We start from the raw sequence: 142,970 nt of genomic DNA, 5'->3' as shown, positions 1-142,970 counted from the left end.
GGCTGATGTTTTCAATTCGTTCTTATTGGTGGTGCTCATCTTGGTAGCCTTTAACAGTACGTTACTGCTTTTCGAGTGATTAAGATAATTTATGCAAAACGCTACAGTCATAAAAGCTTTGCATTCCTTTGTTTAATATCAATGTTCCAGAGTAATGTATAGTAAATCAATTAATTGAGTGTGTACTAAAAAAATACATTAAAAATCATTGACCACTAAATCCTAACCAAAAAACCTAGCTCGATCGGTTTTCACGGCACGAGAACATTGCCGTTGACGCTCAGATGAACCCCGTCACTGGCAAAGTGATTAATCTTCCCTGATCTTGAGTTCCGTCCTGTGGAAAATCACAGGCTCAACCTGCAGCCGTTGATTCAGCGCCTCAATTTGGGTATTGGGCATACGACCCCTTCGCTGAACACGGGTACCGCCCATAGAGGCTTGAGATAGCGTGACAGGGCTGCCATAACCACAACCTTTGAAAACTCAGGCAACTTCTATAGCTGACTGACTAAAAGTCTTGTCCGGCCGAGAACCTGCAAACCTTTTTCGTCGAGTTGCCCGCTTTTATCAACAAAGTTGGTGCCTCTAATAAACAAAAGAAATTACTTGAACGTGTTCAGATTTCCCGGTTACATAAAGGTAGGATAGACGTCTTGAAGTTTTTCAGCAGAATCATTCGACAAAACTCCGTCGACAATTGAGTCACGCAATAGCACCGTTTCCAATGGTTCCTAATTGACAAACTCCTGAGTAAAGCCTGAATGATCGGTTTTGACTCACCAGGAGCAAAAAACTTGCTCTTTTGTGGATATGGTGGCAACCATTTTTCATAGCCTTTTGTGGGTTGCCGGGAAGACCAGCTGATGCGTAGTTACCCACCGATAATCTGGCGTTCATGTTTCAACAAAAACCTAAAAATTTTTCCTATGAAGTGATTTTTGGAACATTCTTCTCTCACTTCATTTACGTCGTTTATGGCCTTACATACCTTGAACTTCACTAACACTTTCTGATGACACTTTTGTGCTAAAATTAATGATTCTGAAAAAACTAGATTGCTGACTAAATTTTTTATTTTGCTTGAAAAACTGAAAATTAAATTGCACTTTCCAAACTACAATTCGATCACGTCTTTCTTGACTTTTCCCTTTTACCGTTCCATGTTGAAGTTTACTTCTTTTTAACAATGGAAATGAACTGCACTTAAAAAGAACTCATTAGTCAAACCGCAAAAAAATAAATTTGGGCTAAGAAAAATTCAGAGACTTCCCAAAAAAACTCATCGCGACTACGTTGAACTCTGATGAAATTTTGAATTATCAGTTCTGAATTTTTTCTTATTTCACCAGGGAGATTATTTTTTTTGGGAATTTGGGTATTTGGGCAATTTGGGGGATTTTGGGGGATTTTGGGGGATTTTTTTAAAATGAAAATTTTGTAAAAAAGCAAAAACTTTGTTTCTTATATTATTTACAAAATTTATTTTTTGCAAACGTTCCAAGACATTAGTGTTATCTAATTTTTTTGCATTAACAATTTTGCAATACTGATGCTACCATAAGAAACTCACCCTGAGGTCACCTGGTTCAATACTGTGAATTTTCCATTAAACCAGAAGACTGAAAATGGTGCTAAATCAGGCCTAACAGTCTTTCGGCTAAATCAACTACGCACGGTATTGAACAAGGTAAGTTCAGGCAAGAACTGAAATCTATCTGAAAGAAGTTTGTCAGATCGTGAGTCAACTCAAGAGATGAGGAGGAAATCAAGTTACAATTGAACCACAACCACCACTCGCTGCTACAACTCAACCATCAGCTCACCGATATGTTTGAGCACCGTCTGTTCAAACTGGGAAGCTCGTTTGTTTAGATTTTCACCTTAGTATGTTCAATTTGTTAGGATTTTTTTCAAATAATTGAACAAACTTCAGGAAGTGAAAGCAACACTCACGGACACAAACTGAAGCGAACAGGAGTCAAGATTTTTTGATTCAGCGGTTCCCGCATAAAAAAAGATAGTAAAAAGAAAGATTAACTGAATTGTTTTAAGCAAACAAAAACAAATACAGAAAATAAATATAAAATAATGTTTTTTGTTGAAACTTATCCATGTCTAAAAAATAATACCCCCATCCCCACAGACCCGCCTACCTATACCAACCCTCTCAAATCTTTCAAAATCGTAAATTCTGTCTTAATTTCAATTTTCATGTTTTGATGGTTCCATACAACTTATGGTAGAGGTCATCAGTCTGCACGTTTATAACATAGAGTCAATATTTCTTTTCGTTTCACATCAGCTGATAGTTGTAATTTTCGATGATTAGTGAAGAGCATGGATGACTTGATGTTCAATGCGTGCAGACCAATTCTTACCGGATATCGTAGGAGAAAGAACACGGTTAAAGAGCTGAAGTGCTTGAATTTCTAAGTGATTGAAACCTGTTTGGGTATTGCGTCTGTGCAGCTGCATTCGTTTCTGATGATGGCCTTCCAGTGTCCCCTGGTGAACACCATGGCCACAGTGCCCAACTTCATCTTCACAGAGCCCAACACACCACTCTTCTGTTGTCCATTCACTCCACTACTCATCATGCTGACAGTGACGTTAGGCTTTCATCTACCCGCGACACGCAAACACCCATTTCGAGGAAATCGATATTGCAGAAACGGGGGGGGGGTTTCGTTACCAGGTCCGGCTCTTTTTCCGGTAACTTTTTTCAGCACAATGCCGGCTGTTACAAAAACTTGCATACATGCGGACTAATTAGGTTATATTAAAGCGTGTTTGGTCTTCATATTTATTTTTTTTGAGGGTGGGGGGAGTAGGGAGTTCCGGTTCTAAATATAAATCAAAAAGTCCCATGTAGGTATGAACATTTTTTTCTAGATTTCATAGGAGGATTCGAAAATGTTTCTTTTTTTCCTCCTTTCAGTTCAAGAACGTAACTGTCCTGTTGCCCGTGCTGTTGGCGTTGAATCCTTCGGACCCTCGCTTAGGAGTCTTCTTAGGCTCGAAAGGAGAAGAGACTGTTTTGGCAGGCTGCTTGTTCTTCCACTTCCTCGACAAGTAAGGCGAGGGTGTCTGATTGGATTTGAAAGAAAAGTTCATGGGAGACACTTTTTCTTTAATTGAGTTAGAGAAGGAAAACATTTCGCGTTGCTTAACAAACACTAAAAACGAACATGTGCAAAATTAGATGGCGCAGGTATTAAAATAAAGTCGTTGTTCCCAGGCTCTCCACTTTTTTCACTATTTCAAAAATTGTAAAATTGGCTCTGTTCCTTTTTATTATGGCTAAACGCATGATGGTACGATGTGTTGTATGAAGAAAATTATGTTTACAAAAACTAACGTATTCACCATGCCATGGTTTATTGCGCTTTGACAACGTTGAAGGGCTGTTTTCCAGTCCTCCTTTTTATTTTTTTCTGAAATTCAACATATTAAAGTCTATTTCAAATTTCCCTAATGAATTTTATAAAAAAGCTCATCATACAATTTTCATTTCGGAAATTTGTATGAACAGAGTTTTTCCATTCAAAAAAGCGCCATAAATCCCGGAAAAGTAGTTTAAAAATTTTGATTAGTAGATTTTGAAGTTTTTTTTCTAAATGAAACCCCTTCAATGGTTTCAAATTAGATTGTTTTTTGCTTGAAAAAACATTAGCCATTCAATTTTTCTATTGTGAATCCAAAGCTGGTTAAATTATCCGGAAAAACGCATTTAAGTTAAAATTTAAAACGCGTTTTTCTCAAATTTGATTGACTTTAGGTGAGGACGAACTAATAAAGTATTGTAATACTATGAATCTATGAATAACCTATTAAAATGGTATGTTCAGTATGTACACTAAATGTACATAAGCTTAATAGATAAAAGAGAATAAAAGGAAGTAGTTGAATTAAGAACGTTAAAAAGGACAACTGACTTGCGTTGATCTCGACCAATGGTCGTAACTAAACTGGTATTAATTAAAATACCGAAGGTCATTATGACATACTAAAAACAAATCACAACATTTCCCACCGGGAAAAAAAATAAAACTGCAAACTAACTATAACTCTATGTACACCCTTTTTCCCCCTCAGAAAATGGAAGAATTTTACAAACTGCGCCCAGAGGGTAAATATACAGCGGTAAAACAAAATCCACAATTGAAAGAGAATGTACAAATGTACAGGGTGTCTATACAGAATTACAAATTTTTACAGAGTATGGTAACTAACTATCGAAAACTAATCCACAACGTGTACATTAACATGTACAATTGTATCTACAGATAAGGTTAAAAAATTTTAAGTCCGACGGAAAATATGAAATGTTTTGAAAAGTTTGAGTTGATATGTCGATTACAAGCATTGGTCCTCAAATTCATCCAATTTTGCTCTTACTTCTGGATCTATGGTCGAAGAGATCTCACTCAAGTTATCCGTCTCTAAAGAATGGTCCTTAGATGTCGAGTAGGCTGTGGTTGAATTCGAAGAATTCTCGAGGAGTTGGGTCATCGTGGTTGAACCTGTAGTTCTGCCCATCGGAAGGGAATTCCTTGAGGACCATGATAAGGTGGTTTCTGCAACTAGCATCTGTCTGGGGGGCGCCTCAGCTAATGGAGTCAATAGTTCGGAAGGTGAGTTTAACAAAAAGATTGGAGATTCCTGAGTCTGAGCGAATACAGTCGTTGGCATCGCTAATTCGTCTTTCTCTTGCACCGCGTCTATAAATCTCCGACTACCGTAAAACTGAGGGGGTCCCACATTTCTGCGTGGTCTGGAATTTCGGGTTTTCGGGGTCTCACTTATCGTCTGATCCGGAGTAGTGTCTATCATGATCGGATTGCCCTGAGATCCTTCACTCATATTCTCGTCGTGTATGACCACAATCTCCCGTGTGTCGTTGCTCGCTGTCCCTTCCAAACTCAATAGTGGGGATTCTACATGACCTGTAATACTTAGGTTCTGGTTAGACTCGGAATGAGGGTTTTTAGGTACGTTATTATTGGTCACATCGTCAAAGTAATCCTCGATTATCCCGTCCCACGAATCTAAATTTAAGGAAGAAGAACCTGAAGAAGGTATTGGAGACTCTTGAGTGTTCGAACTCGCGATCAGTGTGCTGGTCCCTAGTCTGATAGTTTCTGTTCTCGGGGTATCTTGTCTCGAGTGGCCAGCTTTTGTCGATCCAGCTTTCTTCGGTGGTGAGAGTTTCCTTTTCCCCGCTAAACTCGAATGAATATGAGTGTTATGCCCGGTGGGTGTCTGATTCACTATTATCTTTTTGGGCCCTGGGAGTATTTTTCCTCTTATAGCCAGATCCGATTTAAGTAAAACGTGTCCGTTGTCAAGGGTAACTGTATGTTCTGACGAGTCGATAATATCCTTCTTAACCAATTTAAAATAAGGGTCCCTGTTTTTCCTGTTAGACGCCCTTCTATATAAATTACCTCCCGTTACTGCTTTTCTTTTTCCCATTGGGTCTGAAGTTCGTGTACATTCGTCCTGAGTGATGTTTTGGCTGATCGTCCTGGCTAGCGGTAAGTTTTCTTCTGGGTCCGACGTGCTGTCCTGTTCCTCGTCCAAGTAGCCATCTTCTGCCCCGTCGTGTAGTTCCCAGTTAGAAGCCCGCTCCTTGGACAATATAGTCTTTCCTTTATCTAAATGGTCAATATTGGACATCAGATTTTTCCACCTAGTGTTTGCTACTCTGTTAAAATGTTTTTCGAACGGAGTACATCCGATCGCCGTTTTTTTTGAGATTCTCAGGTTCCATATGATTTTCTCGATCGAATCGTTTAACGAGGGTTTCGGTACTTCAAAAGACATCGCCAGTAATTTCGATTTAATTGTATATACTAGTCTTTCCACTAGCCCGTTGGATCTGTGGTCCCCGACAGTGCAGTAAATGATTTCTATGTTAAATTTATTGCAAAAGTTTTTGAAATCCTGTGAGAGAAAGCACGACCCATGGTCGATTCTAATTTTTTTCGGGAAACCGTGAAGATGACAATAATCGTTTAGAAATGAAATTACGTTTCTTGAGGAAGTGTTATTGACAATCTTGGCCGAAGGAAACTTAGTGTACCGGTCGATACAAAGCAGAATGTATTTGTTGTTGCCCCAACTAGCATCCAACGGTCCCGCAAAATCCAAATTAATTTCTTCATTCGCGAATGTCAACGTCGGGAGTTTCGAAATATTGTGGGTGCCTAGTATCACTTTAATGTTCTTACCCGCTTTTAAACATTGAGTACATGTTCTCCCGTGATGATAGATTTCTCGGTAAATATGAGGCCACCATAAATATTCGGCGAGAGATTTCATTCCAAACTGTCCTGGGTGAGTCTCGTGTAACATTGAATTGAAACTTCCCCTGATGGTAGCTGGGACGACTAGTTTGTTATCTAAGAAGAGTAGCTCGTCTTTCACGTGTAAATCTTTGGCGTAATTCTTCATGTAAGCCCCGTGTATGCCCATCGGTCGATTCCTCTTTATCGTCTCTATCAGATCCCACAACACCTTGTCTTGTCTACTCATGATCTGGAGCAATTTCTTCGAACAATGATTTTCTGGACGAATTGGAGAATTCGGTAAATTCAGATCAGCCTTATATCTTCTCAAAAGATCTGCGTGGTCGGATGAGAGTCTGTCGTCTCTGAATTTGAGGGCAATATTGTGTTCTTCTGGGATGATCAGAAGAGGTTCGTTCACTTTGTCCATTGGGAATTCTTGTTTTCTTTTGTTGATTGGTATAAAGTGTCTATTTAAAAGTAGAAAATGTAAAAGGACTTTGTCCGAAAAGGTAATACTTTTAAAATTAAATTTGGAATTATCGATTGGTTGGCAGGTTGTAGAACGATTTTCTGTCCGAGAATGGTTTTTGTGGCAAATTTTTATCGACTGAGCGATACAAGATATGATAGCAGCAATAATCTTGAGCTTGAGTAGCGCTAAAGAGCTATTCAATTGGTATTGACCAATCACGTCGCTTGAATTTTCATTTCCCGATGGGAATGTATTAACTCGTGAATTAGTATTTACAGCGACCGCTGGTCTAACTACAGAATTTACAGTAAGTAATTTACAATCTTTATTCGTCGATAAGATGTTCTGAATTCTGTCGATTGAAGCGACTACAAATTCGTCGTCATAATGTGAAATTGGGAGGGCTTTGCCCGAAGGGAGTCTAGATAAAAGATCCGTAAAGCCCATGTCCTTTCCTGGTATATGTGAAATTTTAAAATTAAAAGGTAAGAGTCTGTTTACCCAGCGGGTCAATCGGCTGTGCATCGTTTTATTGCCATGATTTGCCGAAAGTGCTGATAGTAACGCTTTGTGATCAGTTACTATTTGGAATTCTGTTCCGTACAGGTAATTTCTGAAATGTTCTGCGGCCCATACTACTCCCAGCAATTCCAATTCGTTGGTAGAATATTTCATTTCATGGGTGTTTAAAAATCTTGATGCGAACGCGATTGTTTTCCACTGGTCGTCCTGTAATTGTTCTAAGGTTGCCCCTAGTCCACTATGTGAGGCGTCTGTTTTTAGTCTTGTCTTCTGTTTTATATCAAAATGACTATTTTCTGCAATATTTACAATTTCCGTTTTTAACTTCTCAAACGCTAATGAATGACTTGTATCCCATTTGTATAGTGATTTTTTGTTTAGGAGAGGTCGAAGAGGAGAGCTTAGCGTAGATAAGTTAGGGACTAATTTTACGTATTGATTTATTGAGCCGAAAAATGAGCGAAGTTCAGAAATGTTCTTCGGGATTGGCAAATTTTTTATTGCGTCGGCTTTACCGACCAACGGTCGTAGTCCGTTGCCTGAGATCTTGAAGCCAAGCCATTCGATGTCCGATTTAAAAAATGCGCATTTCCCCCATTTCACTGCCATGTTGTTCTTGTCTAAGATAGATAAAATTTTGTACACTATTGATTTGTGTTCTTCCAATGATCCGCGCGAGGCTACCAGGATGTCATCTATGTAACAATTTGTAAACGGGATGTTTTTCAACATTGAGTCCATGACCCGTTGGAATTCTTTGGGCATGTCTCCTAATCCGTAAAATCCCGTTAGAAACCGGTACGTTCCTGTCGTTTCGCCGCCTACTATACTAAAATTGCACTGTTTACTTGTTTGGTTGCACAGTTGAAGTTGGCTATATGCGTTTTTAAGATCTAAGTTACTGAACCACACTCGCCCATTGGGTTTTTCTGAGATTTGTAGTGCCACATTGTCAATCAGTTCGTGGATATTCGGCATTTGATACTTATTTTTAAAAATTTGATCGTTTAAAAGCTTTGAATCTAGTGCCAATTTTATTGACGAGTCCTTTTTCCGAGTGATTACAATTGGACTGATGAAACAATCTTCGTCGCATTTCTCTAATTTTATTATGTGCCCTTCTTTTTCCATTCTTCTTAACTCTTCGTTCACTGCCGCGAGTAGGTGGAGTGGTACTCTTCTCCCTTTAGACTGTATTGGTTTAAAAGGTGTATGAAAATGGGTTACCTTCCGATCGTTGGGTTTTTTTCCCACTCTAGTAAATAGGTTCTTAAACTCGTTAAAAATGTTGTCTGAAAATGAGGGTAAGTTTTTGTACTCACTCTTGGGTGTAGGTTGATTGACCATACAGATTGGTTGGGGACATTTCCTCTGCGAAATTTCTATGCCCAGTTTGGGTAAGTTGTCGTTTCCCAGTATATTACGTTCGTGTCCGCCGGTTATGAAGAAAGGTGTTTCGTCGCTGATCCACCCATTGGACTGTGTTCTGACAATTATTTTTCCCAATATATTGATCGTATCGTTCGTGAATCCGCAGTATAGTTCTTTTATTCTTTTCTCCACTGGGTGTATCTTGAGGTTTGGGTATCTTAGTTTAATTTCGTGTAGGACATTCTGTTTTAAAAAGCTCACCGGGCTTGCTGAATCTACCGGTATGTTCATATTTACAATCGAATCCCAGCCGATTCCTAGGTTCAGGAGTTTCTTTGTTTCAAGACCATTATTGTCGTAAATAGTTCTGACACTCAACACCGAGAAGTCGTCATCGTCACTCTGTCCGTACTCATTCCATGCATTTATCACATCGCATGATTCTCTTTCTTCCATATTCGAATTTTCCAGAGGTGTGTATGTACAATTCTCAGTATTTACGAAATTATTTGATACATTATTTACAGTTGGTCTCTTGTTGCGTGATTTACATAATTTAGCGAAGTGTCCTTTAAAATTACAGTTTTTACAGATTATGTCCTTCGCTGGGCAAACATTTAAGTGCCCTTTTGTAAATGTATTTCCGCATTTCATGCACAAGTTACTCCTTTCGATGTTTAAGCTTGGTTCCTTTTTGATATGATTGTGGTTACTAAAAGATTTAAAAGTTGTCCCGTTGGTCGATGACCGCGACATATTTGTCAATTTCTGGTGGTTAAAATATCCCTTTTCATCGATTAGTGCTTGGTTAAGAGCTTCCGACGGGCTTATGGTAGCTGAAAGTAGCTTCCTCTGGGTGTCTGTGTTCTTCATATTGCAAATGAAGATATCCCTTATCCACTCTGCTTCGTCTGTCTCCTTTATATTGCACGTGCTAGCTAGGTCCGTCAATGCTCCCCAAAATTGTTCGTAAGATTCACGATCTTTTTGCTTTCGATTCAGTAATTTATATCTCTCGAACGTAGTATTGGGCGGTTTGTTAAATGCTGCGTCAAGTAGTGTCCAGAACTCAGAGAACGATATTGCTAAAATCTTGACTCTCGGGTTCTTTTGGGTAAAAACTCTTTTTCCTTCGCTACCAAGCGCTAAAAATAAGATTGATCGCAGTTTCTTGTCCGCCTCCGTTCTTCTCATTCCGTTGAATTTTCTTTTCTCTTCATTGATTCGTTTCTCTTCTGCGGATTCGTACTGTTTCATTGTGCTTTTGTTCCTATTCTCTCTGTTGGCTTTTTCCGCGTCCGACTCACTGCTTGTCGCCTGTTCTAAAATTGGAATTTGCGTCTCCGGTATTTCGGGTCCATGTAGGCTTTCCAAATCCAGATTTTCTTTCGCGATGATCGCCAATTGAAATGCGATGGCATGTGGTGGTTCTAGGGTGTGATTAGGCCAAAAAGGTGGAATTCCACGCACGTTCGAATCATTTGACTGCGCCATAATAAAGTATTGTAATACTATGAATCTATGAATAACCTATTAAAATGGTATGTTCAGTATGTACACTAAATGTACATAAGCTTAATAGATAAAAGAGAATAAAAGGAAGTAGTTGAATTAAGAACGTTAAAAAGGACAACTGACTTGCGTTGATCTCGACCAATGGTCGTAACTAAACTGGTATTAATTAAAATACCGAAGGTCATTATGACATACTAAAAACAAATCACAACACGAACATACAGATTGAAGATGCTTAATTTCTCAATAGAATACGGTGCAGATTTATTTTGCAAAATTGGGAAAAAATATTTCATCTTAAGATCTACTTGACTGGCAATCATTTTTGACCCCAATTCAAGATCTACCCAACGATCATTTTTGACTTTTTAGCCAATCAAAGTTACGCTAAAATTACGCAGTCGACCTGGCAGTCGATAACTTAAAGAAGATGCGGTAATATAGTGCTGATTTAAATTAACCGGACAAAACGAGCTAAACTTGAAATTTAAAACGCGTTTTTCTCAAATTGGGTGGAGTTTAGGTGAAAGTTTGTGAAGACAAAACTTGCTTAAAATTTTAGCAGAATTAATATGGTGTAAATTGTTTTGCAAATTCGGGCCCAAAATTTTACCCCAAAAATGGGCCATTTTGGTTTTTCTTAAGTAATCAAAAACTACGCCAAAAATACCAGTGGATCACAGACATAATGATATCAAAGTGAGCCCCTTGCGTAGCCCAACAAACTTTAAGAAGGGTATATTCTCCAAAACATTGTATAAGTGCCAGAGTGTCAATGTCGCAAGAGGCTCACTTTGATCTAATTAAGTCAGTGATCGACTGCGTAATTTTGGCAAAATTTTGGATTGTCTAAAGTTTGTTTGATTTTTTTTTTGTTTTTCCGTTATCCAAATTGCTTTTATTATTATGACTGTCGATAATGCCTAATTTTTATTTTAACTTCAGATCGTTTTCTCATACAACGCAGAAAAAATTTACGCTATTTGAAAGAAAAATTTGCTTGTAGTTTTCAAAAGTTCAAAAAACTGCAAAAAACTTGAAAAAAAAACAATGTTTTTCTTATAATTTTTTGTTTTTCTACAAAAACTATCTTCATTTTGCTTAATTTAGCTTGGTTGTCGATCATACCTAATCCGTAATTGTTTGTTCAGTTTTTTTATCACTCAACGCCGAATAAGAAACAACAATATTTTGAAAAAACTTGTGTTTTTTAAGAATATGGTCGGAACATTCTGTGATACTTGCTACCCTTGTTCTACTTTTGTTTTTGTTTTCCACGCAAAATCAGGTACCACAAATAATCATCATAAGCCCTTTCAGTCGTGATTCGAACCACAATAAAATTGTTCCTAGAAACTTTCCCAGTGTAGAGAAAACCGGTTTGAAACTTTTGATTTTTCGTCTAATTTCAAGTAAAAAAAGGATTACATAGGCTTTTTTGTGCCTGATTTAAGCCGCTTACTATAACTTATTTATGCTGAACTTTTTTATTTTACTCTGGTAAATTTAGTCAGAAAATGATTGATTCTTTTTTGTCGAGCATTGAGCTGTAGCTTTTCAACGGTAACCTCTTGACTGATGAACTTATTGCGTTAGTATTTAGGTATATTTCTTATTTTGTTCTTGAATTGGAAACCTACAATGAGTGGGGTGCATGTTTTGCTGTTAAAAGTGATTAAAGACGACTGAGTTTGACGACTGATTAAAGAAGTTTGTTACGACGACTGAGAGTCGAGGGAAAACATTATTTGTTTTTTTTTCACCGCAAATCAGGTACCACAAAAAATCTTCGGCATGGGTTGAATGATTTAGCAATTCAAAACACTTTCATTCGCAATTCGAAAGAAAAAAGTTAGAGTATTTGTGTTTTTTTTTCTTTTTCTTTTTGTGTTTTATTCCAGTCTTGTTTAAAGCATGTAGAAGCAATTAAAACAAGGATAGCCGGTTACTGTGCAAGTACTACAGAATGTTCCGACCGTGGTCTTTAGAAAACTACGGCTTAGAAAGTTTTTTTTTCCTCAGAAACACGCTGAATTTTTTCACATCAAATTGAGCTGTGAAAAATTACTTTTGCCGTACTGGAATGTTTATTCGAAGCGTCTTTTGGCGCTTTTTGGGTCGAAAAAAATGATTTTTTTTGTATATTTGAGAAAAATTCTTGAAAATATGTGGATTTTTTTTCTTCGTTTTTATGATTCATTTTATGAGGAAAACTTCTAGAATAAACCTAACTTACTATAACTAACAAATTCACTTGGGTTCTAGAATTTGTTGAGATAGTTTGTTAAAGATATATTACTGCAAGATAAATTAGGGGAAAATATGGACAACCATTTCTTTCATATTGTTGACTGAATCAATCAAAGCAAGAAATAGTTTGGCAAGGGAAATAATTGATATGATCTTTTTAAGGAAGTCATTTATTTAAAATAGTTATAATAAGAATGCAACAGTAGTTTTTAACTAGCAGATTATTTATCCCGAATTAGCTCTATTTTGAAAACAACCCGCATATTTTCTAATTATAACGATACATAAATTTTTCCGAAGAAATTAATTCTGTTCATTACTCCGACATTCGTAAAGAAAGTAAGGAAATATTTTCTCTCGGGGTGTTTTTTTCTTCAGAAATATTTCGACTTTTTTAAACTAGCTATTTTTTACGAAACTTTTTTTACCATTCAGAAAGTTTTGTTGTTTTGCCTGCGTATAAATATATATGAAAAAAATGTTTCAGCTTTGCTCTTTTTTCGTTAAGTTATGGGCGTTTATAGATTGCCATTTTGATTTAAAAAATTAAAACAAAAAAGAAAAAAAGGGAAAATTAAGGCGCATTATTTACCAGGAAGCGGAGATTTAATCGATCTTAGAAATCGTTCCAAATTGGTTGAGTTGCCATAATTGATTCGTAACTAGGAGCAAAATTTATCACTTTTTTCTTTATATGGTGTGTGGGGGGATGATTTTCAAAAAATCTCAAACTAAAAAAAAATTTATTTTCTTTTTTTTACCATGAATGTTTTCGTGTTATTACTGTTTAAAAGAGCTTAAAAAACAGTCGAAATGCTCAAATCTTCAACCTGATACACGCAGTATTGTTTGCAATCGAATTTTTTCCGACAATTAGGAAAAAAAATCGATATGCAGCAATAAACCTAAAAGTGCAATTTATATGAACAATCATGTAGAGCCTATTTATTTAAACAAGACTGCTCGTATCAGAAAAGACCATGAAATTCTCGACTAAAGACTATTTAGCTTGCTTCAATTCAATTTGGAATTAATATGAGTGCAGATTTGAAACGACTTGCCACGCATAAACAAGTTGCGTAATGGAAAAAAACTATCAAATCATTATTTCAGCAGCAAAGCCGCACTTTAGTCAAACGCAATCAAACTCGCTGGGCAATCACAAGATTTCCGGATCAATGACTATACGCAGAGAACTTTTCCATATTTCGTCTGAATAAAAAAAAACAGCCCGGGCATATATATTCCTCACTTTTTCGAAAATCGGAACAATTTTGATCATAGAATGATGTCAATTAACAATAAAAGTGATTGAAAAACAAAATCAAACAAGGACAGCCGGTTGCTGTGCAAGTAGCACAGAAAAACCCGAAGAAGCCCATGAAAGAATCTTTAATTTTAGTGTCGTTTTTTTTTTGTTCACGGCGTGATGAGATATGAGATAAGTACACAGATACTTAAAATATTAGTCAATTAGGCACAATCGTGAACAGCTGTCTTCAAAAACAATAACAAACTAAATTTTTTTCTAGAAAACGTTTAAAAATCAGGAAGCGCTGGAAAGATATTCAAATAAAAAATTCGAAAAAATTTTATGATCCTAGAGGTCCAAATTTTATATTGCTAACGTTATTCGATTGCTCAGAAGTAGAATAAATCTGAGAAACTTCAAAACAGTTTTTCTCGTCAATGGGATTTTTTTTGAAATTTTTAAAATGTTGTTCAAATCAAGTCTGAAAGGGTCTTAAAATAATGTATCGTTCGATTCAATTTTTTGATCATTTGTAGAACATGACTCTGCGTAGAAAAACAACGTAAGACAGCCGAAAACAACGTTCCTGCCTATTTTCAATGATCAGAGCAATAAAGTTTTGACTTGATTGTCGGCACAAACTTTCTTTAAAAAAGACTTTCAAAAAAGGCAAATAAAGTTGTCAGAAATCTTTTTTTTAATTCAGGGATGACTGTGGGATGATTTGCATTTTTTTATAAACTATAAATCAGAAGGTCAGAAAATATGATGTTACCCCAAGTTACCACACTAGAAATTTAAAATGTTTCAACATAAATTAGGAGCTCAGAAATTATCCTGCTAACCAACGCCACTAATTTGAGAGTTCCTTAAAATCATTGGGTTTCATATCAAGGGAAAAAATATAGCGTGAACAAAAATAAGGAGATTCAGATGGATGGGAAGCAAACCAATCAGAGTGGCAAAATAACTACCTGCACATAGCGAATAAGAGTTTATAAAAATTTTAACAGATTGATAAGATATGAAGCTACGGGTCTATCCGATACCTATTTCAGGCTGCCTTTTGTTCCAGTGGCTCTACAAATAAAAAAATTGCTCGGAATTATTTTCATCATTTCAGCGTTTGCAACCTGTTTAGATAAAGCAAGTTAAGGCCTGTTTAGACAAAACAATTGTTCAAGTTTTTTAAGAATGCAACCAGAAAAATCTGAGTACGGTTGGCAGCGGCACCCTGAACTTCAAAGGCTATTGGTTAAAAAATGTATCCATCACTAAAAATTTTTTTTCTTTTTCTCTTTCGCATCTTCGAATTGGGCCGCATCCGTTCTGGTGTTACAAACAGAGCCTGCGCTTATTTTACATGGGGCAAGTGTCATAGAGTCTGGTCGCTTGGATGTATCCTAGTGTCCTGTGGATGTATCCTAACTCTCAGTCTGTCCTGTGGATGTATCCTAACTCTCAGTCTGTCCTGTGGATGTATCCTTACTCAAAAACAGAAGGAATATGAAAAGAGACCAAGTGTCATCTGAATTAAAGAAAGCATTCAAGTGTACGAACCTATGTACCTGCTAAAATATAAATGCTCGAACTACTGTACTGCTCGAACAACTGCGGGCAGTTACGAGTATCTTCCTAAATTGGCACAGCAATCAGCATTTGTCAGCAGACAAAAACCAGAGGCTTTGTCGAAAGCAACAATTTTAGTACAAGTGTTTCTGAGAAAAGTATTGGTTTACGCAACATCGGTTCTTGTTTCTGTCGTCTCATCTGATTCCGATAGTAAACCAGTGCGTCAACTTCATTTACCTTTGTGCCATTCTGCCAGATTGGCACAGCCTAACCTTCCGGCACAATGCGAGAATAGAATTAGAGGCCTTAACGATCATTTATTAGTAAAAAGGAGGGTCGGAATATTCTGGGATTTTAAATTTCCGAAAATTCGAATAGTGACGTCACATATCTGAGAAATGCTAAAACGGCCATTTTGAAACGAAAAACAGAAGAAAACAGAAAAACAGCTGAAATAGTGAAAAACAGTCAAACGGGAACGTAAGAAAAAACGAAGCCTCTTATCGTAACGATCACGCACGATAAGACAGTTAATTAGAGACAACAGGCGGAAAGGAGGCTTCAGTGGGGAAGGAGTAAAGAGCAGTACCCTCCCGTGCCACGAATTGGGAGTAATAACGACGTTGTTACAGTGAGATCACGGAAGCAGAGGCTCGGACCCCCAGAGACAGTATATGGTGAAGGAATATAAAGAACTGGATTTTTAGCTACTCTGATGCCATAAACGATTTGAATTAACACCGGTATTATTTCATATTTTAGAATATGAGTAGCTAGAAAGAGGAAATGGTCAATCCATCTCCAATGGGTTTAATAAAGAACTGCCATCAAAAACATAGTAAAATAGGATATTCGAGCCGTGTTTTTAATAGCAATCATGTAGTCTGAGGATCCGAGACCCAGCTATGTGGTTGTATTCGCATGTAAACGGAAGCTGATTAAAAGTCGTTTGACTGATGGCCTAATAATAGTAACCTTTTACTTAGCCCTAGACAGACCAGAATAATCAACTCGCTACGTCGAGACGGTGAAAAACGAGTAGAATTTAGGTAACTGACGCCGGTCAGTCGTCTATAGCTACTTTTTCTACGCTCCGTCACTGTGTAGTATTTGGGCGAATGTTACATAGACGTTTTTATGGCGCTCCTGGGTGGGCCTGTCAAAGGCATAAGACCATCATGATCAGCAAACGTTTCAGCGACGAACCCTCCGCTCCGGGCGTATGTTCAAGTTAGAGGCCTTACTGACCTTTGTTGTACTAGGGGGAAGATACCGACCCTCCGCCTAGTACTGTTTAGCTTTTTAACTTAGTTAAGACCGAAAGTTCCGGGGGCCGGAGGTTTAGGTGGGAAGCCATGAGCACGCTGATCCCAAGGTCCCGGGACTACAAACAATTAAAGAGAAAGCGTAAAACCGAACAAAAATAGTGTAAAACCAAGAAAACGCCAAAAACAAATTTATCCGAAAAGAAAAAAGTACAAAAAATAGTTAAAAAATCCAAAAAAGACCAAAAACAATAAAAAACATAAAGTGATAGTTTATATATTATTTCCGGTTGAGATTTTTGTGGTTTTAGGTTGATTTATATGTTTTCTGTTAGAAAGATTGAGTGTTTTGGTGGCGGGTTAGGTACCCTCCCTTGAGTGTTATTTGAGTATTTAAGAATGTTCATGGTGATTTTGCCGGTGACCGGAGGGTAGAGTGGCAAGCTGACCGACGTGTTCCAGACTCAACAGGGACATCAAGGACAACATCCACAACAATTTTTGGGTATCGTTGACACAATTTTAGTATCGTTCGGGTACTATTTCGTTAAAACTTAAGTGGTGGGGTGCACAATGGGGCGGTCCGATTGCACCCTCCATCGATTGCGAATTTCCAAGTTAAGGGTGTTAATTCGGTTATTTTAGTGCAAAGGAGGGTATAGTATTGATTAACGACTAACGACTACTAATAGATTATTATCCTTACTATATATTACTTATCTCCTATTTAGACCCGAGAAACACCCCAATTTTGTCGAAAATTACTGATTTTCGAGCAAACTGTCAAACCTCAAAGTTTTAGCTATCCGAGCTTTTCCCAACAGCAAAAAGCTTTTGTACAGTACCTACTACGTAGCTCAATCCCCCTTACTAAAGAAACCGCGCGGAAAAAGACTTAGTTGAAGTTGGCGAAAACAAGATTTTTTCGATCAAATTTTTTGGAATTTTCTGAATTTCGCCAATATGTTTTGAGGATCGAGTTTTTGAGTTTTAGAGTTAAAGCGACAAAATTTTGTTTTAGGAGCGTGCTAGCATAAAGTGCTTGGTTGCTAGAGAGATTTTGTAAATTTTGTAAAGAGCTAGAGACTTAAAGATTGGAAAAGGAAGAAATTGGAGGGTCCAAATTTGATAGTTTTTGGCCACATTTTTGTTTCCAGACCAATTCTGGTCCATTTTTTTTGCATTATTCAGTGCCGTACGGGGCTACTACGCTCGTTTCAATTATTTTTAGGCACTTTCACTAAGAATTGCGAAAAAGTCTTTCAGAACCTATATAGCTGGTGAAAAAAGGCCAATTTGACGAACGCGTTTTTAGCGATTTCTCAAAGACTAGAGAACCGATTGGAATAATTTTGGTACCATAAGTCGACGTTTTTAACCACTTTCGTGGACCGCAACCATTTTTGGGTTGATAATCCCAGGAAAGAAATTTTTAGAATTTGTTGGTTCGGAGGGTCCAAATTTTAAGGAACCCTCCGAGCGGCAGAAAGTTTTATAAGATCTCCTTTTTATCCTACTGGGAAGGTTGACCGAGTCAGCCAACCTAGTTCTAAGTCAGTTAGACCGCAATCGAAGGCTTTACAGCGGTAGAATAATCAGTTTTCTCGATTTTTGGGGAACCCTCCGAAGTAACCCTCCGGAGTCAGCTAAGCCCCTTAGCAACCCTCCTTCGTGGAAATTTTTCGAAGAAGTTAAAACAATCCCCCCACAGAGAATTCAGCTTGTTTTGACACTTTCTGAGACTAGTTGGAGACCCTCCTAAGTGAGATTTGAAAAATTTGAAATTTTGAAGGAACCCTCCGAAGTAACCCTCCGGAGCGTATTAAGCCTCTTATTGACCCTCCTTAGTGAGTTTAAGGGGACCCTCCGAAGTCACTTGGGTGACTAAGGTACCCTCCGAAGTAAACCCCCGAAGTAACCTAAGTGTCTTAACAACCCTCCGAAGTAACCCTCCGGAGTGATTTAAGCCCCTTAACAACCCTCCTTATTGAAAAATTAGGGGTACCTTCTGGGGCATTTTGAGCAACTAAAATATCCATTTACAGTCGGAATAAAAGGTCAACTACCAACGGGCGTGCATATTAGGATTATATGAGCCCATTTAACCCGGAAATTTGTGGTAAACTTTGGATTCTAGATCGGGTTTATCAGAAGTACCCGAAACAAATTTTTTTTTATTGTTCTTTTCGTTGTGTGGTTGCCTTGAGCTACTTAATAGGAAAGCTCAGGCAATCCGGGAACACATAAAAGAATACCTCGGTGAGTGTATTAGGGAAATACACACTCACTTGAGAAGACAGTGTCCTGGGCTTCGTTCTTTTGGAGTGTTTCAATTGAGGGAAGTCTTTTTCTTTAAGACTAAGTTTTAATTATCTGTTACTGAAACCATCACTGCTCTTTTATAATATATTGTTTGATCTTAAACGAAGCAGTGATTTGATACGAGTGTGGCGGTAAGGTCGATACTGAACGAAAGGTCGCTGTCACATATAGGATATTCTTATCTGATTATCAATTCTGTTTTGTGTATTGACTATATCTTGTGAAAACTTTGTGGTAATGTTACACTAGGTAATTGAGTAGAGTCGGTACTATCTAAACACTACATAGGCCCTTTGAGTAGCTTGAGCTGAGTCCCTTATAGTGTTTCTACGAGATCGAATGTATATTTTTAATACTAGAGGACTCGAGTGAATAGACTTGATAAAATTTTTTCGAATTTAATTTTGAAACTTGTGCATTGCCGTCAATTTTTCATCACTTAGCATGCAGCGCAGAGACTTGTTAGGGGCAACAACTAAGATTTCCAGGTTGAGTACGGGGACTACACGAATGTTCAAAACACGGCGCAGCCAATCCACGGTTAGCAGCATTTCCGATGTTTTTGCTGACGAAGCAACGACTAAAGTTCAGGCTGGTCTTTCAGTGAGCGGAATGAAACTGAGAAGCGAGAAGAACCTCGATGGCAATCAAGGGCGAAGTGGTGAGACCAGACAGGCGAGCGTGACGCTTACAGATCCCTTCGAGGAAGGGGAGCAAACGCTGATCCGACCCGATTACCACCACCACGCGGACCTGGAAGAGCCAGGCGAGGACTTTGAGCGGGAGGAAGTTGAAAGAACGGAGGAGGCCTCGGAGCGTTCCGAGGTCGAACCGCGAGAAGAACTATTGTTCAGGGGAACGTTCAAATAGGAGACTAAGAGTAACGAGTGGAGAAAAGAACAATCATCTCTAGTCAAGCAGAGCAAGAATGCGATGATGTCGAGTATAAGTCCAAGTGAGGAACAAACGGGTTCAAAAGCCAAGAAAAGCTGGAATTCTTTGTACGACGAGCGCACGGCGTCACTACAAACTGAAGGTTTATCTTCCAGTTATGACCATCCGGAGATAGCTCATCCGGATGTGGACTTCACGCCGTGCCCAAGGAATGACAAAAGCAGGAAAGCGTTGTCCAACTCGCCTACCAGGCCGATGTCTGATGGGATAACCGTAGGAGTATCCTTGACGTTCGACCAGTTGCTGATGTCGATGGGCACGCAGAAGGGCGGTGCATCATCAAGTACCAGGCTACAACCGCATCTTCTCTGGGTCTAACCCCGGTATCGGGGGCGGCTGGTGATATAAGTGACATGTTTGCTGGCGTAATGACAGGCCTTGAAGAGAAAGCTCACCAGGGTCAAGAGAAATTGCGAGATGAGCTAACAAACGTAAAGTCGCAGGCGAGAGTCGATCAGGCTTAATCGATTCGTAACACCGATCAATGCCTGGCAGAGAGCTTGGCTCAAGCAACTAAGGAGTCAGAGGAAAGAGAGATTAGGATGACGAGAGAGATCGAGCGACTGTTGAACAATCACGACAATACCTATGCTCATACGATGACTAGCCTGGAGAAGAAGTTGGATGTCAAATCTGACCTGATGATGCGGAAGCTTGACGAGATCTTAAACGGGAGTAATTGAGAGGAGCGCTCACACCAGGCAAATGATGGAGACAGAGCACGCAGCTATGCCGTGGCCCAACAAAGTTCGAGAAAGAATTACGAATCTAAGTATAGAGAGCGGCCCAGGCAGCCCCATTGAGGCCAGGTTGGACAAACCCGGTCCCGCCGGAGGCGAATGCCACCCCGGAGACACGGTTGCCCACTGTGCCACAGGTCAGATCAGTGCCAGATCTGACCACAGTCTCGCAGAAAACAACGATGTATGCTTCGATGTTTGAGCCTCTGAATAGATCCCTTGAAACATTCATCACCAAGCTCTCGAAGTCAACCGAGAGAGGAGAGAGGTCGAGGGAGACACTCGAGAAGCCGAAGTCATACAGGGACGAGTCAGATGGCTGAATCGACACCTGGATAGAGGTGATGAAATTACATTTTGAGGAAGAGAATCTCTCAAAGAAACAGGAATGCAGCGCATTGACGAGCAACCTAGAGGGAACCGCCCTAAGTTGTGTAATGGCGAAAAGAACTAATAAACGAGACAGCGCTCGCAAGATATTCGACATATTGCTGAATCTTTTTGGCTCTGGTGTACATCAAGCTATGGTGAAGTTTGAAAAAAGGTGTCACAGAGATGACGAATCCATGGACAAGTTCTTGGACGACCTTGAATTACTCAGAAGGAGGCGCAATCCCGATGAAAGAATATCGGAGCGAAACTTGGCGATCGCCTCGAAGTTCATGGATGGAGTAAAGAGCGATGAGCTGAAAACCATGCTAGCCACTCACTTCACCCTGTCGCTTGACCAGGTACCCACGCCCGATGATCTGCGTATGAAGTCGCGTGAGTACTTGCTCATAAAACCGAGGGCGCAAAACCATTACAGCAATTATGGCAACTACAGCCGAACAAACACTGGCGCGAGCTCCAGTTGGTACAGACCTCGTGACGACACGGATAAGAGGAGGTCATGTGCAAATTGTGGTTCGATGGACCATCATGTTTCCGCCTGTTCGACTTATAAGCAGAACATGAAATCAATAGGCTACTTTCTTGACGAATTTGATGCGACCGACGAGGACCACGAAGAGTATGTGAGAGAACTCATAATGAAGTATGGACCAAGGTGCTTCTTCTGCAAGTTGGAAGGACATTTCAAGTCGGATTGCACTCAATTTTGGGATGCAGTGGCGGAGGCGAAACATCCCGGCCTTAAAGAGGCGTTTTCGGGCGTCAAAGCCAGCCGAACACGTCTGATGAACAAAGCTGAGTACATCACCAAGACGACACCGAGCACATTTACGACTAAAAAGGTGAAGAACTTGCCTGATGAGGTGATAGCCTCGAGCCTGGAGGCAGAATCGGCCGGCCCGCTCAAGGTGGATTATGGCTTAGCGTCACGGACTGCATTACAGAATGTCCAACAGGAGCTAGCCACGAGGGAAGTTGCGCAGTGGGTAAGGTCGGAACTAGAAAGCACAGATCGTCGGGAAAAAATTGACCTTCTGGGGAAAACAACGGAAGAAGAGGACAAACAGGAACCCAGAAAACCGGGAATAAAACTAAATGTTATCTCGGGTAGAGCCTTTGGCATGACGAAAGAAGGAACAAAGATAATGTGCATTATTCTGGTCGCAGGACACCAGGTGGTCAAGAACTTCAGTGAACCGTCCGAGATCACGCTGGTACACCTGGACATTCATGCGGACTACCTGAGGAAGAAGGATCCCAAGTTGGACTCCAGGGCAGTGCAATTGCTGCTCACGACAGGAGGTCTAAGACTAATGAGAGTAGATGGACATTACATCAAAGTCCATGGCCCATATCCGATTCTGATGAATGTGGACGGCATTAACATCTACACGAAGACTCACGTGACTGATGCAAAAGATCAAGTAGGCCGGACATACATTTGTCTAGAGGAGCTGAAGGTGCGAAGAATCGGACATAACGCCATGCTTGCGCAGGATGCGGTTCACATAGGTTGCGAAGCCGATCTGGCATCGCATGTGCTGGATGTGCAGGGCAGACAACTTTCAGTAAAGGGACTTTTAGACACGGGAGCAGTGGTCAGCGTGATGCCAGTCAGCACCTGGACTGATGTGGGCTTCGAAAGGTCGGATCTGATAGCGACAAACATCAGACTGGCGGCTGCCAATCAGGGAGCAATCGATGCGACAGGACGGTCCACGATTATATCACTGCAGCTTGGAGGAAGACATCTTTGGATGAGCTTCCTGGTGGTGGAAATCTTGGACGAATCAGATCAGTTCATCCTGGGGAGAGACTTCGTACGCAACTTCGATGTCGCGATCGACCTCAACGACGTGTTGATCAGGATCAAAGATCCTGAAAGGAAGTATGAAAAGAAACCTCTTAATAAGATCTTAATTAGCCAGGCAAAGGTGACAATTTTTCTGGATCGAAAAGTTAGATTGAAGGCAAACCAAGCCGTAGTAGCGACGTTTAGGATGAGGAACTTGAATGAAATCAGTATGGACAGACAGGTGTGTCTGGTACCAAATCCAAACAGTAAGAGCTCGGCTATTTTAGGAAGAAGCTTCTCACTCACTCAGTGTGTGAGTGTGTTGTTGAACACAGAAGCAACCACAGTGACAATACAGAGGGGAAAGTAACTTGGCTACGCATTGCCTCTGAACACAGACTTTCAGAGCGGGGAGAACTTGAACAAGTTTGATGTAACTAAATGTCCCTTGCACGCGAATCAGAAATGTATACTAAAGAGAATAAATGAATTGAATTTTTCTAAGAAATTGTTTTCAATGAAGTCAGAGACAGATGATGGGTTGTCTAGTTGTTCGAATTTTCCCGCGAGACCAACAGAAACAGAGTTAGCAGCAAATAAACATGTCTTGCCCGAGATTGAACATCTGAAGGGTAAAAAATCGGACAAAGAACTAGATTCGCCCAGGGCGGTGCTAAACTCGAATGCAGACGTTTTTTCTAAGCATAAGGCCGACATAGGTTGCTGCAATTCTGTAGAACACGAGATTGAGATAGAAGAGGGATCCGTACCTCATAGGGAAGGGGCGAGGAGAATGACCCCACATAAATCAGAAGCGTGCAGGAAAGAAATCGAGATGTTAATGGAGTATGACATGATCGAGCCGTCGAAGTCCCCGTGGGCTTGTGGCGTGGTCATGGCAAAAAAAGAAAGGGGGCAACTCAGGTTTTGTTGTGATTTCCGTTACTATAACGCAGTGACGATAAAGGACGCATACCCGATTCCCCGCATCGATGAGAGCCTCTCCAAATTGGGGGACGCGAAGTTCTTCACGACGTTGGGTTTGGGCACTGCGTTCAGGCAGGTGCCAATCAGAAAGCAAGATCGGGAGAAAACGGGCTTCGCGTGCGAGTTGGGATTGTTCCCGTGGAAGAGGATGCCGTTCGGATTGTGCAACGCGACGGCCACATTCCAGCGACTGATGGCCCAGGCACTCACTAATGTAACCAAGAAATACGGGAAAATCATCATGTGTTATAATGATGATGTCGTGATAGCAACACCAACCCTGGAGCATCATATAGAGAGGTTGGATGAGGCGTTTACTTGCATGGGACAGGCGGGCCTGAAGTGTAAACCCTCCAAGTGTGAATTCCTCAGAGACTCAATAATTTATCTGGGCCGCCTTGTGGATAACAATGGAGTAAGACCGGATCCCGAAGCGGTCGAAGCGCTCTTGACCTGGAAGGCACCTAAGACAGGTACGCAACTGATGAGCTTTTTGGGGTTTGCTAACTATTATCGAGAGTTCATCAAAGGATACGCCGTAAGATATACCACATGCAACAGTTGATGAGAAACAAGGGTAAAAAACTCACTTGGACTGATGAGGCACAAGTTTCATTTGAAAACATTAAACGCGAACTTTGCGAGGCACTGATCCTCGGCATGCCAGGAGAGAAGGGTATGTTTGTGTGAGACACGGATGCATCAGTGGTTGCGATATCGGGCATACTTCACCAGGAGCAAGAGTGGAACTATGGAAGTAAGGTCCTCAGCGATACTGAGATGAAGTACGGCGCACCAAAAGCGGAAACGTTCGCGGTGATCACCTTGGTGGAAAAATACAGAGCCTACTTGGGGAGTGCTCCCTTCAAGTTGCGTGTGGATAATCGTGCTCTTGCCTGGCTGAAAACCTATTCAATGGATCAAAGTTATATTGGTCGTTGGATCATGCGCCTGGAAGAATACCACATGATCATAGAGCACCGTACCATTGACAAGCACCAGAATGCTGATAGCCTCAGTAAAAAGACAGAATTTTATGCGCGACTAGAAGAGAAGGAGGTCAAACAAGCAGAAATCAAGGACGGATTTTCATTTCGAGATAAGGAGACCTACGATAAACTACCAGTCACCAGGTGGCTGGACAAATCAGGGCACCCCATACCAGGATATCCTGAACTTCCGCTGGAGACGGCCGCTGAAATAAAGGTATTGGCCAGGGGTAATCCTGTCCCGTTAGATCTGCTAGTCCGATCCAATCTGGTACAGCAAGAGCTTACCAGGCTGGGTATAAACAGCATAGCCCCACTAAATAGGACAGTGAATGTGGCGCCGGACGTCATGGGGAAGATCCGTGGTTGCTAGATAGAGAATTGGATAGGCATGATCGTGAGTGGATGAAGAACATGCAGCGGTTGACCCTCACTGAGAGAACAGAGAAGAGGCAAGTGACCATTCGCAGTCGAGATGTTGAACGGGATTGCCGGTCGATAGTGAACCAGCTGGTGAACTCAATTCCGAAGGATGTCTTGTTCAGGAACTTGTTCACAGATCATCAGACATCGACCCATGTCGAAGCCACTGAAGAAGTCAGGGTCATGTCGAAATCCAGTTTTTCGAGAAAAGTACATTTTACTGATGCAAGGGAAGACTATGAGCCGAGCTCAGATTGTTCATCCGGGGACGAGACAATGTCCGCAGAGTCAGGCATTTTCGAGCCCGTACAGGACAACTTGTCCGGGAGACAATGTTAGGACAACCAAGGGACAGAATGTTGTCCGGGAAGCCGGATTCAAAGCGACCAAGGAACAGAATTTTGTCCGGGGAGTCGATAAACATCACAGACAGACTGGAACATAATGATGTGGAATCCATCGGCTCGAGTGATGACTCGAGGCCCCAGTCCTGGGAGAGCATATCTGAGACTACTTCCAATTCTGATGCTATTCATTCCTTGTTGTTGGAATGGAAACAGCGCGGGCTGGACCGGGAAATGCATCAGGACGCGGACAGAGACAGGTATTCCTCCGATGAGGAGGGCACTGTAGTGGATAATGCCGCAGATGAGCTTGAACTGATAGCAGTGTCGAAACGCCCAACTAAATACCACATGGTACGGTCGTCTGTACCAACCTGAAGCCATATGTGCAGGAAGCAACACCTTTGAAGAAGATATGGTGTGTCAAGTTGATGGATGATGCCCATACCCCGGAGATAATAAGCGGACAATTGAACGTGGTAAAGACGTATCTGAAAGCCAGATACCGGCTGTCGGATCTACTAAGGGCTCAATAAAATGATAAAATGACGAGCAATCTGAAGAGATGAATCGAGAACGGAGCACCTGACAAACGAGATCTAGAGGAAGACAGCTATAAGATCTTGAAGCATTTTTACATGAAAAGAAAAGATTTGTTGTACCTGAACAAAGACGGAATCGTAGCCTGTAAACGCAAGGAAGAGGACAATGTTCTTTACAAGTATGATTCAATAGTGTTACCACAGTTATGCCAGACCGAATGGATCTTTCGTTCAAATGATCAGATGGGCCATCAAGGCGTGGACGAAGTGTACAACAGGATACAGAAACGGTTCGAATGGCCTGGTTTGAAGAAGGCTTGTGAAAAGTGGATCTCTGCATGCTTGTAGTGTCAACAGGCGAGGCACCCCAGGAAACTAAGGTTCCCCCTGCAGTCAATAGAGTCATCGGGATTCAATGAACTAGTGCAAATTGATCTTCAGAAGATATGCATGACAGCCACGGGCTACAATGTGGTGCTGGTAATGATCGATCATTTCACGAAATATGCAGAGGCAGCCATCTGCATGACAACACTAGCGGAAGAAGCGTGCAAACACTTGATAAATGTTTGGATAGCGAGACACAGCTGCCCATCACATTCCAGTCAGACAATGGCAAAGCATTCGTGGGTGATCTCACGAAGGAGTTAATGAAGAGGTCGCAGGTTGCACAGGCCCACTCGACCACTAATCACCCACAAACGAATGGCCTAGTTGAAAGGCAAAATCGCACTTTGGTATCCATGTTGAAAGTTTATTGCTCACGCTACATGGATGACTGGGATAGACACTTGCCGCAAGTGATGGGCGCTTACAACAGCACATAGCATTCCACCACGGGAAAAAGTCCGCATAAGATGCTAACTGGTCACGAAAAAGCTCTTCCGTTAGCGCTATTCTACCCTGAGTATGAGGGAAGAAAACAGCACCGCAAGCGTACGTGCGTGATGTTATTAGAAGGCAGCAGGACCTCAATGACTTATGCAGGGAGAACACGCAACAGGCGCAAATTAGACAAAAATGAGATTTGATAAAAGGACTGCAGATGCAACAGCCTACTCGGTTGGCGATTATGTCTGGGTGTTCCAGGAAGCGGTTCCACAAAAGGGAACCAAAAAATTACTGAAAAAGTGGCGTGGTCCATTCCAGATAACAAGTGCACCAAGCAGTTTGTTTTTATCGATTGAGCACCGGACGAGCAGCCCATTACGAAAACATCAAACCGCACAATGCCTCATTAGAGGACTGGTGCATCCCAGCTGACATGTATAAGGGAGACTATTTGATAGTGGATCATGCTTGTGAAGTGAATGAAAGAGGTACGCGCGACAACAACGACGGGAATGAGGTGGTAGATAATTGTGATCTGCCACTGGACCTGGAGTTGGCCGAGCGAGCGGAGGTGGACGACGAAACTCTACCTTAGGCCGAACAGGACTGGGGTTGCACAGAAAAGACTGAAATTGACAAAGGAGTACAGCCTGACTTTCCCTTCACCATGGAAACACGCCAGAGCAAGGGAGGAAGGAACAAGAAGAAGTACAACCCGTATGGCGAGGATTTCGTCATAAACAGGATAGTTTTAAGCAATATAATGGAATCACTGGTGGGGCTGGATGAAATTGCGGTGCCAAAAGAGATCGACTTGGTCAATGACATGGATCAGGATTGGATCGACGATCGCTCCGAACCAGAAGTAGAGTTCGGACCAAAGGTGGAGCAGACTCGTGAGCAAGAATTGACGAATTGCGAGTGCTCGAATGGCTCCATGATCTGCCAGCAGATCCTATAGAGACAATCTTGACCATTCAAGATGTCGACAAAGACGGCGTCAAATACGTCAGCCATGACAATACCGAGTCCAACTGGGTCGCTCCAGATGGCCCTCTACGCGTTCCGGAATCCAATCTCGATCTTCTCGACTTTGGGCAATCGACGGGGACGTTGATGGATATTTTTGTCCGGGGAGTGGGGGTAGGACTCACCCACACCAAAAATTTGATCATTAAGAAATTAAAATCGGCAAAAGAAACCGGAGAACTGGAAACGGAGGGCGAGAACGCTAAAAAACCACCTTTTGGACGAATTTTTGAATCTTATTTTGACCTACCAAACCACTATTTAAACAATGTCGTCATAACGGACAGCGATTTCATACTCACGGAACGTACATGCGCTATAGCAATAACCGCGGACGTAAGCTTCAAAACAGCCCTAGTGGCTGACTTTAAAAGAGAGTATAAGAATATCGAGTTTTTAAGGAAACAGAGGCCTGGTGTGGGAGGGATGATAGCGCTGCCCCCTGTTGCATCACAGATACCAGGGAAACATTTGTGTTTCCTGGCTACTAAGGCCACTGATAAGCAACACGTGAATCTAGAGAGCTTGGTATTGGCCTTGACTCGACTTAGGGATTTTTCTGGTTGAGAGAGGAGTGACCTCTCTCTCGTTACCAGTCTATGATCCCAATAGGGGAAAGCTACATCCGAGAGAGTTATATGCCCTAGTGTATGTGATATTCTCGGAAACTGACATCGAGGTTTACTTACATAAAAAGTACTATCTGAGCATATGCTAGGAGTTGCATTCGGCGATAAGTGGTTTTTATTAAGTTCACTTTATCGGCATTAGGATTAAGTTTTAGGTTAACGACTAGGGATCATGTTTTAATGCAATAGTGCGAATATGTGATGTTTAATTGTTATGTTATTGTTAGGGTATGTTTTATGTGATGTCTGTAGCTTAGAGACCTGGAACACTCCAGGTACTGAAGGTGACAGCGGTCATTTGTGTTTATCTTGATAAGGTTGCAGGTGGATGATCCACCTTGGTGCTAGTTTTTAAATCAAAAACCAAAGAGAATTTCAATGGGTCGTTTTTGAAAGATGTGAATGATGTTTTACCCTGGAAAAGGAACGGCATGAAATGATGGTTTTAAGTCGTGACTTGCTTTTTAGGTCTTGATTGGTCCAATTTTTTTATCACCTTTGAAGAATCAAAAGAAAACGACGACAAGATACACACAATAGAAAGATGGGTGACACAAATGACTTGATGGAATTTGTCTCAGCGAGTCTAGGAGCAACTCTGGACGAGATATATCAGCGGCTGATTGACTGTGATTTTGAACAAGAAGACCCGGGACTGGCGATGTTTGTGGTCGCGCTCCTCAATGCGTTAGGACGAGAGGGTCGAGGGAATCGCCCCAGTGAAGTAGTGTTGATGATGGCCTTTGATGAGTCCGGCACCGCCGACAGAGGTCGAAACCGACTGATGAGATGGCGGCGAGGAGAAATGTCTGGCCACGACTTGGCTCGTGAGCCGGGACTAGGCGAGCAGAGGGATCACCGGCTAGGTGAGATGCCCCTACCTGTTCAACCTGTGCAGTCGCTCATCGGAGCGAAAATATTACGTGATGGGCCAAGCCCATCTTACTCAGCAGATTCTCCAACGGCTGCTCCTCCACTGAAGAGATTGAGGATGAGTGAGATAGAGATCCAGACCTCGGAGACGATTCAGACGTTGGAGAAGAAGGAAAAAGATCAGAGGGAGCTGTGCGCCAAGCTGCAGGAATACAGGGCAATAGCTCGAGAAAGAGACGAGTGGAAGAAGAAGTTCGAGGATATGCAAATAGCCTTCAAAGAAGAAGAGATAAAACACCTGAAAGAGCTATATATGGCAAGGGTGAGCCAAGTGTCACCGGAGGTTCAGGCAACGATAAACTCTTCGGATGGATCCAGGGACACACGTCCCAAGACGAAGGCACAGGAGCTGTGTGCTCCGATAGAGCCCGGGGTTCCTCAGCAGACATCACAGTCTGCTGTGAACCCGAGGAATACGATACCGGATCCTTCAGACACCTATCTGGCTCCCCAGTTTCAGGAGTCATTCAATCAGGTGGCCAGAGCAGCGATGAATGAGATCAACAGGACCACTGGCCGGACGGGTAGGTTCGTCCCTTCCCAACGCCTTCATCGTTCCTCAAGTAGCTCGGAGCTAATACCTCGAGCCATGGTACCAACGGGGACTACTCATGGCGGAACGACTCAGAAATCTCGCGTAGTGGACATCAGGAAGAACCTAACAGTACGCAACCAGCTCGTGCAAGTAGCCGCGGAGCATCCTTGAGCTTGTCTGAATGGCATGGGCTGGAACCCTGCCATAAGTAACCAGGCAATTTCCCCGGGGAGTCGTCATTTGGTTGTGGGAGATCTGAACGAGATCTTTGCCAGTGGTCAGACCACTGTTCTACCTTTTGGAGGGGCCTCCGTGGCCCAGGTTATCAAGATGATGGAGTACCAGGGCGAGGATCACCTAGACACGTTGGTGATAGTGCTCGGGACCAATGACGTTTCGAGGGCCCCTGTAACCCCAGAGGACAAGTGGGAGCCCCTACTGTTCTGCCTTCTGAACGATCTGAAAGAGAAATACAGGCCCAGACTCGTGGTGTTGTGCACGATACCGCAGAACCCGGAGGTGGGCACGCCGGTGGCGGATTTTATGAACGGCAACGTGACCCGGTGGAACGAGATGACCCGCAATCTGTTGAGAAGCAATCCCAGCGAGCTGCGACTCATGGATCTTGAGAACATGCTGCGCATGATTGATCATCTCGCACTCACCAGAGATGGGATACACTTCAACACCCAGCAAGGGAGACGCTGGATGAACGACGTGTTCCAGACGCAGATAGGGGAAATGGAGCAAGAGTTAAGGACAACCAACTCACTGGCTCGGACCAGTTCGACTGGAGGAGGTAGAGTGAGGGGTAATATGCCGGAATCACTCGCCAATCGCCTCGGGCCCCTGGCAATGGAAACGGAGGCAACCGCTCCCGTTGCTCCAAGCACAGATGTGAGAGAAAGGTTGGGCACTGCTCCTCCCCGTGGAAGGCAGCCGTTGGAGAACCGACTTGGGAGGTCAATTGATCAGAGTCAGACTAGCTCTCAGACCATATCGAGGACGAGTAACCCGCCCGCCACGGAAAATCCTGCTTCTACAGGAAACCCATCGACGACCGCCACGCCGGCGGAAGGAATTGAGCCAAGCAGCGTGCTGCTTTGGAACCGTCCAGAACCCAGCGGTTGGGGACAGTATAAAACGGATATGTTAACGAACTCGAACATGAACACATTGATGTGTCGAGTGGATGCAAGGAGGTTGATGGGTGGAGATGGTCCCACAGTGTCGGGATTATATCGAATACCGGGCGTGGACTGGTTGTTAGCGGAACAGGAACAGTTTAGCTCCGCGATCACGCTCAGGTTCGTGGGCCTTGATTGATTGCCTCAGGACCATTTCTTTGGGCACTTGAATACCCGATCTCTCACGGAAGTTCGTCGGAGAGCCAGGGAATTGACACCACCTTCTCAGAGGGGCAAATGTCTGACAGAGAATAATCCCAATAACAAGCATCATAAGGTGTATAGGCAGTTTTCTAAACCACCCGGCTAGGCGCCTGGTGAGTAGTCGAGAGACTATCCTCGAGCGACCTCGGTGGAGGGGGACGATAGGAGATACGCGGGACTGAAGGCACCAGTGGGTGACAATCTGTTTGCTGCCTATGATCCCCTGGACGTAAAGGCTGCCAGATATCTGATAGTGGCCAGTTCGGACTATCTCTACACGCCCCGTTCCCTCTTTTGGCCCAAACTGATTTTCTTGACAGCGCCTAAGTTAGACTGGGGGCAATCAGTAGGAATGACGATAAGCGTGCGGAGGACGATCAACATGGATCCGCAGGTGATAGTAATTGCCGGCTCGAATGACCACCTGCAGAGCAGAGGGTTGTTGTCCCGCCTGACAGATGGATCAATCCCGAGCAATGAAGTCATAGGAGAGGCTATAATGACGTTGCTCTCAGCCATGACCGAGGTGGAGGCATCAGTGCAGCGCGATTCACCAAGAATGTGGTGAAGATAATCTTCGTGTTATCACCGAGGTAACCCACATTACCAGAATCCCTACAGTTTGTGTACACGATGGTCACAACTCTAGCGGAGGGACGATTCAGCGTGATAATACCTGCACCGAACAGAATGGTGGCCCCTGACAACTATTACCCACCCCGCTCTGAACTTCCTGATATCTGGGCTGACATTTCTAATGCCATCGGCGGATTCAAGGATTGCAGCTCAACTCGGTTGGTGCTGGATGAAGTCCTGAGGTTGGAGTCGTCCAACTTCGCCAGGTTACTGAAGTTGAGGCCAGTGGTAGATAATGATCACTTGTTAGTACAACAGTGGCCATTGACCTCTGGTTCAGACAGATGGTTTATGCGAGAAATGAACAGGTAGGACGGTCAGAAGAAATATGACATCGGCAGAGGAGGACCCCATGGCGCTGGCCTCGAGGACGAAGCCACATACCAATGCATGGTTTTGTTTGTCGCCAAGAGTGTGTACCTTGGGAGAAGACGCGTTCGAGCATGCACCGGCAGTAATCAAGGAGATACACACTTATCTGAAAAACTTGTTCAACGAGAGGGAGTTAGCCGGAGTCATGATGTTACAATTGATGGAAGACGTGAACACGATGTCTTTAGATAAAATCCTAGCTGATATTTTGGCCACGAGGGCAAAATATGAGAGATCAGACGCTATCTTGGGTGCAATGGGAGTGGGATGGACTTCATCCTTCTTGTCAACGTGTTACACGAGGGCCTCCCGGAATCTGATCGCAAGCTTCCGGAAACTGTCGATTGGTCTGGTACTAGCACTGTACGTGACGTTTGGTCACGAGAACTTTGTGAAGGGACCTGCGAATCTCTTCACCCAAGCGTTGGCGGACCTGAGATTGGATGGACTCCTTACCCTGATCGCCATGTTCGTGCTGTTACGCTACCCCGAAAAACTGCAGGGACCGAGTCGAGAATTAAACGCGCAGTTGGAAACCGCCTCATACGGGAAGATGAAGGATTGGAGGATACTCTTGCTCCAGTACCTCCGGCAACAGAAAAGGAGTATCACTCGAGAGGACAAGGTGGCAACGGGGGCGAGTGAATGCAAACAGTATTTTGGCATGCCCTTGCTGACAGATCTGGCTGTAATGATGCGGATCAATCCGCTGGCTCTGGTCCATGGACTAAGGGAGTTCGTCACGGTGGTATACGGACCTGTGATGTCATATGTGTTCCCAGACGTGCAAGCAAAGGCATACAGGAACTCGGTGTTATATGTCATCTTAGTCTCAGTTGTGGATTGCTCCGTGCTGAATTGGGTGGAATATAAAGAACTGAGAGGGTTGGCCAGTGCCGACAGGTTATTCGGAAAGATAGCAGAGCCAGGATGGATGTTGATGGACTTCAACAACAACTTCAAGTGCAGAATGGGCGCCGAGGACCATTCCCATGTCTAGTCTAATCCGAAGCTTTGGAATCTGCGACCAGTGGTGAAAGGATTCAGGCGAGGCGATACGGGTCCCACTTTGGCCGGAAGCATATGCACACGTCAAAGAGAATCAGCAAGAGTGGCTTTCCGGGTCTAGGCCTCTGCCGGACCAATGCCCCCGATATCCACCGATAAGGAGGATGTTGTTGGGGGTCACGTCTCCTGTCACTGCCCCTCGCATTGGAGCGGCTCGTGATGCGGAAGAGAAAATGCGGAAATGGAGTGAAGGGATGGAGCCGCGCTTCATCAGTTAGAAAATTACGGCCATGCATACTTTCGACTTCACGTTCCCTGATGCATGGAGCCGGTAGAAGAGCAAGGCACCACCTTCCAGGAGGCCAGGAGTGTCCGTTGACGTGTACACACAAGCCGAAGATTGATCACGATTGAAGTGGCCAGGAGAAGTGAAAGTGATATTATTGGAAGTGGCAAAGGAGTGCAGAGGAGGCACGTACATCACGATTGACGAGCTGGCGCCATATGGCGACGAATCGGTAGAATTCCTGGTGAATGATGAGTTATTCTATCACGCAGGGGATCTGACCGTACCGACGCGGCCGGACTCGGGCATGGACATGCGGCCAGGCCCTTCGGGACCTGGGCCGAAACCAGACACGAACGATGATGAAAAGATGGACCAGGAAGACGATCACATGGAGGGAAAGAGAGAGCAGTCGAACGGATTGGATCTAGGAGCGTTTGAGAGAGACTTGCTGGGATACCACTTCAGTGAAGACGACGACGGGGAAGTCGATCGAAATCTGTTGCTGATGACACCATCGTCTTTCGTGTCCCCTACAAGGGAGGCGCCGGCCAGCTTATCCCCAGTGGATCCAATAGGCCTGGCAATGGACTACCGGAGTAGGGACATACAGAAACTGCTCCATGAATCACCAAGGAGGAGAAGAATTGACGAAACCATGAGGGTATCCTTCCTGAGCACATTACCTGAAGAGGAGTGGGAGAGATACCAGAGTGAGCTTGAACGTAAGGCAGGAGTGACCTGGAACCGAGTGACATTCATGGAAAGGACATGGGACGTGATACGCAGGTACGGGACGCAGTCCGTAATGAAGGTGGGTTTAAAGCAACCCATCATGCGCGAGGTTCTGGAGAAACTAATGACTCTATTGAGTCTGATGTTCTGACCGAGTCAGTTACAGAGGACAGTGCCAATGATCAGCAGATCACGAGAAAATTACCCGTAAGGCGAGCCAAGAAAGGGCTGAAGCAGTTGAAAGGAAAGACAAGAAGCAAAACTGTGAATCATAAAGTGGTGAAGTCGAAAGCCAGTGCAGTGGTGGCCTCGTTGGCAAGAGTAGCTCGTCCAAGTGAGAGTGGACAAGGAGATGGTGCGACGATGGTCGGGGGAGAAAAATAGAACCTGATACCCCCTATGCTATTGGCAGGTTTGACCACAACGGCCACAAGATCGAAGAAAAACGTACACGCACGGACTTTGGCGGATACGAAGCTCGAAATGGAGCCATCAGTCAGTGTGGATCTGGAGGACTTGATGATTAAAAGCCCTCGCGAACCAACATGGCCCGGATGAAGTTGGAGGGACAACTCGGCGTGGTCGAGTAAAGTCGGATCACAGTGCCAGACTCAGTCCACATGGAAGATCCAGCAGGGGGCTATGTAGAGATGCAGAGGGCAAGGAATTCCGCGAGAGGGCACTTGATGGCCTGGGACGAGAAGCAAGCCATGCAGGAGTTTTTGAAGGAGCTGGCGGAGAACTCTAAATTGAGTCGGAAAGAATTTAGCACGATGATGTCCTCTGAGGCAAATGAAATCGGGCTGGAGAAACTGCTAGAAACCTCTTGGAGGGCGACCCTCCAAAGATAATTCGACGAGACGATGCATGCACCTACGACAGTGGCAGCATACCTGGCCTATCCGTGTGCAAGAACTGACTTGCAGGTACGACTGGCCTGGCGTTTAACGGGAATCAAGAGATCGGAATATGAAGCCAACGACGACTCGAAATCAATGGAACAGGAACTGGAATTGATGTAAGCCCTGCGGGTGTTGATCTCTAGAGACGATTGGGCGATAGCCTGGGCTAAGCGTAAAGATGCCCTTTGCTTTGTAAGTTTCGTGGTGGATCGTATCCCCACTCCTGTATTGGAGGAATGCATAAAATCATTCGGCAAGGGGGAGTTGATCGTGAACGAAACTTTCTGAGGGCACTCCTGGAGCTATATCAGGACATGCCGCTGCCCATACCAAATAAAGAATCGAACGACATGGAAAGCTATCGCAGATTGGAAGAAATGAGAAGATACTCCAACAAGTAGTTGAAGGTGAGCCGGTAGTCAATTGAAGCAGTCAGGGGACAGAAGGACTATGCAACACTGGGGAAGTTGAAGTCATTCCGATATGTGTCAGGCATACCAAGGATGGCGTACAATCCCTTCGTGGACGAGGAAGCCAGGGAAGCATACTTTGACTGTGAGCAAGTTGTGGTACTTGATTTCTGGGTCGAGCGAATCAAAGAAACTGGCTTGTTGATGGTGGAACAAACCAGGCTGGGAATCATTTTGAATGAACGAGGGGTCGAAAGACAGTGAGGCCTATCATAGACCTATTAGCTCGAAATATCTGGTGGGTTCGAGCTCTGCACCATATTGCAATAGTAGATACCCTACGCACATGGTGGTGATGGATGAGGTGGTTAGACTTGAGTGAGCGTGCACGAGTGAGCAGGAGACGGCCGTGCCGACACCTGAGCAACTAAGCATCGTGAAGATGAACCACAACTTAGACCTTTTCAGAACCACCTGCAAGGTTCTAAGAATACCCAAAGTCATTGAGAGGATATGGTCAAGGCAAAGGTTGATGCCTTGGTTCCGTGCAGTGATAAATGAAGGTGCGAAGCGTCATATGTCTAGGAACACGGAAGCCTATCAATTCTTCCAGCTAAATATAGGACCGGGAACCTATATGAGAGCATTCCTAACGCACAAAAACGCTGTTACCATGGCGGTGAAGCGAGCAGCTGGAGCTCCTTGTATTACTGAAGCTGAAAAGAGAGAGGTCTTACGAGCTGACCTAGAACGGAATGTGAGCCTGTGTCTGCATAACAGCTTTTGCAGGAAACGGGAGCAAAAGGTGAATGTGGACTTGCTACCTTGTTGCAAACCGAGGCTGTTAGAGCAGGAGAGATGGGTTTAATAAAGAACTGCCATCAAAAACATAGTAAAATAGGATATTCGAGCCGTGTTTTTAATAGCAATCATGTAGTCTGAGGATCCGAGACCCAGCTATGTGGTTGTATTCGCATGTAAACGGAAGCTGATTAAAAGTCGTTTGACTGATGGCCTAATAATAGTAACCTTTTACTTAGCCCTAGACAGACCAGAAAAACAACTGGCTAGGTCGAGACGGTGAAAAACGAGTAGAATCTAGGTAAATGACGCCGGCCAGTCGTCAATAGCTACTTTTTCTACGCTCCGTCACTGTGTAGTATTTGGGCGAATGATACAGTCCGTTGGTTCGAGTCATACGTCCGTTGGTTCGAGACCTTGCTTAATGAGTTTCTTGTATCTTGTATCCTGACTTAGTTGACGAAGTCATTTTGCAGAAAAAAAACAGGTGCTCTCACACAAAATCAAAATAGGCATTTTAGCCTTGCTTCAGCGCATTTTCATACAGATGTTAAAAAATTTAGCATCCTCTGTTTTGTAGAAAAACTTGGGACTCGTAGAGGGCCTTGCTTCCAGCGCATTTTGAAACAGATTATAAGAAAGTTAGTTATTGCGTAGCATCTTCTATATTGTTCAATATTAATATTCTATTAATTTTCAAAAAAGGTAAAAAATGGAGGGCAGATAACTATAGACTAATCAGTTTAACATCAATATGTTGCAAATTATTCGAAAACTTTGTTCGAAAGCATTTTATGGATCATTTCAATGAAAAAGGGCTATTAACAAATGCACAATACGGTTTTTGATCTGGACGTTCACTGAACGTACAACTTCTGAAAGTAATTGATGACTTCACCAGGGCAATGGACAAACCTGAAAATGTCGACTTGATATACTTGGATTTCAAGAAAGCCTTCGATTCGGTACACACAAAAGATTGATCGGAGTTCTTAGACAGTATGGAGTAACTGGAAGGACCTTGAACTGGATAACAGACTTTCTTTCGGGACGACAACAGAGAGTGGTAATTAACAATTCAAGATCCTCATGCCAGCCAGTAAAAAGTGGGATACCCCAGGGTTCAGTACTCGGCCCAGTACTGTTTTTAACATACATCAACACAATGCCGAACAAAAAATAGCGTCAAAAAAAGATCTATTTGATGACGATGCAAAATTATACCGTCAAATTGAAGAAAAATCGGATGTAACACGCATACATGAAGGTTTACAATCACTAGAAACTTGGTCAGGCCAAAGTCTTTTGTCCTTTATGTAACATTTGTCTACTGTAGTCACACATGAGGCTTAAGAAAAATAGGCCCGCTAACCATTGGCTCAAGAGTCAGGGACACTATCTCTTGTGTTTTTCTACCTCAAATCAGTCGGAGCCAATTCGGTTCGCTTGTGACATGAGACTACAACCCGTTACAGCTTAAAGGCTACTACCAAAATATCCCCCCACTCTAGAAATGAGAACGTCCCCATACTTAGGTCTCTAGATACCCAAAATACATGAACGCCGTTAAAAACCGGGTCGGAACAATCCGTTAAGTTACTTTTGTTAGACAGTGGAACTTTGATCCATTTCAGATGGATCAACCTAAAACTCGCCTTACCTCAACATAACAATCATAAAACACACTCTAGAAATTTAAATTGAGTACTCACATCGTAGCACGCTCAAGAACTGGGAGTAATTAAGTCGGTAATCAACTCGAGAATTAAATAATGTAACTAAATAAGTTTAATGTTTATCAGTTTCAATAACAGGAACAAGTTTGAACTCTAGAGTATGGTTTCTCGTGAACCATTGGGACACTCAGGCTGTCCACCTTTCCATCGAAGGTTCACTCTAGTTCAGTTTGAATAATAATTCAGTCGAGCAATAAAAGTCCAGTTCTCGGGAATACGCTTCCTTCTGTTTCAGATAGGACAGCTCTACTCTAGTTTTATTGTGACGGAAATTGCGAATGGCAATTTCCTACTGCTTTATCTGGCAACTTTCCCGCGATTGTTACTCGATCATTCTGATTTCTCTTTTTCGGTTTTCGGTTATCGCGAGAAAATTGTGCATGACAGGCTCCATTCGAATTTTTGAAAAATCAAATTTCACTCCAAAATTAAGCGTTCTTGTTTTTCTCAAGGTCAAACTTCCAAATATGACCGACTGGCACATACTCCCCGGACTCAAGATCGATGTCCTCATCGCGTGCTGTCGTCTGCCAGTGAGTCCCAGAAAACCGAGTGTTGCTCAAGGTACAGTGCCAGTGGTCATTTACAGAAGTTTGCAGCAGACTTAAGCTTATCTACACCCCAAAATTCACGGCCATGTAAAATTTTCACACTATCGCTAAACAGCAATCAAAATCTGCACACACCTGCACCCTTGAATTCTTGCTTTTCAAGCCAATTATTTAAAATTTCTTTTGTCCCATTCAATCAGGAAATTGTCATGCAGCATTTTGATTTATATAGTAAATATAACATATTAATAACAATATCTGATTCGTTAAAATTTCTTTTTCGTGAACCCAGGTTTCATCCAGATTCACACTCAAGCCCCCCTTCCCTCTCAAGACTCAAGATCTCTTTGAACCATCCGCTCATTTCGCACTCTTCGCCTTGGAGGTGCCGTACCCTGAGGTACTAGATACGGCAAACTGTTTCAACAGTTCTTCTTCATCATCGGAGCTAATCACGATCTCCTCCCAAGCCTTCAGCTGTTCATAGGATCGCATCCATTCCCTTTGCTCCTGCAACCTCTTTGCCTGGTTGGGTAGTGCCTTCACCCTAGATTCCCGGTTCAAACAAAAGGAGTTGTGCAGGCTCAGGCTCACGTTCTTCGCCATGTCCTCCTCTAGTATCGATTCCCTCGTTTTGGTATTGTCTCTAGACCTTTTACCTACTCTTTTCCATCCTGTCGTAATCGCATTTCGATGGGTTAACAGGGGTCTCTTGAAAGCTTCCGGCCCAATCTCGGCCTGGAACTGTCGATACTCCTTTTGATGCTTTCTCATGTGATTTTTCGTTGTCATGTATAACCAAGACGTCAGTGTCGCTCGAAACCATGGAAAGTACCTCAAGCGGCTCCATACGTGCCTGACTTCCATTGGTATGGCGAATACTTTGCATGCAGTCTCAAACAACTCGAGTCTCCTGCTGTAGTCTATCGCATATATTGACTCAGCCGTTGGCGTCTTCGCTTCCCGATACTTCGTTATATTCTCTTCTATCCATCTCAGACTTCAGTTGCTCACAATTCGCGGCATTCTCCCGCACCCTTAGTTCCTGCTGATGTTCAGCCCGCAGCATCTCAAGCAACCTCAGAGTCTGATCTCGTTCGATGACCGCCTGGTCCCTTTCCAGATGAGCCTTTTCCCGATCCAGCTTTGCCTGATCCAGATCGAGGTTCGCCTTGTTCCTTTCCCTCTGCGTCTTCTCGAGCTCTTTCTTTAGAACACCAAGATCCGGATATGCCTCAGTCGTCTGTTGCACTCGCGTCATCGATGGCACCTTACTCGAGCTTTGGCCTGTCGATCTTGCTGATGGCCTAGTTGGTAGTGGGAATTCTCCTGCGCCATATTCGGAATTGTTACTCAGGCCAGGATTCCTTGCCAAGTCAAAGCCCCTTACTCCTCCATCCACATTCCAAGACAACCATCTGGTCTGTTCCTGAATTGATATTCCCTCGGTGGTGTAGCCGACCATCAAGACAGCCTCCGTCGCAGACTCCCTGCTTTCACCCTGTTCTTCCAACTGGAGGATGGCATTCAGCATTACCGCCATTCTCTCGTCTATCTGGGTATAATCCAGGTCCCTCAGGCGTCTGTACAGCTCATCGAGAGTAGGCTTCTTCAGGGCCGCGGGCATGGATTTCCAGAACCTGTCTGCCATTCTCTGTGACTTCGGGATGTATTCAAGTATTAACCAGCTCAAGAATTACCTTACCGACTCAAGAAGTACCCAACTCAAGAATTCTCTAGAAATGTTCCCTTGCAAATACTTGCTGCAGGTGTCGATTATCGCGAGTTCAATCAAGACTTCCCTTTCTGTCTCTCGCTTGAGTATAGTTGGATTTTCAACTTTGTTTATCAAACTTGATCTGAAAACAGAAACCATATTACGACTTAATATGTCATGTTCCTAACCTAGAAACCCCCCTTTTACCAGTATGGTTAAAATCTTATCATTTTCATTCCACTTAAAACAATTCAATTGGAATTTCCTTAAAAGCATGCAGATTCCTTTTATGTTTTAGCACCGTTAATCCTTCTAAAATCAATTGTCATGCCAATCGCGTCTTAAGATCCCTTTACATGTGCCGCACCCCAGTACCTAACTCAAGACTCTTCCCTCACGCCCATTTCGAGACCCCGTGTGCCCAACTCAGGCGATGCTCAAGTAGTATTTCTTGTGAAGATACACCATTATCTCAGTTTCCGCGAAGACTACGTGTAGGATAGCGTACAATTCCCTTGAGCTCAGTTTGCCCCTGTTTGGGTCATACACCGGCATTGAGACCTCCGTTATTCCTCTTTCAATCATCAAGTCTCGTAGTCTTGTTATTGCCAACATCACGTGTTCGGGATCAATTGTGTTCCTGTCATTGACCCTCGTCACTAGGAAGCACAGAAATTTGCCCGGGACTTGTGCTACTGATGGTGGAAGCGCTGCCATCCCTCCCAGTCCTGGTCTCTGTCTGAACAGAAACTCCACATTCTGGTACTCTCTTTTGAAGACAGCTTCCAATCTTGATTTGAAACTCATGTCCGCCGTGACGCAGATCGCGCTAGTCCTGTTTGACAGGATGAAGTCGCTATCCGTTATCATGATGTTTTCCGAGTACTCATTGGGTATTTCAAACTTCGTTTTGAAATTCCGACCTATGGTAGGCTCTGGCTCTTCTTCTTCCAGTTCCAATTCGCTTGTTTCTCTCACTTCCTTGAGCTTCTTTATCATCAAATTTTCGGTGTGGGTAAGTCCTACCCCCACTCCCCGGACAAAAATATTTATCGACGTCCCCGTCGATGTTGTCGGGTCTGAATTGTCCGGAGGAATGTCCAGTGGCCTGTCTGTTGCCGTCCATCCGAAAAGAGGGTCCTCTGTCTTCATATAATTTGCCGATGACACGTCGACTTGTTGAAAGCTTTGTCCTTCGTGGCTCTCGTCTTTGACATCGCGCATCCAATCTAGTATCCTCAAGTTCGTGTTCTCACTCCTCTCTATCTCACTCTGTTCGAGATCCGTCTCCAATTCTGGTGTCGAGTAGTCTTCCTGCGGATAGTGTCCACCATCGTCAATGACCTGCCATTCCTCTTCGGCTTCCAGTTCGCCTGCACTCAGTAGTTCCTCGCCCAATTTGTCTGGCTGTATCTTATCGATCAAGAAGTTATCCCCGTATCTGTTGTACCTCGTACTGGTCCGTTTACGATTGCCAGTCCTGGTCCCCGGTGGTATTGGTCGATCTGGCTCCATCCACTTCGGCACCTCATCTTGCTCCGGGTCGTTCCAGTCTTCTTCTACAAACGATCCTGCTTCAGACTCCACCTCTATCTTTTCATTGTCGTCCAAACTCAAGTTCTCATTACCATCATTTTTCTCTCTGGTGCCTTTTTCATCCACTTCACACGCTGGCTCTACCACCAGGTACTCGAGACCCTCCATGTCCTTCGGTATGCACCAGTCCTCCGGGGACGGAACGTGAGGCTTCAGATTTTCATAATGTGCTGCTCGCCCAGTACTCAAGCGGTAGAACCGTCCTTGTTGATGAACTTCCGTTATCATGAATGGTCCCCTCCACTTCTTGAGTAGTTTCTTCGTTCCCTTGGGCGGTATGACATTTTGAAAGACCCACACGTATTGTCCCACCTCATAGGTGCTTTGCTTGTAATATTTTTTCGTCATATTTTCTGCGTTGCCTCATTTGCGCTTGCGCCGTGTTCCTCCTGCATAGCTCGTTTAGCTCCTGTTGTCTTTTGATCGCTTCTTTCACGTATGCCTGAGGCGACGTCCTTTTCCCCTCGTATTCCGGGTAAAAGAATGTCAGAGGCATTGCTCTCTCCTTGCCCGTCAACATCATGAAGGGACTGATGCCCGTCGTTGAGTGCTGTGTACTGTTGTAGGCCCCTACTACCTGTGGCAGGTATTCATCCCAGTCCGTCATGTATCTTGAGCAGTACACCCTTAACATGTTGACCAGTGTCCTGTTCTGTCTCTCTACCAACTCGTTGGTCTGTGGATGGTAGGTTGTCGAGTGTGCTTGAGCAATGTGCGATCTCCTCATCAATTCTTTTTGTCAAGTCCCCCACAAAAGCTTTGCCGTTGTCCGACTGGAAAGTCATTGGACAACCATACCGCGATATCCAATGCGTTATCAGATGATCACATGTCTCCTCGGCCGAGGCTGTCTGGCACGGAACCGCTTCCGCCAACTTTGCGAAGTGATCTATTATAACCAGTATCTGGTTATATCCCGACTCCGTCATGCAGATTTTTTGATGGTCTATCTGCACCACTTCATTGAACTCTGAGCTCTCGACGGACTTGAGGGGAAACTTCATCTTCCTTGGGTCTTTTACCTGGAGGCATGCCAAGCAGGCATTCACCCATCTCTCGCAAGCTTTTCTCATTCCTGGCCAATCAAACCTGTGAAGTATCCTTTGTTGTACTTTATCTATCCCCTGGTGCCCCATCTGGTCGTGCGATCTGAAAAGCACCTCCGTTTGATACAATTGTGGCAGTATGATGAGGTTGTGTTTGTGTAATATCTTCTCCTCATCTTTCCTCTTGCATGCTACCACCCCATCAGCTGTGTGGTAGAGTAAGTCTTTCTTCTCTTTGTAGAACTGGCTCAAGATCTTGTAGCTGTCTTCCTCGAGTTCCCCCTTCTCCTTGACCCCCGACTGGATCCATTTGGAGAGGTTACTTGTCATTTTGTCATTCTTTTGGGCTCTTATTAGGTCTGACAGCCTATATCTTGCATTGACATGCTCCTTTAGCGCCATGATCTGTCCATTCATCTCACCAGGGTTGTGGATGTCATCACTCAGCTTCACGCATATCATCTTTTTCACGATTTTTATATCATCTTCTGGCACCAGATTCGTTCTGACGTTTGAGTTGCATAATAATTCCCTGAAACCGCAATTTTCTCAAGTTCTTCACCACCTCGTATCTCCTGTACGTCCAGATTGTACGTTCCTGAAGATGGATCCGTCTGTAACTCCCTGTCGTGGTGCCTTGTCTTCTCTTCCGCCAATATCATGCACAGACTGTCTTGGTTTTCGCTGCTCTCATCCGAGTCTTCATCCCATTCTTCACGCTCCCCGGACAATTTTCCTTCTCCGGTTTCTTCTTCCGTAAACATGGAACACTCCCCGGACTCTTGACCTAGTCCCAGGTGTTCAGTATCTTCTTTGAACGTCACTTTCTTTTTCCTAACCTTGGTCTGCTCCAGAATGTTTTCGGGGATTTTGTCAACTAGTGACCGCACGACATCTTTGCTATCAGTGACGCTTCCTCTTGAGGAGTCAGTATTGTTCACTGTTTCTTTTCTCCGAAGTATAGTGACTTCCGGTTCCTCTTGACCCTTCTCTTGGATCACGGGCTTCTCATCTGATAGTTTCTCGAGCAACCTCATTAAGTCATCATCTATCTGTGCAGTTCCTGCTTCTACCTGGTTAAGATCATAGCCTTTTGCCTTGAGCGTCTCCCTCACGATCTTCGACTTTAGTATTATTTCTATCGGAATCCTTCTGCTCTTCTTCAAGATGGTCTTTTCTGGAGGTTCTTTAGGTAATTCAGGATGATCTTCAATCGGTTTGCCTGATTTGTCCAGCCATCTCGTGAGTGGAAGACTGTCGTACGTTTCCTTGTCCATGAAGGAGAAGCCATCTTTGATTTCAGGTCTGTCTGCCTCTCTTTGCTCTTGTCTCTCTTAGAACTCCGTCTTCTTACTCAAGCTGTCGGCATTCTGATGTTTATCTCGTGTTCTATGCTCAATTATCATGTTGTATCCGTCCAGGCGAACTATCCACCTCCCAATGTAACTTTGGTCCATTGAGTACGTTTTCAGCCAGCTCAGTGCTCGATTGTCGACTCGCAACTTGAATGGCTCACTGCCCAGGTATGCCCTGTATTTCTCGACAAAGGTAACCACCGCGAACATCTCTGCTTTCGGTGTTCCGTACTTCATTTCCGTGTCACTCAGGACTTTGCTCCCGTACGCTATTGGTCTCAAGACTGTCTTCCCATTCCATTCTTGTTCTTGATGGAGAATTCCAGAAATCGCGACTACCGACGCATCCGTGTCCAGCACGTACATCCCTTTCTCAGTCGGCATACCCAGTACTGGTGCCTCACATAGCTCTTTCTTTATTCTCGAATGACTCTTCTGCTGCGTTGTTCCACGTGAACTTCTTGCCCTTGTGTCTCATTAATTGTTGCATCGGGTATACCTTGTCCGCATAGCCTTTGATGAACTCTCTATAATAGTTAGCGAAACCCAGGAAGCTCATCAACTGGTGTTCTGTCTTCGGTGATTTCCAGGTTAGGACTACTTCCACGGCGTCCGGATCAGGTCTGATGCCGTGCTTGTCTACCATCCTGCCCAAGTATTTTATTGAGTCCTTGAGTATCTCGCACTTTGATGGTTTACACTTTAGCCCCGACCTTTTCATGCATGCGAACACTTCGTCAAGTCTCTCAATGTGGTCTTCCAATGTGGGCGTCGCTATTACCACGTCATCCACGTAGCACATTACCAGATTGCCATACTTCTTCGTCACGCCTATCAGCGCGTGTGCCATCAACCGCTGAAACGTGGCTGTGGCGTTGCAAAGTCCAAACGGCATCCGTTTCCATTGAAACAGACCCAACTCGCAGGCGAACCCTGTCTTGTCCCTGTCCTGCTTCCTTAGTGGTACCTGCCAAAAGGCCGAGCCTAAATCAAGAGTCGTGAAAAATTTTGCATCACCTAACTTCGAGAGGCTCTCATCAATCCTAGGTATGGGATAGGCATCCTTCACCGTGACGGAGTTCAGGTATCGAAAGTCACAACAAAAACTCAACTGGTCGCCTTTCTTTTTGGCCATCACTACTCCACACGCCCACGGTGACTTGGATGGTTCTATCATGTCATACTCTAGTAACGTCTCGATTTCTTTTCTACACGCATCCGATTTGTGTGGGGTCATGCGCCTCGCCCCCTCCCTGTGCGGTACCGCGTTCTCCTCAAGTTCTATTTCATGCTCAACAAAATTACAACACCCGATATCCGCTTTATGCCTCGAAAAAACTTCTTCGTTCCGCTCTAGTACGTCCTTGATGGCTTCGAGCTGTTCATCTTTCAGTTTGCCCCTCAAATGTTCAATCTCCGGCAGAACCGGTTTATCAGTTTGCATTTCATCTAGTGTGGGCCGCTCTGGAAGTTCGAACAGCTCGACAGCCCATCGTCTGTCTCTGACTTAAGTGATTTAACAAGACCTGAAGAATCTTTTATTTTCTGCAATCGTCTCAAGATACAAATTTTGTCCCTATGATTGGGACAATCAACAACTTCATTTTGTTTTGAGTTCTCCGTTGTTTCATATCGGGTTTTAACCGGTAAAGCATATCTGGTTTCCTCCCTCTCTGTATCGTGATCGGTATATCAAGAATATTCAACAAGACACTGACGCAGAGGCCGCTCTTCGTTATCGAGAAGGATCTTCCTAAAACAGCAGCACTTTGACTATTAGGATTCGGAACTATACACACTTGCTTGTTGTCACTTAGTTCATTGTAATTTTTCATCCTCAAGCCTACGATTGCCGCTTCATTCGCCTTTAGCCTCACCCTCCTACTCAAGAATACCGGTGCTTTGGTTTCATTTGCCATTATTAAATTTACCGGTTTGATTGCGTACCTCCTATCCGGGTTCCGTATCCTGAACATTGCGTTATTTAGATCAATCGTTACGTCGAAATTCCTGATGAAGTCTCTGCCCAAAATGAATTGGTCAGATTCATCTAGGTTTTCTACCACGAGAAAGCTCATCCACAGGTTACGTTCCCCCAAATTGAGGGCTATTATCGGCGTCCTGCCCAGCAGCCGAAGTGCCCCTTTGTTTGCAGCTGACAGCCGTATTCTCGATTCTATCAAATCACCTTTGTCAAAGCCCATCCATTCCCAAGTTTCGATTGGTATGACGCTCAAGACTGCTCCCGTATCAAGTAACCCACGTAACTGAGTCTTTTTGCCACTTATGTCTAGCACGTGCCCTGTCACATCTGCCTCCGTCCCGATGTGCATCGCATCTTCTTCAAGCATGGCGCAGTGTCCAATCGATCTCACTTTCAACTCTTTTTTCCCTACGTAGATTTGCCCAATTAGGTCTTCGTCACATGTTATCATTGTCTTGGTATAGATGTTGATTCCATCTATATTTAGCATCACCTCGTGTGGACTATAAGCTTCAGTATATCTGTTATCAACACGTACCGACTTGCTGCCCCCTCTCGTGAGTAGTGCTCTCAACGCTCTAGAAGTCGTTTGTGGGCTTATACAACTCGAGTAATCTGCGTACACGTCAATGTGCATTATTGTCTGGTCGCTCGGTTCGCTCAAGTTTCTGGTTACCTCGTGGCCGCCCACTGTGATTATCGACATTATTCTAGCCCCGATTTTCGATATGCCGAATGGCTTTCCCGTCACCATTTTTACAGTGTTACAATTCCCGGTCTTTGTCGAGCCCGGTACAGCCTCTGGTGTTGGTTTTGATCCAGCTAATGCTTCGTTGAAATTCTGTCTTTCGAGCTCCAGCTTTAGTCGTTGCTCTATTTCTTTCGCAGCCAGATCCTGTTTCACTTTGGTAATTGCTTCCGTCGCCGCTTTCTCATAGTTTATCTCTAGAGAGTTCCCGGCTGCGAAATCTATCGCACCATTAACATGTGTTACAGCTTTCACTGTTTTCGTCGGCAATTCCGTGCTTGGTGCTCCTAAGTTCCTAGATTCAAACTCGTTTTGTCTATTCCGCTGATTCTGCACCGCCGCTAATGCCAACTTATGTTTGGGGTGACTCTGGTCCTTGACCGCTTCCCAGAACAAGGGACAATCCATTCTGAAGTGCCCTTCTTGGTTACAGAAGAAGCATCTCGCTCCTATCTTGATGATTAAGCCACTATAGTACTCGTGTTCCTCCATCTGGCTCATGTCCTCCTCATCCGGTGCGTATCCTAGACTCTTCATGCCTTGTTTGTATGTTGTGCAGTCAGCCACGTGGTGATCCGCCGACCCGCAGTTCGCGCATGATCTGCGCTTGTCCATGTCATCTCTAGGCTTGTACCATGACGACCTCTGAGGTTGGCTTCCCCCTTGCGTGTTTCTGTTTTCTAAATATGAGTATTTCTTGGGCTTCATCAGCATGTATTCCCTTGATTTCTGTCTCATTTCTTCTGGGGTCGGTGCGCTGTCTTTCGACAATGTGTAGTATGTTGCTAACATTGTTCTTAAGTCATCACTTTTTACCCCATCAATGAACTTCGAGGCAATGCTAAAGTTTCTTCTGTTTGTCGACTCCTCTGGGTCACTCCTTCTTCTCAAGCTCTCAAGGTCATCTAGGAACCGATCAATTGACTCATCGTCCCTCTGCCTTCTCTTTTCAAATCGCATCATCGCTTGGTGACCCTTCATGCCTGACCCGAATCGATTCAGCAATATTTCGAAGATTTTGTCCGCGGTATCGCGTTCTTCTTCTTTCTTTGCAACCACGCATTTTAATGCCGTGCCTTCCAAGTTGCTGAGTATGGCTGTGCATGCTTGCCTTTCATCATTTAAGTTGTCTTGCTCTAGGTGTAATCTCATCACTTCCACCCAGGTGTCAATGCATCCATCGGAGTCGTCTTTGAATTCTTTTGGCTTCTTGAAAGTTTTTCTTGATTTTCCGTCTCTCCTATCGCTCGAGTCAGTGTTCCTCGTGGCGAAGGCCTCTAGAGTCCTGTTCATAATCTCCCAAGTGCTTGCCCACGTCATGGCATCCGGACCTGCGTTGCTGTTAGCTGTTGAGTCCCCCGGACCACTCATTGTGTTTGATGTTCCATTTTTCATGATTGTTTCTGCAGCCGTTGGTGCTGTGCTTACCGCATCCCGGGTTAAAGGCAACGGTGTCGATTGCCGTTTGTTCCTTTGTGGTTCTACAAAGTCAACTCTGGTGCCTTGCGTGCGATCCGCTGCCGGTCTTTCTTGTGAGGTAGAATTTCTCAAGATTGCATCCAATTTCGCCTGTATTGCACACGAACTTTCGGCCTTATTCCTGTTCATTGTGTCTATTCTCTTTTCCAGGCTACCTAATTGGCTGTTGACATCATCATATCGGTTTCTCAACTGTTGCATATCTTTTTCGATGTTCTTGTCTCGTTCTTCATTGGTGGCATCTACCTTGTCCGACATCTGCTGGAGTCTCTCGTCTGTCGCCTTAGCCAGGTTAAAATAACTATCCAGATACTCGTGTTTGTTGTATTTCAACTCTTTCCTTATTAAGTCTCTATCTTCCTCACTGTACTTTAGCTTCTTGTCGATCTGATTTAGTTTTGTCATCAGGTCGCCAAGCTCAAGAGTAGCTGTTTCATGATCAGCAGTTGTCTTGTTTTCGGCTGTCGCTCCTGTTCTAGCTTGTTCTTCCTTTAGGTCGCTTCTGTCGCCTTCGTGCTCACTGTCCCAAATGTTCGTGCTCTTTCAGTTTTTGATTCTTCGGCCGTGTTGTCTCTCGATTTCATTCCGACCATCATCGCCAACTTTTCTGTAAAAGATGTCTTCTTTACTTGAGAGTCGTCTTTCACCGTTTCTCGGGTATTGCCTGTTGTGTCTTCCAACGCGTCTATCGGCAAAAACTCCACGGTTTTTGGATTTTGATCTTCCATATGGGGCATCGGTGTGGATTCCGTTGTCTTCTTCTCCACTTCATCTACGCTCTGGTCTGATGTCTCTAGATCGATTTCAATTGTGGGCTCCACCTGTTTGTCCTTAGCACCTTCTCTCGTCTTGTTCTCAGTACCACTCCTCGTGCTGACCATACTAACTGAAAAGTTATCTTTTGTCTTCCTTGGGCCCATTGATGTCGTTCCGCGCAGCGACGAGTTATATTTCGTGTTTGATCCAGTTGACCTTTTTTCGAGCACCGGTACCCTACTCCGTCTCATTATTTCTATTTACAATTGCTCTTATTTACAATATTATTATATACACAATTCTATTCTAAGAATAAAATCTTTTGTGGAAAAATTCTTAAAAGGAAATATACAACGTGATAAAAACGATGTTCCCAGTTCTCTTTCAAAACTTTTCGAGAAACTTTCTTTAATTGTGGTTACAACCGTACCGAGTTCCGACTAGTCTTGTTCTGTTTTAATTCTGTCTTAAAACACTTATTGTAATTTTACTTCAATTTTTATACCGTCCCAAGACTTCCAGTTACCGTCCCTACTCTTCTTTGTACCGTCCCAGGCTTCTTTCCACTGTCCCAAGACTGTTCTGAGAGTACTATCCCAGGACCACTGTCCCAGGACTGTCCCAAGAGTACTGCCCCAAGGTTAGTGTCCCAAGACTACTGTCCCAAGACTACTGTCCCAAGACTACTGTCCCAAGGCTAGTGTCCCAAGACTACTGTCCCAAGCTACTGTCCCAAGGCTAGTGTCCCAAGACCACTGTCCCAAGACTACTGTCCCAAGGCTAGTGTCCCAAGACTACTGTCCCAAGGCTAGTGTCCCAAGGCTAGTGTCCCAAGACCACTGTCCCAAGACCACTATCCCAAGACCACTGTCCCAAGGCTAGTGTCCCAAGACCACTGTCCCAAGACCACTGTCCCAAGACCCCTGTCCCAAGACCACTGTCCCAAGATCACTGTCCCAAGACTACTGTCCCAAGACTACTGTCCCAAGGCTAGTGTCCCAAGACCACTGTCCCAAGACCACTGTCCCTAGACCACTGTCCCAAGACCGTACCGTCCCAAGACTGTACTGTTCAAGGCTGTACTGTCCCAAGACTGCTCTGGTCCAAGACTGTCCCAGGACTGCACTGTCCCAAGACTGTCCCCAGACTGCACTGTCCCAAGACTTCTTTGGCGCTGTCCCAAGACTTCTTTGGCACTGTCCCAAGACTTCCTTGGCACTGTCCCAAGACTTCTCTGGTACTGTCCCAAGACTGTTGACAAGTGTCTGAGCGGTGGGACCTCTTTCTTCTTCGTTATGGGGACTTCTTGATTCACTGTACCTTGTACCACCACTCAAGCTCTAGTAAAATTTTGCCAAAAACCCTCTCTTAAAGGCCAAATGCTGACCCCCTTTTTTTTTTTTTTTAGTTACCTCTTTTTCAATGTTCCAAGCAATTTGAAACCAAAACCTGTGCGCAGGTATCTTGTGATCACCTGTTCGTGTAAAAACTAAACACAAATCCTCACCAAAATGCAACAAAAATTCTAAGCCAGAAAAAGTAATAAAAACAGATAGATGAACCCACCTAAAATTCAAAGGTGACAAATGTCTACCTTTTGTCGAAAAAAAATTGTCTGGTACCTAATTGCCACGCGTTTTCCTCCCCCCAACTAATAATCTTATTGGGTATCACCAGAATTGTCTATGTCCGTTCCCCTTACCAATCCGACCAGGGTAGCTGCCTTAACTCGAGTTTAAATTTTGATATCCACCTATTATTACCAACGCGTGTTAATGACTAATGTAACTAAATCAACGATGTCGATTAATTAGTTACTCTAGTTTCCCCCTTTTTTACAATTTGCAACCGCCAACCTCTAACCTAACCAGCCCCCCTTCTAACCTCCCCCCTTTTTTAGCCCCCCTTCTTAAGCCTAAAATTACCTTCAGTGCCGGGTGCTAAACCTCTCAAGAGAAAACCGTAGACCTGTCTCCAGGCCTGCTCAAGTAAAAACGTTCCTCAAAACCGGGGGATTTCGCTTATCCAATTTTACACTTATCTCCTATAATGTTATGTGGATTTTAACGATACCCGTTCTGCCCAACTTGAGAACTCGAGAACTGCCAAATCCTTCTTGGCTACTTTCCCACTCGACTGGTCACCTCTTCCAGTCCAGTCTCCTATTGGTTCAGCTCAAGTGCTCCTGAACCACTTTCCCACTCGGCTGGTCACCTCTTCCAGTCAAGTCTCCTATTGGTTCAGCTTTAGTGCTCCTGAACCACTTTCCCACTCGGCTGGTCACCTCTTCCAGTCAAGTCTCCTTGTTGTCCAGCTAAGTTCCAAGCTATCTGAAAACCCTTGACAACGCCCCACACTCGGGCACTTTATTGAGGTTACTGGGTTAAATTGCTAGGTTGATCGAAACGATCGAACTTGTAAAACAGTATGGGTATACTATTTAATTAATATAAAGGTTTGATCCAACTAATCTGGTGTCAAAGTCACTGTCTTTTTTCGTTTTATGGTTTTTGTTCCTTTTTCTATTCTTTTTTGGTTTTTGTTTCGCTTTTTGTCTTTTTGCTCGTGTTTTTGTCCCCCTAGTTGCCCCCCTTTACTCGGTTAGCTAAGCCTCGTTCGGAGAGCGTGCCAGGAAGTTTTCTCGAGTTTTCTTAACTCAAGGCTGTACTGTCCCAAGACTGTACCAAGACTGCTCTGGTCCAAGACTGTCCCAGGACTGCACTGTCCCAAGACTGTCCCCAGACTGCACTGTCCCAAGACTTCTTTGGCGCTGTCCCAAGACTTCTTTGGCACTGTCCCAAGACTTCCTTGGCACTTTCCCAAGACTTCTCTGGTACTGTCCCAAGACTGTTGACAAGTGTCTGAGCAGTGGGACCTCTTTCTTCTTCGTTATGAGGACTTCTTGATTCACTGTACCTTGTACCACCACTCAAGCTCTAGTAAAATTTTGCCAAAAACCCTCTCTTAAAGGCCAAATGCTGACACCCCCTTTTTTTTTTTTTTTTTTTTTTTTTTTTTAGTTACCTCTTTTTCAATGTTCCAAGCAACTTGAAACCAAAACCTGTGCGCAGGTATCTTGTGATCACCTGTTCGTGTAAAAACTAAACACAAATCCTCACCAAAATGTAACAAAAATTCTAAGCCAGAAAAAGTAATAAAAACAGATAGATGAACCCACCTAAAATTCAAAGGTGACAAATGTCTACCTTTTGTCGAAAAAAAATTGTCTGGTACCTAATTGCCACGCGTTTTCCTCCCCCCAACTAATAATCTTATTGGGTATCACCAGAATTGTCTATGTCCGTTCCCCCCTACCAATCCGACCAGGGTACCTGCCTTAACTCGAGTTTAAATTTCGATATCCGACTCCGACTATTATTACCAACGCGTGTTAATGACTAATGTAACTAAATCAACGATGTCGATTAATTAGTTACTCTAGTTTCCCCCCTTTTTACAATTTGCAACCGCCAAACTCTAACCTAACCAGCCCCCCTTCTAATGTCCCCCCTTTTTTAGCCCCCCTTCTTAAGCCTAAAATTACCTTAAGCGCCGGGTGCTAAACCTCTCAAGAGAAAACCGTAGACCTGTCTCCAGGCCTGCTCAAGTAAAAACGTTCCTCAAAACCGGGGGATTTCGTTTATCCAATTTTACACTTATCTCTTATAATGTAATGTGGATTTTAACGATACCCGTTCTGCCCAACTTGAGAACTCGAGAACTGCCAAATCCTTCTTGGCTACTTTCCCACTCGACTGGTCACCTCTTCCAGTCCAGTCTCCTATTGGTTCAGCTCAAGTGCTCCTGAACCACTTTCCCACTCGGCTGGTCACCTCTTCCAGTCAAGTCTCCTATTGGTTCAGCTTTAGTGCTCCTGAACCACTTTCCCACTCGGCTGGTCACCTCTTCCAGTCAAGTCTCCTTGTTGTCCAGCTAAGTTCCAAGCTATCTGAAAACCCTTGACAACGCCCCACACTCGGGCACTTTATTGAGGTTACTGGGTTAAATCGCTAGGTTGATCGAAACGATCGAACTTGTAAAACAGTATGGGTATACTATTTAATTAATATAAAGGTTTGATCCAACTAATCTGGTGTCAAAGTCACTGTCTTTTTTCGTTTTATGGTATTTGTTCCTTTTTCTATTCTTTTTTGGTTTTTGTTTCGCTTTTTGTCTTTTTGCTCGTGTTTTTGTCCCCCTAGTTGCCCCCCTTTACTCGGTTAGCTAAGCCTCGTTCGGAGAGCGTGCCAGGAAGTTTTCTCGAGTTTTCTTAAAAAGCTATCACGGTACAACCGGAAGGTTCGCACGTTCCTGCCGAACCGTACCACCGGTACTCTAGAATGGGCATGCAGCCCAAAGCTGTCTCAAGTGGGTTCGAATCCGTAGTCTTGATGTCGTAAACACCCAGGAGCGCCATAAAAACACTATGTAACATTCGTCTACTGTAGTCACACATGAGGCTTAAGAAAAATAGGCCCGCTAACCATTGGCTCAAGAGTCAGGGACACTATCTCTTGTGTTTTTCTACCTCAAATCAGTCGGAGCCAATTTGGTTCGCTTGTGACATGAGACTACAACCCGTTACAGCTTAAAGGCTACTACCAAAATATCCCCCCACTCTAGAAATGAGAACGTCCCCATACTTAGGTCTCTAGATACCCAAAATACATGAACGCCGTTAAAAACCGGGTCGGAACAATCCGTTAAGTTACTTTTGTTAGACAGTGGAACTTTGATCCATTTCAGATGGATCAACCTAAAACTCGCCTTACCTCAACATAACAATCATAAAACACACTCTAGAAATTTAAATTGAGTACTCACATCGTAGCTCGCTCAAGAACTGGGAGTAATTAAGTCGGTAATCAACTCGAGAATTAAAAAATGTAACTAAATAAGTTTAATGTTTATCAGTTTCAATAACAGGAACAAGTTTGAACTCTAGAGTATGGTTTCTCGTGAACCATTGGGACACTCAAGCTGTCCACCTTTCCATCGAAGGTTCACTCTAGTCCAGTTTGAATAATAATCCAGTCGAGCAATAATAGTCCAGTTCTCGGGAATACGCTTCCTTCTGTTTCAGATAGGACAGCTCTACTCTAGTTTTATTGTGAGGGAAATTGCGAATGGCAATTTCCTACTGCTTTATCTGGCAACTTTTCCGCGATTGTTACTCGATCATTCTGATTTCTCTTTTTTGGTTTTCAGTCATCGCGAGAAAATCGTGCATGACAGGCTCCATTCGAATTTTTGAAAAATCAAATTTCACTCCAAAATTAAGCGTTCTTGTTTTTCTCAAGGTCAAACTTCCAAATATGACCGACTGGCACATAAATACCAACAAATGTGTTCACATGAAAAAGAGATCCAAGAATTTGGATATGAAGAGGAACTATAAAATCAACGGCGAAAACATTAAAGAAGTGAAACTCGAAAAAGACCTGTTCATCTGGCTTGAAAACAAAATGACATCCGAAACACACATCACTAAAAACGCCAATAAGGCAAACGGCATGATAGCAGTAGTTAAGAAAAGTTTCACTAAAGCAATGAAGCAAGTATTTTTAAACATCTATAAATGCTTGATACGGCCACACCTTGAGTTTGCGAACTTAATCTGGCACCCAACGTTGATCAAGTATCAAAAGATCTTGCAAAACGTACAAAGAAGAGCTAGTGGTATAAAAAATCTATCCTATTACGAACGCCTTAAAGAACTGAATCTATCGTCGCTGAAGGTAAAGAGGGACAATGATAGAAATGTATAAGATCTGCTATGGTTTTTATGATAGGAATGCCACTGTGGGACTATTCGAGCGGAATGATAGGGATTCTAGAGGTAACGCATGTAAAGTAGTAGTACGTAAAGCAAATCTAGAAATGGCGAAAAAATTTCTTCACGATAAGAGCACCGCTCAACTGGAACAATCTGCCACAGGAAACAGTGCAAAGCAAGACCATCGACGAATTCAATTGGAAACTGGACAAATATTGAAAAGCGATTGGAATTGACATGTACGAATTCGAACGGAGATAGGAAAAAACATTTGAAATGACCACATTAGGCACTGCCTAATGGTCATAAAAACTTGACTTGACTTGATAGTTGACTATTATTGCTTGATCAATAGGTCTTACATCAACACAAGGGACATTGAAGCCATTGGACTTCACTCTTAGAGTCACTGAGAGAAGTAGTCACACAACTGATCTGATACTAACTGGAACAACTAATCCTTTTTTGCTCTTTTGCTTTAGAGGCTGTTGCCATATATCCATATATATCACTTGGATTATAAGTTGCGAATGTCGTTTGCGTACTCCGCTCATTTAATGATATAATTGCTTGAGGTTCATGGAATTATTGGATGGTTGCGTTGTTTTGACGTTCATGGCACAGATTTGTATCCTTGCGAAATCCAAGACCAAGCAAATATAATATGAAAACTATGTCATGAAGGTTGGTGCAACAGTGAGTGCGGTCAAAAAAGTCAAACTTTTGTACCGGTCGAAAAGTAGACCAACACAAGTATTGAGTTATCAGAGTGGAGCTAGAAAATTTATACCATCAATGACATAAATTTTTTGAGGCATGTTTATTTGTAGTTTGCGAAAGTTTGTTTTTAGCAGTGTTGTTTTTATCGATAATGTCTGATTTTTTCGTCTTTTGCTTTTTAAAGCTTTATCAACTTAATGATCACCCTTACGATGAGCAAGGGTATTGCAATCAGGCAGTAGACTTTTCTCACCTTAAATAATATTGTTCACAGGACTCATCTCCTGGACTCATTAATCCACTGAGCCTTTCTGTTGGAACAGATATATTTTGAATATGATAGCGTTTTAAGTATCCAGCCTAATTGAAACCTATTCTCGATTATTTATTTAAATGCGGCTTGACTAGCTAGCCATGTTTAACTTTTTTCAACGTGTTATTTTTGCATCTTTACGAAAAGTTTTTTTTTTCACTTTTAAGCTATACCGTATATTGCAAGGGTTAAGAATTTTTTTTTAATTTTCCAATTTCAATTCTGTATATTTAACCGAGTTTAAAATAAGCAACACAGTAGTGGGATGCTTTCATGGTTCCCCCAGAGGTTGCGAATTTTAGCCACGAATTATGAATGCCCAAATCCTTTAGTTTTCGAGATTCGAAGATTTTAGTGATTTTTTCGAAAATTTCCAGAAAACTAATGAGAAGTAATTCACAAATTTTGAAATTTTCTACCATGTAGTTGGTGGTGTCCGAGTATTCTCAAAGATTGCAAATCTTGTCTCTAAATTTGACTGCTCAATTCTTTGTAGTTATCGAGATATGACATGTATGATTCTTTTTAATTTTTCAAAAGTTTAGATTTTAAAAATTCAAAAGATCTGAAATTCTCATTCTTGTAGTTGGATACTGTGATAGTTCTCGGAGCGTTTCTATTTTGCTATTTTTGCGTCCAATTTCCTTTGCTCAAATACTTTTTGTATCCGAGATTAGACGTTTGTTATTTCTTTTTTAAGATATGACGTTTTTTGTGGTTTTTCTTCAAAAAATTTTCAGAAACTTAAATTTAATTTTTTTAGTGTTGAATTCCTAACCCTTTCTTTGAGGGCTTTCAGAATAACTTCAGCGTTTGCAAATTTTGCCCCCAAATATGACTGTTCAAATCTTTGTAGTTATCTAGATAGGACATTTTTTGTGGTTTATCAGAAAAATTTTCAGAAAACATAATTTATTATTTTCATACTTCGGAATTCCTAACCCTGTAGTTGGGGGCTCTTAGATTACCCTCAGGTGTTGCGAATCTTGCCTCTAATTATGACTGCTCAAGTTTTTGTAGATTTTGAGATATGGTACTTTTTATGGTTTTTCAAAAAATTTTAAAGAAAACTTCAATTTGAAGTTTCTCAAAAATTAAAAAACAGAAACCTGCAGTTGGGTATTGTGAGGACTCTCAGAAAACAAAAATCTTGCATCCAATTGCAACCTTTCAATTGCTTTTAGTTTTCGAGATGTGACAATTTTCACTTTTCTGTGATCTTAAAGTTTTTCAAAAACTTAGATAAAAAACTTAAAATTTGTATGGTTTTCAAATTTTGAATTATAAAAAACTTGAATAAAATTGGAAATAACAAAATCTGTAATTTGGTGCTGCTAGAGTACCCTCGATGGATGTAAATCTTATTTCCAAGATTTGCGTTTTTATATGAGTTGACAAAACTTCGAAGCACCGGAGGTTACAAGTATTGAGTTATCAGAGTGGAGCTAGAAAATTTATACCATCAATGACATAAATTTTTTGAGGCATGTTTATTTGTAGTTTGCGAAAGTTTGTTTTTAGCAGTGTTGTTTTTATCGATAATGTCTGATTTTTTCGTCTTTTGCTTTTTAAAGCTTTATCAACTTAATGATCACCCTTACGATGAGCAAGGGTATTGCAATCAGGCAGTAGACTTTTCTCACCTTAAATAATATTGTTCACAGGACTCATCTCCTGGACTCATTAATCCACTGAGCCTTTCTGTTGGAACAGATATATTTTGAATATGATAGCGTTTTAAGTATCCAGCCTAATTGAAACCTATTCTCGATTATTTATTTAAATGCGGCTTGACTAGCTAGCCATGTTTAACTTTTTTCAACGTGTTAATTTTGCATCTTTACGAAAAGTTTTTTTTTTCACTTTTAAGCTATACCGTATATTGCAAGGGTTAAGAATTTTTTCTTAATTTTCCAATTTCAATTCTGTATATTTAACCGAGTTTAAAATAAGCAACACAGTAGTGGGATGCTTTCATGGTTCCCCCAGAGGTTGCGAATTTTAGCCACGAATTATGAATGCCCAAATCCTTTAGTTTTCGAGATTCGAAGATTTTAGTGATTTTTTCGAAAATTTCCAGAAAACTAATGAGAAGTAATTCACAAATTTTGAAATTTTCTACCATGTAGTTGGTGGTGTCCGAGTATTCTCAAAGATTGCAAATCTTGTCTCTAAATTTGACTGCTCAATTCTTTGTAGTTATCGAGATATGACATGTATGATTCTTTTTAATTTTTCAAAAGTTTAGATTTTAAAAATTCAAAAGATCTGAAATTCTCATTCTTGTAGTTGGATACTGTGATAGTTCTCGGAGCGTTTCTATTTTGCTATTTTTGCGTCCAATTTCCTTTGCTCAAATACTTTTTGTATCCGAGATTAGACGTTTGTTATTTCTTTTTTAAGATATGACGTTTTTTGTGGTTTTTCTTCAAAAAATTTTCAGAAACTTAAATTTAATTTTTTTTAGTGTTGAATTCCTAACCCTTTCTTTGAGGGCTTTCAGAATAACTTCAGCGTTTGCAATTTTTGCCCCCAAATATGACTGTTCAAATCTTTGTAGTTATCTAGATAGGACATTTTTTGTGGTTTTTCAGAAAAATTTTCAGAAAACTTAATTTATTATTTTCATACTTCGGAATTCCTAACCCTGTAGTTGGGGGCTCTTAGATTACCCTCAGGTGTTGCGAATCTTGCCTCTAATTATGACTGCTCAAGTTTTTGTAGATTTTGAGATATGGTACTTTTTATGGTTTTTCAAAAAATTTTAAAGAAAACTTCAATTTGAAGTTTCTCAAAAATTAAAAAACAGAAACCTGCAGTTGGGTATTGTGAGGACTCTCAGAAAACAAAAATCTTGCATCCAATTGCAACCTTTCAATTGCTTTTAGTTTTCGAGATGTGACAATTTTCACTTTTCTGTGATCTTAAAGTTTTTCAAAAACTTAGATAAAAAACTTAAAATTTGTATGGTTTTCAAATTTTGAATTATAAAAAACTTGAATAAAATTGGAAATAGCAAAATCTGTAATTTGGTGCTGCTAGAGTACCCTCGATGGATGTAAATCTTATTTCCAAGATTTGCGTTTTTATATGAGTTGACAAAACTTCGAAGCACCGGAGGTTACAAAGATTGAGTTATCAGAGTGGAGCTAGAAAATTTATACCATCAATGACATAAATTTTTTGAGGCATGTTTATTTGTAGTTTGCGAAAGTTTGTTTTTAGCAGTGTTGTTTTTATCGATAATGTCTGATTTTTTCGTCTTTTGCTTTTTAAAGCTTTATCAACTTAATGATCACCCTTACGATGAGCAAGGGTATTGCAATCAGGCAGTAGACTTTTCTCACCTTAAATAATATTGTTCACAGGACTCATCTCCTGGACTCATTAATCCACTGAGCCTTTCTGTTGGAACAGATATATTTTGAATATGATAGCGTTTTAAGTATCCAGCCTAATTGAAACCTATTCTCGATTATTTATTTAAATGCGGCTTGACTAGCTAGCCATGTTTAACTTTTTTCAACGTTTTATTTTTGCATCTTTACGAAAAGTTTTTTTTTCACTTTTAAGCTATACCGTATATTGCAAGGGTTAAGAATTTTTTTTAATTTTCCAATTTCAATTCTGTATATTTAACCGAGTTTAAAATAAGCAACACAGTAGTGGGATGCTTTCATGGTTCCCCCAGAGGTTGCGAATTTTAGCCACGAATTATGAATGCCCAAATCCTTTAGTTTTCGAGATTCGAAGATTTTAGTGATTTTTTCGAAAATTTCCAGAAAACTAATGAGAAGTAATTCACAAATTTTGAAATTTTCTACCATGTAGTTGGTGGTGTCCGAGTATTCTCAAAGATTGCAAATCTTGTCTCTAAATTTGCTCAATTCTTTGTAGTTATCGAGATATGACATGTATGATTCTTTTTAATTTTTCAAAAGTTTAGATTTTAAAAATTCAAAAGATCTGAAATTCTCATTCTTGTAGTTGGATACTGTGATAGTTCTCGGAGCGTTTCTATTTTGCTATTTTTGCGTCCAATTTCCTTTGCTCAAATACTTTTTGTATCCGAGATTAGACGTTTGTTATTTCTTTTTTAAGATATGACGTTTTTTGTGGTTTTTCTTCAAAAAATTTTCAGAAACTTAAATTTAATTTTTTTTAGTGTTGAATTCCTAACCCTTTCTTTGAGGGCTTTCAGAATAACTTCAGCGTTTGCAAATTTTGCCCCCAAATATGACTGTTCAAATCTTTGTAGTTATCTAGATAGGACATTTTTTGTGGTTTTTCAGAAAAATTTTCAGAAAACTTAATTTATTATTTTCATACTTCGGAATTCCTAAACCTGTAGTTGGGGGCTCTTAGATTACCCTCAGGTGTTGCGAATCTTGCCTCTAATTATGACTGCTCAAGTTTTTGTAGATTTTGAGATATGGTACTTTTTATGGTTTTTCAAAAAATTTTAAAGAAAACTTCAATTTGAAGTTTCTCAAAAATTAAAAAACAGAAACCTGCAGTTGGGTATTGTGAGGACTCTCAGAAAACAAAAATCTTGCATCCAATTGCAACCTTTCAATTGCTTTTAGTTTTCGAGATGTGACAATTTTCACTTTTCTGTGATCTTAAAGTTTTTCAAAAACTTAGATAAAAAACTTAAAATTTGTATGGTTTTCAAATTTTGAATTATAAAAAACTTGAATAAAATTGGAAATAACAAAATCTGTAATTTGGTGCTGCTAGAGTACCCTCGATGGATGTAAATCTTATTTCCAAGATTTGCGTTTTTATATGAGTTGACAAAACTTCGAAGCACCGGAGGTTACAAGTATTGAGTTATCAGAGTGGAGCTAGAAAATTTATACCATCAATGACATAAATTTTTTGAGGCATGTTTATTTGTAGTTTGCGAAAGTTTGTTTTTAGCAGTGTTGTTTTTATCGATAATGTCTGATTTTTTCGTCTTTTGCTTTTTAAAGCTTTATCAACTTAATGATCACCCTTACGATGAGCAAGGGTATTGCAATCAGGCAGTAGACTTTTCTCACCTTAAATAATATTGTTCACAGGACTCATCTCCTGGACTCATTAATCCACTGAGCCTTTCTGTTGGAACAGATATATTTTGAATATGATAGCGTTTTAAGTATCCAGCCTAATTGAAACCTATTCTCGATTATTTATTTAAATGCGGCTTGACTAGCTAGCCATGTTTAACTTTTTTCAACGTGTTATTTTTGCATCTTTACGAAAAGTTTTTTTTTTTCACTTTTAAGCTATATCGTATATTGCAATGGTTAGGAATTTTTTTTCGATTTTCCAGTTTGATTTTAGTGGTTATTTCACGGAGTTTGAAATAAGTAGCCCAATAATGAGAGGCTGTCCGGATTCCCCAAGGAGTCGCAAATTTGGCCTCCAAATCCTTTTAGTTAACGAGGTGAGACGATTTTTGTGACTTTTTAAAAGTTTTTCGAAAACTCAAATTACAAAATAATTTGGAAAACATGGAGGTCCCAACCCGGTAGTTGGGTACTGTCAGAGTACTATCAAGGATTGAGAATCTTGCCTCCAAATATGACTGCTCAAATCGTTGTAGTTTTCGAGATATGACTTTTTTGTGATTTTTTCATAAATTTTCAGAGAAATTAAATTAATTATTTCCAAAATTTGAAATTCCCAACCCTGTAGTTGGGTGCTGTCAGAGTACTCTAAGAATTTGCAAATCTTGCCTCCAAATATGTCTGTTCAAATCCTTGTAGTTTTCGAGATATGACGTTTTTTGTGATTTTTTCAATAAATTTTCAGAAAACTTTCGTTTCTTGCAAAATCTGAAGTTCCCAACCCTGTAGTTGGGTCTTGTCAGAGTACTCCCAAAGACTGCGAATCTTGCCTCCGAATATGACTGCTCGAATCTTTGTAGTTTTCGAGATATGATGTTTTTTGTGTTTTTTGTTTTTTGTGATTTTGTGAAAATTTGAAATTCCTAAACCTGTAGTTGGGTCCTGTCTGAGTACTTTCAAGAATTGCGAATCTTGTCTCCAAATATGACTTTCAAATCCTTGTAGTTTTCGAGATATGACGATTTTTGTGTTTTTTGTAGTTGAGTGCTGTCAGGGTACTCGCCACAAATCTCGCCACAGCGACTGCTCAAATGCGACTGCTGAAATGCTTTTAGTTTCCGAGATGTGGCGTTTTTTTGATTTTCTCAAAATGTCTCAAAGAACTTATCCACAAATAAATTCAGAAAATTTGAGAGTACTAAACTGATAAAGGCACAACCCTATTGTCAGCGTTCACCCAGTCGTCTCAAATCTTTCCTCTAAATATGAATGCTCAAATCCTTTTAGTTTCCGAGATAAGAATTTTTTTATGATTTTCTCAATTTTTTTCGGGAAAAATGTCATGAAATTTGAAATTCCCAACCCTGTAGTAGGGTGCTATCAGGGACTCTCAGTGGTCGCAAATCTGGCCTCCAAATTTCTCCAGAGGCCCATTAAGTTTTCGAGATGACGCTTTTATGGTTTTTCACAATGGGAATTAAAAAAACTAAAAAGTTTGAAATTACCAACCCTGTAATTGGGTGCTGTCTGAGTACACTAACAGTTTGCAGATCAAGTTTCTATTATATGCGGTTTTCCATGAGTTGTCGATAAGTTTCGAAGCACCGGAGGTGTGTTAAACGCTTTTTTGATTTAAATCATATTCATTTTTGTAGCGCAAGTGGTGCTTTTCAATCGTTTAAAAGGAGAATTTTTCACGGCAAATGTTCTGATTTTGGCCGATCAAGAAATCAGCAAATGTTCCGATTTTTGTCGGCTTAGTTGCCGCTAGATAAATGTTTCTTAAAGACTGTTAAACGCCGGCGTTTGTGTTTCTGGATGAGCGTTCCTCGAGTGGAACACCATTGCTGATATATGTATTTTTGTCGTCTTTTCAATTGTCGTTTCTCGATTTTGTTGTTTTCAATTTGTCGACCAGCCGATTTCTTTTCAGTTTCTGCCTGCATGCTTGCAAGGCTAGAGTTTCGTCTTATCGCAAGTGGCGCAAAGCTTTGCTTCGTATCTGTGTTGAAGTCATCATCTCAGCTTAGTTCAGTATTATTGTTACCCATGCGATAAGCAGGGTACTAGACTTTTTTTCCCCGTAAATAACATTGTTCAAGAATGGTCAAAATAAGAAATGGTAAGTTTGGGTTCAATTCATATTGAATTCAAATGTCTTTGGGTCTCCGGCACTTTTGGCCTGGAGGTAACGAATAATACCTGGTATGGCATTGGTCCTGGGTTGGAAGTTGACAAGATCTGTTTTTTTTTCAAACGGGAAATATTACATTTCGAAAAAAATGCGGTTGTTTAATTATCTGCTTGTTTTTTTGGCTTAGTTGCCACATTCCATAGTTAATGGTCTTTTTTCTGGACGCTCTTTACATTGTATTTGCTTTGGTGTTTTGATTTCTGCTGCTTGTAATTTCTTGACTATGTTTTTTTTCGCCGAAAAACTTTATTCTGCCCTATTAATTTCGGCTGATTTTATTGGCTTAGTGACCTAATTTTGAGTCGTTTTAGGGTAAACATAATTTTTATGCTCACTGGATCGCACTAATTGCTATACTTTTTATAGAAATATTAGCTCAAGTTTTTCATGGAAACATTTTTTTCTGCTTTGTCAATTTTTTCCTCTTCTTGATAGGTTTCGGGTCCAAATTGTATTGGCTTAATGGCCTCATGTTGGGTTTATCGACGAGTGAAAAACGGTTGTATGTGTGTGGTGTCTTAAGGGGGAGGGGGACTCGTTAATTTTTCTATAGTCTGAAGTCTTTTTGATTATTTCATCCGCTTAAAGGGTTTCGGCTAAGGTAATTTCGGCTTTGTTATCGCTTGGTTATTTTTCTTCCGTTATGAATTTCACATTCTATTGTTCTGGTTTAATTTTGCTTCAAAACTAGCCTGATTCATTTTGATAGATCTAGTTTTTTCGACATTTTTGAATGGTTCTTTTAATTTTTTTTCTGAACTAGCGGCTTTTTGTTCTTATTTCGGAAGTGGTGCGAAGGGCAGCCTCTGTGTACATATTCCATTTACAACATTTAAGGTTATATGACTGAACATTATTATAGATGACGCTTGATGTAACTTTTGTTATCTTGTCAATTTTGACCGAAGCCGAAAAAAATTGAAGAAAATTCATGTAAACCTTTAACATTCTACTCCTGCAGATTATTTTTCAATTGCTTTCAGGTCATATTCCTTTACGATCATTTGAGGGCAAGTTCAACTCAGGAATTTTTCTCATTAGTGCAGGCCCGTACTACTTAAGCAAAATGTTTTTTGAGAAGATCTCAAGAGATGCTTCACTACCATTTCACCTTTCTTTAACTTGATACAAAATACAAAGTTTCATTTACAAAATACAAAATTATGCTTGATAATAACGATTGTTCAGCTCATCTAATCAGATTGCCTAGAGAACCATAACCAATTTCTTTTTCAGATTTTTAGAGATAGATCTTTGCAATAACGCATTGAGACAGCAGACAGAAGATCTTTGTTGGGTTCTGAGTTCGGTATCCTCTGAGGAGGCTGTGACATGAAAGTGGCAAGGTCAGATCATAATGTTTTATTTTTCGAAAATCAATTGATTTTGGATAATTCAATTATCGTCAGATAATTTTTAAGACAGTTTTAACCGCGCAAATGACAATCATGGGTAAAGATGACAACGGAAAAACCAAGAACTCAGGCTACACGATCCTTTCGCAAGAGGAGCTTGCTGAAGGGAAAACAACTGAAATTGTTGGCCTGGAAATAACAGGTAGATATAGATTTTATTTTTTAACTGACTGATGTTTTTATTCTGAAATTGTATATAATTAATTTTAGGAATGGTCCGTAATTTGAGTCCTTATTTATGGACCAGAAGCTTCTGCGATATAACGAGACTTGTTGTGAAAAGCAACCAATTAACCAAAGTTCCGTCTGAAATAACGAATCTTAAACGTTTGACTCATCTAGACCTCTCCCATAATATGCTACGTTCTTTGCCACCCGAGATCGGAGACCTAGTAACTCTGAAGTAAGTTCAGTATTTATTGAAAAAAATTTGGAATCAGCAAGGATATTTTTGTTAAGTTCGGGCTGTTTAGAGAACTATTACTGAGACACAACTATTTGAGGCTATTGCCATACGAGCTGGGCAAGTTGTTCAATCTTCAAGTGCTGAACTTAGATGAGAATCCAATGGCACCTGAAGTTAGCCAGCTGTATTCGGATCCAAGGAATGTGCAGAAACTGCTGAGTTTCATGCTTGACAAATTACCCGGTAAGGGTTTCGCAATTTACGAAATAAGTGCTCATGTTGAATATTTTTGACCAAGTAGATCTAGGGTAGAAATACATTTTGTTGCCCCGTCTTAAAGAGTTTCTGCAACCGAGGTTTTGTTTAAGTACCAGAACCACAACGGACGGCACCACAAAGGCAATGGAAGTCATTACAGGAAGTAGATCAATCAGCAGTTAGCTGTGAGTTGCTTTTTGAGCGTCTGTCAATGAAATATTGGTTGTGGTTTGTCTAACATTATATCCCTTTTTGTCGTTTTAAGATATATTCACAATAATGACGTACAACATTCTGGCTGAGAACTATGCCACGCGTAGCCAGTACGGCTACTGTCCGAGCTGGGCGCTCAGCTGGTCATACAGAAAAGACCTCATATTGAAGGAAATTATAAGGAATCAGGCCGACATCATTTGCTTACAAGTAAGTCTTCATTTTTCGGTGTTCGATCTTCATCGTTGAAGTGAATGAATCTGGATTGCGTTTTAGGAAGTTGTAACTGATGAATACAACCAGTTTTTTCTGCCAGAGTTGAGCAAGGAGGGATATAAGGGAATTTTTGAAGCCAAGTCGCGCGCCAGGACTATGAACGAAGAGGATAGACGTTTTGTCGATGGATGTGCTATTTTCTACAAATCTGATAAGTAATTGATTTTCAATTCGGAAGTTTAGAAGCAAGCAAAATATTCACGCTTTATTTGTGATAACTCGAGTAATTTATGTGTGTGCGAGAAAGCTTTTCATTCACCTTCTAAGAATTACTTTGAGAATTTGATGTTGAAGGCGCTAACGAGGTCTTGAGCTTAGGTTTGAAGTGGAGAGCAGGGAGCTAATTGAGTTTAATATGCTGGCACGTCAGATAGTGGAGACTGCGAGACAAAACGGGTCGACAAATAAGGCATCTGACGATGTCATTAACCGGGTCATGACTAAAGACAACATCGGAGTTGTGGCCGTGCTGAAATTCAAAAACCCACCTGACAACATTAACAGCGGTTAGTAAATATTCGATCCAGAAAAGCGCTGTGCTTGTAACACATAATGTTTCAATTATAGTTCACATTGCTACACTTCTGAAAGCGAGTGTCTTGTTATGGAAAAACTATGCGCTTTTATAAACAAACCACAACGCATAGAAATCTATAAACCCAATTAATTTAGAAATTTAAAAACACTACTTGCATAACGTGTTCAATTTAGTAAACTCTTTTGCTGCATAGCATTGGCAGCTTAATAACATTAGATTAATAACATTTTGATGGCTAGTGTTAACAGCTAGCAAGCGCTCACGGCGGAGATGGAAGGACGTTAAACGGTTCATCTCCAAGACCTTTTTTGCCTTGTTTGTGCTTTTTTTGCAAAAGTGTTAAGACTTGGAAAAGTGTAAAGGTGTCGAAAAACGTGAATGACTTCCTGTTTTTAAAATGGACTTCAATGTTCAGAATCCCCAGTGGGATAAAAATTATTACCTATTGGTCCAGTTTTCTCTAAATGGGATAATTTTGAGAAAAAAGACGTATCAGAAGCAATTCTTGAAAGTTTATAGGTCAAATATTTTTAAAAGTCGATAAATGTAGTTCAGATTCTTAGATATAGATGATTTTTTTTCTTCCTGCTTTTCAAAAAAACTTATAAAATCTGTTGTTAAGGTTCAAATTTACTTTTTCGCGGTTCGACTTTTGATTTCTCGTTAAGCTCATTTCATGTCCTTTGTTAAAAGGAAGGCAAACTCCACAATCGAACAGCAAGAGTGTAAATGTCAAGAAAAACTAGTATAGAGAATTTAATTTTCAGATTTCCCAGCGAAAAAAAACCTTTTGATCCAGTTAACTCCAATGGGGTCATTTTTGTTCAAAAAAAATTGTCTATCATAAATTGTTCCAGAAATTCAAAGAGCTTTAAGGGCATCTATTTTTTTCTTCGAAATTGGAAAGTTGAGATTTTTTTCAAAAACAGGCCAGCATTTTTTCTGTTTACTCTCGTTCATTGACTCTTTTCCAACTGTCTGTTGGCTATGTTTAGAAATGTGTTTTGGCTTCTTTGTTCTTTTGCACTTAACCAACTGATTTGTTGGCTATTTTTGCTGTTTCATCTTGAAGAATTGTAAGTTTTTGTTTTGTATGTTCCCAATTGTGACTCTTCTAAAATCAGCCCCTAAGAAACCCTCAAAAAACAGGAACCATCAAAACAAAATAAATGAACACCATTTTAATGCAAACTGCCTCAGGCCAAAACTAGATATCAAATTACATAACACGGCAACATTACCTACGCATGAAGTTTTCCTCAAAGGGTACGAAATTGTTGCTCAAAACAGAGCAAACTGTCGTGGAAAAGGGCTTGTATTCATCATCAACGACAATATTAAATATCAAACAATCAAATTCCCCGGAAATGAACCCCTCGTGAAACAGGCCATAGTTTTTAAAACATCCAGTTTAACACTGTAACTTTAGCATCTAAATACCGGATATACTGTGTTACTTCAGCACCTAATTACAGATGCTTTCTTCTAAGGCGATACCATTTCACCCAACGCACTGCGGTTCGCTGAGCTACAGCTTGACTTATTTCAGCCTATTTAGCTCACTTGACATTCGTATAGCACCAACAAGTCTTGCAATGTACAGCGATTAGCTGTGTCAAAGAATCAAAGACGGCTTTCCCCGTCCCAGTGCAAGATCTCGATTCTGCACAGGCCATCCGTGTTTCCGTTTTCTATTCCTTCGACTCTTTTCAATTTTTAGTATCTAAGTTATACTTTTTAACGTGAATTTCACAGAAGACCAACACGGCTTCTAAAGAACGATCGATAGCCACTGCCTATCACTGCATTTTTTACTACATGAAAATTGGTTCAAACTAGGCCAAACTCCGTCAAAGAGCTCCAATTTTCACTAAATAGTTTACATTAGTTTTAGATACTGTTGACCATTACTATCTATTCAACGGTATCGCCCGCTATAATCTGTCTAATACCGCCAAAGGATAGAATTTTCTCTACCTCTGAGGTAGGCATACCTATGAAGTGTTCGGAGGTACTAAATCCAAATGCATGAAGGTGACACAAGGTGGTGTGTTATACCTGGTATTAGTTTTCAAATGCCACTACCTGAGAGTGAAAACAATAAAGTTACGAATCAAATACGCAGACGATATAGCCCTAACAACTCCATGGCATACAATAAAGGATCGTACAGAAATAATGAATCTATACTTCCTTAAACAGCTTCCTTAACTGCCGAACTCAGAAATTTTTCTTAATCTAATTATAAAGCAGCAACACATCTCTTCCATGTGGATAAATCGGTTATATCTCCAAGCAAAGGTCTTAGTTGATGGCACCGAATTACTCAACTGGAAACCGCAAAGTTGCTTGGAATTACTTTTGACCATCAATTGATTATCATTCAGTACTGCTATAAATCCTGCGATAATTTTCATAATAAACAATGTTTCCCGCATCACTGTTTACCGAGTTCTCCCGAACATGTTACATAAGACCGCCCACTATTGAGCCATTATTCAATTGCCCAGTAAATCCCGAAGAATCTGTCAAACGTCTACAGCTTATTCAATAACCTTAGAAAACACGATTTCTCCTCGGTTCTCAACAGTCAACCACAAAATGTCCGCTGACAAACTTGGCTTCTAAAGCGAGTCTTGCTCACTACATGCACACCGTCCTCCTGAGCGTTCTATATAGATCGAAGGGTACGATAACAGCAGTAAAATGGTGTCTTTGGAATATGGAGTTCCACTTCTACTGTGTTTTTTGCCGCTAGAGACCCTGGAGAACTGCAATGGTAGTATTGACGAAAATGGCATCATAATGTCCGGATATAGACGAAAGTTCTCTTACTCTCTCTATCTACCTCCAATATAATTGATCTCTCCAATTCAATCTAGAGCTCAAAACAGAGTAGGTTTAATCAGAACAACTAACACATGCGCATTAAACATACCAATGCCTGTCACAGTAAACGCAGTGTTAATGGTCAAACAATCATCAATTAATCTTTTCAGACTGTAACCGCACCACTTACCTCTTCGAGCAATAATTTTTTAATTGAGATTTTGATGTTTTCCATTTGGTAAACTATACTTCGTAAATTCTTTCTAGCTATCTTGTTCCGATAGAGCCGAAACCGAGATCGCTATCAATTCTGACTCTTCAGTTGAGACGCGCTGGAATGAGTCAGTCATCCCACTTGACAAATTGCAAATCCCTTTGCAACGACCCTCGCCATCTCTCTCCCTCTATCTCAGGCTTTCATCTTCTTTCAGGATATGCCCTTCTCAGGGTGTAATCTCCCCATGTGTAGGGAAATGATAGTTGCAGATAGCACCTTTCCACAGATCTTGCATTCTTTATTTTTGGCTTTATATTCTGGCTTAGCTTGGCGATGTCTCTGATTTGGTCGACGTTTGACGCTTGTGGCTTTTATTCGCCCAACAGATTTGCAACACTTTTATTTCTGGTATGTTCCATGGGCGTACTGCAAGGTCAAACAAGAGGTCGCTTTCTACGCAATCTTTAAATATTTCTGCTTGCTGTCGCTTGGACAGGAGAGTGTGCTGAAGTCTTGCTTTCACTTTGCACCACATGCTACCTGCTCTTCTTTCGTTCCTTATATCAGCTTGTCTACCAATCCAGCATCCAAGCTTTCATTGTTTCCCAGCAGTTTTTTTGTTTCAACCAGATTTTCCTGGCGTTCTCCAGTTCCACATCTTGACTGTTGCCTGCTCTTTCTCTTTTGCAATGGTGGTTAATAAAGTGTGAGTGAACATTAAAAGGTGTGAATGAGCGTAGTGAAGACATTTACACCTTTTTGAATTTTTCTCGTTTTTGTTTCAAGAGAAAGTGTTTTACATTAAAGAGAGTAGTGTTTCTGTCTGAACTTTTTTACAACCTCCCTCGCAAATAGAAGTGCTCACTTGGTGACACTTTTGCTCTAATCACGATCTGTATCATTGGAAATTTCATAGCTTCTGTTCTCTGCTCTGTATCTGGCTAGTTAATCGTCCGTTGGTGAGAGGGAAGGACGTGCGACTCCAAGTATTGCGTTCACTAGTTTGAATCCAACACATAGGAAATGTTTTCCAACTCCTTTTTTTCTCCATTTTCTTACTTCACTTTGTTGATTTTTTTTGTCGTTTTCTCGCTAGTGTTAGCGAGCGCAGTTTCGCCTGTGTTTAATTTTCTGTGGTATGTTTGTTTTTAAATATTTCTAAGTTGAAATCCTATTAATTTGCTATAAGTAAGGCAAATAAAGCTCCTTCTTAATGAATTTGCAAATGGAGTGAAAAACGTGAATGACTTTTAGTTTTCTAATGCATTTAATTTTCAGAATTGCATGTGGAATAAAAAAAGGTTTAGCTTTATCAAAAAGCATTTAAAAAGGATTAAGGAAATTCGAAGAAAGTAAATGTAGTCGTGGACTTCGATCACCTTAAATTGGTATGTTCTTGGAAAGTAAAAAGTGAAACTCAAAAGTTGGTTTTCTTATCCATGACAATTTTTCAACTCGTGGCTGTGTTTTTGAAACAAATAATCGACCTGCACGTAATAATTGTATGAAAACAATATAAGTAAACGTTTGTCTGTCGTGAAAGAAGTGATAAAAGCCGTTCGCAATACAGACATTTGTGTGTAATACAGACTTTGAATGTGTTTCAGCGTCGGATGAGTTGAAGAGTAACTACCTAAACCAGATCATGATCTCGAACGTGCACATCCACTGGGACCCCGAGTACTGCGATGTGAAGCTTATGCAGATTTTACTGTTCCTGACAGAATTGCGTCGAAAGATCTCGGATCACATACCTTTGGTTTTAACCGGTGACTTCAACTCGCTGCCATCATCGGGCGTGATCCAGTTTCTGCTGGACAGTCGCATCCCCTTCTCACATCCGGATTTCAAAGAGATAGACTACAAACACTTCTTCGATGAAATCTCAACTAGCGGAGACGATTCGAGCAAGATCACACATCCCCACAATTTGTCTTCTGCATATCCCCTCGACAAAGAAGGCTGCTTCACCAATTACACCTACGATTTCAAAGGTAATTTAATTTGCGTTTTTCAACAGTTATTTCATTTTAATTTCTGAATGATGCAGAGGTTTGAACAGGAGATTATTGGAATACGTTTTTGTCATTGTAGGTATTTTGTTGATGAGATGAATGTTTTAGGGATAATCGACTACATTTTCTACCCTCAGGACTACATGAAGCCGCTCGGAATACTTGACACTGTGGACTCGCAGTGGTTCCGCGACAACAAGATCCTAGGCTGTCCCCACCCCTTAGTACCCTCAGACCACTACCTCCTACTCACTGAGCTGCAGATGTTCCTGGGCAACCAACCTGCCCCAAACACTAGCCCCCCTAACAGCAGTAAAAACAAGAACAGCATCACTAACTAGAAAAGGAACGGAGCAACGATTGGCATTGGAAATCCAATTAGCAATTCCCACTCATACTCCTTTCCCTTGAATTGTATTAAATGCAGGACTTTGAACGGACAACACTATGAATGAGCGCGAAAACTGACAGAAACTACCTATATAAACTTGCCCCTAATTAATGGTCTTTCAGGAATGGTAAATATTTTAACTGACGAAAACGTGGTAGCCATATGAATTATCAATTTACTCCTAATGCGACAAATTCCGAAATAGAACGTACAATGATCCTGTGTGTACATCTTTGGTCGAATCCGGATGCTTCCTGTTTGGTCCTGTTTGGATTTGACCCCGAGACTTCAGTTAGTGAATTTAGTTTTATTCAGTTCACCTTAAAGAAATTTAGTTTGGCATAGATGCTGTGAAGATGCTATATTTTCTGAAGTAGAGACTCCTCGGGACATAAACAATGTAGATGCATTAGATGTTTATACTTTAGCTTACGACTTTTTAATCACCGTTTGTTGTCAATGTACAAATATTGTATCCAATTGCTTCACCTAAGTTCAAAGTAACAATTGTAAATTATTTCCACCCACACGTTTTAAATTGATATTTTACCCTCACGCGATGGCTAATGAACAAAAAAAAGCGTTTAAAAAATAAAATTGTGCTTCTTTTATTTTACGTATTACCCGATGTTGTGTTTTTAACGGATCCAACCAATTTAAGCGAGTTAAATTCATTATGAGTGTTATTTTAACCTCGCAGTGTAACCCAAACTTACTGAAAACTGACTCGTAGCCTTTTTTGCAGAAGAAGTATCTCTTCAAGTGAAGTCGCGGTGTCTTCACTGATCCCACTGAAATCCTCCTCTCAATTCCAATATTCGTTGTGTCTGCCTTTCGGAGGTCCATCTTGTTGTGTACGTAGTATTTTATTGATTCAAATGTGTCTGATTGGCTACAAGAACTCTGTAATTTTTCAACCAATGCTGCTGTAGGTCCTCTTGATGAACTAGTATCTACCTTCCTGATCTTTGACCTCTAGCTACCTGCCCGTCCTTTTCCATCTGCCCCAACCAGTAAAACTTTTTTGCCTTCTAGGCTTCAACCTTGAGTACTGTGCTTATTATTTTCAGCCGCTTTCTTTGAATATTTTAGCAGAAAGTTGTTTGATATTTTTTGTAATTTAAGCGAAAGTTGTCGTTGTTATTGTTTCTCTCTTACGGTAATGCTTAATGTTTCGTTTATCTGAGACAGAAGATTCTGGCAATTCAAACTGTTTTTGATAACTGAATGGCAAAGTTCACGCAGTATTGATCACGTTTAAGGCTAAGCTTCGAAAGGCTAGTTAGCTAGCAAAATAGAAAATCTCAAGTTGCAGAAGCAGATTTTCAGACAGAATGGTTATATTAAAGACATGGAAAGATATGTAAAACAAAACAGCTTTAATTGAGAAAATAGATGAATCCTTGAAACTAATAACATGACCGTGTTCGAGTTGTCTTTTGAGGTTTCTTTTGGTTTGGATGGAGGTGCTGCTGATGGCTAGTGAACAGGTGGCCTTGGAGGGAGTGGCCGGAATCACACTCACCAAACTCTGGTTCGAGATCGGCAGACTCCTTGACAAACAGATCACTCGTTGTCAAAAACTGCGCATCATCAGCTACCTGCTCGTAAAACCCGGATGCAGGTTAAAAGCTCTTCTTCGCCTTTCATTCGTTGAATTCAAATGCTAAGGATGTCTAAAGAAGCAGACTAATTTTCAAACATCTCCTTTGGCAATTTTTTTTAATTGCAAGCGCTTGCGTTTTGTACGAGTTCGATTTTTCCAACCGAACTCCGACCCAAATTTTTCTGTTCAATCTCTCGGTTCCGATTCATTACACTATATGCTTATAATCCGGCCGTAAATTAAAATCAAAGCTGATAGTATTATTAAAGGCTATAGTATTTGTTGAGTCATTTTGAAAATATTGATGTCCTGAGCTCAAAATTATTAAAATATTATTTCAATTGCGATCACTTTTGCGATATAATGAGCCTCCGAAATCATCTTAATCATGCTAAAAAGATTTCGGGCATTTATTTGGTATTATTATTGCGTTTTCTGATGCGAAGAATATCATTTTTGTTCTTGAAAAGAAGTGTGGGGGTGTAAAAATATCTGATAGATAAAAAGTTTTCCTTTGCTTAAATTTTCATTATCTAGATGGTTACCCTTGCAATATGCAAGGGTATTGCAGCCGGGTACTAGATTTTTTTCCCGTAAATTACTCTCTCGATCTCTCTCACACACATGGTCTGGAATTAGCGAACACTCCTGGAACGACAAAGGTCCTAGATTCGAATCTGACAGGACCCTGTTTTTTTCATACTGGAAAAGTTCTGTTTCAAACAATTGTCAGACTAGTATTTGACTGCTCACAGTTTTTGTCGGCTTAGTCGAAGAATTTTTTTTTGCCAAACGCAATGTACATTGTAGTTGCTGTTAGGGTTGTTATTTACTTATGCTGTTTGTTAATTCTTGACTTCGTTTATTTTCTTTTTGTTTTTTTTCTGCTCAAATGGTTTCGGTTGATATTTTTTTTGGCTTAGTGACCTAATTATATCGGCTTAATGGCTTCATATTGCGTCTTTCGACAATTAACTTTATTAGTCATAACTTTTGAATTTTTTTCCGGCTTCTTTTAGTTTTCATTTTTTTTCCGGCTTAATAGGGTTTGGTTTATATTATATTGGCTTATTGACATCATATTAATTCATTTGACGAGCTAATAGTGTTTGTGTTTTGACGGTGAGCGTAATTTCATAATTTATTTCAATAATTCTAGTTTTTTCGACATTTTAAACTTTTTCCTATTTAGGGGCTCTCGTGTTTTGTATCGTAAGTGGAGCGAAGCTGAGCTTCGCCTCTGCGTCATATTTTTTGGCGAATGTAATTGAGGAATGATTCTATTAGCAATTTAATTGGTATAATTTTCAATCAGTTTTGTCGTCAATTAATTTCATTTTGCTTTAAGTATTTTCTACTCTATATGTTTTTGTAGAACGATTACTTCTGTAAAGAAGAGACTCGGTTTAGGAGACCTTAAGTGCTATCAGATCACTAAATACTTCTACATTTTTTTGCATATTTTTCTTGTTATTTCCCGAATTTTTTGCTTCAAAATAACAAATTTAGTTTATTTTCGCTATTTGTTTTCAGTACACTTAATGTTTTCTTTTGTTCTGTATAGTGTGTTTTTTCATTAGTAATTCAACTATAATTCTTAATTTCTTGTGATGTCTTAGAAATTAGTTGCTAATTGGCTCAAAGTAATGGCACATAGAAATTTTTCTGCTTCAAAAAATCCAACTTTTGGATTTTTATGAGTATCATTTTTGAGACCATCATATGAAATATTCGGGTGTTAGGTTTTTTGGCGTTGGATTTTTTCGGTTCGGTGGCTTTCAGTCTTGCAAGTGGTGCGAAGCCCAGCTTCGCCTTTGTTCAAAAATAATTTTACCTTTGCGATAAGCAAGGGTATTGAAATCTGGTACTAGATTTTTCCCCTAATAGATTGTTTCACAGAACTCACTTCCTGGGCCCTGGGCTCACTCATGTACAGCCTTTATTTGCGAGAGCAAGTGACTTTTGATCGGAATCTACATTTTTTCTTCTAAAAAAAACTTTCTGCCGACATTCCGACATGCTAAAAGGATCACATGCTCTAATTCAAATAAAACTACTTTTTAGTTCGTGTTGGGTATTGAAAGTTTTTTTTAATTCAAATATTGAAAAAATATAGGTGTTTTCTTGGTTTGTTGTTTTCGTCTTAATTTCTGTCGGCTATTTTTCCGAAGCATTTATATTATTTGATAAGTTTTTGAAGTTGTCCGTTTTCAAAGAATGGGTTTTTTTTGTGTATTGTATCGGTAGTCAATTTATGTTGCGTTGTTAGGGGCAAATTGGTTTTTAATGCTTCTGTCTGTTTCAGGGTCGTACGAATTTTGCTTCAAAAGTTTTTTTTATCTAGAATGTTCATAAGTCTACAGTTTCGTTTTCGGCTTAACTAGGGTCGATATATTTTTTTAGCCTTTTTTTACTGCTCGATCTTTGGTTCTTTATGCTTGATAAGGCTGTTTTTGATCATTGTCCGAGATTAAGAAATGGAATTTTTGTAGATAAATTTTTGACTTTTTTCTAGTAATTTTTTCAGCTTAATTTTAAAAAGAATCTACCTTTTCTCTTACTCCTTTCAATATTTTGTAAAGCAATGTTTTTTGTATCATAATTGTCGCGAAGCTGGGCTTCGCCTCTGTGTTGTTAATTGAATCAACCTCCTGGTGCATCTAACGTAGAGGTAACACGCCTGCTTGAGACGGCAAATACTTTTGGTTCGATCCGGTCGGGATCTGTTTTTTTTTGCAAACAATGAGCTTTTTTGAACTATCGTCCGTCTGTTTGTTTTTGTCGAAATAATTCCCGTAGCATGCTTTTTATGAAGATTCAGCTCTTTTATAAGTTGCTCTTACACCCATGCTTGAGGACAAAGACCTGGAGTTCGATTCCAGTCCGGACCTGTTTTTCTTGCAAACTTTTCAGCACTTTTAGATTTTTGTATGCCTGCTTATTTTTGCTTTAGATCTTTTTGGGTGTTTTGAGATTTTTATAACTTTTTTTTTTGATTTTTTTTCATATGATTTTAATCACCTGCATTCATTTTTGTGTCGCAAGTGGTGCGAAGCTCAGCTTCGTCTCTATGTAACTCATGTTTTTGTGCGTGAAGTGCAACTTCGCTTTTGTTAGTTTTGACCTGCTATGTCAGCCCACTGACCTAATTTGTCAGCCCATTGGAAACACGTTATGAATGCTAAAAGCGCTAATTGAGTGATTTTTCAATTTTTAAGTCTTTTGTTTCTGAAGTTTTTGAACTCAAGCAAACGCTTGTATTATATTACGATTTGACTTTTTTCTAATATAGATCGCACCAATAGTGTCCAACAAATAAGTTCTGTTTTTTCTTGTTTTGAAAGTGCCAATTCGCCGTTTTGTTTACTTTTGCATGGAGGGTATTGCAATCGTTTACTAGATTTTTTCCGTTAATTTACTACGAGAAATTGTGCATGAGAAGTTTAATGCTTATAATAAATTCAAATCCAAAGGCGGTTTCTGCAAGGACCCTGGCTGGTCGAAAATAGTGCTTGTTCGATTTCGGCCAAGAGCCATGATTTTTCTAATTGAAACTTTTAAGGGGAAAATAAATGGTCGGACTGTCGTTTGGCTGCTTGTTTTTATCGGCTTGTTTCCAATGCATGAACTTTTCCTTTTTAAATAAATTTGAACTATAATTGCCATTTATTTTTTTCTTTATAAATTGCGATAATATTTTGCTTTAATGGTGAAAACTTTTTTTATGGTGAAAACAGTTGTTTTTCTGCTTCAGTGTTAGGCGTAAAAAACAGCTAGAATTTTTTGCGAGGTTTTTTTTGACTCAAGCTATACTACCCAATTATTGTCTGCTTATTTATCGATTGATTATTTTTGTTTCAAAACGCATTATTTTTGGCCATTGCGTTTTTCCATTGCGAAAAATTTTGTTTGTTTTTTTGACTAGCTGCCGTGATGTTTTTGTGTCAATTCGCAAGTGGTGCGAAACTACGCTCCGTCTCTTTTTTCGCTCTTTTCTCATATCAAATTTTATTTTGCTAAATGAGAGGTAAGTTAAGTTATCCGATAACAAACAGCTAAAAATGAATTTTGTCTTTTGTTTCAAAAGTAGATTTCAGTACTCTACACTTGCGAAAGCAAGTCGCTTGTAATTGATAACTAGATATTTTTCCCGTCAACAAACTTTCTTATATTTGCATCTTGCTTTATTAATGAGTCTTAACAACTTCGAGGTTCCTTCGCACTTGGGCTAGATTTAACGCCATCGCGTTTGCACCCTAAGGACTTAAGTGATATATCTGCTCAAGTTTTTTCGGCTCAACTGGCATCTCCCCTAATATTGTCGGATTTGTTTCCGCTTCGCAAGTTTTGTTATGCTGCTTATGTAAAATTCAAAGGTCGGCTTAGTTGCGTTGTTACGGATTTTTTCTGGGCTGTTGATAACTTTTATTGTAACCGAAAGAGTTTCGTCTTCTGTAATTTGTAAACTTACTTTGTAACTTTCCTCGTTTGTTCTTCGCTGGTTTGATTGGCTTCAATTGATTTTGCTTTTGTTTTATCGAGCAAGTGACTTAGTTAAACGTTGTTTTAAAGGGAAAATAGATTTTTACGCTTTTTTTGTTTCCGCAGGGGGAGCAGCGTAAAATTTAAGATTTTCGATTTTTTCAAATTTTTCAAAATTTGTGTCCGAATACTTATTAAACGCCAGTTTTTGTGGTTTTAATTTGAACAGCATTCCAGACAAATTTCTGAAAATTTTGTAGTGATGGTTTTTTCGAAATGTTCTAATTGTTTTTCGAATTAGTGGATTTTGTTTTATTTTCTGTCTGCTAGCTTGCAATGCTATGTGTGTGTTGCATCGCATTTGGTGCGAAGCTCCGCTTCGTATCTGTGTAAAAAATGCGCCGATCATAAATCGTTTTGAAATTCAAAGAGCTGAAAAGGCATCTATTTTTTTCTTTGAAATTCGAAAGTTGAGATTTATTCAACTAAGTCAGTGTTTTTTTATGTTTACTCACGTTAATTACTCTTTTTCAATCTTCGAATGGCTATGTTTTGCATCAGCGGCTGTCCCCATTTTTTAACACAAAGTAACGGCTCTGAAAATAGTCTTTTTTTATTTGTTGACTTTTTTGAAGGTTTTTTTACTTTTCTCGAAAACTACCCTCCCAAAAGTGAGATTTTGGGTTCAATTCAATTCAAAGAAAAGTTTATGGGAAATTTTTTCGCAATTTTCACAGCTCAAACTTTTTTGCCTCACAAAGTTATGGGCCTCGGTAAAGTCCTTCAAGCGAATCATGCTATGACCTTCAAATAAATAAAAAAAAATTTGAGTTTTGACCGTTTTTGATACTTTTTGACCTTTCTCGAAAACTACCATCCCTAATCGGTAGTTTTGTGTTCAATCGAAATCATAGGTTGCGTGAATCTCTGTTGCATTAACGGCTACGCACCATATTTGTACACATAAAACTATGATTCTCGGAATTGTCAAGTTTTTGATTTGTTGGCCGATTTTTGGACTTCCCTCAATCGAAACAACAGGTTGCTGAAAGTCTGCCTTAATAATTGGCTACGCCTAATTTTTTTTCGAAACAAGCTATGGCCTTTAAATAAATCAAAGTTTTGAAAAACTTTTTGACCTTAATCGTTAACTACCGGGCCAGTTCTCAGGTTAAGTGTTCAATCAAGATACCCCAGTTTTGTCATCTTCTCTACTTTAGCAACGACGATCTGCTTTTTGCTGAAAAAGTCATGTTATTGATTTTTTGACCGTTTTTAAAATTTCTTAAATATTTTCCTAAATACCCTAAGAAATCTGAGATGAAAAATTCAATTGAGAGAACCTGGTGCGAGAATTTTTCCTGCAAAAGTCCTTGAAAAAGTTCCATTATCACAAAAATTTTCATTCTTCGCACGTATTTTGTTAGAAACAACTTGTAGTTTTTGGGCAAAATCCAAGTTTTTATTAACACATTTCGATCACAAACATTTTTTGGCTCTTCGAGTTAAAGAACACCGTGTAACTGTCTGTTGACTGTTTTTATTGAGTGTTATTGAACTAAGTGAATCTCAGCTATTGTGGTTGTTGTCTTTTCAAAATTTTTCTGTGAACTTCAATTAAAGCTCAAATTTTGTAAAGATGTAAAAGAGTCGCCAACGGAATTAAATACACGTGGAATCAGTAATCTCTTCTCAAATTGGACCTTTTTTAAATCAAAACAGGGACAGTTTATTTAACCGAAATTGATTTAGCTTTATAATTTTTTTCGGGGAGAAAAGCAATAATTTTTCAATGCTTCCCTCATTTTATTAACACTTTTTCAATTGGTTGCTGGCTGTGTTTATACCTACGAATAAATAGAACCCTATGATAAAGTTGGTATTTAGGTGTTACTATCTAGACCAACCGCGAAAGTTAACGGTTGTTCCCTTGATAACTGAACCACTTCTGTTATACGAACAACAGCAGCGCAACTACAGCCCATGTGACGCCGTGCAATTTCTCAACAAGAACTTGATTCCGTCTGTTCAAGCCAATCAACTAGTAGCAGATTTCGGATTTTGTCCCGACCGCTACAACCGAGTAGAAATGGATGATTTGGATTGCGAAGATGTCTTTGAGTACGACCCGGATAGGCTCACGTTCGTAGCTAGTTTTGGGGACAGAGTTCGATTATTACTTCCTCCTGACGCCTGTGTAGAAGACATTCAGAATGAGACCTTCAGCACATTCATGTTCCTGGAGTACCTCGCAAAGTGTAGAGAACGCGGCGCTTTCATTCATGAATTAAAGGCAGTGTATTATACTCGTTTAAGTTATGTTCTCAAAGTTCTCAATGAAATCTCTAATGCGGCGATGAGGATTGGTAGGAAAGATTGAGGCGCGTCCAAAAAATTCCTTGATTTTCTGAAATAACAACTGCAAGGTCGACTGATAACCTTCCAACGCGTGAAGGTGCAAGTTGGTTAGTGTCAATGAGCAAAGTGCGAAGATGTGTTGCTTTTATGTCGTGTTGCCTTTTTCCAGGGAAGTCTATAAATTTGCTGATGCCAAATGTAATCATTTCCAGTTTGACTTTTGTTTTTTTAAGCTCGATTCAAATGCTAAAAGAAAGGCAAAATACGCTCTCAAAATCCGAAAGAGGAAATGGTGCGAAAAAATAAGAATTAGTTTATGGTTAGAAAAAGGTGTTTTTTTTTAAAAATTTTTAGAATTCCCTGCAGAATAAAAAATTTATCTAATGATGCAGTTTGATGAACTTTAACTAGTGTCAATCATAACAGATTTACAAAAAACAACGAGCTTTAAGCAGGGGAAATCTTTTTTTTGTCAATCTTTTTTTAGGTGGATTAGATTGACTGACCAAATAGGTTTTCCAAGCAATCTGAAAACACATTAAAGATTCAAAAATGTCGCGCCGCAGGCGATTTTTGCGTACTTTTTCGAAAGTTTTGACAAAAAATTGCGTTTTATCGGCGCGCATTCCCCTTCAAAATCTATTATCTTTTATATATTTAAATGCGGGCTTCACTATCTCGCCACGTTTAAGTTTTTTCAACGCATTATTTTTGCATGTTAAAAGAAAGAATTTTTTCACGTTTAAGCTATAATCGTATATTGCAATGGTTAAGATTTTTTTTTTCGATTTTCCAGTTTGAGTTTAGTGGCTATTTCACCGAGTTTAAATTAAGCAGCCCAATAGTGGGAAGCTGTCAGGATTTCCCGAGGGCTTGCAAATTTGACCTCCAATTATGAGAGCCCAAATCATTTTAGTGTACGAGATACGACGATTTTGAGGACTTTTTCAAAAATTTTCAGAAAACTCAAATTACAAAATAATTTAATATTCTTGAAGTTCCCAACCCTTTATTTGGGTGCATTCAGAGTACTCTCAAGGATTGCGAATCTTGCCTCCAAATATGACAGCTCAAATCCTTGTACTTTTCGAGTTCTGACGCTTTTTGTGATTTTTTCAAAAAGTTTTCAGAAAATGTAAATTAACTTTTTGTTTTAAAAGTGGAAGTTTCTAACCCTGAAATTGGATGCTGTCAGGGTACTCTCAGGAGTTGCGAATCTTGCCTCTGAATATGAATGCTCAAATCCTTTTAATTTTCGAGACAAGACGTTTTGTGATTTTTTCTTTTTTTTTCGGGAATTTCAGATTTAAAAAATCACGAAGTTTGAAATTCCCAACCCTATAGTAGGATGCTCTCAGGTTAATCTTCGTGGTTGCAAATCTGGCTTCCAATTTTCAGCAGAGGCCCTTTAAGTTTTAGAGATGATGCTTTTATGGTTTTTCAAATTTGGAATTAAAAAGTTTTAGAAATTTTGAAATTACCAACCCTGTAATTGGGCTCTGTCAAAAATTCGAAGCACCGGAATTGTGATACACGCTAATTAGTTTTTATTGGCGCCTTTAGAAAAATTTTCGGGTTCGTCGACCTAAAATGGATGCCATAAAATAATACCAAACGTGGGACCCTTTGGTTGATGAGGGGGTCGAAGCCCTGAGAGAAGGACATTCAAACCACCCCCCCTAAATCCGCCCAGGACATACTTTAATTTGAAGCTCGAACGCTGAAATTTTTTTTTTCAACTCTGTTAGCTATATATCAATTTTTCCATTTAGATTTTTATTTCAGCTTGAGTTATGTTGTCAGTTCGATTTTGTCTAAACTTTTTCTGTGTTCAGTTCTTGTCTTAAATTTCATGGTTCTGCTTTTTATTATTAATTGGCTAATTCTTAATTATTAAATAATTATTTAATTATTAAATGGCTATACCCCATGGTAAGTATCACCTCCCTAAGCTCTAACGTGAACAGATACTCAACTTCTTATTTAATTAGGAGGTTATTTTTTTAATTAAGTGAGGTGGTTTTGAAATTGGCGATTTGTCTATTTGCTGGACTAATTTAAGCGTGCTTTTGTTCTGCGACTGATTCCTACGTGTTCAAGAAAATTAATCTCAATTGATCCAAACAAATAACGCTCTTCGAGAATCAAATTAAATTTTTCAGTGCTTGTTTTTCTTGAAATTGATTCTTTTGACAGCGTAGTTTTTTTGCATTCAGCTACTTCGCCATCTTTTCGGTCCTCTTTTCGAAGTACAGCTTTATCTCTGATAAATTAAGTGAGAATTATATTGCGGTAATGGGTGAGAATTGTATCATTGGATTTGAAAAAGATTTTCACGAAGTTCTGACAAGTCATTTTTAACTTCATTTTCGTTTTCGCCGCTGTGTCGGAAATTGTTTTTTTTTGTTGATAATTGATATTAATATTACAATACACTGGCTGAAGGAGGACTGGGCGACTGGAATAGACGTGTACCCAATTGTGTCTCAGGCGTATAAGATGGGACAGGTGTGTAAAGAGTCAGGCGTTAGAACCGTCGGATCATTCGCAGATAATGGTGTCATAGTTAAACTGGCTCGGTTCGCTGATCGAACTAATTTGGACATGAATGAGTCAGAGGACAAACTGCCTCCATGGGTTGTAGCCTTCGACAAAAGAATGGCTGAATATAGAAATTTACATCCGGATGCAACTTCTTTGCCAAGAAAATTTCTTCGCCCATGTTATGGAGATGATCATCAGCTGAAGAAAGTTGTTGAGAAGATGAAAGCAGATGGCTATATCAAAGTCGTGTACATCAAATCACCTACGAATAGAGTGAATAAATTCGGTGAACATAAATACATTCCTCAGTTACAGAGAAGTCATCCCAAGGGCAAACTGCTTTGGAGCAACCCCATTTCACAAGACACCGCACCGACTATGGCACCCGAGCTGATAGAGCCGGACCAAACTATGGCAAACCACTATAGAGATCTCCTGAAGTATTCGGACGCCACAATCAACAATGTGATGGCTTATACGGGCAGTAACTATTATGTCGCCAGAGGTGTAGACAAAAATTTTTGTGCCAACTACAGTGAGAGTATAAATGTCAGGATGGTCGAAGTGTGCAAAACGGTGACGAAGGTGAAAAGCGCAAATGCCACAGAAACCCAAGAGGAAGCAAAAAGTAACGGCGATGGAGTAGGCTGCTTGAATGAGGATACAACTGTGGAAAATTCCCAGCATGGATGCAAAGAGATAGCTAAGAAGCCAACTGCTAAAGGCTCCAAAAAAGGAGGCTCAGTTCTTTGGAAGGATTTCCTTGGTCATGACCTTGAAGAGTTCGGCATTGAATTGGCGCCTGAAGATTTTGAATTCAAACATAAGTTTTTCAGAACTGATTTGCAAAAACTGAGAAGAGCAATTATTCTGAAGCATCTCGCGAAGATTTCTGTGATGGAAATCGCATTACTTGGTAATGTAGTTTCGTCTGTTGAAAAAGCAATTGGTTTGAACAATCCCATGTGGGATAGGAAATCGAAGAAGAAATTCTTGGATATTTTGTCATCTGAAGGACTGATAAATCAGCTGGGAGTAAAATATGAGAGGCATGGAATAGAAAAAGAAATCCATTTGATAGTCTTACCTGGAGTTGATGAAAATCACAAATTAGTTCACAAGCTCATAAGCGACAAAGCTACTGTTAGGTTCATTGAAAAAGACGAAAAAATGGAGTTTGTTGCCGAGCAAACCAGGGTGGCAGAGGCACTGCAAGAAGCCCCTGATTTAGATATAGGAGACGAAGTAAGCCCGAAAGTATCGATGCTTCTCAGAGAAAATCAAGAAACTTCAAACACAGAAATGCTGAATGGAGAAAGTCAATCGAATAATCTTTCGTCTCTCAGTGAAAATCATAGTCACGCCCAGAAAGAAAACGCTATGAGTGTTCTGGATGCCGAAAACTATCAACAGTGCAGTCAATTTGATTTAAACATGGATGGACTTAACGACAGTTGTATGGAGGCTAACATACCCACTCCTCCAAAGGTAAGCCGACATACGAGCATTTTAATTATTCCCGTCTGATCTCTGTTAACATGTAAAATCTGACATTTATATTATTTCAGTTAGTTTGCTTGCGCACATGAAATCAGACATTTTTCAGCTGAAGAACTTATCTCCCAGAATACTTGAATCAGTTGATAGCTTGAATTTTTCCGGAAATGCGTCCCTGTCTGGATTGATAAGGTTTCAAGATTCGAATCTGGCCTGTTTTTTTTAAAGATTTTTTTAGCGGTCTCGTGTCTGCTTATTGTTTGTCATCTTAATTGTCAGTAGTTTTCATTTTTTTTCACTCATTGAAAATCTTTTTGACGTATTACTGTTAATTATTTCCAACAAAATTAGCAATTTTGCCAAAATTTTGTGGGCGAACGAATTGATTTTCCGGGCTCTCCGGAAGAACTGTTCGTGAAAGCCCTATTTAGAGCACCTACAAAAAGATGTCTAGGGGTCTATCTCTTCGCCCAATCATAGTGAAGTCATAGTCTTTTAATAGCGATTATGATTTTGAAGACAAAAACTCGGCTTGCCGTTAATTTAGCACCTTTTGCAATCGACTTGGTCAATGTTTAGAACCCCAAGCAAAAGAATGACGAGGCTGCTTGGGGTAAACTGGGATGGAACGAAAAAGAGGAAGAAAACTCGGGAACGACCTTCGGACTATTTGTGCCCACGATGCACATGGCGAAGATATTGCACTCGATTTTGCTGTACAAGGTGCGAGGAGTGTCCATCTGTCTCTCGCCGAAATTCTTAAGGAAGTTGGACTCCTTCATGGTTTCTCCGTGTGCCTATGGAGATGGTTGGATCCACTACTCTGATGTTTTGGACATGCTTCCAATGAAGGTACAAACAAGTACTCAAATATCTGACATTTTAAATGTGGACTTTTTTTGTTTAAAAAAGAGTGTGATTGATGCAGCTCTGTGGTGTCGTTATGGATAAGTCAGTCCCACAGAGAAGCGTAGCGGCTTTTTTCATTCATTCTTTTTATGTAAAAGTAGAATATTTCTTGAAATTCTGTTTCATGCTTTAAATTAATCTTTCTTGACCTCAGGTCCTCGCCATGTTTCTCGAGAAGACAGCAATGAGTACCAATTTCAATGCCCTGTGCAACTTGTTTCTTTACTCTTATGAAGTAGCGGGATTAATCCACCCGACGCTAAGATCCATAATTGTGTCCAATGAGGCAATCGCGAACCGGGTGTGGTACTTGGTGAAAATATTGTGCGCGCTGGGACTGGTGACTTTGTCTCGTAAAACTATCGGAGAGCGAAGAAAGGCCGCCTTCATTTACATTCATACGAAAGCGTGTTTCTATGGTAAGTAACATTAATGATGGGCTGTTAGTATAGTCATCGCCCCAACTTTTTTGTATGAAGTACTGTAATGTTTGTTTCGTGCACATGATTTTTCCGAAAAGTTGACAAATAACTGATGCCTTTTTAAATGTTAAGACACATCGCAAAATCCTGATGTGCTTGACCTCAGCTCATATCCAACAACCATTCCATATCCTAAACTGGAGTTTGAGCTGAGAGACCTGGTCTCTCTGGAAGATTACTGGGAAAAGCTGAGGGATATTTCTGTGCGAACTTGTCTGAATGAGAAGATCGTCATCTACAACGTCTTCGCCAGTCGCTTCCTAACGCGCAAGTGGGCGCTACACAATGGGAGTGGGTTCAACTTAGAAAAATACTACATATCAAAGCCATCCGCAGTACCACAGTGCAGAGAGCCAGTGTTTGTTGATTTCGGTTAGGCTTTCAACTTATATTTACCCTTGCGATAAGCAAGGGTATAACAATCGGGTACTAGACTTTTTTTTCCGTAAACAACTTTGTCCACAGGACTCATTAGACTCCTTATGTATCTTGCTCCATAATGAATTCAAATTTTGTAGTGTCTCTTTCACACTTAGCATAGTGGCAGCGAATACGAGTGGGGCGGCAAAGGTCCTTTGTTTGAATCTGACCAGGTTCAGTTTTTCAAACGGTAAATATTCCGGATCGAAAAAGTTTCGGCCTATTATTTGTCTGCTTATGTTTTGTCGGCTTAGTTTCCGCATCTAACAATCGTTTATTTTAGCTGCAAACAATTCTCACTGCAGTTGCTTTAAGTATTTTAAACATCCGGCCGAATCGAAATTGGCTTTCCATATTGGTTGTAATTTTACCAGCTCGATTTCTTGAGTCTTTTTTTTTTTCATTGTGTCTTTTTTATCGGCTTAATAATTTTCGGCTTAATTAATATCGAATTAGTGGCTTCTAATTCCGTTGTTACAACCGAAAAAAGTTTTGTGCGTGTGTGTGTGTGCTTTGAGGGAAAAAGCGACTTAACATTTTATGAATTTCTAGAATTTTTTCTGAATTGTTTCCGGCATGAAGGGTTTCTGCTCAAGTATTTTCAGCTTTATTATCGCTTGGTATTTATAAATTCAAATATAATCAACCATCCAGCGCATCTGGCGTAGAAGTAAAACAACAGCTTTAGATGGCAAAGGCTTGGGGTTCGAATCCGACCGGGCCCTTTTTTTGCAAACTAGAGTTTTTGTGCTTGTTCGGACTATCGTCCGTCTGTTTATTTTCGTTGGCTTGCTTCCCATAGCTGGATGGTTCCAATTTTTCCGAGGTGCTGTAACCCCCATGCTTGGAGTTCGATTTCAGTTGAGACCTGTTTTTTTTTTTGCTAGTAGAAAATTTTGGCTAATTAGGATTTTTCTGTCTGCTTTTTGTCTGCTTAGTTCTGAAAAAAGGATTTTTTGAAAACTTGTCTGATTTATAGCAATCCCAAAGCTCTTATAGAGTTTCTACTGCTGCAGTTAATTTTATTCCCGATTTTTTTGGTCTTTTGTTGCAATTTGCATTGACAAAAACGGTTTTTTGAATTTTTTCTTTTTTGTCCATTTCATTTTAATCATAGACATTCATTTTTTATCGCAAAAGTTGCGAAGCTCAGCTTCGCCTCTGTGTAGTAATTAAGGGCAAGTGAGTGGTGGTAAAGTGACTCAAGACTTAGCCTCTCAGCCGATGGTTCAAGTCCCACCATGTTACATGCATATTAAGAGTAATGAATGTATTGAGTACTCTTATATAGGTCATGATGATTCTTTTGTTTTTCAGGAAAAAGTAAAATTTTGTTCAGGCTCTAATTTACTTTTTCGCGGTTTGATTTTTGATTTCTTTTTAGGTTCAGTTCATTTCCCTTGGTAAAAGGAATGCGAACTCTACGTTCGAATGAAAAAATCACGAAAAACGTGATCTACTTCTAACTTAGAAAATGGAATTTAATTATCAGATTTTCCAGCGGAATAAAAGTTTTACCCAATTATACAGTTTTCTCAAATTGGTTTAGGTTTATCAAAAAGTGCAACTGAAAAGGCTCAAAAAGTAGAAAAAAAATTGTTCTAGAAATTCTAAGAGGTTTGAGGCCATCTATTTTTTTCTTCGGTATTCGAAGGTTGAGATTTTTTCAAAAGTGTTTTTTTTTCTTTATTTTGCGTTCATTTCTGTTTTTTCAACTGTCAGTTGGCTATGTTCATTATAGTTGCGAGTGTTGTTCATTGTGTTTTTGGGCTCTTGAATTTTTTTACAAAATTTTTTTTTTTTTCGGCTCAGGTGGTGTCTGCTGAAAAATTGTCGGCTTTGTTTCCGCTTCGTCAGTTTTGTTCCGTTGCTAATTTAAAATTCAAATATTTTGCTTGGCATCTTTGCCTAGATTGAAACATTATCGAGACATACCAAAATTTTAGTAGACCTAATTTTTTTCAACATTTTTTGTTATTTTTTTGTACCTTGATGGTTTTTTATGTTTGTGTTGTATCGCAATTGATGCGAATCTCTGCTTCGCCACTGTGTTCAAAAACCAAGCCTGTTTTTTTCCTGCGTTAATTAGTCTTTTTCAACTATCGGTTGGCTATGTTTGTTTGAGGGAAAATAGCTCTTAGTTTGAGAGAAAATAAACGGTCTTAGTCGAAAATAATATCACGCTTGGCTCAAATGCTTTAAAGCTTGGTTTAGATGCTTTGAGTTTTATATGGCCTGTTAGTTTTGGTCTAATAACTTAACAAGAAGTAGCATATTTGACCTGATGAGTTGTGGTTTTGTTTGGTTGATAGGAACTGCTGGAACGGAGGAGAGGCTGTTTCTACAGGATCCCATCCACTGGTACCCAGTGAAAGAAGCCAACGCCACCCTGAGACAAATCGTGAGGCAGCTGAAAAGTGCACAAGATGTTAAAGACAGCTGTATTAAGAATGCATCTAAACAAAAATTGAGTACATTGGCCGAGAAAGACTACGGCGTGGCTGTAGGAAGGAATACCCGATGCGAGCACATGTCCCTGGTGCAATTGACGAAAACGATAAGCGAGAGATGTGCGGTGAAAAAGAAACATAGAGAGAACAGGATTTTACAGCGAAGTCTCAAGAGAGCGGCTGTGGCTAACCACACGAGTGCAGCTAGTAAGGCTGAAATTGCGGCTAAAAAATTGAAACTGGAAAATGCGGAGAAAGTCAAGAGGAGGATCTTAGATTTCAATGCGCGTCAGAAACAAATTAACCAAGAAATCGGAGAAAAGTTAGTACCCGATTGTATTATGTTATTGGAGCACAAAGGGGTGTTTGTTAAAGGTTCATAAATGCGTAGCCGTGAACTCATCTTTTACAGGGTGGAATTTTTTATACTAGGGACTATAACTATAGGGGGAATAGGTTACATTATTTTTAGTTTAACTTTCGGCTCTGTTTAATGTGCATGGTTTTTAAAGGGTTTGGAGTAAGAAACTATTAAATAAAAAATTAGTTTTTGGGGAAACCCCTGTAAAAAAAAAGGTTTTTTTTTTCATTAAGTGACGGTGTAAAGATGAAATAATATATTTTTTTTCAACACGTTGGCAGAAAGCCAGTTTTCCAAGATTTTTTTGCTTCAAAGTTTTTTTTTTACCTCAGAGTACACAAATCTCATGGAAAAAAGGTAATAAAAAAATTGTGAAAATATTAGACGTCCGCAAAGAATAGATAAACTTATTTGTTTCTGTTTTCGAGCTGAAATGATAGCACCGCAGATATTAATATGCCAAATATTTTTTTTTGGAATCTGAATCAAGACTGAAAGTGATTTCATAGGATACCCCACTTGATCACGTATAAGGTTTTTTTGAGGTTCTTAGAATAGTACCGAAAAACTCACCCTATGCTACAGTTCCTTGCCACTCTACGAGAGTGGTCGGAACTAAAAATGCGCTGCAAAATTTTTTTTCTTAAACGTGTTCGTGTTGTTTTGCAGCCAATACTGATTTTAAGTAATTGAATTGTAAATGTTGCGTGATAGCAGTTCTTTTGGTGGTTTAGAAAAGAGCACTTGCGAGTAATCTGGAGTTCGGAGGAAGACGCAGTGCTAGTGTATGGATACATAGCTCTATCTATCATGCGCGCAGTGTTACCTTTTCCTGCCCATAATACCTACAGATATCTTATCAGAGATTTCATACACGAACTGCTGCCTAACACTGCAAAGGGCAAGAATGAGGCCTCAATAGTGAGACGCTTTCGATACCTCATGAGTCACGACTACAAATCCATGTTGCTGTACTTCGGACTGAAGACGCACGCGGAGAAATTTCCAATAGTAGCCCAAGCAGTAAATGCATTCAAAGACGACATGAGCTCAGATGAATTGTACAACCACTTTAAAATCCTTTATAATGCTTTGGTTCACTGCAATCGTAAAGTGGCAATGGTTAGTGCGCATGATACTATGTTCCAGATAGAGAGAAAGTTTACAGTGGAGCAGTTTTTTTCTGTAAGCGGAACTGAAAATTTCTGGGACTATTCTGATCCTTCACAGCCTTGGAAGAATGCCCTACATGTTTCCATTCAAACATTGACTTTGAATTACTTCTTCGAGAAAAACACGCAACCCTTTACGGCCTCGACAATTGTGATGGGCAAACTCCTGGACGTTCCAAGTATCGCAGAACTAACAGAACCAGTTTATAATAGATTGAGGAGTCAAATTCTGGTTGAAAATTCGCGTGCCCTCAAAGATTTTCCGAAGTATAGGCGTTTTGTTGCAAACCTGAATCTACAGAGAGAAATCAACAAAGATAGTCCCTTGTTTATCGTGAAAATTTTTATGCTATGGATGACGAAACAAGTGTTCACAAAATCTTTGGTAACAATATACGAGGAAGAAAATTTTTCCGATGAACTTGTAAAAAGAGTGTTGCTAGAGCGCCAGAGTGTGATGCATGAGCCAGAAAAGGAGAGATACGCGAAGTTTTTCGTGCTGTGCTGCTTAATGGAAAGCTTACCCTACTTCAAAATGAGTCTTGACTTGGGGAAACCCCTATTCGATTACCCAAATCTCGACCCTGATTTAGGTACGTGTTTTCTGTGGCAAGGCATTTTATAATTTCAAAAATAATCATTTAAACAGCTGTTCCGCGTTATAATTATTTTATCAATATGATATCGTTTCTGGTGTTTTTTGTTGGTTTTTATTTGCAAAGTTATTGCAACCATGTACCAGACTTTTTTCGTTAATAACTTTGTTCACATGACTCATCTCCTAAAGCCGTGGACTCTCTCTCAACAGATCCGGCCAACAAGTATATTTTGAACATGCATTTATTTAAAATAACCGTTTCGCTAGAAATTTGTTTTAAAGTTGTAAGTTTACAACCTCGAGTTTGCTTATTTCATTTTTTGCGATAAAATTTTATTCGGCTTGAAAGTATTTGGTTTATTCTCATCAGATTGCATCGTATGAACGGCTATAATCTTCTTATACTTGATTTTTTTTCGGAGAGGAATTGATAAGTTTTTTTATGAGCTCAATTTTTAATTCAACTGGCGTTTGCCCAAGATTGTGGTTTTATTTACTGCTTGGTAAATTTGATTTCAATCCTAGTCTAATGCTTGGAATTATTTTCATGACATGTTATAATTCGAATTGAACTGCAATTCAGACAGTTCGAAAGAAACTTTGGGTTTTGGTAGATCTAGTTCGTTTTTAAAAATACCATTTTCTTGAATCAGTGACTTTTGTGTCGGCTATATTGCAGTAATATGTCTGAAAATTATCATAAATGGTGCAAAGCTCCGGCCGGCCTACTATAATATTGAAATTGCCTGAAAAAAACTTGAGTTACGAAAAAAGTATATATAATGGATTTAATAGCAGTATATTGCCAACTGCTTTGACGTTTGATTAGTAATTGGCTAACTCAGTTGATGGTTTTTCAATACATCAATTGAACGGAAAAAACCATTTGTTTCATACAACAATTTAGTAATTTAAATCCCTTTTCAGAAAATTTCCAACTTGGTTTATTTCGCGAGATTTTTGAATTGCATAACTTATCGCAACTTTGTTTAATACCTTCTTTTATTACATGCAACATTAGTGTGGTGACTTTAATTAATTACATTCAAAATTATTACATGCAGAGTTTTTGTGATTTCTCGCTCGTGTTTGCGAAGTTGCAACCTCGCCTCTGTGTTTAAGAAGATATGGTTTCGAGTTTCTGTTTCTTCAATTACGCCTGTTTTTATGCGTGTTAATTGTTTGTTGGTTTGAAAGTTAAATTTACAAAAGTTGCAATAATAATAAGGAAGATGATACATTTTTTGCTGTAGAAAAACTGTAAAAGAAGCGTGTTTTCATATTTTAATTATCTTGATTGATTTTTAAACATCTGCATCATCGGTTCGTTTGTAATATGCTATTTACACCAGCGCAGCGTAGTGTCTTATTACGGTCTCCATCATTTTATTCCAACCTAAGTCGCAAATGTGGAAATATTGTGGAACTATTGCAAAACCTACAAATTTGGAACTACTGCAGGCTTTTTTCTCTTCGATAAGAACGGGTATTATGAAAATGTATGTGATTTGGGTTTTAAAAATGTATTTTTTTGAGACGCATAGGCAATATTTTTCACTTTTTTGAAAAATTTGATTTTCTCAAAAACTGAATTACGGATTTCAAAAAAGATGGTACCAATGGAAAGATCGCCCACTCCTCTGTGTCTCCAGAAGCCTCACCCAAATTTTCGAACACTAAGTTGTGGTTCTCGAAAAAATAAAATGACTTTTTGTTCGAAACTTTTCGAATTCTCTCTAAAACTACCCTCCCAAATCTGAGTTTTTGGGCGCTCCTAAAAGATCACATTATGTAAAACTACTCTGCATCAGCGGCTACACCCAAATTTTTCAACACAAAGCTATGGCCCTCTGAAAAGTCAAAATTTTTTGATCGTTTTCTTAAAACTTTTCCTCGAAAATTACGCAGCCCAATCTAATGTCAAGTGTTTAATCGCGGCAAAAGGTTGTGGGAACTCTCCATGAATAAGAAGCTGCACCTTAATTTTTGTTAGAAAAAAAATTGGTTGTCTTCGGGAATTTTTCGGAGGCTTTCGTCGAAAACTACCTTGCCAAATCGCAAATAAAGGGTTCAATTGAAAGAACAGGTGCTAAGAGTTTTCACTGGATAGCTAAGTCCTAAGTTTTGAAGAAAAGTAATGTTGAGTTGAGAAAGATCATGTTTTGAAATGTGACCGTTTTTTGGAAATTTTATCTATGATTAAAGGTTCAATCGAAAGACTATGTATGCATTCTCTTTATAGCGGCTACGCCCTTATTTTTGTAGAGTTAGCATTGTTGAACTTGGTAGAAGTCAATTCTTCGATTTTTTTTCGTGTTGAAATTTTGGATATTTACTTTTCGCATCAGTACATTTTAAAAGTATTATCAAGCAGATACCTCCAGCTTTAGCTGGGCCACTAGTGTTTAAATATTGTGAAGCGGCAATAGAGCAGATACTATGACGGGTGAAAATCAATTGCGGTACATCAGAATTTTAGTTTAGGTTGTCTTTTTTCTTTTACCTTTTTAGAGCGACTTTTTGCCGTTCTCTCGCTTGTGTTTGCGAAGTGCAGCTTCGCCTCTGAATCCATATTTCCTTTTAGAAATGCTGAGCACGAAAAAGTCGACGGATAAGTATGACTCAGACTCAGAGGACGAAGAGGGGCTGAATGAAGAGCAGAAGATAGCACTGATCTCAATGCAAGAAAAGCGCTCAGTGCCAGGATCCATTAACGATACTAGAGTCAAAGGAGAAAAGAAACTAAAGGCCGAAAGAATAGAACTATGTTTTGATCACGACAAACTAAAAGCGAGAGAGGCGCAAAGTTTCGACAAGGCGGATAGAATCAGACAGTATCTATCCGTGACTTTCCAAGAAAGAGATCAAAAGATAATGGTAAACATTCCGAAAATTTCTTTAAAACCAGCTTCCCTTAATGAGGACTGGGAGTCCTTGAATGAAACAATGAAAGAGTTCTATTTCGACAAAGAGGATGGGTTCTTTCAGAAAATATCAGTTAAAACTGTTTATGATTTGTTGCTAATTCGAAGTCCTTCAGATTGCGAATTGCTGCCTGATATGCCTTTCTACGTTACGTCCTTTTCAGACATGCCGAATAGTGAGTCGCTCTCAGAAGTGGAGATAATCTTGCTGGCGTCCATACAGAATGCGACTCATGAGGGGCTTCTGTTTGAGGCTATTTTGAACGAATTCGGAGCTTTGTCTGAATTGGATTTACTGCAGCTTATCAGGTCTCTTATCGAAAAAGGTGCAATATTAATATGTGGAAACACAGACTTGCGCTTCTGTGCGCGTGAGTTTTGTCCATTTTTCACAAGTCTGAAAAGTGAAGAGACCGTTACAGCACATCGCATTCCGAATAGCTTTGTATCCATCAAATTTTTGCCGGCTGCTTTTATTAACTGGGATGGATCTCTTTGCAAGACCATGTTTGCTTCCGTCCTATTTTGGCTTGTAGAAACAACCACGTATCTTCCAGGAATGGGTTTTAATGATTTTTACGACCGCATTTCCTGCATCATAAATCAATTGCAGTTTATGAAGTTGGTCAAACTTGCAGAAAGGCTGAATTTGATAAGCATTCAGATCCACTTAGAAGAAACTGTGTCAGACGGGTTTTTCTTGGACGATGAATTAGATGAAGAATTGCCTGATAAAGCTCCTTCTGACTTCAGAAATGTCTTCTTGTTTCCAGTAGCCGAAGGAATGATTAGAACAAAGCTGCTGTGTGACAAATTCAATATGAAAAGACAATTGTTCTTTATTGGACCACAGAGATTAGTATTTTATGGGACGTCGTTACATTTGTTTAAAACAAGGAAAATTTTCGATACTTTCCATGGGTACTTGGATTTAACCTTTAGCGCTTAAAATATCCTGGCTTATCTCAATTCCCCGTAGTTTTTGACAATGATAGCTTCTTCATGTTGTTACATTTATCTTCAAAGTTGTAAATATTAAAATGTTTTTCTTTGTTCTTTTTTCCTTCCTTTTGTCAAAAATTTAGTTGTTAAATTTATTATTGCAATTTAATTTTTTTTTGAAGTCAACTATAGAGATCAGCGATTGTACAAGCAGCATAATCATTGCTCCTTTAAACAATCGAAATTAAAATGTTTTTTATTCTGATTGATAATTGGCTTGACTTGCTGTTGACGAATGCTCCCATTTCAGATGTTTGTTGACTCAATAATTGAATACTTGAGAAGTTTTGCCTAATTGTATCCATGCAGCCACCAATGGCGGTCATGCACCCCTCTGCGGGAAGTGGGGCTCCAATGATGTCTCACCACCCGCACCACGTGTCTGTGAATCCATACCACCACGTAGGCAATCCCAATAGGGCGCCATTGGCTAGAGGGTTGGCTGCTCCCGGACACCCCCACATGGCAGTGACCGGTCCCTATCACCATATGCCACCCCAAATGCACCATCACCCGACTGCTGGAGGGAAGGGTTCCAGAGGTATGCAGTGGTTTTGATATAACAAGTCATTTCAAAATAAGTCAAACAAATTTGTAGTTAAACTTTTTAAACTTGATTGTTAACTACGCTCATTCTATCTATCTATCAATCTATCTATCTATCTATCTATCTATCTATCTATCTATCTATCTATCTATCTATCTATTATTTAATTGGGCGTCTCATGTGACACATGTTTAAGAAGTCCCTATGTTGACATGTTTTAGAGAACTCTGTTTGCATGTTTAAACTTTTTCAATGTATTATTTTTTGCATGTTTAACGAAAGTGTTTTTGCACGTTTAAGCTATATCGAATATTAAAACGCTTAAGAAATTGCATTTGGCAGATTTTCAAGAAGTCTCTGGACTGTTAAAAGGCCAAACATTGCAAGGGTTGAAAAATTTACGCAACTCAGCGTTTCAAAATCTGTTGGAGCTCGAATGCTTTAACTCTTACATTTTTTCCTTTATTCGCAACGTAAAACTATCAACGTTTTTCATAATTTACTTAATTAATTTTGAATTTTTTTTCATAAAATTTAGATATAAAAAAACTAACTGAACTTGAATTTTTTAACCCTATAGTGTGGTGCTATCAGGGTACACTCAGGGGTTGCATGTATGACTGCTCAAATCTTTTTGGTTCCGAGTATGGCGTTTTTTATGATTTTTTGAATTTATTGTTTTTCAAAAAACTTCGGTAAAAAAGTTATTGGAACTTGAAATTCTCAGCCCTATGGTGGGGTGCGATCAGGGTACACTCAGGGGTTGTAAATTTGGCCTCAATGTATGACTGCTCAAATCTTTTTGGTTCCGAGTATGGCGTTTTTTATGATTTTTCGAATTTTTTGTTTTTCAAAAAACTTCGGTAAAAAAGTTAATAGAACTTGAAATTCTCAACCCTATGGTGGTGTGCTATCAGGGTACACTCAAGGGCTGCAAATCTAGCGTTCAAATATGACTGCTAAAATCTTGGCTTCATATAGAAGCTTATCAAATTCCTATAAGACCGCTCGTGTTAGGGCAAAGACCTGAATGTCTATGAAGTAGTTTTTGGTTAAAAAATTTTGGTGAGTTTCTGGAAAAGCGTGAAATCACATCTCACCACAAGCGCTATGTAAAGTTTAAGAGAAACATTTTGCATCTGCCAACGAAATAATAAGACCAACTAGCTGATCTCAATTGAATTTGGAATGATTTCTGAGACGGAGGATTTAGCCGCTAGCCCGTTAAGAACGCAAAATATGGCGAGTTAATGATTTCAAACATCCGCAGCTACAGGAAAAATGAAAATACCTAAAATATTGAGAAAAAACCCTTCATCTCGTAAATAATCTGTCTTTTTCTTCTAATTTCGGAACGAGAATTGCTATAGGGAAGTTTTTTTATTTGCTGGTTTGAAAATCGCCCGAATTGCTCTGTACAGGATCTTGTTGATCAGAGCAGCCTTGGCTGAGCGAGTAAGACGCGCAGCCTTTTACAGAAAAGTCGTGAGTTCGATTCTTGCTTTGGTCATGATTGGGGGTGTCACAGTGTCATCCGCATCCTCAAGGTGGGACCGGCTGCGGCAAAATGGATGACATCTCTCTCTCTCTCTCTCTCTCTCTCTCTCTCGCACGGAATAAAAGGTCCAAGGTTGAAAGGTGGGAGCTGGGCCGGGTGTTGATAATAAATATATAACTTTGTTGATCCAGTTTTCGAAAAAAAGAGTCCTTTAATAGTGTTCACTTATGGTGTTGCTGTTTTGAATGTATAAAATAGCGTATTAAAAGCTTTTTTTTCCAGTAGTTAGTGACAAGTTTTTGTTTGATGCTAACGGGCCTTATGAATGTGTATAGAATTTGGTTTTTGAGACGCTTTGGTAAATTTTTGCATTTTTCATAATTTTATTTTTTCACAACATTATTTCGCAGATTTATTTTTAAAATGGACCGATGAAAAGACCGACTACACGGCTGTGTCTGTATATTGTGCTAGTCTATTTGTACCTTACCGTGATCTTCTGATTTTTTTCAATAATTTCTTTTTCTGAAAATTGCCATGCCAAATGGGATGTTGAAGGTTCAATTGATAGAGCGGGTCATTGTATAGAGCATGATAATTTCTGCATAAATTGTTACGCCCCAGTTTTTGTCGAAAAAAGCAATGGCGTTTATTAAGTGTCCAGTTTTTGAAAATTGGTCTGTTTTTTTGCAGCTTTTTTAAAACTACGCTGTCAAATTTGAGATTGAGAGGTCAATCAATAGAGTAGTTTGTATAAGTTTTACCTGCATAAACGGCTGCACCTTTATTTTCATGCTATGGTCTTTAAAAAGTTCTCAGAAAATTAAAATTCATAGAAAAGGCTATTTTTGACGTTTTGACAGTTTGTGAAACTTTCTCTTTGTTTTAAAAGTACCTTCTATGATTGAAAGTTCAACCGAAAGAAGTGAAGGTAAGGGATCTTTTCTGCTTAGTTTTAAAATTATTTTTAGTAGAAAAGCTAGCATAGTCTTAGCAAATTTAATTTTTTAAATCTTCTTACCGTTTATCGTGATTTGATACTCTTCTTGAGATTTTCCCTCCTGAATTTGAGATTAGAGCTTTAATCGACAGAACAAGATGTAGAAAATGCCCATGCATGAACCACTAACCTCGTAAATTTTCGAAATTACCCTGCTAAGGTTAAGAGTAAATTACCCTGCTAAGGTTAAGGGTTCCATCGAGAGAACAGATTTTAGAGATCTGCCCGGCATTAGGGGAGTTTGCTGCTTCGGGAGAGAAAGCGTTATGGGATGAGGAAAAGTCAATTTAAAAGAGTCGATGAACGTAGTTCAGTCTCTTATATCGGTCAGGGTCATTTTTTAGGAAACGTTAAAAATTGTTCAGGCTCAAGTTTAATTTTTTTTGCGGTTTCTTAATTCCAAAGTGGTTTTATAATTCCAATAAACAATGGAATAATTTGAACTGATCTTTATTATTCAGCGACCAAGTACCCCCATACACACAAATACACACACTCGAACCCTCCAGTTTGAAAATACCGAGGCGTTTTTTTGTCATGCGTAAGAGTCGATGATTGTTGCTCATACTCTTATATATGTCGCGATGATTTCTTTTCTGTTCTTAAGCGAAGTTTCAAAATTTGTTCAGGCCTAACATTTTTTTTTTGCGGTTTGACTTTCGATTTATTTCTAATTTTAGTTTGTTTCCCTTGTTAAAAGGATGGAAAACTCCACTATCGAACAGCTGTGTATAAATCACGAAATTTAATTATCAGACTTCCGAGCGAAATAAAATTTTATCTATCGATTTTATTTATTGATTGGGTTAATTTTATGAAAAATGTGATTGGGTTTAATTTTATCTTAAATCTAGAAATTCAAAGAGCGGTAAGGCCATCTATTTTTTCAAATTCGAAAGTTGAGATTTTTCAAAAACGGTTTTTTTTTCGTTTACTTGCGTTCATTGACTCTTTTGCAACTGTCTGTTGTCTATGTTTTGGGTTTTTTGACCGTTTTTTGGAAAATGTTTCCTATCTTTTTGAAAACTACCCAGCTAGTTCTGAGATGTAGATTTTAATTAAGAGAATTAGTAGTAGGAACTTTCCCTAATAAGCGGCCAATTTTCTTTATAAATCTTTGCTAATTTTCTAATTTTTTTTACTGATGCGAAACCAAATGCGTAATTTTCAAACTGTCCAAAAATAGACTTTTACCAAAGCCACAAATGTTTTTCTGCTAAACTCTTACTTCAGCAGAGAAACTATTATGGTTTTAGGAATATTTTGACATTCTGAAATTTACGCATTTCCTTTCGCAACATATTCAAAAGAAAGTTCAAACATTTCACTACAGTTTCAGCTGGTTCACTTGTGTTTGATTGTGTACTTAAGCCTCCTCTCAATATCTAGGTTCGTAGATCGAACCCGGTGCTTGAAAATGCTCTCTTTTTGTCTTATTAGAGTAGTTTTTGCCAATTTCTCGCTTTTGTAAGTGAAGCCAATTTTTTGGCAGGTATGGTTTTTTCAGAATCATTCGAAAATAATAAGCTTTTTTCAGCAAAAATTTGAATAGATATGTGACGAGCTCATATGTGAAATGAGTACGAGCTTTTGACCATTTTGCGGTACTTTTGGGCATCCTTAATTGATCGAAGGGCTGATGATTGAGTGATTTTTAGCAGTTTTTAAGTATAATTTTTACGCCTCGTTCTAATTGCTTTAGAAATCATTGTATAACTGCTTGTACGAGGGCACAGCTATGATTGCATCGACAGCCTTTTAACTGGTATCGAATAGCGTTTGAAAATTGTTTATTTTTCCTCCCCATATACCTAATATTAAATACTAAGCGTAATAGTTAGGGAGTTAATATGATCAATTAGCTTGCATTAACTCAGTTTGGAATGATTTCCTGTGCGGAATAATTCGCCACGCTTAAATAATAAGCGCTTACGATTTCAGCGTATAGATAATTACTTAAAAGTGCATATTTATTAACCGACGGACAGTCAAATTGGCATTTTTAAACGCCCAGTCTGAAATCTTGATGATGGCTGGTGAGATATCTTTTTACCCTTGTGATAAGCAAGACTATTGCAATCTGGCTCTATTTTTTCCCGTAAATGGTAAATTGGGCAAACAGAATGGACAAAACTAAAAATGGTAAATTTGGATTCAGCTCCTTACAAGTTCATTTTTTTGCGACTCCACTACATTTGGTCGGGAGGTAACGAGTACGCCTGTGGCGGCAAAGGTCCTAGGTTCAAATTTGACAGGACCCTGTTTTTTCTCTAGCAGCAAATTCTCTGTTTCAAAAAATTGTCGGCTTAATGTTTGACTGCTACTGGTTTGTCGGCTTAGTTGCCACATGAAAGAATTTTTTTTGCTTAACGCAATTTACATTGTAGTTGCTCTTAGTGTTTTGATTAACTTCTGCTATTTGTAATTTCTTGACTCTGTATATTTTCTTTTTGTTTTTTTTCTCGCTTAAAATTGTTTTGTGCCCAAATTGTTTTGGCGTAATTTTTTTTGGCTTAGTGATCTAATTCTGAATCGTTTCAAGTGAAACGTAGTTTTTATGCTCATCTCCTGGTCGCACAAATTGCTAAAATTTTAATCGAATTTTAAGTTCAAGTTTTTCGTGTCAATAATTTTTGGCTTTTTTCCGTTATTTTTTGTCTTATTTATCTCGGCCTATTTTATGTTGGCCTTATTGCCTCATATTGCTTTGTTGTCATAAACCGTTGTTTGTTTTTTGACACTCTATTTTGTATTTTTGCGGATTGACTTTTGATTGCTTTTCAAGCTTTGTTCAAATTTGTCAGCCATTTACCGAAAAAGGTCTGAAAATATGATCAGCATTCTACTTGCTGCTAAATGAAATTCAGGGAGAAAAAAGAGGATATTTTGAAATTTTCATATCGACCAAAATCGGGCCACGGTAAACCTAAGTTTTCTGGTCGATTCAGGCCATAGAAACTAGCTATGGAAATCACAAAAATGGAGCAGTTTACATCTTTCAAGCAGTATTCTAGTTTGCGTGTAGCATCCTTGCAACTTCAAAAAAAAAGATAAACCAACCGGTTGCTGAAAATTGGATCACTCCTTCTTTCTTGTTGTGCCTTGACTTAATCCTTTTTCAATAAGTGTCAATGAACTTAGCGAAGACTCTAATATAGGTCTTGGTGATTTTTATCATTTATTTTTTTTCAGGAAAAAGTCTTTTCACTCTTAATTTTGATGTTTTTTTTTCGTTTTACTTGTGATTTGTTTTCAACTTTAGTTCATTTCCGTTGTTAAAAAGATTGCAAACTCCACTATCGAACAGCAAAAGTGTAAAGGTCACAAAAAACGTGATCAACCTCTAATTTGGAAACTGGATTTTAAATATCAGATTTTCCAGCAGAATAAAAAAATATTTATCGATCCAGTTTTTTTCATATATCAAAATACTTCAATCATAATTGTTTCTCGAATTTCATTAGCTTTAGGGACTTTATTTTTTTATTTGAAATTCGAAGGTTGAGGTTTTTAAAAAAAAAACAAGTCAGTTTCTTTCTGTTTTCTTACGAACTGTTTGTTGGCTATGGTAATTTCTATACCAATGTGCTGAAGTAGGTGTGTCTTTTTATGGAATCCATAGCCCTGTTCCTTCAGCTTATTTTTTAAATTTTATTTCGCATTTTTACAGTTACTCAATAGAAGGAGTGAAGGATTTTTTAGGAGTAGTCTAAAAATGATAAATTTCACTAGGTTGATGTCCCTGAAACCCAAGTTGATTTCCTTGGAACGTAGACACTGTTAAAAGTAGTATTTTTAGCGGTCCTCTCCTTGAGTTAATGGCTACAGGTCCTACATTATCTCTCGTCATTTGTGACAGTTCAAGGACTGCTACATTGTTGGTCACAAATAAAATCTCAATAAGCAAGATTACAAGTGGCGCGAAAAAAACCTTGCTTGATTTTTGAATTCAACGGTGGATTTTAATTTAAGGATTTTTCAGATGCATCAAAAAACGCTTATTGATGCTCTTTTTTGAAATTAAGTCAGTTTGATAAAAAAAAATATCTACAAAAAATGAAGAATTCAAAATGATACTTTTTTAGCTCAAATTTTGAATGCCGTCCAAACAATTTAATCATTTGTCTCAAAATAGCTCTGAATATAACTTTGTGTTCAGAGTCATGCTAATTCAGTTTAGCTCTTGAATTTTTTCACACCATACGATTCTTGGTTGACGATGATTTTTCTTACCTTGAGTTGCAGCCAAGAAATCCAATCAAATCTATGATGACTGCTCGAGTACATACAGCTTAGCTGCAAAAATACAGTTCGGAGTCAGATTTTCAATTGTTGTTCCGACCATTCAAAATGAAGAGGAACTTTGTATTCGGGTGTCTTAGTTTTGTTTCACGTTTTTCAGTTTCATCTTAATCGATAATGCAGTGCGATCAAGTAACGTTCTTTACTAAAATAAGCCTAAGAAAAGTTGACTTAGCCATGGAAGCACTATTTTTATTTCAGTTAAGTCAACTTTTCTTAGGCTTATTTTAATAAAGAACGTTACTTGATCGCACTGCATTATCGATTAAGATGAAACTGAAAAATGAATGACTAACAGTGAATTTTTTTTTAATTTCTATAGCCATGGAAGCACTATTTTTATTTCAGTTATAGAAATTTAAAAAAAAATTCACTGTTAGTCATTCATTTTTGCAAAGTGTATATTGTAGGTTATGTCTTTTTCTCTAATTTTTTTACGCGTTTTCTCAATGCTGATTTCAATTTTCCGGACAAAACGAACAAGTTCGCTAAAATTAACAAGTTAGTTGATGTAGAAAATTATATCAAAAGGTTATAGACGTGTAAAATCTGTATAAGGCAATATATTTTTGCTTGAAAGCCAAAAATGTCACTTCCACTGAACAAAACTCAAAATCAAAAGCTTAGAGATTTTATCATTAAAGATTTTTGTTGAGTTGTGTAAGGCTTCTTTTGAAATAACTTTCCTATCATTTAACTTGATAGTTTTAGCGCAATTCTTTAATAACTAAAAAATCCAAACTGGTGCATCAATGAGATAAAATTTATGTTCAGAATTTCGCCAAATAAAATGCTCTATGATAATTCTAAGTAACTTTCGTTTTCTCCCCTTTTTGACTATCTGGGCCCAATTTGAGAAAAAAGCGTTTAAAAATCGTCACACCACGCACTAAAACGACACTAATTCGAAGAGAAAAAAGGAACAAACTATTTTTTTTGTATGTGTTCGGAATATTCTGTGCTATCCTTTGTACAATTTTCCGTTGTTGTTTAAAGTTGTTTGCGACTTGAAAAATTAACTCTCTGCCGCCAGATATTACATGTTCTGTAAAAATTAATGGCTTTTGGAAAATATCTTACTTGAGTTTTGCTTAAATTGACTATTGCCTCCAATAAAGCACGTTGCAGACATCTATCTAATGCTTCTTTCTTTTCTGCAATAAGCTGATGATTATGATGTGTTTTTGCAGTACAACTTATTATTATATAATGATGTTGGTGTTGTTAAATAGACGCCTTTGAGCTAGTTCGTTTTGTCTGCTGATGTACATAAAATTCGAACACCATGTTCATTATTACTACGCGTTCAAGCTCAATCGTGTCAGTTTTTACCACATTGAACAATTCTGCTCTATTTGAGTTCTCAATCTTATTAATTACTGTTGAATAGCTTACCGGGAACCATTAAAACTGTTCGTATAACAGTAAATTTATATGGGAGGCTATTTTTGTCTGATTCACCTTAGTTTAAAACTGCAAAATTCAAAATATTAGCTGTCATTTGCTAAAGAATCAAATCAGAGGTAAAATTATGTTGTCATCATCTATTATCTTTTATCTATTATATATTTAAATACGGGCTTGGGTTTCACTAACATGCCATGTTTAAGCTTTTTCAAAATTTTATTTTTGCATGTTTAACGAAAGAATTTTTCCAGTTTGAATTTCTTTTATCGAGTTTTAAATTAGCAATCCTATAGTGGCAGCTGTCAGGGTTCTACCAAGGGTTTCAATTTTGGCCTCCAATTGTGAATATCCAAATTCTTTCAGCTTAAGAGATACTACAATTTTAGTCCTTTTCAAAATTTTCTGAAAACTTGAAATTTGAAAAATTCCTTCGAAAAAATAAATTCCCAACCCTGTACTCAGGGTACTCTCAGTGGTTGCGAATCTTGCCTCAAAATATTGCTGCTCAAATCTTAGTATTTTCGAGAAATGACGTTTTTGATGACTTTTTCAATAGTTTTCAGACAACTTAGAATTACAAAGTTTCGCAAATTTTTGAATACCAACCTTGTAGGTAGGTGCTGTCAGGGTTCTTTCAGGGGTTGCAATTCTTGTATCCAATTATGGCTGCTCAATTGCTTTGTGTCCGCAATAGGACGTTTTTCTATTTTATTTCAAAAGTTTTCTAAACAGATATAAAAATTTCATAAATTTGTTTCTTAACAAAAAAATAGGAGCTGCCATGGCGTATCAATGGTTGCACATTTTTGACTGCATTTTTCACTCTGGAAAAGGACTGCTGAAATAATTTTAGTTTCCGAGAGTAGGCGCTTTGTCAATGTTTTCAAAAAAGCCAGATTTACAAAAGCTCTACGAAATCTTTAATTTCCAACCCTATAATGGGGTGTACTCGGGGAACTCTTAGAAGCTGCAATTCTTTCCTCCAAGTTTGGCGTCTCAAATTATCTTTGTTTCCAAAAATTGCCATTTTTTGTTTTAAGAAACTTACGAAAGCAGGTAGATATATTTGGATTCCATTTTTGACTGATCGACGCGTTTGAAGCACCGAAGGTGCGTAGCAGGTTAGTTTGTACTAATGCGTCTGCCACCGTCTCCCCATGTTTAAGCCATACCATATGTTTAACGTTAAAGATTTCAGAAAAGAACGAAAGTTTGAATGTATAAGCAATTGAAAGGCTTGAATGGAAGGCTCTAGTTATGGTGCCAGCATTAAAGGGAAGGAGGGCAGTGCAGTGGAAGGTATTGTAAAGGTGGGGCTTATCCATCTACATGCGCAACGAGTTTCAGCGTTTATTTCACCAAAATTGAAAATGACAACCCTTCAACCCTTTGATAGGGAGCTGTTAGGATACTCTTAGGGGTTGCGAAGATTGCCTCAAAATATTGCTGCTCAAATCTTAGTATTTTCGAGAAATGACGTTTTTGATGACTTTTTCAAAAGTTTTCAGACAACTTAGATTTACAAAATTTCGCAAATTTTTGAATACCAACCTTGTATGTAGGTGCTGTCAGGGTTCTTTCAGGGGTTGCAATTCTTGTCTCCAATTATGGCTGCTCAATTGCTTTTTGTGTCCGCAATACGACGTTTTTCTATGATTTGTTCAAAAGTTTTCAAAACAGATATGAAAATTTCGTAAATTTGCTTCTTAACAAAAAATTAAACGCTGCAGTGGCGTATCAATGGTTGCACATTTTTGACGGTGCTTTTTTCACTCTGGAAAGTGAATGCTGAAATCTTTTTAATTTCCGAGAGTTGGCGCTTTTTTCAATATTTTCAAAAAAGCCAGATTTACAAAAGCTCTACGAAATCTTTAATTTCAAACCCTGTAATGGGGTGCACTCTGGGTACTCTCAGAAGCTGCAATTCATTCCTCCAAGTTTGGCTTCTCAAATCATCTTAGTTTCCAAAATATGCCATTTTTTATTTAGGGACACTTAAAAAAGCAGATATTTTTATCTGGACTCCATTTATGACTAATCGACGCGTTTGCAGCACCGAAGGTGCGTAGCATGTTAGTTTATACTAATGCGTCTGCCACCATCTCCCCATGTTTAAGCCATACATATGTTTAACTTTAAAGATTTCTGAAACGAATGAAAGTATAAGAGCGATATCGTATATTGCAATGCTTAAGAAATTTTTTCGGTTTTCCAGTTTATGAGAGCTAGGCGAGTTGAAAGGTTTGAATGGAAGGCTCTAGTTATGGTACCAGCTTTAGAGGGAAGGAGGGCAGTGCAGTGTAAGGTATTGTAAAGGTGGGGCTCATCCATCTACATGCGCAACGAGTTTCAGCGTTTGTTTCATCAAAATTGAAATAAACAACCCTTTGACAGAGAGCTGTTAGGATACTCTCAGGGGTTGCAAATCTTGCCCTCGAAAAGCTTTACTCTTTTTAGTTTCCGAGACTTGGCGATTTTTTTTATTTTCTCATTTTCTTTCGAAAACATTTAGAAACATCGAAATTCTCAATGCTATATTGTTGTGCTGTGAGTGTACTTTCAAGGGTTGGAACTAGGCCCTCCAAATTTGATTGCTCAAATACTTTTGGTTCTCGAGATGCGTCATTTTTTATAATTTTTTTTATCTTTCAAAAAGACTGAATTTATGCTTGCGGAACTTGAAATTCTCAATCCTATTGTGGAGGTGCTGGAAACTCTAACGGTTGAAAATTGGTCCTCCAAATTGACTGCTCATATCTTTTTGTTTTTCGAGGTACGGCCTTTTTTATTATACTTTTTTCATGTTTTTTAAACAAACTTCGATTTAAGAAAACTCGAACTTGAAATTATCAATTGTATTGTAGGGTGATTTCAGGTTACTCCCAGGGGTTGCAAACTTGCCCTCCAAATGTGACAGGTCAAATTTTTTGAGTTTCCGAGTTATAGAAATTAAAATAACCTGAAATTCTCAATGCGATAGAGTGCCGTCAAAATATTCTCCGGGGTTGCAACTTTTTCCGCGTGGGGTTGCTCAGTTTTTTTTTGTAGTGTTTGACCATGGCAGTTTCGATGAGTTTTTCATTTTGTCGAAAGCATTTTTTTAGTGATAATTAAATGATATAAAAAAAATTTTCTACCAATTTTGATTTACAAACCTTCTAAAAATTGTAAATTTTAACGGATAGTTTGTTTCTGTCAAGGTACTCTCAGATGTTGCGAGTATGGCCTCTAATCTTGACTGCCCACATAATGTTTGCTTCGGAGACTTGGCGATTCTTTTGGATTTTTCGGTTTTTTCAAAAAAAAACCTTGATGTAAAAAAAATTAAAAGAACCTTAAACTCTCAATTCTATAGTGAAGTGATGTCAGAGACTCAGGGGTTGCAAATTTGCCCTCCAAAATTGACTGCTCAAACCCTTTCGGTTTCCGAGACGCGGCGTTTTTTTTTGATTTTTCATCAAAAAAACAATGTAAAAAAATAAACGAATTTGAAACTCAATCCTATTGGGGGGGGGGGGGGGGGCTCTCAACTGCTCTTAGGGTTGTAATTATACCCTACTAATTTGACTGCTCAAATTTTTTTGAGTTTCTTGAATTGGCGATTTTTATGGTTTTTTAATTTTCTTTCATAAAACTTCAATGTTTAAGTGGGGGTGTTGTCAGAGTATCCTCAGGTTATGCAAATCTGCCCTCCAAATACGACTGCTTAAATCCCTTTAGTTTCCAAAACATGACAATTTTTATGATTTTTTCATTTTTTTCAAGAACTTCAATTTAAAACATTTGAAAGGTTTCGAAACCTCACTTCTATTGTGGGTTAGTGTCGGAAACTCTCAGGGGTTGCAAAACTGTCCTCCAAGTTTCACTTTACACACTTTTTTTGGTTTCAGAGGTATGGCAATTTTTTAACTTTTTTTCCAACAAGTACTTAAAATTCTCAATGCTTAAGTGGGATGTTCTCTGGATACTCTCAGGTGTTGCAAAGATGTCCGCCAAAATTGACTGCTCATTTTTTTGGTTTCATCAGAGATATGGAGATTTTATAATTTTTTCATTTAAAAAAAATGCAAAAAAAATTAAGAGAACCTGAAATTCTCAATGCTATAGTGGGGAGCTGTATTCTCGGGTGTTACATGCTCAAGTGCTAAAATACTCTCTGATTGTGCGTTACACATTTTGATTCCGCGTAGGGTTGCTCAACTCCGGTTATTTTCCGATATTGGCGGTTTTGATGATTTTTTGTTTTAAATGAACATTTTTAGACATATTTTAATGATTAAAAGTAAAATTTCAAACCAATCTGATTTCAAACGCGTTCACCAAATTTTTAAAATACAAAATATTTAAGGTGTTTCTGTCAAGGTACTCTCAGGGGTTGCGAATATGGCCTCCAAATTTGACTGCTCACATTCTGTTCGCTTGCGAGATTTGACGTTTTTCATTTAAATTTCAAAATTACTTATCAAAGCTTTAAAATACCGATCCTCTGTGGTACTCCCTGCAGTTGCAGATGTAGCTTCCATGCTTTTGGTTGCTCAAACTTCTCTAGTTTCCGAGATGAGAAATTTTTGTTTCGATCATTTGAAAAGTTGGGAGGAACTTTGTATTCGGGTGTGTTTGTTCTTTTTTTGTTTCCCCACGCAAAATCAGTTTCCACAAATAATCATCGGAGTGAGTTGAGTGGTATATCTAATCGAAGATTTTCAGTCGTGATTCGAACGACATTTAAATGTCGTGAAAAACTGGTTTTTAATTTTTGATTATTCGTCTAATTTCGAGCGGTTGAACAGGCTTACTTAAGTTTTTTTCTGCTTAATGTAAACCTTGAAAATTTAATAAAAAGTGAAAAAAAAAAATAGTTTTTGGAGTTTTTAGCACCATCTTAAGAATCAAACACTTCAAAATTGAAGAAAAAAAATGAACTTTGACTTTGTTTTTCTAGCCATTGTTCTGCAAAAATTGTTTTCCAATTTGCGTTTTCTAATTGATTGTCGACTATGTCAAAGCTCTTTTTTTTTGTTACGATCCATCACGCCGAAAAAAACGACTCTAATTCGAAAATTATTTTTGTTCTTAGACTATGGTCGGAACATTCTCTGCTAGTTGCACAGTAACCTGCTAAACTTGTTGTTTTTCAAAAAATACTGATTTAATTAATTTGCTCTTAAGTTTGAAGATGTCCACTCTATTGTGGGAAGATTTTAATCACAGGCACATCCAACATCACAAAAAAAATTCGGTAGTTTTGTGGTATTGAGATTTGCCCTATTGAGATTTTTAAAGCGATTTTAGTTTTTAGACAATTCGGAAAAAGCTAGAAAAAAAGGTTTTTTTTTCACTTTCCCAAAATTTTTCATATTTTTTAACGTTAACTGTCTATCGACAACTGTTTTATGTTCTGTTGTAGTAAGTATGCAAGATCTGTGATTGTCGAAGCAGCTTTGCTGCGTTGGGTATGTTAGTCAATTTTTCTGGTGAAATAAGTACCCGGTTGCTTTGAAAGAAACACCGAATGTTCTGATCGTGTAACAAATGTGCATTTTTGTTTGAAAATTTTCGACCACCTAGTCCTTTTCAATGAACCTGTCCCTTTTTGGTCCCATCTTTGAAGAACTCGATCTCTTTTGATTTTTTTTTTCAAAATTGCCTTACGAAAAGTGTTCACAAAATCATTTCATCCAAAAAACGGCCTCTGCCGCAAGATCCTTCTTTTTTCTTAAAATATGGTAATTTTTGGTTTCAAAATTGCTCAAAAATTGGTAATAAATGGACTAATAAAAATGTCGACAAATGCCCTATCTCTTTGAAAATTCTAACTGTTTTTAATGTAACTATAGGAATTTTTTGGTTATCCAATTCCACCAATTAAACTCAAAGTCCCTTTCTCAAAAAAATATTTGCCACTCTGGTAGCAGGGCTAGCTCAAAAAAAATCTCAAAATAAAATAATGTTGACTTAAATTTGCACAAAAACCGCTCCTTTACTGGTTGAGGAATCCATACTATTTGTTGAAAAGAAATCTGAACAATGGAAATATCCAGACCTATTTTCGACGCTCCCTGTTTTCTTTTTCGAAGTTCTTTGAGGTACCCGGAGTTGCATGAAAAAAGCCATCCTGGTCTCTAAATCTTTCCCATTGTTCCGAGAGTGGTCGGAACAAAAATTGAAGGCGGAAAAAGGCGTTGATAAACTTAATATCCTTGAGGTCTTGGTCTAATGATTTCCTGGACAGCCAATGTATTCTTTTCTTTGCTTTGGGATATTTTTTAAACCTCAATTCTATCCAATTTATTATTCATTTATTGCTTTGTTTGGTGAATGGCGGTAATTGAGCGTCATTTGTTTTACTGTTCTCAATTACTGTGATTTAATTGAAATATTTGTTTCCTTTTCCGATATACTATAGAAAATATAACTCTTCGGTTTTCAGGGTCTTCGGGAATGTCGCAGCACCACCAGTCATCAAGCGGATCGCATCATCCATCCTCAGTCGCTGGCGGAGGAGGCGGATCATCCTCGGCTATTAGTGCGGCCAGCCAGGCCATGATGATGGCTGGTGGAGGTATGGCCCACCTGGCCGGTGCTGGAGGGTCGGCCGTGTTAAGTGGAAGTGAGTTGAAACCACCCAAAAAGCCAGAGAAGCCGCAGTCGGCCTACATGCGCTACAACAAGAGCATCCACGAGAAGATCAAAGCAGACAATCCACAGTTGAAAATGTGGGATGTTGCCAAGATCATTGGTCAGATGTGGAGGGAGTTGCCAGACAACGAGAGACAGGTGAGGATCGTTAATTTTTATTATTCAAAAGCGGCTTAGTTTAAGTTTGAGCTGTTTGAAGTGTGGAATCATAGTGTACGAGGAAAGAATTGACCTCATTTTTGAATAAATTAACTAGCGCTTACAAATCGTATAGGTTTTATTCCGGAACCGAAATCATCAACCTTTCGTCTCTAGGTGCTGAACGAGGAGTATGAGATAGACAAGGCACGATACAACGAGGAGTTGAAAGCGTACTATAATTCGCCTGCATATCAGACGTACTTGCAGCTGAAGAACAGAGAGAAACAGCTGCAGGAACAGCACAATGCCTCTCAGTCAGCCGACTCCAGGTCACTGTTGAACGAATCCAAAATGACCATCACTCCTGCTATCGGTTAGTTAGCTATAGTCACAAAGCTTTTTTTTGTTCGTAAAATTAAACAAATTACATTCCATAGTAGGGTTTTTGGAAGAGCGTGATAAACCTAAATAAAGAAGTCTTAAACATAGGTAAATGGCGAATGTATTAGAATTTGAATTAGGATAAATAGCGAATTATCTCAATATTCGACGAGGACCAATCAGTGTATTTTAATAATCGCAAATAAACAGCGAAGATTAATTTAAACAGTAATTAAGATAGTAAAAATAATATTTTGTTTCCAATCTAATCTAATGGTATCGTATATGAAACAAAAACAAGCAAAACTATTGACTGACAGATGACGAGGATTTGGATGAAGACGGGTTTGGACTGAAGCACTTGGCAGCTGCTCGCTACAGGAGGAACAACAGACTCATCCTCGATGTGTTCAGTGACTTCCACGTCAACCCCAGAGACACCAGCCAGACCATAGTGACAGTGGACCGACTGAAGGCACTGCAGAGCCAAGTGGACTCCCTCATTGAACACGAAAACGAACGGATTGACGAGTAAGGCCACATTTGACTTATTACGTGCTAAAAAGCTGGAGTTTATCAGAAAGATATTCATTTTGCAAAGCAGTGGTGAATGCTTAGTTTCAGTGCCTTATCTGAGGCAAAATGGATCTGTCTGATATCATAAATGGCATGCTAATATTTGAAAGGCTCGTACGTGATATATGTTTGTCGCTGTTTAAAAGTCTATGAACTTAGTTCAGACTCTTTTATAGGTCGCGATGATTTTTTTTCGTTTTTTAGGAAGTCTTAAAAGTTGTTAAGGCTCAAATTTTTTTTGCTGTTTGAATTTTGATTTCTTTCAAGTTTACTTCATTTCCTTTGACAAAGGAAGGCAAACTCCAATTTCGAACAGCAAAAATGTAAAGGTCACGACGAAAAACGTGATCGACTTCTAGTTTCGAAAGTGGAATTTAATTTTCAGATTTCCCAGCGGAATCAAATTACCTATCAGTCCAGTGTCAATCATAAACTGTTCTTGAAACTCAAAGGGCTTTAAGGCCATCTTTTTTTTCGTTGAATTTTTAAAGTTGAAGTCTGAAGTCAGCTTTTTCTGTTTTCTTACGATCTGTTTGTTGGCTATGTTAATTTTTATCGGCTATGCTGAGGTAGGTGTGTGTAATTGGGGAATCTACACATGATGGATCAAGCTAGCCCTGTTCCCTGAAAACAATTTTTTTGGAATTAATTTGGATTTAACATTAATTGTTTATTTTAGGTATATGGGGCTGTTAACTCAATAAAAAGAGTCACGAGTTTTTGCGAGTGGTCTAAAAACGGTAACTTTTACTAGGTTGATGTCACTGGACCCCAAGTTGATTGCTTTCGAACGTAAATATGATTAAAAGTACGGTAATTAGCGTTCCTTACGGTAATTGAACGTCATGTGTGGTGACACTTGAAGGACTGTTACCTCGTTGGTCGCAAATAAGCTCTTAATAAACAAGATTACAAGTGATTGCGAAAAAAAATCTGTTGGATTTTTAAATTCAATGGTGGATTTTAGTTTTAAGATTTTTCAGAGGTATCAAAAATGGCCTATTGATCCTCTTTTCTGAAATTAGGTCAGTTTCATCAAAATTTCTTTTAAATAAAAAATGAAGGAGTTCGGGATGATACTTTTTTAGCTCAAACTTTGAATGCCATTCATTTTTCTGAATATAAGTCTATATAACTGATTCACTTTCAGCTCTGGAAGTTTTTGACATCATACGTTTCTTTGTTGTCGATGAGTTTTCTTACCGTGAATTGCAGCTAAGAAATCCAATCAAATCTATGATGACTGCTCGAGTATATACAGCTTCTGCTGCAAAAATACAGTTGGCAGTCAGATTTTCAATTGTTGTTCCGACCATTCAAAATGAAGAGGAACTTTATATTCGAGTGTCATAGTTTTTTTTGTTTTCCACGCAAAATCAGGTACTGCAAATAATCATAGGAAAGATTGTTGGTGTGAAATGTAATAGAGAATGATGAATTTTCTAGTTGCTCTCATGTAGGCTAGTGGAGATGGAGAAGAAGCACGAGGAGAGAAAGCGGAAGATGGAGGAGAGCAGAGAGAAGTTCGAAGCGGAGTGGGACAGACTGAGTGCGAAGAGGTTCAACTGGATGACAACCACTGAGGCCGAACTGAAGGAGATCAAGGCATGGTTCAAACAGACCTACGGGATGGATACTGGTAGCACTACTAGTGCTGACACCACTGAAGACACCAGTGCTTCCAATGAGGAAAAAGGGGAAGCAGCAGAAGACGAACAACAGCAATGTCCGCAGCAGCAACCGGAACAAACGATGAGCGATGATAACAGTAAATTAGGTGAAGAAGATTCTCGGACAGATGTCGATAATAAGAATACTCCCCCTGAGTTGATCAGTCAAGAAGATCAAGCTGATTCAAATAGCAATACTGCTGCTGTAGATGCTAGTAATACAGTTGAACAAACCCAAACCAGCAACACAGTTGAACAAACCAGCAATACAGTTGAACATACCAGCAATACAGTTGAAGATACCAGCAATACAAGTGAACAAACCAGTAATGCTGTTGAACAAGCCAGTAATGTAGTTGAACGAAATAGCAATACAGTTGAACAGGATAGCGCATACGAAACACTAACTGTCTCAGACAGTCAATCTCATAGTGCAATGAAAATAGAACAACAGTGGGGTAGTGATTGCGAGACCAAATCAAGCGATCATGATCATGAAGTACAAGAAGAAACATCAGATACAAAATCCGAAGATGCAGTTAAAGAGGTTAAAGAGGAAAAAACACCAGCCAAAGATGACTCGCGTCAAGAAGAAAATACTGAGCAATGGGCACAGCAGCACTGTGAAGCTGAAGAGCCACAAACACTGCAAGATCCATCTGATCCAATTGAAGATACATCAATTGAATCGTCAGAATCGACTTCAGAATTGGCAGAATCTACGGTGACGATAGAAGCGAACGATTTTAGACGCGAATCGGTAACAGAGGAAGAACCACCTGTCATTTCAATCTCTGAAACAAAGGAATGTGAAGAAAAGGGAGATGCGGCAAGTACTGGCCCTAAGACCCCAGAAATCATAAATGAGAAGAGTGTTCCTCTAGAGGTAAGTTTGGCCCCGCAACAGCCATCTGAAACTGGGGACGAGGGAACTGACGAAGGTGACTCGACTGATGTTGCGCCTACCTCGGAAGAAGACGAAGAGCCACAGAGGCAGAGCTCAGAAGGTTCATCGACTACCGAGCACGCCGATGCATGAACTCTAAAATTGTCGCATATTATGTTGTCTGAATCTTATTAGCCGTTGATGGACTAGTCTTCTTGTGTTTGTATTAGTTTCTATGGTTTTAATTTATTATCTCGAGTGTTTTTCTCTGCATTAAACGATAAATAAAAAGTACAGGAGACAGTTTGTTTGTGTAATAGTATCATAGGATTTTCGAGCCATGGTCTCAAAAAATGGATTGTTGTGGTTACATGCAATTTAGATTTCTAAAGTAATTTAAAGTGTTTATATTAGCACAGGGGCGGATCTAGGATTTTCTCGAGTGTACGGCGGATTTTCAAAAAAAAAAATTGAAAATTTTGTCAACCTTTTTTTAGGTTGACCAAATTGATTTTCTGAGCTCTCCCAAATCAATGTAAAGACCCTATTTTGAAGACACTTTTTGCGCCGCAGTCAAGTTTTTGAAAAAAAACAGGCTTAAAAGCGTTTTTAGGCACTTTGGAAAATTTTGACCAAAAAATCGCGTCCAGCCAAGCCCCCCCCCCCCCCCACCACCCCAAATCCACTGGTCTAGTAGCATCATAGTTGCTTATGACATCTCTCAAACGTTGACTCAACTTTTCGGTCTAAGTCTAAAATGACAAGCTTTCGAAACTCACCACGGTCGCTCGAAATTCACCATCCTAATTTGCTCACCAGTTTTTGTGGACGGAATAATTCATTATGAATGAAGAGAAGATAAAATTTAAACCAAGGCCACAAAATGTTACCTTGTAATGATAGCAGTGCTTAAAGCCGAGCTTAATTCTATATTTTATTCCGATCTATAATATTCCGTTGTATTACAAAAATAAATTGAAAACCAGCGACTTCTCGTTATAATTTTGTTTTTTTTTTATTTTTTTTTTGTTTAGAATGACCCTTTTTGGTTGATCAGAATCTTTGTTCAAAATGACCCTCTAAGCTTGATGTTTTTTAATTTAAGCAATTAAAAATTCGACAAGTGGTGCTTCAGAAATTTTTGGTAAGTATTTTGATGGGTTTCAGTAACGCCGAATTTCAGTCAACATGAAAAATGCTAGCTTTCATTTTCAAAATTGCAGAAACGTAAATCTATACAGTTAATATAAGTGAACTGCAACAGAAGTGCCCGATTTTCAAGGTTTGTCATTTATATGCATAATTGTTCAGCGCAAATACGAAAATTTTGAGCCATGTTTTGCACAAAGCGGAAGTTAAATATTCTAACAAAAGTTATTGAACGTAGTTTTTTAACTGACTTGAAAGTAATTTTGAGAAGAAAATAGTCCTCTCAAACAATTCTTAATCTTTTTTTTGACATAAAAACGTCATCCGAGCGATTTTGGTGCTCTTGCTAAAGTACTTGTTTTCAAATTTTTCTCAACCATTGTTTTGTTCCGACTGATCAGTTCTCGAGTGATGTTTTTTTTAATCCGATTGTTCCGACTGATATTTTTTGATCAGTTCTCCCCTTCCACGCAATGACAAGTACAAGTGATGGTCTTACCGTCTAGCAAGATAATAGTATCACTGAATATCTTGCCTCCATTAAAATTGGAAGTATGTTTGAGCGGATTAGCTAGCCCAAATGAGCCTAATTGGCAATTTTTAAACCCCCTGTATTTTACGAAAAAAGATTACCGGAAAAAAAATCAGAACAATATACCACGAAAAAATAGAGAGACAAAAATGTTTCCTTTATTGGAATAGTTGTTATTGTATCTCCAAAAACAAACAATTTGGAAAACCTTGAATTTGATTAACTGTTATAAGCAGACTTTCAATGAGCCCAAATGAGTTTCAGTCATGAGCGTGTGACTTGGTTTTATCTGAACTTAAAATTTGCTTAAAGGCATCACTCGACATGCTTAGCTATCTCTATGATGTTTTCTCGATGCATTTATAACAGTTGTTTGCTATGTTTTGATAAAACAAAAAAAAACGAATTTATTATTTTTGTTCCGACTTTTGAAGAAAGTGAAGGATTATTTGTGCTCGGGTTGTTTTTTTCTCTAGACCAATTTCGACTTTTTAATTAGAAACTTTTGAGTATTTGTTCTGGTCGAGAGAAAGGTAATGTTGTCTCAAGCTCAATTTTGACAGGATTTTTTTACATGATCATTTTTTGTAAAGTATTGGGGTTAAAAGATTGCAAATTTGACATAATTATTTACCACTTTGTACTCTATATGGTGGGTGGGATGATAGTTTCTCAAAAAATCTCAAAAAATTATCGGAGACTTAAATTTTTTTTCAGTTGTTTGAAAAAATAAAAATTTTTAAAATAAACACTGCTCCACAGACCTTAAAAGGCAGTCGGAACATTCAGGACTTCGCTCTTATACGAGTAGTCGTGTTAAGTTATATTGTACCAATTCATTCTATAGTCGGAACTTTTTAAAGCGAAAAGTTATAAATAGCAACAGAATTTTCGCTGAAAAATTCCTTTTGTGTGTTTATCGGGAATCCGTAGAGAAGAAGTTCTCGCTAAACTTTATTCAAAAAATCTCGAAAGGTATGAAATAGGTTTTTCTCGAAGAGATGGATTGCATAATATCAAGGAAACGGAAATAAAATACCATCTTTCCCTCTTTCTAAACAGTTCAAGGTAAAACCTCCGCCCCGCTGTTTAAACCTCCACGCGTCACTGCTATAGATTTTGGCGGTTTTTTTTTTTCAAATTCATCTTTTTGTGGAATTGAAGTAATCCTAGTCAATGTGGCGTTCGCTTAAACTTTTTTGGTAATTGGCAGTGGTTCCTCGGAAACGTTGGTCTGAATTGGAGTTTGAGCTACTCTACTTACAGCAGAGGCAGTTTTTCGAAAAAAAAAATGGGTGCACATTTTCGATGATACGGGTGTTTTTATGAACAACTTTGCCGATTGTTTTGAGCACTTTTTTGTTTGCACTAGTGTCTATTCAATATCAAGTGCAAATGGCGTGGAAACAGCTCTCAACTTAAATAAATTTTTTTAAACATCAATTAGAATGATGTTTTCAGAAGGATTTTTATTAACACAAGATAGGACAAACGCTAAAAACTTGATATTAAAGCCAATTTTGTCTTATTTGGGATTCCATAATGAAATAGCTTTTCAACGCCATATCTGTCAAAAATAACACCAGATTGAACAAAGCTTAGTTGAATTGAACTTAGGTCAAAAATAAAAAAAATTTGAACAAACTTTGCTCTAAATTGGACAACATAGCCAAAAAATAAGACAAGACTGCTCGTAATCAGCGCAAAGCCCTGAATGTTCTGACTGTCCCTTAGTTCATATCGAATAGTTTTTGGGTAAAGAAAATAATGAAAACCTATACATTTTGGACAATATCAATGTGTTAAATGTAGAGTCGTACGAAATTAATACGAACAATTAGCTAGCCTCAATTCATTTTGGAACGATTTTGTTGTGCGGGATAATTCGCCACGCATGAATAATTCGCAATACGCTCTCAGCACTATGAATAAACTCTTCAAAAGGCGCATAATTTAGTCCAGAACATGGCCAATTTGTGTAACTTCGAACCCCCAGAACTTCAGAAAAAATAATCGGAGGCAAAATATCTTTTTCGATTTCAACTCACAAGTCAAAATCTTCAATGGTGTATGAAAAAATTCTGTTGAAAATTATTATTTCGATCGGTGAAAATTAATTGAATAAAAAAACCACACCGAGCATAAATATTCCGTTTTCTTCGAAAGTCGGAACAAAAACATTGATCAATGAACAGCGTAATAATTTGAACCCTCCCTTATTTAGCCTTTTTTCTTCTTCACCGCCAAACATAAAGGAATTAAGAACATTATATGTGGTGGAACAAGTCACGCCAAGGATTTTCGTAATCTCAACGATGTCGTCTCTATTCTGAGCAGCATCAATAATTGCTAGCTTTGCTTCATTTGAATGTTTTGATATACTTGTTTTTGCATTTTAGATTTTTCAGTTTTTATAGGAATTGTTTGGAGTTGGTCCAATTCATTATAAAATTTATTCAAATAGAGTCAAGTTTGTTGCATTCGGTTTTACTTTCTGCGTCATGTTCAAATCAAAATAAACGTTGTTGTTCCGACTTTCGATACGAAAGTAACGGAATATTTGTGCTCGGGTGGTTTTTTTTTCTTCAGACAAATTTCGACTTTTTAACTAGCCATTTTTGACGGAATTTTTAATATCATTCAAAAGCCATTGGTGTCTTGAGCTTAAATTTGAAAAGATATTTCACCTGTGACCTTTTTTCGTAAAGTTATGAAGGTTTAAAGATTGCTATTTTGGTAATTTTGACCAATTTGGGACAATTAACGCGCAATATAATTCGCGCTATTAACGCGTAAGCGGAGATTTAATCCGTCTTATAAATCGTTCCAAATTGGTTGAACGAAGCTTATTTGCCATAATTGATTTGTTACAAGGAACGAAATCTATCTTTTTGTACTTTATATGGCGTGTGGGGAGATGATTTTCATTAAAAAACTTCAAATTTTTGGGAAAAAAAAATTCATTTTATTTTATTTCATTTAATTTTTTTTATGTTTTACTGCTGCTCAATAAACCTCAAAAGGCAGTCGGAATATTCAAGGCTTCGCCCTGATACGAGCAGTCTTGTTCAATTCGCTGTTACTTTTGTCAGATATGGCTTTGAAACATTATAGTTTAAAAAACTCCCAGATTTGAGAAAAATTGGTTAGCATTTTTTCATGTTTTAACCTGATCCTGATTTTTTGCAAGATAGACTTATTGAAAAGCAAAAGAACCACGATAAATTTAATTTTGCTTGTCTAGTTTTGCAAATATTTTTTTTTTGTTTTTACTAACGAATGATTTTTGCAGTTTGTAACTAAAAACAATAAAAAAGCAAATAGTTGCATTTGTATTTTCGACGACGTCATGGAGTGAGAAAAAGAAATTTTAAAGTTAGTGGGGTTGTTTTTCGCCCGATATCAGGTACGTCAAGAAAATTTTGTCCCGCTTCAATTGGGTGTGTTATCTTCATAGAGACTTCTTGTCGATTCAAGAACACTGATTTTTTTGGTTTGATTTTTTCCTTTTCTTAAAAATGAAATGACAGGAATTTCGTTATAAAACTGAGCTCCAATTAAACTCTATTGTGATTGTGAAAAGGTTTATCATCTTTACTTAGCACTAATTTCAATCATGAATTACCTATTTTAATCGCCTCAGATTCGTTTGTAAAATAGCAAGAATTTCAGAAGAGAAAATGTCTAAAAAATGCATTTAGTTCAGTATCAGAATTATTACACCATGTATTTCTTTAAAGAGCTGAAAAGCCAGTCAAAAACAAGCTTTGTTTTATAGTTGATGAGCTATATTAACGTAATTTATTTAACCGGCTCAATAACAAGCAGACTGATTTGATCTAGGCAGTGAAATATATTGTTATACAAGACTGCTCGGGTAAAGGCGAAGCCCTGAATCAGGGTTCCGCAAAATATATGGCCATATAATAGGGTTTCCGCCATACATTATGCCATAATCGTCCTTTTTCCCCCTTTTATTTCCATAATCGCTCACGAAAAATAAATAATCGCCATTATGGGGTTTTATTCGTTCCATAATTTTGAATGAAAAATCAAAACAAATTATTCAATTTTACAAAATTTTTCAAACGAGTCTAGCATCCCAAAGCCCTTTATTGACTTTTAAGAAAAGAGTAGCCTCAAGTTGATGTGGAGTCATGCTTTTTCGAAGCAATCCACGTGTGTTTTTTATTTTCGCGCATTCGGTCCTTCCCGTATGAGAGATTCCACCGCTCACTATTTGTTTTACATAATGGGGTTACGTCATCCCTAAATTAATGCCATAATCGGAGGCAGTTACATACATAATGCCCATACTTTGTGTCCTTTCCCTCCATTATTTATGGCCATAATGGGGCCCCTACCATTATTTTTACGGAAGCCCTGCCCTGAATGTTCCGACTACCTTTTAAGGTTTATGGAGCAGTAATAACAATAGAAAATTAAAAGTAATAAAAAAATTTTATTTTTTCAAAATTTGAGACTTTTTGTAAGAATCATCACCCCACAAGCCATATAAAGAACAAAGCGATAAATTTCGCTCCTAGTAACAGATCAATTAAGGCAAATAAGCTTCTTTCAACTAATTTGGAACGATTTCTAATACAGATAGAGTCTCTGCCACGTGTTACAAGCGCTAAATATATCCCAAATGGGCCAAAATGTCAATCTTCAAACCTGGGGCCTGCATCACTTTACAAAGAAGGATTACAGGTGAAATTTTTTTTCAAATTTAAGCTCAGGGCAACAATACTTTTTGAAAGATAACGAAGAAATTCCGTCAAAAATGGCTAGCTAAAAAGTCGAAATTTGTCTGAAGAAAAAAACCACCCGAGCAAATATTCCATTACTTTTGTTATGGAACTCGGAACAACAATAAGTGAGGAAGTACTGCAAAACATTACAAGTGAACCAATTAAAAGAGACGCTATTTGGCGGCTAATTGAGAATGTGAACGCAGTTTGGCTGGAAAATTTGATAACCAGGCAGTTAACGAAGATCTATTAGACCGTGTACCTAATAACATGCCCCTGTTAAGGAGGAAGCACACTATTTCAAAATTTGTTTACTGACGCTTATTTTCTCAAATAGCGTGCATGCTGCCGAATGTTATCTTAAGAGAAAATAAGTTTTTAATTCTTCAATTAAAAACTGATTTCAAAAAGTAAAGGACAGCAAAGGCTAACTAACTCATTCTGCGACTGAATGAACACCTAACTGGAGCAAATTGAGCGTGCTAATAAATTCACATACTTATCGCTACAATCCCGTAGATAAAAAAATGATCTAAAGATGAACAAGTTTGAAATTGTTTGTTTTATGTTTTGATTTAATTGACAAATAAGTTTATTGTCTATATCAGAGCCATCTGCTTGTCATTTATCCTTAACCGGTACAAAATTATTTTCATAAAACTAAGCAGAAAAATTTGGCCATTGATTATTGCAACTAAGCAATAACTCGAAATACTGACAAAAGTTTTTGGGGCTTGAGAATAATTTTTCAGCCTGATTTTGTTTTTTGTTGATAATTTGTTGCCATTCAGGTAATTAATTTGACATTAAAACCGTTTCAGTCGTAATTCGGACTCCAAAAACATAATTTAGGGAAATCTTTCAGCTTAGAAAAAAGTGGTCTGAATAGTTATTAATTTCATCTCAAAATCTACCGAGAATGACTTTTTGAATAAGAGTAAGAGGTTAAAAAGTCTGAAAAAGCTAAGCTTAATTTTACAAGGAATTTGTTTTTTCAAATTAACATTATCTGATTTCTGCAATTTAACTTCTGATAAAAATGGCGCCACATTCCTCCACCAAGCAATGACTAACAGAACCAGAACATTTTGCACTACTTTACTTGCAAACTAGCCGGCTACCCTTCGTTTTCAACCAGATCCACAAAATGTTTGGTAGGAAATATGGCAGACCCAATTTTTTTCCATGTGGATTTTAGGCAACCTGGAAAAAGGTCCTAAGGGTTCAAAAGTGTTATCACCAAAATTGCTTCCAAAGTACTGACTCTCAAAGTAGTGGCTATTCAAATCAAAACTACAGTAGAATTAAATTGTTCAGTTTCTCAGTGAATTTTGTGTCATTTAGTCTTAAACAACGAAAAAGATTGATTGTTTCTGAGATGCCTTGAATGTTTTTAAACCATTTTAGGACCAGTTAGAACAATTTTGATTGAGTAATTGACAAAAAAATGGAAAAAACAGAGTAGTTTTTAATTTTTTTCTTTTATTTCATTCCTTACAAGTTAATGTGCGCAATAATGGGTTGTATTCAGCAACTTCCTAACAATTAGACCAAATGCCTAATCTATTTAATTTGGAATGCAATAATCGGCCAATTACGCGTCCTAAAAGAAAGCCACATATTGCTCGTTAATTATCCCAAATTGGCCGAATTAGCAATTTTGAAAACCCCATAACGGTAGAAATGATCACAGGCGACATTTTTAAAAATTGAGCCGCAGATAACAATATTTTTCAGATGTTATAAAATTTTTTCGTCAAAACTGCGTAGTTGTTGTAACAAAAAAAACCACTAACTCGATAGAGTTTATTCTTTGTGTTCCGACTTTTGTAGAAAGTGGCGGAGTGTTTGTGTTTGTGCTCGGGGTAATTTTTCTCTGGACAATTTTTGATTTTTTAAATAGGTATTTTTGGCAGAATTTTAAAATCATTTTTAAGGTTTTTTTCTTGAGCTCAAATTAAGAAATAAGTCGCTTAGACCTTTGATTATTTTTTTGTAAAATTATGAAGGCTTAAAGAATGACAGTTTGGCCTATTTAGGATAAATAACGCGCGATATATTTTGTGCTTATAACGTGTCAGCGGAGATATAATCTGTTCTATAAACTGTTCCTAACTTAAACAACATTGTTCATATCATTCAAAACTCTGAATGTTCCGACTGCCTTTTATGGTCTATGGAGCTGTAATAAAAAGAAAAAATCAAATTCAATATATAAATTAAAAAATTGAATTTGGGATTATTTGATAAAATCATCTCCCACATGCCAAATAAAGTACAAAGTGATAAATTTTGCTCCTAGTAACAAATCAATTATGGCCAATAATCTTCCTGCAACTAATTTGGAACGATTTCTTTGACGGATTAAATCTCCGCTTATGCGTTAATAGCGCGAAATGTATGGCGCATTAATAGTCCCAAATTGGCTAAAATGGCAATTTTTAAACCCCCATAACTCTACGAAAAAGGATCACTGGTAAAATATCTTTGCAAATTTAAGCTCAAGTTAACAATTTTTTTTGAATGATATAAAAAAATTTCCGTCAAAAATTGCTCGTCAAAAAGTCTGAAGAAAAAACCCACCCGAGCACAAATTTTCCGTTACTTTCGTTACGAAAGTCAGAGCAATGAGGCTTGCTTTTTAGTCTATTCATTTGTTTGCTATTTGCAAAATTTATCCCTTCGTATTTTACATAGCGCATGGGGGATGATATTCAAAAAAAAACTCAAATTTTTTTAGCGTTTTTCAAAAAAGTCGAACCGTTTTTTTTCTTAATAAATACTGATACCTAAACTTTAGAATGCAGTCGGAACATTCATTGTTTAGCCCTTATACGACTATTTTTGATTAATTTTCTGATACTCTTTCGCACAAATTTATTAAGGAAACGAAACACTTATTTTGACTCTACTATAACTTTGATATTATCTTTACTACTGTTAGCAATACTTTTTTCGATTTTTACCTATATCAAGCACCTTTTAACAAAAGAATAAAACAAGAACACGAGAAATTTTTTTGAAAGAATATGTAGTTCCTAATCAGTGGTACCAAAACATGCCTCTATTTGTGGTTTTTAGTAAAAGTGGTCTTTTATTTACAAAACTATCCATGCTAGATTGACGCTCATATTTTTGCTTGGAAATTTATAGCCCAGGCCGTGAATCTTTGGCAACACCAGAGGGCGAGGAGGCGGATTTAGGATTTTCTCGAAGCGCGTTTTTTAGGTGTACCAAATTGATTTCCCGAGCTCCCCATTACATTTAAAATGACCCCATTCCGCAAAAATATTTTGGCACCGCAGACAATTTAAAAAAAAACATAGGCCAAAAATTACTTTTAAGGTTTAGGGGGATTTTGTGGAAAGGTTTCGCCAAAAAATTTGATTTTTTAGCGTACGCTCCCGCTCAATTTTTGTATATATTGGCGCCAAAATAATGTCTTTAGAAAGACAGGGTTAGTTTCTGATGATGAATTTCGTAAAATGGACCTGGGGACCCTTTAAGTGATCCGAGGGTCAAATCCCTAAACTTGCGTGACTTACCTTGAAAAAATAAGTCAAGAATTATTTTTTGATGAGAATGAAAGTAATGAAAATTAAGACTTAACTGATTCGAAAGAAAAGTTCTAAACAAGAGAACGCGACAATAAAATTGGACTAGGATGCAAAATTGGACATAAATTCCATAGCGAGATTGAAGCCTTTCAACCTAGAGGGATTCTTTTTGAGTGAATGAATGAATTTCAAAGCAGAAACCAATGAGTTCGCAAATCTCTAAACTATAACTTTGAAAATGTTTTTTTTTTTGTCAGAACAACATAGAGCGACTTCAAGAACAAAATAGAATCAGATTGTTTATTACAGTGTTTCAATAATGGATTATGAATACAGGAAGTAGTGCCTGAATTAGCTTTTTAGTCGGTCGAAAATGCCTCTTTTGGCCATTGCACCTTCCATTTTTGGATTTTCATATACTTGAAGCAAGTTGTTTCAATCCAATATTTTAAATGCTCGAAGAAGTGATACTGATAAACAGAACAGTCATCTACAAGGTTGAACGTATTGTTATAAGAAGGGGCTCTCAAGCTGAAGCTATGAAGTCCGAATAAACATTCGCTCTGCTCGGTCGAAGAAAGATTTCGAAAGATGAGAGGGGCTCCATAGTCGCTCTTGCATAGTCCGAAGCCTTTCATGCAGTTTAAATCTTGAGCCTCGCCGTGACGTTTGTCATATTTAACATACCCAGCAGTTCCTCCACGATATCCAGCTATAAGAAACAACAAGACTGCTCGTATATCAGGGCAAAGCCCTGAATGTTCCGACTGTCCCGTAATGCATATCGAATAGTTTTGGGAAAGAAAATATTGGAAATCTGTACATTTTGAAAAATATCAAAGTGTAAAATGTTGAGTCGTACGAAATTAATACCACCAATTAGCTAGCCTCAATTCAATTTGGAACGATTTTGTTGATTCAATTTGGAACGATTTCGTTGTGCCACGCATAAATAATTCGCGGTACGCTCTTAGCATTATGAATAAACTCTTCAAAGCGCGCATAATTTCTCCAAAACATGGCAAATTTGGCAATTTTCAAACCCCCAGATTTTTACCAAAAAAATCTGAAGTGAAATGTCTTTTTACATTTGAACTCAGGAAGTCGATATCTTCAATGGGGTATAAAAAATTTTGTTGAAAATTGTTATTTCGATCGACGAAATTTGATTGAATAAAAAAAACCCACACCGAGCATAAATATTCCGTTTTCTTCGAAAGTCAGAACAATGAGTGAATAAACTGCCTAAGTTGCACCATAATTGGCAAAGGAACTTGAACACCGATCATTGAAAGCGATCGTAGCTTTTAGACAAAGTGTCTCACGTAAAACAAAACGTTGCCATTATATCTTACCAAAAACGCTACGAGAAATCTTTGGCCATTCTTGGCTCCCAAAATGAAACAAAAAAGCTCGTAATATGGCTAAGCCGTGAATGTTCTGACAGCTTTTAAAAGTTCTATGAAGCAGTGTTCGCTTTATAAAAATTGATGAATTTTTCCAAAAAAAATGAATTTTTAATTTAATTTGAGATTTTTCTAAAGATCAAACCATATAAAGTACAAAAAGATAATTTTCAATTCTAGTAACATAGCAATTATGGCAAAAACTTGCTTCAAACAATTTGGAACGAATTCTAAGAATGATTAAATCTCCGCTTACGCGTTAATAGCGCAAAAAATATTGCGCGTTGATTGTCCCAAAAGGATCAAAATGGCAAACCCCCATAAGAATTGCAAGTTCCCAGCAGTCTTTAAAGTAAACCAGACTGCTCGTATCAGGGCCAAGCCCTGAATGTTCCGACTGCCTTTTAAGGTTTATGGAGCAGCAGTAAGAGCATAAAAAATAAAATAAAATAAAATAAAATTAAATTTTTTTTTCTAAAATTTGAAATTTTTTATGAAAATCATCCCCCCACACGCCATATAAAGTACAAAAACAGAGATTTCGTTCCTTGTAACAAATGAATTATGGCAAATAAGCTTCGTTCAACCAATTTGGAACGTTTTATAAGACGGATTAAATCTCCGCTCACGCGTTAATAGCTTAACGAAAAATGATCACAGGTGAAATATTTTTTCAAATTTGAGCTCAGGACAACAATACTTTTCGAATGATATAAAAAAAATCCGTCAAAAATGGCTAGTTAAAAAGTCGAAATTTGTCTGAAGAAAAAAAACCCACCCCGAGCACAAATATTCCGTTACTTTCATATCGAAAGTTTACTAAGCGCTCATTGCTGGTTGAATGCTTAGTAATTTTATCCTAATTTATAAGTCTCACCTTAGATCGTCAAATTGTCTTGACAAAAAGTAGAGTAGAAACAATATTTAGAAAAGGTATGAATTAATTAGTTGGTTAGATACAAAGCACTGGGTTATTAGATTATATAAACGAATCGAACAGCTTAAAGAAATATACCTATGAGGGGAGGTTGAGCTAATCTTATTTTGTTCATCAATTTTTTATCTTCTTACTAAGGTCGGTGGCTGATTAGTATGTATGGTTGCCCTTGATTTTGTCCAAGTCAGCACTTCTGGTTGGGTCGGCTGAATCGTCTTGCCGTAGTCCTTTGGGTACTTGTAGTCCAGACTTCCTCGGGTGTGCGTATCTCGAGTATCTCGATTTATAATTTTTCAAATCAAACTTAAAATGAGAATTTATTCTCTTTTTATAAGTGAAAAGGGCTAGATTAATTTTAGTGTGAGGGCAGAAAAGAAAAATTATTTATTTTTAAAAGATATGACTGAAGAGAACTGACTTGCTGCTGACTGAGCAAAATGAAACACTGAAGATTTCAGGCCAGTCCTTTTGCTCGTAAGCATAAACCGGCGGCTGATTCAATCTTTAATTATTCAGATTTCACCTGCTCCTTTGTTCTCCCTTTCTAATAAGGGAATTTTCAACTAGTTTTTACTTGATTTTTTCAAATCAAATATCTTCAACTTATTAGTCCCCTTTGATGAAAACCGCAACCTTCAGTTTGTCTTATTAAAAATTCATATTACTCTCTCTGATGCATCATATTGCAGGTGCACCTCTGCTTAATCAAAGCAAGGAGAATTTCAGTGCAGCCGGCAAGACTGCTAAATATTTATCCAGTTTGTTTCAAGTTAAGTTAAAAGGGACGTATTAATAATCGCCGCCCTTTTAAAATATTGAGCATGAAAAAATGAGAAAAATTGGACAAGTATTTAAAAAGGAGTGGATTTTCACAACAAGATTTTATAGTCCTAATAAGAGTAAATCAGTCAATATCTGATTTAGTGAAAAGAGGTTTTAATTTAAATGGCACGCTCCAATTTAGAATTGGGTCGTTAAATAAACAATTAAGACAATGGTCTTTTGTGTGTGTAGTATTTCGCAATACTACAACTCACCCCTTTTTTTAGAAAATTAAGCTGTTCGATTCTTACAGTTACCATGGTGAAAATTTAAACACTTTAATGGTTAAATACTATAGTTATAAAATTTAAAGAGAACATCAAACGAAAAAGTTATAAAGATAAGTTAGGTTTTATCTAGAGCTTCCTTCCGAATTCAAGCTCCACTTTGTATGATCTGAGGATCGCTATCTTCCTCTGTGAAGCCTCTAGTTTTTGTTGCAACTTCACGATTTTCTTCTTTTTGATCTTGTTCTTGATTCGTAGTCTGCTCATTTCATCCGTAAGTTGTTGAATGTCGTCCTGCTCTTCCTGTCTGTTTTTTACATGGCTCGGAAAATCAGTTTTTCCCTCAAACGGTATGGTGACTTGCGTGCCTCCTGCCTTGAGGATGTAGCCCTGTTCCTCCCTCTTCTTTAATTTCCAGAAGTTGTTTTCGTTCTTTATAACCACTTCTGGCTGAGTTATGAAGTCGATAGGCATCATCGCCTTTTCCATTGTCGTTGAGTTGGCGACTTCAATGAACGATGGCAGTTTCCATCTGTTATAATTTTCCTTTATTGAGTACTTTAAACTCGTTATATATTTTGGATTTTCCGTATCCAACTTGGTTTCTCTGCACTTCTGCAGTTCCAATCTTTGGGTTAAACTAGGAAAATTGCGAGGGTTCTTATTTAACCCGTCGTCCATTGACAAAAATTGAACTGCTACCGGTTTCCGATGTTTCTTCCTGAGAGGCAGCTTTTTTTTAAACTACTCTGGTGCTGGGTCAGCATTTTGGCAGTTCCAATTCAAAATTGGGTCATATTCCACTTTGCTAAACATCAATGTAAAATAAGTAAACATTCAAAATCCCGAATTACATTCGGATACTAAAGCTGATTATCAAATGTTTGGACAATGAAGGACAAAGTGTAAAATTGTATGTATATAAAAGGTGGAAAATATAATCTTGTGGTTTCACATAAACCCACCACGGAAAACAAATGAAGAAAGACGATCATGGTGTTTATTAACCACAGGAATACAAATGAAGAAAGACCATCATGGTGTTTATTAACCACAGGAATAAAGCATTTTCCGACACTGAGTTAAGCTCAGATATTAAACTTATGTAGTTAAAGCAAAAATGGAAATTTGGCCGTTAATTAACCCCTAATCTTAAAGGGATGTCCACCTGGTTGTCATAACCAGCAATTTTTGTTAAATTTTTTGATAGAAAATAGAAAAGATTTGAATTAGAATCAAATCAAAATGAAATATCGTAGAAAAGGAAAATTAAACAGACAATTTGCAAACTGTACAATTTTCAAAAAAATAAGTTTTTTAGTTTCTCTTTGGTTTTAATCCTCTGCATCAGTCCATGTTCACATCTTTAGTTCAGAAAGTCATCCTGAACTTTATGATGCAAAAATTTAACGTAAACAATCTTAAAGATGATGCGGTCCAATTTTCAAAGTGTTGCTTCTGAAAATTTGTTGTTTTTAAGGATTTAAATGCCTGCATGTTGTGGATATTGAACTACCGAATTGATATTTTGGCCAAATTGTGAGGAGCGAATCATTAGAGTCTCAAAAGCTGCATACAGCCACCAACAAGCATTTGCGTTGTTGAAAGATTATGGTACCATAATTTTAAAAAGGCTACATGAAGCCACCAACAAATGCTGGCATAAATCTGCGGCGGGTCGGGTCGAAAAACGTTGTTCGCCCATTTTATGATAAAGATTTTTGATGAAAATTTTACTCAATGTGTTGAGAAAAAAGGAGGTGATGTTTCCCTTTTTGATGAATTTCTTCTAGTTTGCATTTTGTAATTTGAAAACTACAAAGATAATAATTATTGTCATCGGTCCCTACTTGGGCCCTAAGAGGAATCCGATGGTGCAAATTAACTTCGCAGAATGGGTTTGTTACAATTTTACATTGGCTAGTTCTTTTATCAAAGGTTTCACTCTATTAACTCTCGTTATTGTACGTAGGGTAATTTGTCATTCCCTTAAGTGTAATACTGAATTTTCAGTTAATAAAACCGCCTGAAAATGAAATTATTATAGACTCGTAAAACTGTAATATTTTAAACTCCTGGACTTTTGCAATTTTTTTTGCAAATATGTTGTAGTCGAAAAACTTTTCTGTCTGAGCCATTGGGTTCCGATCCCTCTATCTTTATTTGATTTTGAGGTTGGTCCAAAATTGTTAGCGTACTTGACTGTTTTTGATCTCGGTTAAGAATTAAATCCGTGTTCATGCATTTTGGCATATCTTTTTGGGTGTCATACAGAACCGCTATTCATTGTAGTACATTTGTAGGATAATAATCGTAATCTAATTTTTTAGTAAGATTAAACAAAGTTTACTGCTCAGTATACAAAATTTTGGTAAACTTCACAAAACTTTAAGCGTTTTAAAAGCTTTAATGAAAATTAATGTTTTAAAGCACGAAGAAACGGGTCTATTTTATTTCTATGTTTTCAAACGTTTGGCCTATTACACCTTTGTTTATATCTACTTTTGATTCTCTGGAATTTTTTAGTACGATAGGCATTGACTTAATTTCATTCCTACAATAAGTGCTTTTTGCATTGATGCCTTTTTGTTCTAAGGACTTATCAATTCTAAACGATGTTCCTAATTCGAAAACCATGCCTGCTGGAGAAATTGAAATTACGCGGGATGATTTTGGTGCAATAGTTATATTTTTATCAAGAAGTACATTTTGATAAAAGCTTAGATATGGATAACTTTTGCTTCTTATAGTACTAATAGGAACTCTTACATCTGGGTATTTTTTTAGTTCTAAGTTTAAATTCGGAAAGTTTATTGATTTAAAAATGTAAGAAATGAAATCCATTCCTAATATATTTAGATCGCATCCGTTCTCGGCTGAAATCCATGCTTTGATTTTTACCGGATTATCAGTGTTTGTACCAAAAGTTGATTCAAAATTAGTATAACCTATAAGTTTAAGTTTTTCTCCATTAACAGCAACTGTGTTTGATCTTGATTTATTCAGCTGTAGAGGCTGTATTTTACAATATTGATCATAACTGTCGAAATTAATAAGCGAACATGTTGCTCCAGTGTCTAGTAGAAATTGGGTTTCCAGACCGTTATTTTTATCTTTGTCTCCGACGGGATGTTGGTATAAGTTAATATACAATTGTATTTTTGGTTCAGACGGAGACTGATCTAGTTTAAATTCACAAGTTCACACTCATTATCGGTATAGTCTCCTGGAATGTCATCATCACTAAAGTTGTGGATCTGGTAAGGTGAATGATAATCGTTATTTTCGTTGAAGTGTTTCTTACTGTTCGACCTGTCACGCGATTGAGAACTTTCATTGAAGTTTGACAAGTGCCTGAACTCTTGCTGAGAGTTTATGTCATTGAAATTGTTGTCTACTCTTGACCTACTCTTGCTATAGTTATGGTGACTTCTGTTTGAATTCTCTCTTAATTGAAGTGAGTTATAATTTTGCTCCTGTTGATCGTTATATTTAAAGCAATGGCTTATCGTGTGGCCTGACATGCAACACCAGTTGCAAAACATTGGGTCGTTTTGTTTGTTTCTATGCTCATGAGGATTATAGGCTGCGTTTATTTTATGATCCTTCATTAGTCCTGTTAACTCTTTAAGTTGATTCTTTATTCCCTCTATTTCCAATTTATTTTCTATGCTACTGGATGCTGTTCCGATAAATTCACTACTTATTGCAAAACTTAAGTCTTTTGTAGCAATATGATCTTTTAATTGTTGCCAAGTTGCGGGTGGATTCTCAATTAGGAATTGATGAGCCTTTTGTTTCGAGCCTGGCGGGCTTAAGCCGCGTACAAAAAATTCCATTTTCTTTGCTGTTCTTTGATCATCATTAAAAGTTGGATTAGGCCATCCACGGTCTACTGCAGTGCTTAATCTATGTATGTAGCTTTTAATGAATTCATCAAGTTGTCTTTTTATGTTTTCTGCTTCTATTCGTCTCCTATATTTATCCTTATCATCAGTGAATCTATCTATGAATTGATCTCTTATATCATTCCAAGGTAAGTTTGCTGCTAATCCCTGATACCATTGAGCGGCTGGACCTCTTAATATTGAACCAAATAAGGCTCTTTGTCTGTTATCATATGCGTCTTGTTCGTCACCTGCATCTCCTGGTCTAGTGCCTAGGGAAAATGCTATCTTTTTCTCTACTATATCAAGAAAATCTCTTGCATCTTCATTCGGATCTAAGCCGGTAAACTTTTCGAGAGCTAAATCTGGGTATGCTACTACGTTTGCCATTTTTGTTTAATTCACTCAATGTTTTCTTAACAATATATAAAGGGTTTGGATGTGTTCTGTACTGATCAATTGTACGGACTAAAATATTTGTATTTAAGTTACAAGGAAGTTTGCTGGTTTCAATGAATACGAGTTTTTGTTAGATAGATCAATAGTGCTATGGGGCTGTTTAAGCTTTTTTAAGATAGAAGTTATCTCTGGGGTATTGCTGCTGGAAAGAATAGTTAATTCGTGAATATTTTTGTGTGGGTGTTTGGACAAAATTGTGATTTGATCTTTTTGGATATTGGTGATATACCAAATAATTTTGTGGATTTATTTTTTAAATTTAGTTTTAAATTACATGGTGTTGTATTTACTTAATAAAAGTTAGTCATAGCATTTTACATCCTTTTAGGGACATAAATAATTATCTAGGGAATGATAAACAATATAAAAAATATTTAAATTTTTCTTATGAACTTGTTATGATTTTTAATTTTTGTTTAGGAAAATTTTGTGTTTTTAAAAAAAATGATTAAAATGCAAGTAGTTTTGTGCTTTGGTATATTATGATATCAAAAAGCAATCGGGAGTGAAGCAATTAATCGCTCTTCCGGTATACAAATTATGTTATTTGGTATTTTTATTTGCTGAAGAATTGTGTCAATTTCTGGAGTATATCGTCGAAAGAAGACGTATAATTCGTGTTTATCTTCGTTAGGCTGTTTTGCTAGTATACTAATATGATTTTTTTCAGTGTTAGTGATATACCATATGATGTTAGAGACTTTATTTCCTAATTTGAGCTTTAAATTTATTGTACTGAAGTCAATTTTAAAATGTGTTGACATTAATTTCACGATGTTTGTTTTCTTTTTCTTAAGCCAAGTTGTAATATTTGATTAGTATGTCTTAGAGTAATGAAAACCTTTTAGGAATTATTGAATATTAACAAAGGTTATTAATAATAAGATAAGGAAATAAAAAAATTTCTTTGGAAAAAAAATTTTTCTAAAATTTTTTCTAAGTTTTTCAAGTATTGTATTCGCTGAAACCTTAACTGAAACCTGAAACTTTGTTCAAGTGAAATTTTGTTGATGCTATGGTATGGTTAACAATATAACTATATGCCTTTATTGGTTATTATTGGTTCAAAACTTAATTTTTTGGTTAAAAATTTTTAGAAAATTTTTTGACTGAAACGATAATCTGAAACCTGAAACTATGGTAGCTGAAGTTGAATTTTTTTAATCTTAAAATTTTCTATACGCTGTATTATATCTGGTTTTCGCTTTAACTTGCAAAAAAATTCGAGAAAACCGAATCTTTTGATATCTTAAACTTAGTTTTTGAAAACTCAAACCTAAAACTCTTAAACTCTCTCAAACTCGGTGCATGAAAATAAAAAGTTGGTTTTTGATAGCTGGTTTAGTGTAAATTAGAATTTTGAACAGATTTGTAACTTCAAAATCAAAAATTTGTTTGCGGAAACCTAAGTTTTTGGGGCTGAAACTATGATTTCTAGAACTGAAACTATGGTTTGACCACTTGGTTTTAGAGTTTTGAGATTGAAAATTTAGGTTGGTCTCTCTGATATATTTCTATTCCAGCAATAAAATTGCCAAAAAGATGAAAATTTTAGCCTAAAACGACGATTTTAGTTTTCTGAAACTATAAGTTTGAGGGCTCAAACTAACACCTTCTAGAAGTTTTTTGAGTTTAAAAATTTGTTAGTGCATTAAGGATTCCTATTATCTTTCAATATTTCACAAAAATTTCACTTGGGAAGCAAGATTTTTGGGTCTGAAACCAAAAACACCAATTCTGAAACGTACGTTTCAGCCTTAGGAACCAAAATTTAAAATTGGTTTGGTGGGTTTTAACACCGTTAGTTTTTTCTAGAAAGTCAAAATTCGGCGTTCGGAGCTCAATTTTGAGACCAAAAACTCAATTTTTGTGTTCTGAAACCTGAAACTAACAAAAACGTACCATTTAAGACCAGGTTTTTGACTTATGGTATCCAAATTTGGGTTTGACTAGTTCAACTTTTGCTGTTTTACCCGAATCCGTTTACAGAAACTTGAAATTTTGACCGGAAACTATACTTATTTTAACTGAAACGTTTGACCCTATAACTGAAACCTAGACTGAAACCAAAAATTTTGGCTGGTAAAAATCAATTTTTTATTGCTTATGCTATCATATGAAACCTATTTTATCAATATAAAGTGGATGTGTCAGTGTTTTAAACTTAGTTTTTGTTGTAAAACCTGATATTTTTGTGCTGAAACTAAAACTTGGTGTTTGGTGTTATGTGGTTAACGCTTAAGATTGGTTTTAGTGCGTAATCTTATTGTTTATTAGGTGTATATTTAAACTGTGTTAAAAAAAACTAATGATTTATTAAAAAACACTCAAATCCGTTCCTTCCTTTTTGGTTTTTGTTATTTTCTTCCTTAGTTTCAGTAATTGGTAGCTTTACTGATGGATGATTTAGGTTTAAGTTACGTTAAGGTGGATAGAATTAAAATGAGTTTAAGAAAAGTTGAGGATAAGCCTCGAGAATTGATGAAGGATTAGAATAAATAGCAACAAGCGTGGATGGTTTGAGATAATGTGATGAAGAATTCAATTTATCATACAATTTAGGGTACTCTTAGATCGCACATATGACCACTTAACCCCCTCGAAAAAATAATTGAAGATATTTAATAAGTTTGTGAGCACTTTAGTTTAATACAGAATTTCGTTAATTTTAGTGATGATAACTTTAAACTGAAGTTTTGGCATGTAATTAGTGGATTACTGGACAAAACGGGTATATCTTACTAGCGGACTTAGGCAGAGAACGATTCTTTCAGAAACTTTATATATTATTATAATAATAGATAATAGTTAAGTTCATGAGCTAATGTCAGTTAGAAAGCCGTCTAATAGACCTCGAGATGGAGCGATATCGTGGGCGACTGCTAGCGCAGGGGATGCTTTCGCAAGAACCCTACTAGGAATATCTGTCAAGTAGAAGACAATGAAATTGTGTTTCTATCGAAAGATACCCATTGTCTCTGGCTTTTTGAGGTTGGAAACTAATCTGACAAATACTCACAGATCCTAATATTAATATATTTTTTTGAATTTTAAAAGCTGTTTCGAGTTTGTTGGAAAAAGAATTTCTTAAGGAGTAGTTCTCTGCTGCGGTCGCACCAGTTTTACTGAGCGCTCATTGCTGGTTGAATGCTTAGTAATTTTATCCTAATTTATAAGTCTCACCTTAGATCGTCAAATTGTCTTGACAAAAAGTAGAGTAGAAACAATAGTTAGAAAAGGTATGAATTAATTAGTTGGTTAGATACAAAGCACTGGGTTATTAGATTATATAAACGAATCGAACAGCTTAAAGAAATATACCTATGAGGGGAGGTTGAGCTAATCTTATTTTGTTCATCAATATTTTATCTTCTTACTAAGGTCGGTGGCTGATTAGTATGTATGGTTGCCCTTGATTTTGTCCAAGTCAGCACTTCTGGTTGGGTCGTCTGAATCGTCTTGACGTAGTCCTTTGGGTACTTGTAGTCCAGACTTCCTCGGGTGTGCGTATCTCGAGTATCTCGATTTATAATTTTTCAAATCAAACTTAAAATGAGAATTTATTCTCTTTTTATAAGTGAAAAGGGCTAGATTAATTTTAGTGTGAGGGCAGAAAAGAAAAATTATTTATTTTTAAAAGATATGACTGAAGAGAACTGACTTGCTGCTGACTGAGCAAAATGAAACACTAAAGATTTCAGGCCAGTCCTTTTGCTCGTAAGCATAAACCGGCGGCTGATTCAATCTTTAATTATTCAGATTTCACCTGCTCCTTTGTTCTCCCTTTCTAATAAGGGAGTTTTAAACTAGTTTTTACTTGATTTTTTCAAATTAAATATCTTCAACTTATTAGTCCCCTTTGATGAAAACCGCAGCCTTCAGTTTGTCTTATTAAAAATTCATATTACTCTCTCTGATGCATCATATTGCAGGTGCACCTCTGCTTAATCAAAGCAAGGAGAATTTCAGTGCAGCCGGCAAGACTGCTAAATATTTATCCAGTTTGTTTCAAGTTAAGTTAAAAGGGACGTATTAATAATCGCCGCCCTTTTAAAATATTGAGCATGAAAAAATGAGAAAAATTGGACAAGTATTTAAAAAGGAGTGGATTTTCACAACAAGATTTTATAGTCCTAATAAGAGTAAATCAGTCAATATCTGATTTAGTGAAAAGAGGCTTTAATTTAAATGGCACGCTCCAATTTAGAATTGGGTCGTTAAATAAACAATTAAGACAATGGTCTTTTGTGTGTGTAGTATTTCGCAATACTACAACTCACCCCTTTTTTTAGAAAATTAAGCTGTTCGATTCTTACAGTTACCATGGTGAAAATTTAAACACTTTAATGGTTAAATACTATAGTTATAAAATTTAAAGAGAACATCAAACGAAAAAGTTATAAAGATAAGTTAGGTTTTATCTAGAGCTTCCTTCCGAATTCAAGCTCCACTTTGTATGATCTGAGGATCGCTATCTTCCTCTGTGAAGCCTCTAGTTTTTGTTGCAACTTCACGATTTTCTTCTTTTTGATCTTGTTCTTGATTCGTAGTCTGCTCATTTCATCCGTAAGTTGTTGAATGTCGTCCTGCTCTTCCTGTCTGTTTTTTACATGGCTCGGAAAATCAGTTTTTCCCTCAAACGGTATGGTGACTTGCGTGCCTCCTGCCTTGAGGATGTAGCCCTGTTCCTCCCTCTTCTTTAATTTCCAGAAGTTGTTTTCGTTCTTTATAACCACTTCTGGCTGAGTTATGAAGTCGATAGGCATCATCGCCTTTTCCATTGTCGTTGAGTTGGCGACTTCAATGAACGATGGCAGTTTCCATCTGTTATAATTTTCCTTTATTGAGTACTTTAAACTCGTTATATATTTTGGATTTTCCGTATCCAACTTGGTTTCTCTGCACTTCTGCAGTTCCAATCTTTGGGTTAAACTAGGAAAATTGCGAGGGTTCTTATTTAACCCGTCGTCCATTGACAAAAATTGAACTGCTACCGGTTTCCGATGTTTCTTCCTGAGAGGCAGCTTTCTTTTAAACTACTCTGGTGCTGGGTCAGCATTTTGGCAGTTCCAATTCAAAATTGGGTCATATTCCACTTTGCTAAACATCAATGTAAAATAAGTAAACATTCAAAATCCCGAATTACATTCGGATACTAAAGCTGATTATCAAATGTTTGGACAATGAAGGACAAAGTGTAAAATTGTATGTATATAAAAGGTGGAAAATATAATCTTGTGGTTTCACACAAACCCACCACGGAAAACAAATGAAGAAAGACGATCATGGTGTTTATTAACCACAGGAATACAAATGAAGAAAGACCATCATGGTGTTTATTAACCACAGGAATAAAGCATTTTCCGACACTGAGTTAAGCTCAGATATTAAACTTATGTAGTTAAAGCAAAAATGGAAATTTGGCCGTTAATTAACCCCTAATCTTAATAGTTAATAGTCCTAATAAGAGTAAATCAGTCAATATCTGATTTAGTGAAAAGAGGCTTTAATTTAAATGGCACGCTCCAATTTAGAATTGGGTCCCTAAATAAACAATTAAGACAATGGTCTTTTGTGTGTGTAGTATTTCGCAATACTACAAAAGTCGGAACAACAAGCTTGAAATTGATTGTTTTATTTTTTGATTTAATTGACTATTAAGTTTATTGTCTATATCAGACCCACCTACTTGTCATTTAACCTTAACCGTTACAGATTTGATTTTGGTAAAACCATACAAAAAAATTAGGTCATAGATTTTTGCAACCCTCCAATTTTGTCTTGCGGGCACAGATTTCAAAAACAAGGATTTTTCAAATATTTGTAAACGCGAATTACTGACAAAATGTTTTGGCTTGGGAATGACTTTTGCAGGGTGATTTTTTCTAATGATAATTTGTTGCGATTCATGTATAGATGAAAAAGCATGCCTCAACTCAATTCGGAACGATTTCTTTGATGCAATTCAATTGGGAACGATTTTGTTAATTATCCCGAATTGGCCAATTCGGCATTCTTTACAACTGATGATCACAGGTAAATATATTTTTAATTTCGGGCACAAGACAACAATACCTTTCGAGTGATATAAAATTTCTCCTAAAAGTTGCTCGTTAAAAAGTCGAAAATTGTTTGAAGAAAAAACCATCTCGAGCGCAAATATTCCGTTACTTTTTTTCTAAAGTAGTAAAAACTAAGTCAAATTGTACAAGCGTTAAAAACACAAAAGTACAAACGCTAAAATTTTACTAGCGTTGTAATGGGCGAAAAATTTGGTTCAAATTGACTAAAGTCTCCTTTTTGTCAACAAGAAGGCCAAATCTAAAATCCAAAGTATTTCTGACTATACTTGGTCGCTATGGGATTCGTTTAATTTGTACTTTCTGAACTACCTAAATGTGAGGACCATTTCGGGCAAATTTATTTGAAAATTTAATTAAAAAATGCTACATCGACTGACTGCAAATAATCGGAACAACCCTCCTCTCCAAAAATTATACCTTTTGGTTTTAAGCTCTTACCAGTTATGGGTCAAAGAACGCCATTTTTTGTCATTTTCAATTAAAAAAGTTTACTTTAACAATGAACCCGTTCTCGAATAAGCAGAGTGGAAAAGGTTGATCATGCGATGGATACATTTTAAATGAGAAAATTGCATTCTTCAGTGAGAAGTTTATTCAATCAAACTTATTACTTAAAGGCTATTTCTGACCATTCACTGTACTTGCATTTATGGACGCTTTGAAATAATTGTTCAAAGAAAGTGACGGAATCTTTCTACTCGGCTTAGTTTTTTCCTTCATACAAACTTCGAATTTATACTTAACAAGACTGCTCGTATCAGGGCGAAGCCCTGAATGTTCCGACTGCCTTTTAAGGTTTTATGGAGCAGTAATTACATCAAAAAATTAAATGTAATAAAATGAAGAAAAAAAATTTCTAAAATTTGAAACTTTTTATGAAAATCATCCTCCCACACGCCATATAAAGTACAAAAAGATAGATTTAGCTCCTTGTAACAAATCAATTATAGCATATTAGCTTGTTTCAACCAATTTGGAACAATTTTAAGACGGATTAAATCTCCGCTTACGCGTTAATAGCGCAAAATATATCGCGCGTTAATTGTCCCAAATTGGCCAAAATGGCAATCTTTAAACCCCCATAACTTTACGAAAAATGATCACAGGTAAAATATCTGTTCAAATTTGAGCTCAAGACAACAATAGCTTTGGAATGATATAGAAAATTCCGTCAAAAATGGATAGTTAAGAAGTCGAAATTTTTCTGAAGAAAAAAAAACCCACCCCGAGCACAAGTATTCCGTTACTTTCGTATCGAAAGTCGGAACAATAACTAAGTATTTGCGACTGGGTTAATTAAGATCATCTGGAATCTATTTAGTTTCGTTAAAAAAAAACATCTCACTTTTCATTGTTCTTGAAGTCTTCCGGAAAAGCTGCAATTTAAACAATTTGGGATTAAAAATGTGAAAAAAAAAATGTTATTAACCGAAAAGCAGCAATTTATTGGAGTTAGAAAATGCTTTGCCTTACTAATACAATACCAGAAGCTATGTATATCACTTCTATTGTCTCTTCAGAATATTCATAGCCTTGCCCTGATACAAACAGTCTTATTGTTTGGACTTTTGAAGACAGGATGGATAGAGTTTTTGGACTGCGGGTGTTGTTTATTTTTCTTCAAACAAACTTTGTTTTAAATTATGCTCTTGTAAGGGTTTTTTTATATCATCTGATATGTATTGGCAGCATGAGCTTAAGCTTAAAACATTTCACCATGGATCATTTATCTTATGATATGGCCGTACAAAAATTGCCAGTTTAGCTAATGTGGGAAAATTAACGCGCAATTTGTTTTGTTCTATAAACGCGTAGCTGCTATTTAATCCTGCTCAGAAACCGTTCTAGTTTTGTTTTTAGGCACACTAGTAGGAACTATTTTTACGTAGCTAGACGCTAATTTTATCAGTTTGTTCTCAAATAGCGTGTGTGATCATATTTTTGACAAAATTATCTGGAATAACTTCATATTTCGAATATCTTTAGAAAATGAGTAATTGGTGAGACGTTACCGGACAATCAAAAAATTAAAATTTTTGCCCTGATGCGAGAAATTGTGTTTGAATATCTGTATGAGCCAAGCAATTGGTTCATTTTGTTCAGCTGACCTTAGTTGAGAAGAAGATTTGTATTGGGAGTGCAATAAAGTTTTTCAAAAAATTTCTTCATGTCCAGAAAACGCAATTCATTTTTTTGCTTAGAGTATACGATGACGAGATAGGATGATTAGATAGGATATGATGATTGCATTGGTCGATATCTTAGATAAAGGTCAACACTTTAACTGAACAAGACTGTTTTATCAGGGCTAAGCCTTGAATGATCCGATTGCCTTCAAAGATCAGTATATTCGATTAAAAAAATAATGAAGCAGTATATTCGATTTAAAAATAATAATAAAATTAATAAAACTATCAAAAATGGAAACAAAACAACTGCTCGTATCAGGGCGAAGCCCTGAATGTTCTGACTGCCTTTTAAGTTTTATGGAGCATTAATAACATTAAAAAATTAAATGTAAGAAAAAATAAAATGAAAATTTTTTTTTCTAAAATTTGAAATTTTTAATAAAAATAATCCCCCCTCACGCCATACAAAGTACAAAAGGATAGATTTTGCTCCTTGTAACAAACCAATTATGGCGAATAAGCTTCTTTTAACCAATTTGGAACGATTTCTAAGACGGATTAACTCTCCACTTACGCGTTAATAGCGCGAAATATATCGCGCGTTAATTGTCTCAAATTGGCCAAAATGGCAATCTTTAAACCCCCATAACTTTACAAAAAATGATCACAGGTGAAACATCTTTTCAAATTTGAGCTTAGGACAACAATACCTTTCGAATGATATAGAAAATTCCGTCAAAAACGGATAGTTAAAAAGTCGAAATTTGTCTGAAGAAAAAAAAATCCACCCCGAGCACAAATATTCCGTTACTTTCGTATCGAAAGTCGGAACAAAAAGACAAATTATTTGAAAATCGTTCCGCGTACGCTATTTAAGTTAAACAATGGCAATATAGCAATGTATTGTATAGACAAAATAGCCTGCCTCAATTCATTTTGAAACAGTTTCTAAGCTGGATTAAGTCGCCGCTCACCGGGTTAAAAGCACGAAGTATATCGCGCGTTAATTGTCCTCAATTGGCAGCCTCTAAGCATTCATAACTCTCATCAAAAACGATTACAGGTGACAAATGTGTGCTTTCTGTTCCGACTTTCGGTACGAAAGTAACGGAATATTTGTGCTCGGGGTGGGTTTTTTTTCTTCAGACAAATTTCGACTTTTTAACTAGCCATTTATGTCGGAATTTTTTTGTGTCATTCAAAAGGTATTGTTGTCCTGAGCTTATATTTGAAAAGATATTTCACCTGTGATCTTTTTTCGTGAAGTTTTGAGGGTTTAAAGACTGCCATTTTGGCCAATTTGACCAATTTGGGACAATTAGCGCGCGATATAATTCGCGCTATTAACGCGTAAGCAGAGATTTAATCAGTCTTAGAAATCGTTCCAAATTGGTTAAAAGAAGCTTATTTGCCATAATTGATTTGTTACAAGGAACGAAATCTATCCTTTTGTACTTTATATGGCGTGTGGGGTGATTTTCATAAAAAATTTCAAATTTTAGAAATTTTTTTATTTTTTTTATTACATTTTATTTAACATTAAAAGGCAGTCGGGACATTCAGGACTTCGCCCTGATACGCGCAGTCTTGTTTTAATTTGAGCTCAAGTCTTGTTTTAATACGCGCAGTCTTGTTTTAATTTATTTTTACGTAGCTAGACGCTAATTTTATCAGTTTGTTCTCAAATAGCGTGTGTGATCATATTTTTGACAAAATTATCTGGAATAACTTCATATTTCGAATATCTTTAGAAAATGAGTAATTGGTGAGACGTTACCGGACAATCAAAAAATTAAAATTTTTGCCCTGATGCGAGAAATTGTGTTTGAATATCTGTATGAGCCAAGCAATTGGTTCATTTTGTTCAGCTGACCTTAGTTGAGAAGAAGATTTGTATTGGGAGTGCAATAAAGTTTTTCAAAAAATTTCTTCATGTCCAGAAAACGCAATTCATTTTTTTGCTTAGAGTATACGATGACGAGATAGGATATGATGATTGCATTGGTCGATATCTTAGATAAAGGTCAACACTTTAACTGAACAAGACTGTTTTATCAGGGCTAAGCCTTGAATGATCCGATTGCCTTCAAAGATCAGTATATTCGATTAAAAAAATAATGAAGCAGTATATTCGATTTAAAAATAATAATAAAATTAATAAAACTATCAAAAATGGAAACAAAACAACTGCTCGTATCAGGGCGAAGCCCTGAATGTTCTGACTGCCTTTTAAGTTTTATGGAGCATTAATAACATTAAAAAATTAAATGTAAGAAAAAATAAAATGAAAATTTTTTTTTCTAAAATTTGAAATTTTTAATAAAAATAATCCCCCCTCACGCCATACAAAGTACAAAAGGATAGATTTTGCTCCTTGTAACAAACCAATTATGGCGAATAAGCTTCTTTTAACCAATTTGGAACGATTTCTAAGACGGATTAACTCTCCACTTACGCGTTAATAGCGCGAAATATATCGCGCGTTAATTGTCTCAAATTGGCCAAAATGGCAATCTTTAAACCCCCATAACTTTACAAAAAATGATCACAGGTGAAACATCTTTTCAAATTTGAGCTTAGGACAACAATACCTTTCGAATGATATAGAAAATTCCGTCAAAAACGGATAGTTAAAAAGTCGAAATTTGTCTGAAGAAAAAAAAATCCACCCCGAGCACAAATATTCCGTTACTTTCGTATCGAAAGTCGGAACAAAAAGACAAATTATTTGAAAATCGTTCCGCGTACGCTATTTAAGTTAAACAATGGCAATATAGCAATGTATTGTATAGACAAAATAGCCTGCCTCAATTCATTTTGAAACAGTTTCTAAGCTGGATTAAGTCGCCGCTCACCGGGTTAAAAGCACGAAGTATATCGCGCGTTAATTGTCCTCAATTGGCAGCCTCTAAGCATTCATAACTCTCATCAAAAACGATTACAGGTGACAAATGTGTGCTTTCTGTTCCGACTTTCGGTACGAAAGTAACGGAATATTTGTGCTCGGGGTGGGTTTTTTTTTTCTTCAGACAAATTTCGACTTTTTAACTAGCCATTTTTGACGGAATTTTTAAATATCATTCGAAAA

The 142,970-nt window shown here is 38.3% G+C and overlaps 3 protein-coding genes across 7 annotated transcripts; all 3 read left to right on the top strand.

Moving 5' to 3' along the window:
- The first annotated feature begins 64,769 nt into the window (after positions 1-64,769).
- On the top strand, positions 64,770-73,298 carry LOC134846376 (CCR4-NOT transcription complex subunit 6-like). Of its 3 annotated transcripts, none has more exons than XM_063863710.1 (10): positions 64,770-64,876; positions 64,956-65,087; positions 65,156-65,348; positions 65,419-65,594; positions 65,720-65,794; positions 65,875-66,032; positions 66,099-66,253; positions 66,417-66,604; positions 71,290-71,676; positions 71,806-73,298. In XM_063863710.1, exons 2-10 carry the CDS (start codon positions 64,970-64,972, stop codon positions 72,036-72,038), a joined length of 1,683 nt encoding a protein of 560 aa, XP_063719780.1. In that variant the 5' UTR covers positions 64,770-64,876; positions 64,956-64,969; the 3' UTR covers positions 72,039-73,298. The 3 variants fall into 3 exon arrangements, with proteins under 3 accessions (XP_063719780.1, XP_063719789.1, XP_063719771.1); XM_063863719.1 differs by having other exon boundaries at positions 64,952-65,087; positions 65,726-65,794; XM_063863701.1 differs by having other exon boundaries at positions 64,952-65,087.
- A 106-nt stretch (positions 73,299-73,404) lies between these two features.
- On the top strand, positions 73,405-94,960 carry LOC134846308 (uncharacterized). Of its 2 annotated transcripts, XM_063863623.1 has the most exons (10): positions 73,405-73,712; positions 80,064-80,469; positions 82,980-84,566; positions 85,155-85,427; positions 85,639-85,903; positions 86,039-86,338; positions 88,699-89,158; positions 89,932-90,962; positions 93,552-93,844; positions 94,056-94,209. In XM_063863623.1, the coding sequence occupies exons 1-10, from the start codon at positions 73,549-73,551 to the stop codon at positions 94,092-94,094; spliced, it is 4,818 nt and encodes a 1,605-aa protein (XP_063719693.1). In that variant the 5' UTR covers positions 73,405-73,548; the 3' UTR covers positions 94,095-94,209. The 2 variants fall into 2 exon arrangements, with proteins under 2 accessions (XP_063719693.1, XP_063719685.1); XM_063863615.1 differs by having other exon boundaries at positions 93,552-94,960.
- Positions 94,961-95,147: 187 nt separating this feature from the next.
- LOC134846295 (SWI/SNF-related matrix-associated actin-dependent regulator of chromatin subfamily E member 1-like) lies at positions 95,148-114,201 on the top strand. Of its 2 annotated transcripts, none has more exons than XM_063863593.1 (5): positions 95,148-95,434; positions 110,078-110,424; positions 110,602-110,800; positions 111,129-111,339; positions 112,845-114,201. In XM_063863593.1, exons 1-5 carry the CDS (start codon positions 95,197-95,199, stop codon positions 114,091-114,093), a joined length of 2,244 nt encoding a protein of 747 aa, XP_063719663.1. In that variant the 5' UTR covers positions 95,148-95,196; the 3' UTR covers positions 114,094-114,201. The 2 variants fall into 2 exon arrangements, with proteins under 2 accessions (XP_063719663.1, XP_063719672.1); XM_063863602.1 differs by lacking the exon at positions 95,148-95,434 and adding an exon at positions 103,518-103,763.
- The last annotated feature ends 28,769 nt before the right edge of the window (positions 114,202-142,970 follow it).

The sequence above is a fragment of the Symsagittifera roscoffensis genome, chromosome 1, assembly GCF_963678635.1.
Source record: "Symsagittifera roscoffensis chromosome 1, txSymRosc1.1, whole genome shotgun sequence".
In the NCBI taxonomy this organism is placed as follows: Eukaryota; Metazoa; Xenacoelomorpha; order Acoela; family Convolutidae; genus Symsagittifera; species Symsagittifera roscoffensis.
This window is presented reverse-complemented; position numbering and strand designations above follow the sequence as displayed.

Excerpts from the sequence above, each read along its gene's own strand:
- LOC134846308 (XM_063863615.1), top strand. The coding sequence starts at position 73,549 with ATGGAGGTGCTGCTGATGGCTAGTGAACAGGTGGCCTTGGAGGGAGTG. Across the intron at positions 80,470-82,979 it reads CTTTCATTCATGAATTAAAG|GAGGACTGGGCGACTGGAAT; the intron begins GCAGTGTATTAT and ends CACTGGCTGAAG. Across the intron at positions 90,963-93,551 it reads AAATCTCGACCCTGATTTAG|AAATGCTGAGCACGAAAAAG; the intron begins GTACGTGTTTTC and ends ATTTCCTTTTAG.
- LOC134846376 (XM_063863710.1), top strand. The coding sequence starts at position 64,970 with ATGACAATCATGGGTAAAGATGACAACGGAAAAACCAAGAACTCAGGC. Across the intron at positions 65,795-65,874 it reads AGATCAATCAGCAGTTAGCT|ATATATTCACAATAATGACG; the intron begins GTGAGTTGCTTT and ends TGTCGTTTTAAG. Across the intron at positions 66,605-71,289 it reads ACCTGACAACATTAACAGCG|CGTCGGATGAGTTGAAGAGT; the intron begins GTTAGTAAATAT and ends AATGTGTTTCAG.
- LOC134846295 (XM_063863593.1), top strand. The coding sequence starts at position 95,197 with ATGCAGCCACCAATGGCGGTCATGCACCCCTCTGCGGGAAGTGGGGCT. Across the intron at positions 95,435-110,077 it reads TGGAGGGAAGGGTTCCAGAG|GGTCTTCGGGAATGTCGCAG; the intron begins GTATGCAGTGGT and ends TTCGGTTTTCAG. Across the intron at positions 111,340-112,844 it reads GAAAACGAACGGATTGACGA|GCTAGTGGAGATGGAGAAGA; the intron begins GTAAGGCCACAT and ends GCTCTCATGTAG.